A 144,179-nucleotide genomic window follows, 5' to 3' on the forward strand; every position below is an offset into this window, starting at 1 on the left:
CCTCTAAATATATGTTTTCTCTTTTGAATTATAATTCGTATTTAGAATTAAGATTGAATCTAAAGATTATAATACTTGAGATTGAATGTCAATTAATTATTGTATTTTTAATTGTATTTCTTCAATTAGAGACTTCTAATATGCTGTTCCGCATTCTTTATCTTTTTACTTTTATCTACTGTGAGTCATATTTGTAAATGCAAATAAAATTTTGCTTACGAGGAAATCCTACCATCTTAAGTTGATAGTAAGAGATTGGATATAGTTTTCGCGAGTTTAAGTAAACTAGTATAAAATAGTAGTATTTTTTGTTTATTCTTTTACTGTTCTTTTTATTCCCCAGAAATCAAGCCATTAAAAGGAAATAAACAATTTTATTCACTATATCAATTTCACATTTTAAATTTATATATGCGGTTAAAGAAGCTATTTCCATTTGGCCCTGAGAAACGGAAAACCCGTGACTTGCTTGTCCTGTGTATTGGTGTATCTTAATGTCTGCCATCTCTATAACAATAATAGCACTCCATTTACCATCATATGGGCTTTATTTTTTATCTTTTAGGTTCAATTTAAAAAAAAAAATCATGAGAAATTTCTGAATTATTGTAATTTAAAATACCATTTTGTATAAAAAAAAATGCATATTTTTGTTTTAATTTTGTAATTCGTGTTTTAAAAGTAATTCTCAGGCAACCCTCGCCATTGCATAAGCACCACTTCCTCACTCATTAATTCTACAATTTAGCACCATTCGGCTGGCCCAACTTACATTGTACCTTATCCAAATGGGCCCACACGTTACAATTGAAAAAAGAAATGCTTTTACCCAATTACCCTTACCCACCGTTACATTACAAATTAGAAAAACAAAATATTAAATTAATTTAAATACAAATAAAAGTAATCACGAGATTCTTCTGTCATACGCTTACACCCACCCTTTCATTAGCAGCTGTTGGCAGAGAATCCAACGAGCGAGTTACCGATATCGAAACCGACACGTGTCCCTTGTTGCTGCACGTTCCCAATGATTGACAACGACGACGTCGTTGGTGCAAACGCGAAGCAAAATGTCCCAACCGAGTCAACCGGTATCAGGTAATTCTTCGCCGGTAACGGTAACTCCCTCCCCTCAGGAAAATGAAACGACACAGTCGGCACCTCCACAGTGTTCCTCGACGACAAGTCGTAGCACGTGTCGAACAACGACACACTGTTCGCCTTCGGCAACCCCTGCGCCCCCCTCACGAACGCGTCGCGGAGCGCTTCGTACACCTCGCTCCGTAGCCGTGTCACGGCCGTGCCGGAATCGACAATGATGCCGCCTCCTCCGGTGGCATCGACAGCAAAGCTCGACTCAGGTACCGGGAGAGTCTCTCCGCCAACGCTGATTCCTTTCAAACCGAGGTAATAGAACGTGTCGAGCTCGGGGTTCCGCAACAGCGGCGCGGTGACAGCGTTGCGCGGCATCGGCGAGTCGAATTCAAGAGTGGAAACGGCGTCGGAGTCACGGTCCACGAGACAGTACGAAAACGAAGTCGCATTGACCTGCGCCGGAAACGAGAGCTTTCCGCCGCCGAGACCGAGCAGACCAGCAGCGCCAACGAATAGTCCTTCGTTATTGTGGCCGCAGCCAATGGCGACGCCGGATACTGCCGATGCGCCGAGAGTGACAGTCTCCGTTGCGAACTCGCCCACAGTGTAAGATCCGTCGCCGTATGAGACTTCGTAGAGGCAGGTTCCGTTGCGGCACTCGGAGAGGTCGAGGGATTTACACTGCGGGGCGTCGCAGTGGATCGGCGAGTAGGAAGAGGACGAAAGCGGGCTAAATATGGGGTCGGATTGTTGGTAGCATTCGGAGCATGGCTCGCATTGGATCCAACTGACGTCGCTTCCTGTATCAAGAACCACGTAGGCTTGACTAGGTGGCTTTCCGATTCCAACTCGGAGGAAGTACTCACCGCTTCCCTGACTCGTTCCCGAGACGATTGGGCCCTGGAGTGCGTTGGCTTCGAACTCGGGGCGTGACTCGGCCGGGAGGAGATCCGAGTTCGAGACGCGGTTCAAAGCAAGATCTAAACGAGTTTGCAGAGCCCTGACTCGGACTGAGTCGCGTTCGAGACGAGAAAGGGTTAGGGATTTATAATCGCTGTGCGAGGGTTTTTTAATTGAGGCACGGGAATGTAGCTGAACAGCGAACGACGATAGGGGAGAGGGTTCTTGCTGTTGTTGGAGAGGGTGGTAATGGGGTGAAGCGACGGCATTGTGCACGTTTCGAAGCGAGGAAACGACGTCGAGGAGTGTCGTTTTGGGAGTGTGCCGTGTGGTTCGTGAGAGTGTTAACGGAGAGAAACAGCCTAGAAGAAAAAGAGGAAAGAAGAGGTAAGTAAGAGGTTCCATTGGAGCGAAAGAAAGTGTGACGTGAAGCTATGAGAATTTGGGTATGAATGGGGTTTTTATTTTGGGTTGAGAAGGATTCACGTAAAGGTTATTGGATTAACAAAATGAAGTGAAAATAGGAGAAGGTTTGGATGATTTGAAGAAACTTATTTTGGCATTGAATTGCATGTTGTTTAAGAATGAGATAGTATCATAAGCTTGGTGCTTTGGGTTTGATTTATTTTATTCGTTCATAATTAGAGTTTGTTTTTCTTGTTTGGTGATTGTGGTTTTTGGTCTTCGGAAAGCCGAAAGGTGGTTGTGATGAGTGTGCTATCTAGCTACTTTCATCGGTGGTTGATTACGAGACTTAAGTGTAGGTGTTATTATTGGGATAAGCGCTATTAGTGTGTGCGAAACCAGTCAAATGGTATCTTTTACTTCCTATGACTACTCATTAATATAAAATGTGTTTATTAAATATTATCAAATATCTATTTTAATCTATAAATAATAGTGTTTCAGTAGAGATGTGGAGACCGAAATACAAACCAAATAAAACTGGACTGCTTCCTCTTCTCAACTCTGTGATGATGTTTCCTCTCTCTTTCTATGCTCTGTTCTTTGGGTAAAGGTGGGCTGGGTACCTGCAAAGGCACTCCGACGCTCAAGTCAGTGAGAGTGATTAGATCAAGAAATCTTTTCTTAATTCTCCTTAGGGAAAAACGTACCTTTTTTCTGGTATATTTAAAGTAATAAAATAAACCGTTACCTGATGATCCGGTTACCTGATAATTCGGTCAGTTACTAAAGTTGACTGTGTAGGAGTTATAACTGCTAGATCGTGTGCTAATATTAAGCTACCTATTTCCGTAATTCTCGGCATTAGTTAGCCAATTACGGTAACCGTTTATCTGTAACCGATAGATCACGATGTCGTGTTCTATATGTCGGTCATCTCGCATGTCGACATAAGTGGGTGACTTGTCGTACGAAACCCATTCGATTGTCGATCCTCAAGTGGTCGACAACGCCATATGGTTGTACGTCGGGCACCGAGCGGTCGACAACGCCATGTGGTTGTACGTCGTGCACCAAGCGGTCGACAACGCCATATGGTCGTATGTCGCGCATCAAGCGGTCGACAACGCCATGTGGTCGTATGTCACTGGGTTATTGGTCGACCGTTGGAGGATTAGGTATCCTATAGTACAAATAGTTTCTTTAAAATTTGTTTTTTTAGCTTATGATAAAACGCCGGTCTTTTGTATTGTCCTTCTAAGGGTTGACCTAATTAATAGATATTAGGATAAGACATCGCATGTAAGAATAATGATCAGAGGAATGGGACAGACTTAGGCACTCCATGATGTTGAACATTTGTGGGACAAAAAGTGGCTTGAGTCTGAGGTCATGCTATTGCTATCATGACTAATTACTTTAGCTTTTGTTCGCTAATTGTGAAAAGTAAAAGGTGATGGGACTTTAAGTGGTTCTTTAGTTACTCAATTAGTGAGTATTTAGTTCTTTGAAAGACATATTAGTCTCCGATTAGTTTTGAGTGGATGAATTTGATTAGATTTGTTATGTTAATTTTATCTTTGATGTTAGAATTTAGGTTTTATCCGAAGCCTCGTTTGGTTGGCAAAGACAACTTCCACATAGGGTCATAAATTGACTTGCAGATAGGTCGAGTACCGTTTTTACTTTCAAATGGTACCTGGCAATGTTAGTGCGTGCCAGGCCACAAATTCTTACCAATATATGAATTGGACCAATTTAAACTAAAATTTCGAATGATTAAAGATAGAGAAAATATAAACGGTTGTAGCTACCTTCACCACCCCTTCCCATGTGCTCCCAACACCTCTTTATTTTCTTTTTATTCCAAAAATACTCTACACCTTCCCATAATCTCTATTAAGAACATAATTATAAAATTTGTTCTCTTAATTATATTTTTCATACTCATATTAGTTAACACTTATTAAGGTTTTACTGTTAAAGAATCCACCATAAAAAGGTTGTATAAAAAAGTTCCAGAGGAGCATGTTGCATAACATTGGGTTTGGAGATATTTCCAAAGTCCTTAACTACTTTAAAAACACTTATTAAGGTTTGGAGATACCTTCGTATCAAGCGGCCATGGTAATGCTGCAACACATGCGGCCTCCGAGCACTACGTGTCGGCGTCGTACATGCTTGTCCATCACCACCAGTACACGTCGTCGCACATCCCGCACCACAGCATCAGAACGGATCCAGCGATGAGAACAAAACCGTCCGGATCGACGATTTGTATCAGAGGGTTACAAATTTGTGGAGTTCTATTCACATGCTATTGAGAAAGTTTTGCAAAACTCGATATCCGTGCACGAATGTTGCTATCAGTGCACGGATGTTGACATCTGTTAATTGAAGGGCAAAAATGAAATAGAGAGGTGCAACAAGCGGTGTGTGGTGATGGAGGGAGTAACTCCCAATATAAACTTGATCTTATTCAATTGAATAAGGTAAACCCCGCCCATATACTTTTTCACAATAGTAAAATCTTATTCTTTATAATTTAATAATAAATTTGATTAATGTATCATTTTCCAATATACTGTGTCGTTGGTTTGAATTTAGACTGATATAATTCACAAGTTGTCTAAATATTAAATTTAGATTTTTGTGACTCGTCCATTAAATTTATATTTCGTTCTAAGTTTAGCCTTAGAACAAAAATTGAATTCATCCATATGGGTATTTTTATGTTGTTTGCCTTGAAAGCTTCAGCATAAGGATTTTTTTTGGAAGCTTTGGCTTACAACTAATAGTGAATGATTCATAATGCGAATTTTTGTTAGTTCTTTTCCGTCTAGTTTTTCTCTAAATTCTTGGGGTTTTACCAATTTAGTCCAACTTGTCAGATCCGAAGGGGAAATCATGGAAGGAACAATACCTATTTGGAGAAATTGGCTAGCGAACATCGAATGATGATTTAGAAGATGCAAGATAACTTCCAAAAAATTAAAGAATTGTTGTGTCAAGAAGAGAGAAAGAAGTTATGAAAGAAGTGAGAACTCCGTTAATGGGAAAAGGAAAAGATAAAGAATGGTGTCCATCTGATGAAGAAGTACAAAGGTGTATCCTAGGTTTGAAACAAGAGGGAAAATATACCTGCACAAACTTTTTGATGCTCAAATTAATAAAATACTTGCAATCTTGTGAATAAGAGAGAATAAGTATAAGAGTGAAGTATTTCCTAAGGAATACCGATTGTATTTATATGATTTTTTGGATCTTTGACCTATGTTATGATATCAAATAATATCATTAAAATAACATTTATCACAAATAGATAATAATAACATTGTGATATCTTACCATAAATAATAACAACAAAATTAAACTGGAGAGATTGTTTACTATTGTCGTTAATATGTGAATATAACCCTAATAGATGTATTTTGGCTGTGATTGATCTCTTGGTCGAGTTGTGGCCAACTTGTAGAGTTTGTAGGTAGATCAACTGGTTGGTCGGGTTGTTCGAGTTGTTCGAGTGTTGTTGCCTAAATGTAGTCTTTGTTTTGTATTGTCGACTTGGGTCGACTTAGTGCTACCAACTTCGGCAGACTCTGTTGGGTGCTGCCACTTAGGAATGTTTCTTTGGGTGCTACCAGCTTGGGCAGGCTTTGTTCGATTTATCGAGTTAATGATAACTTTATTGGTGACTATTAAGTATTAATGAGGGGGTTTCTGAAATGTCATAATGATTGTCTTGCAGTGTGAAACATCTTTTTACATTGAATGATTTTGGTCGAGGTTGACGTAGTTACATCACAACGGTTGAGCTAGGAGAACAAACGCTAAATGTTATGCTCTAAAACAAAACATGCTTGACAAAAGGTTGCTTCATTTTAAACTTGCTTTTATAACTAATTTCATTCTTCATCCTTATTACACTTCAAGCATCCTTTTCAAGCATTCTTTACTCCATTTTTCGAGCGTTATTCGCGCTTGTCTTGAGTTTGTGAGTTTGTGTCTTCTTGTCTTCTCTTTGAGTCTGCTTGCTGTCATAGACATGTCTTCTTATTCTTCTCCTGATATCGATTATGGTTGTCGCCACTCCTTGCTGACTAGGAAAACTACTCCCATGAGTGAAGGTTCTTCTTCCTTTTCTTTTAACGAAAGGGTTTTCTTACTAGAGCCTTTCATTTTCGCTCCTCCTTTAGTGGTTTCTTTTAAGGGTCATTTTTTAGGCTCCCTAAATGAAAAAGAAAAAGAAATAGGTGGTGCGAGGTAAGAAGTCTAGGCTACCTGTGGTGCTTGTTGAGCCACCTGCTTTAGCAACCAAAATGTATGAGCAGTTTTCTCTTATTATGGACCCTAGATGCACCTGGATATAGGACAAGGTGACCTTCTACGTCTCTGAACTCCTTACAAATGTGAGTGTAGTCAAACTGATAACTACTTTCACTGAGAGACTCATCGTCCTTCCTTATTCTTCTAACGACAGGGTGTTTTTCCGTCTTGGTGAGAAGGAAGACAACTTCATTTTTGCGTACGAGTATTTTAGTATTTCCTTTCCTTTATTGAATTTGAGAGTGATAGTTGTTCATTCTTTTTGTAGGCCCCAACCAGTTTCATCCCAACAATCAAGATTTTGTAAAGTCTTTCCAAATCGTATGTGATCAACTTAATTTGACCCTCATTTTCCATATGTTTATGTTTTTTTTATCAAATAAAGCATGAGACCTTTTGTAGACCCCAACCAGTTTCATCCCAGCACTCAGGGTTTTGTTAAGTCTTTCCAAATCGTATGTGATCAACTCAATTTGAGTCTCATTTCCCGTATGTTTGTGTTTTTTTATCAAATAAAGCATGGGACCAAGGTCGGCTGGGTATCTATAAATGGTTTGGAATTATAACACTGTTAGCTTAATAACAGAAAAGTAAGGAATCAAACTAAACCAATTAAAAATAAATTAACTAATTTGAAGTTCATAAATAAGCGAAGGAACAAAAATACTAATCCAACCATAAATAAAAGAACTGAAAAAGTAATTTAAACTTTCAATTTTAACTCTTAACAGACTATTTACACTTACACTATTAGTGTGGAGCAAGAAAAGCCTTATTTTTAATTAAACAAACATGTTCGACAAACATTAACTAGCAACAGACCTTACGTACATCACTGTCCACTAGAAAAGAAAATGATTGTTTTTTTTTCTAATAGAACAGAACCATTTAATTTTCTTTGAAAGTGCCTGAAAGATATTGATTGAGGTTATGTTTGAATCATTAAAATTGTGAGCACAACTATAGTCCTACGTAGAAGAATATACAATAGTATCGCTTTAAAACCCATGATTTTAAAAAATACCATGTTTTTTTTAATTATTTGATTAATTCCTATAAATAAAACATCAGCTATTAGTTAGATATGTTGTGCAAATCTTTATTCAAAATCACAACTATCACATGTCTTAATCATAGTTTCGATCATCTTAATCATGAGGCCAAGTTTTACAAAAGATGTTTTTTTTTTTCTGGTTTCTGTAAGTCTTCAACATGAGAATTTATGTACACCTGCTAATAGTTCCGTCTCACCTTTCAATAGCATAAAATCCAACGATAAGTGAAACTGTTGCTCAGCAGCCACCATCTGCAGGTTCAATGGAACTGAGCAACCCATTGCCTCTTAGCTGCATGCAATGATCTTCAGCATCAGATTGTGCACAGATAATCACTACTGACAATCCATTGTAATGCGCTTCTTGCATGATATTAACTGCATTATCAAGGGTCATTCCGGGGATGACCTTCATCAGTACTTGAACAACATATTCCCGTTTATTAAAGTTGTCGTTGTGCAATATTACACGATATGGTGGTGCTGTTTTCCGTGATTTCCTGCACATCTTAGAAAAACCAGAATCAAATATGTTCTTACATTTTATTCTGCAAGGAAAGAAATAGTTACATGTCTATACATGATATCACAGAAAATTCAGCAAAACACATGAATGAACAACTCAGCATCTAAGGCACTATAATTGGGTGCCTAGTTCCTTTTTTAGGGAGCAGGTTACGGCATAAACATAGGTTCATATTTCAAAATGACATTATTTTTGAAGAAAATGAGGAAAATACTAGTTTAATGCGAATCTGCGAATCTATTACCATTGTTCTTACCCAAGATCTTTCACCTGTTTTAGACTGGCTTTTAATGAAAATGACAACCCCTTTGAAAAATGAATCCCTTATTACTAACAAAAGGATCCTATGAAAAAATTATCACTTTCTCATTGATTATTGGTAAACTAACTTCAAATATTACAACTTATATTTTCACTTATTGAAATGAAAATTTCCTTATTAACTCATGCAGAAAAATAAAGTCGCAAAACAAAATTTGTCCAACTAGAAAATCTTAATTTGAAGTAGACAAAACTCCTGCTTACTTCAAATCAAATTCAGACTCACGGCCAGGGGCGACTTTCTCAATAACTGGCTTTTCAAGCAACCCTCCTCCTTTACCAGGTACTGCTGCCAATACAGCCACGGGTATGCAAATATTGGAGTATGGTCCTTTACAAAATGAAGGTGTGTCCCCTGTAATGCAAATCTTCAATATGTACAGTTGAAGCCCTTAACCATATAAATAGGATAGGATACAACATTGTTTCATTGATACAACAAAGTAGATAACGAAACAAATGAGATATAGTATGGGTTATAAAGAAAATAAAAAGCTCTTGAGACTTGAATATTTATTAGGCATAGATTCTAAAGGCATCACAAAATATGCTTAAATAAGAAAAACTACATGATCTTCCATACATAGGGAGAGGGAGACACATTTAACATAAACATTGAATTTAGCAAAAGAAATGAAAACAAAGACTCTGGATAAAAAAGTGCAGGTATTAAATCTTCCAACTATTCTCAAATTTTTGCAAAACGTACCAACGAATAATTTTCTGGATCTAAGAATTAATATGTTAACTGCATGAGTTGAAAGTATTTGATAGGCAAGAATGGTAGTCAGTATGGTGACAATTGAACGTTTGAGTTCAACATATTACACAAAATTCTTAAAAGACTTGAGCCGATGCCAATCGGGTAACTTGTAGGCAGATTTAACAATTCCTATTAATCAACTTATCTCTAAAAACATATCATGAGATAGGAATTTATAAAATGACCAGTGTTTCAGGAACAATTTTATACTTCTGTTACGTTTCTTGATAGAAGAAACATAGTAATTGCAACTCACACAAACTAATTCACTGAAAAGACCTCGTGTTATTGATTTAGGATGGCAAAACAACATGTACAATGCCAAGGGACAATGTATCTCTCCTTACACCACTCTAACAATCCTCTCTACTCTCTCAAACAGAACAAAAACATGACCCAGGACAGAGGAACCCCCACCTATATATAGTCTTCCTATAGAAAAGACTAACTACTCAAAACCGCCCAACCACTAACTTCTTCTCATATTTTCTTCTCACATAAACATTCCATTTCCAAACAACTTCACACATAAAAATATGTGAAGATCAACATGAATGAATTAGGTAAGTAAAACAAGATTATTGCATGATAAACAAAATTTGTTAAACAAACAAATAAAATGATGTTAGTCACTAAAAGTAGTTCATGGAGACTACTACTAATACTTAGTTCGGGTGTTTTATTTTTCCCTTCAGACCATGATCAATACATATAAGATGGGAAGGAGAGAATTGAAACCAAACATGCCAACACCAGTGTAGAATATGCAGAGCTAGTTTAATAACATTACATAAGTTTCAAAGAATTCAATCCCTACAAAATCTACTATTTGATCAATGTCACTCTCTCTTTGAACTCACATATCCAAGACTCAAATTTAAGTAATGATATTTACTATCTTCTAATGATATGTTCTTCCAAATTGCGATTGACAAACATACAAAGTGACAAATCTTTAGTCCGGATAACATTGTCACCAAGCCTTCATATACTCATAACCTGGCTGAATAATAGAGTTTTATAAAGGTGAACAAACCAGGTGTCATAGTCATTCCTCCTTTCTACAAAGGAAAGAACGCATAGAACATCATATCCAAAAAAAATTAGAAAACCAATGTCAATGAATTTATATAAACAATAACAATAACATCATTCTTTTGCTTGGAAGAGTTTATCTGGGTGAAACCTCATAACTTCATGCACTCCTCATAACATCAACTTATGATTACACATCAATTTGTTTTTCATAAATATACCTAATATTTGAGACTATATAGAACCACATAGACTATATTTTAGTTCCCTCAATACAAAGATATTTTCCATTCTAGTGCAACTGTTAAGACAATCGGTCACGTTATAAGTTTGCTCGGTTAGAAATAGTTAGCACAATCGTAATTTTATGAATATCCAATCACCAAAGCTTTATCCCTGAATTTCAGCTTCAGAACTACTTCCAATTACTACCGCATTCACATTAGCCAACATATTCAACTAACAAAAAAGTTTCTTTCTAGAAAATGAAAATTCCACATAATAATAAACAAATCCCAAAATCCTTGAGCAACAGAAACTCGAGAACACTCAAAATATTTTGGAAAAAAAAGGAAAACAATACACATGAAACCACAGAGTCGAAGTGCCAAGAAATCGAAATCAGAAGAAAGAAGATGAACCTGGTTTGAAGACATGATTGGGAGAGAGAATTCTCCCGCAAATCGCACTCTTCATGTTGATTGTTCGAGTTCTTTGATCTTTCTTTTTTTTTTTTTTTTTTCTTTTTGTTGGTTTTCTCATTGCAATAAATAAATGAAACATCAATAAAATAAAATAGAAAATTAGGATTGAAAATTGGTGGACCGAGAAAATGACACGTGTATCTTTGACACTCGATTCCGACAAGCAGAGTTCCTCTCATCGACATTTAATTTGGAAACATTGTTTCAATTAGGAGATTTCAATCATTTGTTTGAATTAAAAGATGAATTTGAAAGTCGACAAAAATAAATTTAAAGAGAAAAATAGGTTAAAAGTAAGATTATTTGGATAACAAAGAAAAATATAAGAAAATAAGAAAAAAATGGTTAAAGTTTATGAATAATGTGATTGATAAGAATGTTAAAAAGTTGTTTTGATAGAAAAAATATAGAAATCATTAAAGTGTTTTGAGAATAAATATAGAAATCATCAAAATTTTAAAGTTTATGAATAATGTGATTGATAAGAATATTAAAACAAATGTTTGGGAAAATATTATTACTATTATTTAAAGTATTATTAATACTTTTAGTATTATTATTATTATTTAAATTATTAATATTTCAATTATCATTATTATTATTCTCTTTCTCTTAATTTTGCCTAAACAAAAGCAAAGATATATTATTGTGCCGAACAAAAGAAAATAATAATAAGAGAAGACCATAAAATTCACCATGAAACCTCATCATCATTTTACCTTCTTTTTCATTCTATCATCATTGTTTCTACCCAAAAAATACTACTACAACCCAATTCCACACTTTCAATTAAACAAGGAGAATTCTCCCTTGGACCTATGTTACTAGAGTTCCTACCTCCAAACAAACTTTATTGAAAAATAAAAACATAAAATTACTAGGTTATATCAGACATCTCTCGATGTTAATCACAATGTTAATCATTCTCTTTAGTGTTGTCTATCTTTTTTAGCACATAAATAACATGTTCTCACAGAAAATACGACTCCACCTCCCTATTACACTCCAAGAGTCGAGGTATAGACATCTCAAGCGTGATAGTAGAAATGGGTGGTCCGATAGTGACCATGGCTCTGATACCATATTAGAAAGTGGGTTTTAAGCATAACTCAACCCCACAAAACCGGCTTGTAAGGTGAGGTTTGCACCCCACTTATATATTATAATTTGGCCTTATCTCTAGTCGATGTGGGACTTCCAACACATAATACATCACATAAAAACAAGAAGGAAAGAAAGAAAACAAGAAAAAGAAGGTAAGCTCCTCTTAACTCTTACTCTTCACTTCTTCAATCAGAACCTTCAAAACTCAATATTTAAAACTTTCTCGCTTCTTCCTTGACTTGTCACGATTTCTATTAAAACTTTCTCCCTACACCTTGTTCTCTCATATATTTATAAGCCTAATATTTCTAAGGGAAATACAATATTTTATTCTCACTTATTATTATCAAATAATAACATATAACAATATTTAAGAGTATCTCATAATATCTAACAATATCTCAAGATATATTTTAATTTGTAACAATATCCAAGAATATAAAATAATATATAAAATATCTAATCATATTTTTTCTAATTAAATAATTATTCACCAAATCTTATTTTTCAAGCTATAAACATTAATAAAAGCATAGTCTATAATTTTTCAAGCTTGTTTTTTTGCAACACCCCCTTTCTTAAGTTAGATGACTCATAATAACATGCAATTTAAGAAGATAACAAATGAAAAGAATTTACCCAAAGTAAGTTTATATTAGCTCATCTATCTATAATTGGGGTACTACATTTAGTTTTTGATTAACATGGTAAGTTTTCATTATGCAATACAAGTGAGTGTTATTTGGATCTGAGTCACACATAACTAAAACAACTCAAATATTATTTGAACACGTAGTCACTCCTGGTTTAAAATTCAAGTATTGTTGGAACATAAACACTCATAACTAAAAATCAAGTATTGTTTGGAATGCATCCACTCTTGGTTGAAAATCTGACTATTGTTTGGACCTCAACTACTCATTACTAAAACATTGAGTATTTGTTTGGAACACAACCACTCTTGACTAAGAGTTTTAAAAAAGATGAGAGTGATCCACGAGATCAAAAGGTTTTCACTCATTAGAAAAAAAGATAGCATATTGCGATAATCTCAAAGTTTAATCACTCTACGATTTTGTAGTTTGAACACAAGCCATGTTTCGATAAAGATCTCGACATACTATTTTTTTCACCATTGTTTTGAATAACTTCCGATTGATAGAAATTTTTTAAACAACTGAGTTGAGAATATTCTTTGCAAATAATTTTCTACCTTTTAAAAGTGTTCACATCAAATCTTCATCTTCATTACTTTGTTTGTTCACCCATGAATATAGGGATGCATTAAATGCAATACATCCAAGATTAAATGTTAATATCCCTTCCAAACAACATTCTAATAGCTAGCATGGCTCATTAGACATTGGTCATAAATCCTTTATCCAAAATGAGGAAAGAGCATATGATCATACAAAGCAAATAGTCATCTAGAGTTGTCATAGGGAGCTTTAGAATGTGTATTGTCGTGAAGTTGTTTTAGCATGTCTTTTAAGAAATATTTTATATTGACTTGAACTTTGTGAGATCTTTTTGATGGATGTGAAAATGAAAATGTTTTCTACAACACAAAAATAAGTTCATTATTGTTTGTCAATTACAACATTAGCTTGTATAATTACTTATATGCATGCAATTTAATGTAGTTCCTGCTTATTAGATAAAAACAAAAACACATTGCATGACAAACCTATTTCTTCTCTTATAATATGTTTTAAAATCTTTGTATCTTACTGTTAGAACATTTACACTTTAAATTTTATTATTTTAAAAACACTTAATCAAAATAAATAAGATTTGATTTTCTAACAACTATCTAATCATGTTCATTTAAAAAGACTACACTCAAGTTCGTAGAAGAATTTAAAAATGTAGATTCAACAAGAAATAATAATAACAACAAATATTGAAATTTGATTTTGTTCCCATCACAAAGATATTCTAATATAAGTGATAAGTTGTCATTGATGCTATCAAATTAACACTACTTAACTATAGCTAGTTCCAGTGGTCAGTGCGTTTGGATCAGAAGTTGGGTTGAACTTACGATATGCTCCACAATTCTACTGAGAGTTGGTCTTGCACGATCTTTGGTGAGGCTGACAGTGGCAATGTTAACTACTATAGGTGCATGGAGGACCTGCTCTAGTGCTTGTAGTGTTTTCTGGTGAGTGTAGGGGTGATCGCTGGTGTTGGCTGTGTGGTGGAAGGATATGAGGATGAAGATAATGATGTGGTAGACTCTGGTTAGTTAGATTTTTTAGTGAGGATGATGGACACGTGACAACTTGTCATTGGGCAGGTTTAAAGATTGAGTATTGACACATGACATGTTCGAGTTGGTCAAATTTGTGAACAAATGACAACTTTTAAATGGGTTGAGTTATGAGTGAGTCCATTGCTGAAAATGTATAAGTGAATTAAGGAGTGTAAAACAAATGTTTCCAAAATTTACTAACTTTAGCCTTATTTTAGAGGTGTTTTATAATTTTGATCAATTTATATTTACACCTCCAAATATTAAAATGTCCAAAAAATATCTTATGCAAACGAGAAACTAATTATTATGAATAAACCTAATTACTATAAATCTTAATTAAATTAATCTTTTAAACACAAAATTTAACCGAAATTAAAAGTTAAATCAGAGGTAATATGCCGTCATCAATCAGTTTTCTAATCTTCCTAAATATAATCATAACATAATATAATTGAGTAATATTTGCTGCAAAGAATATTATTAAACAATTGATGATTTGTTCTTTGTAACCGCGTTAGTATAAATATGGTTTAATGTCTCGGTAGGTCCCTATTTTCGGCGTGAATCTCAAATAGGTCCCTTTTCTTTTCGGCGTCTCAATTGGGTCCCCATTTTTGTAAAATTGTAACAATTAGGGGTCTGCCGTCAAATTGGACAAACGGCCGTTTAATTGTTTCTTACGTGGCATGAACAGTGTTTTCAGTAATGACACGTGGCATGATTCCCATCTGACACGTAAGCAACAATTAAACGGCCGTTTGTCCAATTTGACGGCAGACCCCTAATTGTTACAATTTTACAAAAATGGGGACCCAATTGAGACGCCGAAAAGAAAAGGGACCTATTTGAGATTCACGCCGAAAATAGGGACCTACCGAGACATTAAACCTATAAATATTATTTAAGATGTTGGGGGCTATGAATAGGTAAATTAGACTTCTTTATAAAATATATAAATTATTTCTGCGTATATCAGACATGGTAAATGGGGTTCAAATTCTTATATGTCTCTTTAATAATGAAAAAATATTTAATTTTTTTTACAAAAAAATTATTTTAAACCAACTGGTAATAGTGTTTATTCAATGTACAAATTATTTATCATCTTGGGTAAATAGTTGCGATAAGGGAAAAGTCGTTCTTAGATGGGGAAACTATTTTTCTTCTTTTTAATATTTTCCAAGTCTTGGAATTTGCAAATGAAAGTCTGAATTCAATACTATTAAAATTTTCTTCTAAAGATTAGAAAACAAAATATAGTTTAATTGGCATGTGCCTTTAATATATAAATACACTAAACTAATTGATAAATTTTGATAAATTTACATGGATCATGTTAGGTTCTGGTGAGCAAATTAAACTCTTATAGAAGTATTGTACACATCAAGTCTTAATTCACTTTATTATTCAGATATTGTAAATTCTATATAAGAAGTTAACATCTCAATAAGACACTAAATTGATTGATAGAAAGAACACTAGGCTTGCTGCTTGAATGAGGATAGACACCACAAATTAGATAATCTCCAACTTCAGTTTAATCAACTAGATTAATTGCTTATGCTTACATATTTTTTCAATAACATAACATAATTTTTTAGGTGTAAAACTTATAAGTAGAAGAGTCAGCAACAATATTCCTTAAGCCACCAATAGTAGATACCAACATAATGCACACTCCAACATATATTGAACCCTGAGAAACACAAAAGAAAAGAGGGTCATTGCCAAAAGAAAACAACAATGAACTGTGATAATCTAACTTTGCATTCTCTTAGAAATGTTGAAATAAATCAATCATTACCCAATTGATGAACCAGTTGATGCTGAATCTCTTTGGCTTCTTGATGATCAGCCACATCACACTAGGAAGCTGAACAACCGACACGCCAACATTAATCTTCTGTGTTCTAAATTAAGTCTTGTAAATTTGGTAGTTTGACATAAGCATGAGGAATGAGATGGTAAGAGAGCCTTACAAAGTATGAAGTAGGAGCAAAACCAAAGCCACCAAAGAACCCAAGAAGATCACCAAAGAAAGGGAATGTGACCCCAACAAATAATGTAAAAGCTGTAACATTTTAACAAGGTCTGGTTAGTTCAAGAATTTTCACACAAAATTGTTTTAGGTGGAAGATAACTCTGGTCTTAAACCAAAATGTAGATGGTTTCAAAAATCTCACCAACAAAAGCTGATCTAGCGACAAGTCTAAGAGATAATCCAGGAGGGAAGTTCAATCTTTTGACCATCGACCTCTCGATCAAGTCAAAAACAGGCATGGCATAAACCTGGAATCCAATGTTTCGACATTAATAAGGTAACATACTAGAGTAGTGTGAGCATGTGCTTGCTTGTGTTGTGTTTGTACCTGGTAGCTACCAACAACATGAATGAATACCATCAAGTTAGCTGAGGCTATGAGCCAAGCAGGTTTTTCAAATTCCATAAGCACATTGTCCTCAACATCTCTTCCAAAGGTCCAATATCCTACCAGTGCCAGTGGGAAATAGCATATAGCATTGATGAAATATGCACCTATAGCCCCTCTCCACATTGGTATCTTTGAGGGCTTCTCAGGGGTTGATGGAATTGTGGCCTGAATTTCAAGGGTCACTGCATGGCCAGCAAATGCAAATGAAATTTGACCAAGTGCATTGAAGATTCTGAACATTAAGTCCGTAGAACTGGTTTGCTTGTATGCATAGCTAACATTGTCAACACGGCCTCTAGCCAAACATGCTACCCAAGCTATAGTTGAATAGCTGCAATCAAAGCACCAGAAGAGTAAGTTACTGCTTTTGAAAACAGTAGAATTCAACACAACCTAATCAGAAGCCACTGGATTCACAAGAAACAATGAGTGTTAAATAGTATATACTATATTTTATTTCAACTCATCCAACCATGTGTTCTAGCAAAGATCTTTTCTTAAAGTTGGATTTTTTCAACCGACTCTGCCAAGTTTTAAAAGTCATGCATGTGGCTCTGCTTGTTCACAAGCATAGCCAAAAGGGTAAATTTGATGATATCTTTCTACAAAATATTTAGGCTTCATCATATCAAATTCTGAAAATTCTGAGCTTCAGGGACAGTTTTCACATGGATAACTCATCCTGGGAAGAATCCAATCATATTTCTCCCTGGAATCTTCCTTACATGGGTGCAAAATGCCAAGCCAGCTCAGTAACCCCTCAAATCTGCTAAATATTGAATGATAGTGATCATGATGGAAAGCTAGTGCCAGAAAAGTGAAGACATGGGTGGCTTTTCCAATGGTCCCAACATTTATTAAGGCCAAAAATGATCCTTGCATCAAAACATCTATTTCATAGTAATCAGAAAGATAGATATTCAATAATACAAAAGAATGGTCAGGACCATTATGGAAACTCCCCTAGACATGTGGAAATCAAGAAATACCTCAGTGACATCACTGCAGCTGCTAAAGAAACTCCTGCAACGGAGTTGAAATTGGGAAGCTGAGACAAGAGGAAATGGATGGCACCAAAAATGACAATCCACCAAGATTGCTTGAGTTGAGTACAATTGGTGCAAGCAATCTCCATGAACTTCTTCAGGCACTTCCCTCCGGTGACCATATAAACAATATTACACCCAACTTGCACAATCAGTTGCTGGGGCAGCACAATCCATGGTCCTAACTTTGGTCCAAAAGCATGTCTACCAAGATCAATGTAACGATCAAACCGGGTTCCGGGGACACACTCATGGAGTTGGATCATTTGCCACATTGAGTTTAAGGTCAGGCACCAAGTTAGAAACAGAATCAAGGTCCCTGGTACCCTTCAAAGATAAGGAAAAAGAAAACTCAGTTACATAATATATTTTGCTCAAGTTGCCACCTTTGTGGCATTTCAAAGACTTAAAGCTATAAGTTGCAGTTTACCATCCTAGATATGCCATGGCATAGGGCAGACTGAGCACACCAGCACCAATCATGGCTGTCACAGTGTGAAAAGTTGAGTACCACCATTTGGCATTGCGAGAGGGACCATTCTCCACCCATTTCTGATCTGATTTAGCTTCCTACAAGTGTAGAACATGCAACAACATGAATAAGAAAAGAAAAAAAGAAGATGACATAACAGAAGAGTGTTGTTTAGAAAACAAATATTGAGTAAACTACGTTGATAACAGTATAGTACCATTTCCTTAGAAGGGGGAGAAGAAGCTGAGACCATTTTGCAGAGGACTTTTGGTGAAATGTATGTCAGTTTCATGTGAAGCGGTTGATGCTATATAAACTGTTCCAAAGTTTATGCATTTATTAATGGTGAACAGATCATCATCCCTGCTTTCTGTGGTACATGCTTTTACGGTAGTCAACAATAGTCAATGTAGAGGAGCATTTGTGGAACCGTTTTGGTAATCCACTAACATCAATTCAGACCCATTTTTGTGTGTACCTAGTTCATATCCTGGCATCCTACATCATTGAAACATGTAATCTCTCCATCCAAAATGCTTAGTTTAAAACTTTCTTCACACATAAATATCATAAGTGATAGTATATTTTTGGCTTAACAGGTTTTTTTCTCTCCATATTTAAGGAATTTATTATATGTAATCTTTCAATTTTCCTTTTATCTTAAAAACATATGTGGTGAGTAGAATTGAGATGTGAATTTATAATATATATAGAGATTGTGTTGGAAGTTTCGTATCGATTAGAAGTAAGATCAATTTATAATATATTATAAATCTAGAGGTTGAGTTAAGTTTAAAGTTCATTTCTTAATTACGTTAAATAAAACTCTTGAAGAAAAAAATCATTAAATTATATATATTTTTCAAAAATTAAGGATTAAATATATTTTCATGTTTTTTTTAAAATTAAATTAAATACTTATTTTCTTTCTACACTTTGTAAAAATTATGTAATAAATTATCACTAAAAATAATAAATAAAGTTAAAAAAATAGTTTACATATAAAAAACATATGTATACATGTTGAAAATCTCATTCTTAATAATACCCTTTACTAAGTGTATTATATATGTTGCAAGTAACAAAAATAATAGCATTTCAACTTAGTTTTCTTCAAAAGTTTGATCTTTTATACAGTGTTAAAACATGGGGGTATTTTTTTATGGATTACTTTTGCCTAACACATGGAATGCGGATCATAATTTAATCACTCTTTGGTGTAGTTAGGAGACAGCCACAAACTTCTTTATGTTTTTTTAGTGGGTTTAGAAAATTGGTAGAGGATTACATATAGGTGTAATGTAATGGTCCTTCCTAGTGGATAATACGTAATGAAATTGAGATGTATGTTTTCCCCTGATGCTAAGGACCTCTAAAATGTTGTTTAATTTTGGAATTGACCAATGATGGAAACATATTTCCGGTGAGTGAAAGGGATCCAAAATTTCATCATTACCCATCTTGACTAAGGCCTTATAAAAAAAAGCTTTTTAATTTATGGTTGATGATTAAAGTTTAAGGCAAAGTTGGTGGAGATTCCATTGTTTGAAAAGATTATTTCTAATTTTATTTCCAATTCAATCTTATTTCATGAAATAAGTTAGTATAATTTGTTTCATCAAATTTATGACAAGTGCTATTATATTAATACATGATGCTTATTGTTCATATTAAAGATGCTTTCGTTGAGAAGTTAACTTTTCATGTATTGCTTTCGATAACAAATTATATTTTATTAAGTATTGTTTTCGTTGAGAAGTTAACTTTTGATGTATTAATGTTGTTATTATTAATTTGATCAAAATGATGATATTGACTCGTTTTAAAAAAAATTAAGTTAGAATAACTTAAAGCAGGAAATATTAAAAACTATTAATCTTTATTTGAATAGTTGTCGCCATAAAAAAATTCATTTTATTTATATTTTGATAAATTTTATAATTTTTATCAAAGACACGTCGAATAACTTTTTCTCATAAGATTTTCAATAAAAAATAAGACAAAAAAACTATATATATGACGTTCTTTCTGAATCAAAATTATTTGTAAAAAATATTTGAAAGTTTTCTAAATTCTTCATTTACGTCAACATGTAAATAAATGATTTACTTTTTATTCTTAAATTAATCACGAATCATTTGTGGAAACATATGTTAATTATTGGAAGAATATATTCATAAAACTGAAAATAATATATGCTAAAGTAATTGAGTGTTATTAGTTGGTGACGCTGATGTTTGGTTGGAGGATCCATTCCTTCACATCACATCTGTCACATTCCTTTTTATGATTTATTTTTGTTTTTCATTCTTCTTTGAGAAACAGGAATTTCCAAAGCTATACTCACAGATTATGATTTTTTTTCCCACTAACACAGATGTTAATAAAAAGGACTGTTATTGTGATAATTTTTCTAATTTCTTATAACTTTTTATTTTTTATTTGATTTTATTTTTCTAAAATAGAAATTAATATAATTGTTCTTATATGATCGGATAATCCTACATGACCATTCAATCCTACTCTTTGCCTTTGAAGCTCTTCCTCGGACAATCTGTGTGTCTTGATCGGATGAAACACTCTCACGATCAAATTAAAGTTATCTTGTTTTCGGACAAATAATCTATCAATACTAAAAAACTATCATTTTACCGTGAACATTATTTATATTTGTAAAAATGACATTTATTCTTGCATCTCATGTTTTTTTTTTTTAAATTTCAAATATATCCCTACTAAAATTAATAGAAAGGGAGAGAATGTTGAATGGCTTAGGTAAATTTTTTTTTGTTTCGGTGGTGACTAGCAATGGTTGTTAGTGGTAAGCGTAAGCCGTGTTTGGAGAGTGTAGTGGAGATCATTGGTGACGGTGGAATAAAGTGTCACTAATCGTGTGTAAACTATTTTTTTCTTTTTTAGTAATAATTTTATATGTGTAATTCATGAATAGTATGAGTTTGGATTAATATATATATATATATATATATATATATATATATATATATATATAATTGTGCAATTTAAAATTATATAAATATAAATAAATATTTAAGACGATTTGAGTCGTTCTCTATCACAATTTTAAATCTATTTTTATGACTTTTCAAGGATTAATTAGTAAAAATTTTGATACTACGCACATGGAGACACTATATTCAGTATGAGTCAAAGTCATTGGGTGAAACATCCAACATTTTCTATCCCTTCGTAAGAGGAATGGTGACACTCGATTCTTTATCTCTACTCGAGACCTAACATCCCCTTCATATCGCAATACAAAGAGTTTTAACCATCGACAAAAGTAACAAGGAAATAACAAGGCTTATGCTCACACAACCACATTACAAAGTCATATATCATATAATAGTGAGCAATAATAATCATCCAAAACATAGGCCAATCAAAATGACAATTAACCAAAACATATGCTTAAATCAATTTTTACTAAAGCACCCTCTTGAAATTACTAAGTTTACACACATTTTCACTAATTTTATATTTCTAGAACACCCCCTCAGTTTACTAAGTATACATCCACAAATAATCCAACACTATTCATGCACTCCCTCTATATTTCTTAAGCTCACACCTTTTTCTACCAACCTTAACCATGGACCCCACTAGTCCACAATTAATAAAAATAAAAAGAATACTCTCTCTCTAACATGTGTGGACCTCATTAGATCGAACTGACTATTAAGGAGGTTGGCCGAGTTGTTGAGAAGCTTGGCTACACTTTCTTTCGCTCATCTAGAACATGTGGGAAGGTACTTGCGAAAGATACTCTGATGCTTAAGTTAATATGTAACCATCCAGATGACTAAAGATGCATGTTTGTGTATGTTTCTTTAAAGTCATACTTGAGACCTTTATATAATAGTTGAGATTAACCTTTACCTTTTGTTGACCTAATGGTTACGCAATCGTACCTTAATGTGTATTAAGGAGTTAATCTATTGATGGATAGACATTAGGATGCTTAACTCATGGAGGGAATGGTCAGGTTGTTGAACAAGCCGGTTGAGAAGTTGTGGAGCTTGGTCATGTTGTGAAAGGGGTTGGTCGAGCTGCTGTGGAACTTGCAGTGGAAAAGGCTGGTCAAACTGTTGTGGAGCTCGACCATGCTACTATAGATGCATACCAAACTATTAAGAAGCTTTGTTATACGGGAGGCTGGCTAGATTGATGGAGCTTGGTCTAAGAAAGACTAATCATGCTTGCGGAAGGAGACTGACTGATGGTGGAGTTCGGTCCTATAAAAGACTAGCCATACGGTATAGTTAGTGCTATCAAAATGGGTTAGAACTCGCGGACCAACCCGGCTAACCACGGGTTCGAGCTAGGTTGGATTTGAAAAAAATGTAATTTTTTTATAGGAGCCAATTTTCAACCCGACCCACTTAGAACCTGGCTTATCCGGGTTGAACCCATGGTGAATCGGGTTAGCTCACCAACCCACCTAATTTAATTTAATTATTTATTATTTTGTGTTTCAATATTATTAGTTAACACTTTTTTATTGTAATTAACACTTTTTTTTATTGTATTGTAGATGGGGATAAAAATATATTTCAAGAGAGAAAAATATTATGGATTTATCCATTCAAGACTCTAATCTTATAAATTGATAAGTAACACAAAAATTATCAATATTAGAAACTTATTTGTTCACATTTTGTACTTGCTTTTGGATTACATTTGGATTGTATGGTACTTTTTTATTTTGAATTCTCTTAAGAGTTTGACATCATTTTAGAGTAAAATTTATTTAGATTTGAATTACAAAAAAGTTGTAATTTTTTAATATGAAATAGTGAGTCAACCCGTTTAATCCACCAATCCGTGGTGGGTCGAGTCAGATTTAAATTTTTTCGACTCGCTAATAAGTAAGTCAGATTGGATTGACTCACTAAGTGACCAACCCATAATTAATCGAGTAGTTACTCATTTTGACAACACTAAATACAATATTTAAATAATCAAATTAAAGATATCTTCTCATCTAACTTATGTGGTTGCTGAGCCAAATAGCAATATAACCAAATATAATAACCATTTGTTAAAACTAAAAATAGTTAATTACATAGTATAATTAAATATAATTAGGTTTTCTTAAAATTACAATAACTTTTAAAATAAATGAAGGAAATAATGATACAGTGGATATTAAATTACAACAAAGTGAACAAGTTACTCATTCTTTTCTGGCCAATAAGTTAATTAACTATTTACACATGAAAAAAGACAAAATAATATTTCGTTTCATGAAATTTAGTCTATCAGTTAATTTATCTAGTTATACAATAATAACAAATTAAGCACTAGCTTAATTATACTTTTTTGTTTAATTATATTTTATTTTATATATATAAATTTATTTCGCTAAAATATTTGTATGAAAATAATGATTAGAATATAGGATTAATATTTGTAAAAAAAAATAAAAAGTAAACTACAATAACAAGAGAATAATGATAGTGGAGACTAAAGTACGGATTCCTGTTCCGTCACAAGTGAACACGTTGCTCTTTCTTTTCGGCCGAGTAATGATGACAAACGAAGAATTAAAACTTTTTTAATTTTATCCTCGTATCTAATAGATTTTTATTTTATTTTGGACTAAAAATAATGTTTTTTTATTAAAACTAAAATTTATCTATTTTATTAATGACACAAAAAAGATTGGTATATTATTGCCAAAATTTATTCAAGTCTATTTGAATGGATAAAAATGAGCTTGGATTAATAGATGGAAAAAATGCATTCATACATCTTAATAAGGGCAAATGAATTGAAAAGGGTGTAAAATATAGCACAAGAAAGGTTTTTGTTTCATCATTTCATACCAAAGCAACTATAATGATTGTTTATATGAAATTAAGAAAGCATAAGAACCATATACTTTGAGAATAATCTAACTCAAATGAACAAAGAAGGAAGTATCCTTTATTCTTCTTTGAGAACCACCCATAAATTAACATGGCATCAAATCCACACAACTTTTCTTTAATTTGTTTAGCTTTTGAGACTCTATGGATGAAAATTCTTGGGAACAAGATGTCATAAATATGCTCCTACATCTATGCTTATTGTATAATAATAATTGTATTTTTAAAGTGAAAACAATAATTAATAACAAAATTATAAAGCTTGTCTTTCACTAATTCTTCAAATCAGAAAAGTAGAGATTGATTTATAAACCCTTTATAATAAGTCAGCCTAATCAATCTCAAATCGTTAATTATTAGAAACAATTTTGAAAAGATTCCAAGAACATAACATAATATTAATCGAATATATTGAATATTTTTAAATAGTTCATTTTTATATATTATTAATGTAAAATTTTCCCTTTCATTAACTATTTACGTTACATGTATAGTATATGTGGTTTCGATCAATTACAAACAAAATATTGAAAAGAAGCTTCGTTTTATATATGCATAATAGTTTACTATTGTGTTTTTCAAAAACGATGATTCAGTTTATGATATGCCTGTTTTCTTTTATAAATGGCTGCATATATCTTGTACAATTTTGGAATAACAAATTTTTACTGATAGTTTTTATTATAAAATATATTTTCAGTCAAAAATGTTTTTATAATGTTTCCAATTAAAAATTCATTATTTTTACATTCCTTATTGCAACATTAGTGATTATAAGAATGCCAATGAATCTAACTTGACCAACAAAATTAATTGAACTTATTTATCAAATTAATATGACTCACTATATAATACTTGAGACATACCATGTGAAGCTTCTTTCCATTCTTCTTTTATGGGAACCTACTAAAATAGACAATCACTAGAATAAACTATAGATTTTTGACACCATGTCAAGAAAAAGTTTAATATTCTTTATTCATTGTTAATTTTTCTAATAGATATATTTTATATTCTTTTAGTTTTGAATATTTTGAAAGTACTTATTAAAAAATAAAATATAATGAGAGAGAAACTCAATCTGTAACATCCCAAAATATAGTAATCACTATAATTCAGAATTAATCACAATTAACAGCAACATTAAACAGTCTTTACACAAATAACCGCTGCGCCAAAAGAATACAGCACTTATATAAATAAACAGTACTGTTCAGTAACTTACAGCAGAGTTTACAGTGTTCAGAAATCCACCAAAATACATAAAACAGATCTGCATACAAAATTCTGCAGAATTATATACAGAACTTCCAAAACTCAGTACAGAAAACATAACCTCTACTACTAATCTAATCCTACTGCTCCGATTTTACTTCAACCTCCACAAGGTTAGCATCCTCCACCTTTTCTTCGTCCAACACTTGCTCAAGGGATACACCACCATCTGCTCACATCCACAACGGATGATCATTGCATTTTGACAACACGGATTATACATGGACAATAGACAACACAATGGAAACGCAAGGGTAAGCTTATAATATTTAATTTATACAATCAACACATACATTTATATTTAAATCCACACATACATCATGCAAGCTCATCAATTAACAATCATACAGATACTTATATAATAGACAGACTGTCCGGACTGTATGAACCGTGTAGCTACAGGCGTCCTTGCACCCGAGTGGTGTAGTAACTGGGTAACACCAAACAGCTGCCACTCGAGGTAAGTCCGTTCTTACGTCGCCCATGTTAACTTATGGACTAAGGACCTCCTGCCATTCCCACGCATGACTACCCCCTTCTACTTGAAGAGGTGTATCACGGAATATCAGGATGGACCAAGCCAGCTTAGCATGCCCACAGTCATACTTTACAAAAATCAACAATCAATCATATTAGAGACGTTCCTCCTTGGAACGCTCATCATAATTCATTTCCAATAATTCATTCCACATATAATTCACCATATTAAACAGTTCACTGAATCCATATTTCCATTCTGTATTCCACTCTCTTAATTTCACGAAAGTTCATCATTTAATAAATAGAAATTTACATGTTACAGTACTCTGCATCCTTGTTTCTGAACAAGAGAAAAGAACCAAGGAACTCACCTAATACTCTTTAAAATTTATAATTTGAAAATACTGATCTTTAAAAGACATGAATGATACTTAGAAAGATTTTGAATGTAACGAGTCCAGGTAGAATCCAAAGGATAACACCAGTAAGACATTGTTTAGATAAACAGTCAATATAATTTGATTTCAGAAAACAGCACTGCCAGAAAAACGAACGTTAATTAGCAATTTGGACGAACGCCAGTTACGTTCGCTCAGAGTTCAATGGTAAGGACGAGCGTTCAATTATAAAACCGAACCCTGCTTTGAACGAACGCCAGGTAAATGACCGAGCACAATCAGAACGAACGCTGGTAAAACCCAAGCGTTATCTAGGACGAACGTTTCGATATAAGACCGAACGTCAACTTGGACGAACGTTCAATATAAGGACGAACGCTCTCTTAGAATGCACGTTCGACATAAGGTCGAACAACAATAAGAACGAACGCTCAATCATGAGGACGAGCGTCAATAAGGACGGACGCTCGACTTAAGGCCGAACGTCACTTCTTTATAAAGTTTTAAATACTTAGCTGTACTGAGCAGATCGAAAGCTCATTCACCCAATTGGGGGACGCTCGTTCTTGAGCAGAATTCATTCCAAATGAATGAATTCCAATCTAAGTCATGCTAACCAAACACCGAACGGTCTAAGACCGTCCAGTGACGAACGTCCTTTTAGCAACAGAGAATGATCAGAAATTCAGATTTTTCACACTTAGTAGAATTTTTCCCAGATTTCAATTTTTCTAACTTTATACTTTCATTTCAGATTTAATTCACTTCCAACATGTTATCATACAGTTTTCAACATCTAATTCATTCCAAGTATCCAATAACCATACTCAGTTCATGCATCATCAATTCAACATGTAATCAAATCAAATCCAACATCAAATATCATTCATCCAAGCCGTATCAGTTCATGACAGACCCATCCAAACTAGAATTCATATCAGATATCATAAACCATTCTTAACAGCTCAACCTCATAATTTTCATACATTCCAAACCAACATGCAGATCAATCACATTATCAGAAAACCAGATTTCATAACTGTGGTCATTTACACAGCTCGAACATCATACATTTAATACATGCACATCAGATCATAACACATACAGTATAAATTAAAATTATAGGCTTCCCTTACCTGTTACTGCAGTGAAATTCCAATTGTTTAAGGTTTATCTTGATCACTCACAGTTCTCTACCCAAATGAATTCACTCCACGACTTTCACTAAATCTAAAATACCAAAATAACATAAAGATCAAACCTATAACTCATTCATGCAACCAGAATTTTGATTAGCATGAACTCAATGGACAATTATGCAGAATGAGAACTTACCAGTTCAGTTCTCAATTCTGTTCGAATCAAGTTGATGTTCACGGTGCAGTGACAGTGTTTACAGTATCTGAAACAGAATTTGAGGAGATGATGAATGAGAAATTTTAGAGAGAAGATGAGAGTTCTCAGAAACTCAGATTTTTATCCTTGCATGCAACTGATACAGTGTTCCTAGAAATTTTAAGATTAGATTGTGGTTTGGAGCTTACCAGTTACAGAATCAAAAGAGGTTCGGATCAAAATGGAGCTTGCTGGCCCGTGAATGTTCCTATGGTTTCAGAAAACGGATTGGAGTTGAAGGAAGTGAGTAATGGTAGAGAGAAGATAAAGGTTCTTAGTGAGAAGTTGGAGAAGATGAAAGGTTTGGTTTTCTGAGGAAGACGAAGTGTGAGTGTGAGTGAAAGAGTTTTCTCAAAACTCAGAATTTTGAGTGGATTCCACATCAAACAAGAGAGCGTTTCATAGTCTGCCACTTGCACACCAAACCCTGCTTGGAATTCTCTCCCGTGACACTTGGCGTGTGTGCATGCACAGATTGGTGCGTTTTTAATGCACTGAGTGTGTGTGACGTGGTGCAGTTTCCAGAGAATGGTGGAGCTTGATTTCAGTGCATTGCAGGAAGAGATTTAGCAGATTTGAAGTAGGATTAAATCAACTCAGAATTATAGTGCACTAATCTGGTTTAACACAGAATTATCATTGTTTAATTATATAGGGTCTTACATTCTCCCTAACTACAAAAATTTTCGTCCTCGAAAATTTATAAATTACAAGCAAATAAGTGTGGATATAATTCCTTCATTGCACTCTCTACTTCCCACGTTGAATCTCCAGTCTTAGCATCCCACACCACCTTCACTAGACGAAGGTCTTTTCCTTTATGCAGTTTGGTGCGTTCATCTTCAATGCGGACTGGTTGCAGCTCCAATGTTCTGTCTTGACGCAGTTGGATGTTTTCCAGCTCCAAGATATGAGAAGGATTAGATATGTATTTCCTAAGCTGAGACACATGGAAAACTGGATGTAGATTTGATAATTGAGGAGGCAACGCAAGTTCATAGGCTACTGGTCCAATCTTCTTCAATATTTGATACGGCCCTATGAACTTGGGAGACAACTTCTTTGGACGTAATACTCTTCCCACTCCAGTGATTGGATTCAGTCTCAAAAACACATGATCACCTGCAGCGAACTCCAGTGGTCTCCTTCTCCTATCCGCATAGGATTTCTGTCTGCTCAAGGACGTTTTCAGTCTCTCCTGGATCAACTTCACTTTATCAGTAGTTTGCTGGATGAGCTCAGGTCCAGTTAGCACGTTCTCTCCATCCTGAAACCAGCAAAGTGGCGTTCTGCACTTCCTCCCATAGAGAGCTTCAAACGGCGCCATCCCAATGCTAGCTTGAAAGCTGTTGTTATATGTGAATTCCACAAGAGGCAGCACCTCATCCCATGCGCCTAAGTGATCTAGGACGCACGTCCTCAGTAGGTCTTCTAGCGTCTGGATTGTACGTTCAGATTGGCCATCCGTTTGAGGATGATATGCTGAACTCATCTGCAGCTTGCTCCCCAACTCGGCTTGTAATGATTGCCAAAAACGAGATGTGAATCTCGTGTCTCGGTCAGAAACTATGCTTGAAGGCACTCCATGTAGACGAACAATCTCATTAATATACAACTTGGCCAAATTGGTCATGGACATCTTCAGATTCACTGCCAAGAAGTGTGCGCTCTTTGTCAACCTATCCACAATCACCCAAATTGAGTCATGGTTCCTAACTGTCCGTGGTAGATGGGTCACAAAATCCATGGAAATGCTGTCCCACTTCCATTCAGGAATTTCCAGTGGTTGAAGCAGACCTCCTGGACGTTGGTGTTCAGCCTTGGCACGTTGGCAAGTCAAGCAAGATGCTACAAATCGTGCAACATCACTCTTCATTCCAGGCCACCAGAACGAACGCCTAAGATCTTGGTACATCTTAGTCATACCGGGATGTATGCTAAGACGGCTATGATGTGCTTCCTCCAGTATAATCCGCTTCAGCTCTCCATCATTGGGAATGCACGTTCTACCAAGGTAACGTAACATACCATCCGTTCCAGCATTAAATTCTTTAGCCTTGTCTGTACCAAGTGCATCAAAGATTTTCACCAAGTTTTCATCTTCACGTTGCTTCGTCCATATACGATCAAACACATTGCTTGATATCCTAAGGTTGCAGCACTTGATGCTGTTCGGTTCTAACTCATACTGCAACCTTAGATCTCTGAAACTCTCCACTAAGTGCAGCTCCTTCACCATCATTAACGAGACATGCACTGCCTTCCTGCTTAATGCGTCTGCCACTACGTTTGCTTTACCAGGATGATAAAGCAACTCAAAATCATAATCTTTTAGGAATTCCAGCCAACGCCTCTGCCTCATGTTCAACTCCTTCTGGTCAAATAAATATTTGAGGCTCTTGTGATCACTGAAGACTTGGAAAGTGGATCCGTATAGATAATGCCTCCAAATCTTCAATGCAAACACAACCGCTGCCAGCTCCAAATCATGCGTTGGATAATTCTTCTCATGTATCTTCAATTGCCGAGAAGCATACGCCACTGCCTTCTTCTCTTGCATGAGAACGCACCCCAAACCTTGGTGAGATGCATCACAGTAAACTTCAAACGGTTTGGCAGTGTCCGGAATCACTAAAACTGGAGCGCTTGTCAACTTATTCTTCAGCTCTTGGAAGCGTTCTTCACACAAATCCGTCCAAGCAAAAGGGTGATCTTTCCTCGTAAGCTGCGTCAACGGTGCTACTATCTTGGAAAACCCTTCAATGAAACGCCTATAGTAGCCCGCAAGACCAACAAAACTCCTCACTTCCGTGATTGAACGAGGACTTTTCCATTCCAACACTGCACGTACCTTAGCTGGATCCACTGAAATACCTCCAGCCGAGACCACATGTCCCAAAAACTGCACCTCCTTCATCCAGAATTCACACTTGGACAGTTTGGCATACAACTCCTTCTCCCTCAACACACTCAGCACTGCCCTCAAGTGTTCTTCATGCTCGGCTTGTGTCTTAGAGTAGATGAGGATGTCATCTATGAAGACAACCACAAACTTGTCCAAGTAAGGTCTGAATATACGGTTCATATAATCCATGAACACAGCAGGAGCGTTTGTTACTCCAAATGGCATCACTACATACTCGTAGTGTCCATAACGAGACCTGAAGGCTGTTTTCTGGATGTCATCCTCCTTCACCCTGATTTGGTGATATCCTGAACGCAGATCAATCTTAGAAAATACCGTTGCCCCATGCAGTTGATCCAACAAGTCATCAATCCTAGGCAACGGGTATTTGTTCTTGATGGTCAGCTTGTTTAACTGACGATAGTCAATGCATAACCGAGAGCTGCCATCCTTTTTCTTCACTAACAGTACAGGTGCTCCCCAAGGTGACACACTTGGTCTGATAAATTGTTTCTCCATGAGTTCTTCAATCTGTTTCTTAAGTTCAACCAATTCTGCAGGCGCCATACGGTATGGTTGGACTGATATAGGGGCTGCCGTGGTCACCAAGTCTATGGTGAATTCGACTTCTCTAACAGGAGGCAACCCTGGTATTTCATCTGGAAAAATATCCAGAAACTCCTCCACAACAGACGTTCGTTCCTGCTTCAAACCTCCCAGCTCTTGGTCCTCATGTGTCATGATGAGAAAACAAGCCGCGCCCTCCATAATATCTTCCTTTAACTGACCGAGAGTCACACCAAGGCATTCCTCTTCTTCTTCTGGAAAAATCAACTCCTTCTTGCCACAGTCTATGAGAATGCGATTGGTATTGAGCCAATCCATTCCCAAAATTATTTCTAAATCTTTGAGTGGCAAACAGATAAGATTCACCTTGTACCTACGTCCTTCTACCTCAATAGGGCATCTAACACACATGGTAGATGTCCTAACTTCACCCGCAGCTGGTGTTGACACCACCAAATCAAAATTCATCTCACTCACAGCTATTCCCAACTTATCAACGCACGCCTTCGATATGAAGGAGTGTGTCGCCCCCGAGTCAAACAACACACAACAATTTATTCCATACAGCAAGCATGTGCCAGTAACGAGCGTACCTGAGCTCGCTGCTTCTGCACCAGTGATTGCATAAACACGTCCAGCTGCTTGGGCTCGTCCTCCTCTAGCCTGATTTCTGCCAGCATTCGGTGGCCTCAACACAGCTCGTCCACCCATGTTGCACTCATTCTCCAAGTGCCCACTTCTTCTACATTTCGTGCAGAATTTTCCTCCCGTGAGTTGAGGGCAAGATGAACGATAGTGTGGCCCTCCACACTGGAAACAAGTGACGTTTCCTGGTTGTCCGGCAGTGATTAATGCTCGTGATCCACTTGCATTTGACTGACCTGGGCGAGCGTAAGGAGTACTTCTCGTGTTGGCAGTACCCCTGGATACAATCGACCCTCTAGTCACCTGTGTCTGCTTCTTTTGTCGTTCCACTTCTGCCATATTCTTCTCCAATACTTTGGCTCTTTCCACCATTGCAGGAAATGACCGAATGCATAAACTTGATATCAACACCTTCAGGTCGCTTCTTAATCCATTCTCAAATTTCCTACACTGCCACTCTTCACTAGTGGCCATCGTATTAAACCTCAACAACTGTTTGAAAGAATTTGTGTACTCGGATACAGATTTTCCCCCTTGCACCAGCTGAAGAAATTCTACTTCCTTGGCATAGCGAACGCTGTCTGGGAAATATTCTTCATAAAATTTGTTTCTAAAAACCTCCCAGGTGATAGGAGCATGAGTGTCGGCCAGGATAGCCCTCACACTCGTCCACCAGTGGTTGGCCTCACCAGTCAACAAGTACTCAGTAAACGCCAATCTGTTGTCGTCAGGACACCTCTTTGCATTATAAATCTTCTCAATGTCCCTCAGCCAATGATCTGCCTCATCAGGAAGACATTTGCCACTGAACTTGGCAGGGTGATGCTGAAGGAAACTTTCCAAACTCCATTCAGCATTTGGTTGAGCAGCGTTTGAAGAAGATGCTCCAGGCGCACCTCTAGTTGCAGCCAGGATCTCCATCAATTGCCTTTGCGTGTTTTCAGAATTGACACGCGATGCCTCCAATCCTTGCATAGCAGCTTGGTTTTGCTGCATCAGAGTGGCGTTTTGCTCCATCAGTGTAGTATTCTGTTGATGCAGTCGTTCAACTACGGTTTCCAACAACCTAGTGTTGCTGGACGTATCGGACTCATTCGGTTGGGGAGGAGGAGGAAGTCTAGGCGCCATTAGTTCTCTGAATCAGAGAAAAACGAGCGTTAGTAAAGTTCGAGAGTTAAAACAATAACTCATTAACATATAATAAGCACACAGCAAAACGTAGTGCACTCATACCTACAGTGTTCCTTAAAAGAACAAAACTGCTCTGATACCACTAATGTAACATCCCAAAATATAGTAATCACTATAATTCAGAATTAATCACAATTAACAGCAACATTAAACAGTCTTTACACAAATAACCGCTGCGCCAAAGAATACAGCACTTATATAAATAAACAGTACTGTTCAGTAACTTACAGCAGAGTTTACAGTGTTCAGAAATCCACCAAAATACATAAAACAGATCTGCATACAAAATTCTGCAGAATTATATACAGAACTTCCAAAACTCAGTACAGAAAACATAACCTCTACTACTAATCTAATCCTACTGCTCCGATTTTACTTCAACCTCCACAAGGTTAGCATCCTCCACCTTTTCTTCGTCCAACACTTGCTCAAGGGATACACCACCATCTGCTCACATCCACAACGGATGATCATTGCATTTTGACAACACGGATTATACATGGACAATAGACAACACAATGGAAACGCAAGGGTAAGCTTATAATATTTAATTTATACAATCAACACATACATTTATATTTAAATCCACACATACATCATGCAAGCTCATCAATTAACAATCATACAGATACTTATATAATAGACAGACTGTCCGGACTGTATGAACCGTGTAGCTACAGGCGTCCTTGCACCCGAGTGGTGTAGTAACTGGGTAACACCAAACAGCTGCCACTCGAGGTAAGTCCGTTCTTACGTCGCCCATGTTAACTTATGGACTAAGGACCTCCTGCCATTCCCACGCATGACTACCCCCTTCTACTTGAAGAGGTGTATCACGGAATATCAGGATGGACCAAGCCAGCTTAGCATGCCCACAGTCATACTTTACAAAAATCAACAATCAATCATATTAGAGACGTTCCTCCTTGGAACGCTCATCATAATTCATTTCCAATAATTCATTCCACATATAATTCACCATATTAAACAGTTCACTGAATCCATATTTCCATTCTGTATTCCACTCTCTTAATTTCACGAAAGTTCATCATTTAATAAATAGAAATTTACATGTTACAGTACTCTGCATCCTTGTTTCTGAACAAGAGAAAAGAACCAAGGAACTCACCTAATACTCTTTAAAATTTATAATTTGAAAATACTGATCTTTAAAAGACATGAATGATACTTAGAAAGATTTTGAATGTAACGAGTCCAGGTAGAATCCAAAGGATAACACCAGTAAGACATTGTTTAGATAAACAGTCAATATAATTTGATTTCAGAAAACAGCACTGCCAGAAAAACGAACGTTAATTAGCAATTTGGACGAACGCCAGTTACGTTCGCTCAGAGTTCAATGGTAAGGACGAGCGTTCAATTATAAAACCGAACCCTGCTTTGAACGAACGCCAGGTAAATGACCGAGCACAATCAGAACGAACGCTGGTAAAACCCAAGCGTTATCTAGGACGAACGTTTCGATATAAGACCGAACGTCAACTTGGACGAACGTTCAATATAAGGACGAACGCTCTCTTAGAATGCACGTTCGACATAAGGTCGAACAACAATAAGAACGAACGCTCAATCATGAGGACGAGCGTCAATAAGGACGGACGCTCGACTTAAGGCCGAACGTCACTTCTTTATAAAGTTTTAAATACTTAGCTGTACTGAGCAGATCGAAAGCTCATTCACCCAATTGGGGGACGCTCGTTCTTGAGCAGAATTCATTCCAAATGAATGAATTCCAATCTAAGTCATGCTAACCAAACACCGAACGGTCTAAGACCGTCCAGTGACGAACGTCCTTTTAGCAACAGAGAATGATCAGAAATTCAGATTTTTCACACTTAGTAGAATTTTTCCCAGATTTCAATTTTTCTAACTTTATACTTTCATTTCAGATTTAATTCACTTCCAACATGTTATCATACAGTTTTCAACATCTAATTCATTCCAAGTATCCAATAACCATACTCAGTTCATGCATCATCAATTCAACATGTAATCAAATCAAATCCAACATCAAATATCATTCATCCAAGCCGTATCAGTTCATGACAGACCCATCCAAACTAGAATTCATATCAGATATCATAAACCATTCTTAACAGCTCAACCTCATAATTTTCATACATTCCAAACCAACATGCAGATCAATCACATTATCAGAAAACCAGATTTCATAACTGTGGTCATTTACACAGCTCGAACATCATACATTTAATACATGCACATCAGATCATAACACATACAGTATAAATTAAAATTATAGGCTTCCCTTACCTGTTACTGCAGTGAAATTCCAATTGTTTAAGGTTTATCTTGATCACTCACAGTTCTCTACCCAAATGAATTCACTCCACGACTTTCACTAAATCTAAAATACCAAAATAACATAAAGATCAAACCTATAACTCATTCATGCAACCAGAATTTTGATTAGCATGAACTCAATGGACAATTATGCAGAATGAGAACTTACCAGTTCAGTTCTCAATTCTGTTCGAATCAAGTTGATGTTCACGGTGCAGTGACAGTGTTTACAGTATCTGAAACAGAATTTGAGGAGATGATGAATGAGAAATTTTAGAGAGAAGATGAGAGTTCTCAGAAACTCAGATTTTTATCCTTGCATGCAACTGATACAGTGTTCCTAGAAATTTTAAGATTAGATTGTGGTTTGGAGCTTACCAGTTACAGAATCAAAAGAGGTTCGGATCAAAATGGAGCTTGCTGGCCCGTGAATGTTCCTATGGTTTCAGAAAACGGATTGGAGTTGAAGGAAGTGAGTAATGGTAGAGAGAAGATAAAGGTTCTTAGTGAGAAGTTGGAGAAGATGAAAGGTTTGGTTTTCTGAGGAAGACGAAGTGTGAGTGTGAGTGAAAGAGTTTTCTCAAAACTCAGAATTTTGAGTGGATTCCACATCAAACAAGAGAGCGTTTCATAGTCTGCCACTTGCACACCAAACCCTGCTTGGAATTCTCTCCCGTGACACTTGGCGTGTGTGCATGCACAGATTGGTGCGTTTTTAATGCACTGAGTGTGTGTGACGTGGTGCAGTTTCCAGAGAATGGTGGAGCTTGATTTCAGTGCATTGCAGGAAGAGATTTAGCAGATTTGAAGTAGGATTAAATCAACTCAGAATTATAGTGCACTAATCTGGTTTAACACAGAATTATCATTGTTTAATTATATAGGGTCTTACACAATCCACATAAAATATTGATTCTATCTTCAATTCAAAACATTAAGAAATTAAGTTTATTAGTTTTTGTAATAAAGAGTTCAATTTTCTCTATCTAATATGAAACTTAAATGCATATTTCTTCGAAGAGAAATATGTTTCACCATAAAAGATATACTTACAATTCTTCTTACGAAAACTTTCACTACAAACAATTCTTACATCTAGAATTGTTCAATAAAAAAAATTACTTCAATAAAAAAAATAGTTTTGGTAAAAAATATTTTTGTTAACTTAGGAGTAGAACATTATCCATTTTACAAATAATTATCACAATATATTTATAAGTAATTAATACTCATAATTATAGATCTAGAAATACAATTATATACAAATTGAAGAGGATAAATTAATTAATGATTTGTATGAATTATTCTTAAAATAACTATATTAACATATTTAAGAAAATAAAACATTTTTAAACCATGTACAAATTTGTAGACGTTGAAGACTATCACTTTAATTATAGGGCTTATTGAGTTCATTTATCACTATCTCTTATTCTATTTTTTGTACTCATGGAAGAAGTAGTATCTTAAAAAATTGACAATTTCATCTTTAGTAGCATCAACTTCAAACTAGTAAGAATCCATTGTCATTTTATCGTCATTATTCTCTACTTTGAGTTGTTCGAACTTTTTATGCCACATTATTGTTATTGAAATTCTTTGTGGATAAATAAATCCAGTTTTTCAATTAGAAAATTGACTAACTCTGCTTTTTTAATGTTTAAAGTTCAAAAGATCTTTTCAAATTAAAAAAAAAAAATTGTCTGAAAAGAGTTTTAAAACTACTCTAAATTAGAAGTTGGCGGCTTAAATATATTTTTATTCTTAAAAAAACTACAAATTTTATATTTAATCTTTAATAAACATATACTTATTTTTTTTGTCGTTGAATTTGATTGTTTAATATCTGGTCCATGTCATTACATTATCTATGCATAATGTATCATATGACGATAAACATATACAAAGTGACAGATCTTAAAAATATTTTTAGAGTTTCAAAATTTTATTTATACATATATGCAAATTAAATGAGCCAAATATACTATAATTAAAATTAATATTTTATATATATTAAGGGCCAAAGCTCCCTTGTTCCGAAAACAATACCAGAAAAATATATGAAAAATATTTTAAAAATAACTTAAAAGAATGAAACTAATAACAGGAGCGAAAAATAAGTAAATACTTTTTTGAGATAAAATACAAAGTCGGTAAATATTTAGGACCAAAAGTTAATAATGTCTTTATTTCATACTAAACGAAAATTCATAACAATTTAAGAAGCTAAAAATCATGTTTCAGGTTAAATTTGCATAAAAACTTTAAAATAATTTTAAGTTACACCAAAATTTTCTCTTTTTAAATTTAAACTATTTTTCTACAAACTTCTCCGTAAAGACAACCAAGAAAGAAAAATAAAGGACTTATCTATATATAAAAAAAACTTATACGCAAATCAAAAATAAAAATATAAAAGAAACCTATGAGATAGATTTTACAAATGAACTCATCCAAAAGTTAATTTTAATTTACTGAAAAATTAATTAAAATTTTCTCTTCTAGAAGTTATTGTAGATAAAATTGTTCAAATAGAATCAAAATATTTTGTAGTAGCTTCTATTATTTAATGGGAGTATGATGTGTAGAGTTATTAAAATAGGGTATGGAATTGAAAACCTCTTTTCAAAATTTTTTTAAACCACGAATAGATCCAATAGATAATGCTTATCAGAAAAACATTGCCTCTCTATAAATAATGTTTTTTAAAAAGAGTTGTGTTATAATAGATAACCCTTTTAAAAAAACAATATTTATGAGTATATTTCAAATTATGAATTAAAAAAGTAATATTAATTAGATACGGTTTTTCTTAAATAAGTGTTATCTATTGTTTCGCACACTCACAAATAGTGTTTATTTAAAAAAGTGCTTTCTATTGGATATTGTCCATAGTCAACTCAATAACAGTGTGGCCAAGAGTGGTTAGAATACTCAGTGGTTTGTACTCGATTGTAATCTTGAATAGGATTAGTGGAACCTCACAAGAATTTTTAAGATGTAAAGTCAAACAATTTACAAATGAAGGTCAAGTGAACTATTAAATGTTTTTGCAAGATCAATTGCAATCATTAATCCTTTTTGTTAGTTTAACAATTATAACATGCAATATAAAAATATTAAAGAAACGAGAGATACTTATTCTTTTTATATGAGTTCATTTAGTCATCTAGTTTTTAGCCAACTAGTCAAGTCCTAGTAAGGGGACTATCGTTGTAAAGTAAAATAAAGATTTCTTTCAACTCAAACATTTCTAGCTTATTTTGTTTACGTATTCGTTTGAATCCCAACCATTCCTAGTTGATCCCATTCAAGTATTTTCTTTACACAAATCACTTATGACTCAGTTAAATATTTTTTAACAAGTCACTCCTAACTTAAGACATTTAGAATGTCTTTTATGGTCAAAAGATCACAATTTATGCTCATTAAAGAAGGTAGTGTCTTTTGATGTGTACAAGATTTAGGTTTTCTTTATTGATTTGCTCGAACAACATAAAGAATGATCTTATAAAGCTTTTTTAGACAAGGAAAACATTCAGGACACTTGTAAGCAATGGTTATTCATCTAATTATCTTCTTCAAAGAGAGTGTTTACACAGGCTCATATAGAAATAACTGAAGAAAGAAATGTTACAATCCTTTTCCATTGAGTAGCTTTGAACTCAAATGAATGTCTTCTACTTTTTTTTGCCATCATTTTTCAAGCTTGGAGGTTAAGAAACATTGAATGTTTCACGAAACATTAATTTCTCTTCTTTTCTTTACACAACATTTTTTATAGTTGGCAATATCATTTTACTTCAAAGAGTGATAAAAATGTGTGTCATATTGAATAAATAATTAAGCCAAAGTTGACATATGATTGTGTCCAAAGTTGTAAGACATTTCACAACTTTAGCTTGAATCCCAAGAGATATTTGAGTGAATCTTGAATCTCTTGAGATAGATGGTAAAAACATTTCTTGCATCATCATTCACTTATTAGATGTGGTGAAAATCTTCATGGTGCTCTATACTCTGTCAAGCAAACTTTTACACGTCTATTAAACACAACTTCTTCATGTTTTAAGACTTGTTATATTTAAGCACTCAATCAAAATAACATGGTGTTAGACTTTTTCTTTAAAGGTCGAACTGATTAAAAGAATGAGGAAAATTTAAAACTTAGCTTGCAAAACTTTTTCTAGATCATCTAATGTTCAATACAAATAATCTAACATAACATCTCAAATGGTACATGTGAAAAATTGCAAAGATTTCAAAATATAGTTCTACCTTCCCTTCTTATGTTGTTTTCTAATTTTAACATCTTCTTTTTCCTTAAACTCATATTCCTTAAGCTCTTGAAACTTGAAACTTCTAAAGCTCTTTATACCCTATTAAGTTTCCACCTCCTCCAAAATAATGGTTTGGTCCTTTCCAAGTAGGAAAGAATCTTTAAAATATTGAAACACAGGAAAAACTCTAGAAAGGGAGGATTTGAATAGAGTTTTTAAAAATTTTCGCAAATAAGTGTTTAAGTGCTTATGCAAGGGTTGGACAGTCTGAAATAGGTGTTAAACACTTAAGTATTTCTAAGAGCGTTTAGAAAAACTTTTAAAAACAAAAGCAATAAGGCAAACTTATTTTTATATGAGTTTTCTCCATACTACGTCCAGTTCTCTCTTAAGTACTTTTAAGGGATTTCATTAATCTTTCAAAATATTACAATGAGTTTAACCACTCTTAGTATATCATAGTCTAACTGACTAGACCGTTTAACTACATTGAGTTAAATAACCAAGTATTTTAATTCACTTCTGAATATACAAACACAATAAAAGTGTTTCTACAAAACAAACACAAATTATAACTCTCATAAAGGATAAATTTTCAATACAAAGAAATCTAAATACTTGTAATAAACTTTTTTTTCAAACACAATGCTAGACGATGAAAGCTTAAGAGAGAATGACAACATAAAATCCAAAGTATATTCTTCTTATCTTCTCTTCATGTAATCATCTTTATATAGCCTTCTTAAAAAAATATTTGTTACTCAAAAGCATTGACTTTCTTGTAGGTAAGTAGTCTTTTGGTACGAAGTCAGATGCTATGTATATTTGCAGATATAGCACTTGAAGAAACATTCCCATAATATCTTTCTATCTCTTAATGTTCTTTTGATCCAATGCAAAACATTTGAAAAAGTTTTGTACTTTGTGATATGTATAGATAAAGAGAACACAACAAAACATACAAAAAAGTATTATATTTATATGCATTTAATACATTATACTTAAGCATTTAAGCAAGATACTCTCTTTACGTTTAAATGATTTCCATTTTTAAAATAATGTTGAACGTTTAGGATAAAGTTAATATGATTACAACGTTTAACAATCTTATCCTAGACGGTTCATTTTATTATGTTATTTCGTTAAACATGATTTGTTAAATTTCAAAACATAAGTTGGTAGACGATCTAAAGTCTTATTAAATGATCTTATCTTGACATATACATTGTTTATACATCTTAAGCTAGGCTTTGGAAGTAAAACCTTATACTGAAGCTTACCCTTAATGTTTTCCATGTTGACCATAATGTTATTAAAATTAGTTATTTGTTCCACCATTATTCTTGACTTGATCATCATGATTGAATACAAATGTTACTTCAAACATAGTTTGTGTGTCAAAGACTTAGTCATATACAATGACTCATGTTGGCACAATAGTTTTCACTTTAGCAACTTCTCTCGTTACCTTATCACCAAGACACTGAATTATGGTTTTGAACTTTATTGATCATGTCAGTATTCTATGATATAAACGCTAGAATGTTTACCTCAACCTTTAGAACATCTACACAACCTTATTATATCAATGACCTCCATCTTAATTCTCCATACTCTGAATTCACTCTCCTTCAAAAACTTCTTGATATTAAACTTGGTAACCATGACTTAAACTTCTAGACTTTCTTTTTCTTTTCCTTGTTGGATTTTCAATGATAACAAGAAAAAAAAACACAAGAATAAAATCGAAAGAAAGTATTTTATTTACATTAAAAGGTTTTATGACTATTCAACGAAAAATTCTTTAGACAATTATAATAGGACACAGACAATCTAACTAACTTCAACACTATTAGACAATCTCTAGTAAACAATATTGTATTCCTTCTATCAAACAATTTAATCATCTAATTGAGTCCAAATCATGATTTAAAGTCAATAATCACAACCATGTTTGAAATATCTACTAATACTAGTCAATCTTTTTCATCAAATTTTTGGATTCTCTTTTGTGGATGTTCTTGTAGAATAAATCACACTACACAAGGAGATTATGTCGTTACTCTCAAATGCAAACAATAATAAGAACCAACATCGGAGATAGTTTAAGTTCAAATGTAGGGTAGCAGAAATGGTGGTCAAGTTTCCCATAGTAGAAAACAATAAATCTACAGTAACTTACCTGCAGGAATACCTAAATAGACGTTTAGATACATGACAAGAAAACAGAAACGGCATCGTTTACAAGTTTTCATATTTCATCTTTACCCAACGTATTTAAGTATGCATAGATTGTTCTATCCAAGTGCCCTATTTGTGAAATTGAGCAACTAGCACTACTCTCGAATTTCAACATTCTCCAGTTCAAAAATATTTTTTAAAAGACAAATCTACCTAACTTTAAATTAACAAGCTCAAAATAACTTTCTAACATGCTTTTAATATTAACTATTTAGCCAGAGTTTTTAATGGCTAATGGCTAAATTGCAGAAGAAATTAAATGGACATTCTAATGTTTTTCTGAGATAAGGACATATCAGATAGTAATAAATTATGAGCTAACTGGATACCTGTCACAGATGTTTCATTTCATACAAAGACCACACCCTTCGTGATCATGGGGAAACCTATAAAAAATTGAGCTAACTCATGAATCCCCCTCCACCAATGTTTGTTGTTCCCTGGGAAGAAACTTGTCCCTGAGAAACCAGCTGTGACCGCCCAGGGCCTTGAACATAGGCTTGACCCATTCCTGCCCCAACCATCTGTTGCTGCTGAGGCTGCAGTTGCTGTAATTGTGGAAGCTGCTGCTGTTGCTGTAGTTGTGGAATTTGTTGTTGAAGTTGAGGTAGCTGTTGCTGTTGTTGGATTTGTGGAAGCTGTTGTTGTTGCAATTGAGAAAGCTGCTGCGGCTGTTGGACCTGAGGAAGCTGGTGCTGCTGTTGTTGCATCTGAGGAAGTTGCTGCTGCTGCTGCTGCTGGAGTTGCTGCTGCTGCTGTTGCATCTGAGGAAGTTGCTGTTGCTGCATGTGAGGAAGTGGCTGCTGCTGTTGCAACTGTGGTAGATGCTGCTGTTGTGATTGCATCTGCTGGTGCTGTTGCTGCATTTGTTGCTGCTGCTGGCTGGACAATTGTGGCTTAAATACAACCATATCCTGCCAGCATTCAAGGCTTCAAGTAAATAGGCAAGGTATAACAGGCCCAAAATTATAATCGACCCTCAATCAAATCAGCAACTAAATGTTACCCCGGGAAAAAGCATCCCAATCAAGCGGAAGGCTTTGTCAGAAACAGATAGTAGCAACGTCTGTGATGGTAATTGAATGACTGCACACTGAAATCAAACAACAAATTCAGTAACACAAAAATTCCTCTTGTAAGAAATGAAACCAATGGTCCACAGCCATAGTGTAATTCTTCATATACAATCATGGTATTTGATCTATGGAAATCAATCAAAATCATGTGATTTTATTTGTACATCAAATTATTAAGAATTGACATGATTAAATTCTGTTTTATTTCCATTTTTGTTTCTTTTAGACATAGCATTTATGGGAAAGGTTATTGCCTGATATTTTAAGGCCCAGATAATAGTGTACAGAATTAATCTCCTCTTCCTATTTATACTTCGCTATTGCATCAATTTCAAAGAATTAAAAGATGTTCACTTTTCCGCATGGTATAATGCATAATCTGAACCTCAACTGTGATACTAAGTTTCTACCTATCTTGTGTGAATTTCAGGCTTTGGAATTGGAGGAGACGATTAGGATTGCTGAAGAATGTGGTGGACAACCTCATTTGGAGAAAAAAGCTAACTCTATCCCGTAGCAAGTTTAGGGTAAAGACCCCAAGATGTAGCCATTCTATTCCAACCACACAGCAATGAACTGCGAAACTGCAATTCCAAAAATTTCAATCTTTTTTTTTTGGTAAACCTTCATAACAAAGTATCCTCCAAAGTAGAGGAACACATCTAACCATCTCCCAAGGAAATTATTTAGATTTAAATAAAAATAGTCTCAGATCTTTTGCAAAAAGCTTAAACCTATAGGTTAATTGACCTTTGACTGGTCGTTAAGACAAATCATTATGAGACAGACATGAATGTAACACAACATACATAATATTCCTTGAGTTACAAGTATTATTAATTCAAAATTGTTCGAGTTAAAATGCTCATAGTACAAAACCTGAATTACATCCATCTTTCACAAGAACTTTAGAGAAGACATCGAGGGTAAGTGTACAGGAAATAATTGAAATTGTGACTTAGTACGAACAGCATTTAGGAGAAAGGGAATTTACCCGACTGGGAAAAAATAGAAACACCCAAAGATAACATACCAGCTTCTTTTCCTGCAGCTGAACAAGAAATCCATGCAAGTTCATTGCCCGAAAAACTAGGAAATCTGCCTTTCCTACATAGTGTCTGCAAGAAAACAATGAGGACCAATATTAATGAGTGGTTGTGTGTGTGTGTAAGGGGGGATGAGTATGACAATAGTTGAAATAAGGAATTACTTGTTATTCATGTGGTCCTGAGATATAAGCCGAACTATTTGCATTACAGAGGGCCAATTTGCGGCAAGTCTGACATCAAAATCAATAACATGTGAGAAGATCAACAAATTAATGAAGTTAACAGAAGATACTAAGGATTCCAATCAGATAATAACATCAAAATCAATGATTCATAGACTCTAACAAACATAACAAGATCTAAATTGATAGCAAACGTGGCTAACACACTTAGACTGCCTCTGTCTCTATATATACTAGGATCAGCGCCCTGTAATCTTTTTCATTCTTTAGAATCAATAAAACAGAGTTTGTAGTTTTTCTCTAAATGCGAGATATATAATAATCACTATTCCAAACAATTATAAAAATTTAACAATTTATATATACTACATAAATACAGATGCTCAAAACAATAAAAGATTAATAAAAATTTAAGACAAATTCCTTAGTAACAGAAAGGCCACTTGTTTAGGTAAACATACAATTCTATAATAATAAAAGTCAAGGAAAAAACAAATTTCTGAAGACATCCTTTATTTCAAATACAAGACAGCTTAATCATTCAACAAAAAGGGCAGGTGTTTCTCAGTGTGAAAAAAAAAATAAAAAAATAAAAAGGAAGGTGGAGAGTCAAAGGTAATTCAGAATAGAGAGGATACTGAAGGGTGGGTGCCACTGGAAATAGTATTGGTTGCACAAAATGAAAGGTAGGTGGGTGATGGTTGCACAGTCGGACAGTAGTACTCCCCCCTTTCAAAAATAAACTTTCAAGGGTTTTTCTTCAAAAAAATCAGGCTATAGCTGCCATACTATTTCCGATGCAATTATAGCAACTGTGTATTCGAAAACAGCTATCAGGGTATAGTTGATAATAGTTCCAAATATTCCAAAATGTGCTGTTTATGATAATAAATCTAGTCAAGTAATCGAACTTTCAGAAGTTGGTGATGGGGGACTTAAAGTCGGTGGAAAGGTACATCTATAACTTATTACCTAATACTTGATTTAAACCAAAATCAATTCAACCAAAAATAAGAATATTTTGGAACATTTTTAGTATAAATTTCAAGCACACAATATTTTCTATACTACTGGGAAGAGATAATACAATGTCCTGCACATACGTTTCAGAAGCCGAAGAATTCCTGTAACCCTGCACACAAAAAAAATGAGCATCAGGATCATACAGGAAAGAGCTAACGAGTTGCTATAAAGTTACATCAATCTCCAATACTAAGAATGAGACGAAAACAGCTATACAGGGATATGAAAATAGGCTGTCCAAATTAAAAACAGAAATAACAGAGTAAAGTAAGATTAAAATAATGTTAGCATGCATATGAGAACATACTTCTAGCTTGGTGATAAAGACGGGCTGTCCTTGTCTTTGCCCAGACAAGCCTCCCTGCACAAATTTCAATTATTATATATACAAAACCAATACAAGCATGCCAGAGTAATCCAAATTATTGCTATCATCTCAACACTTTCAGATTATTTTTCATTTCAGAATAATATAAATATAACTATAACCAACATACAGCATAAATATGATGTTTTCTATACAGTATTTTATGATTTAAAATGATAACTTAATGAGATATTAGAAAAGTTCCTATTGATAATTTAAGGTATTTGTAAAGAACCAAGGAACTAAAAATCACATGCTGTGGACCATAAGCTAAGGGAGTATTAGACTAGGTATGGTAGTGTAAATGCAAGAATGATACAAAGAGGTGGAAAGGCACATTACTAACAAACCTTCCATAAGCAGTAATAATATTCCCACAGCTACTCACTCTCAACATGGTAGCAAGGTATTAAAAGTTTCTCACTAAAGAACGTAAAAAGAGATTGATAGTTTGTCAGAGGAAAGCTCGTACAAATACTGATAAGAAGTATTGTAAGGCAATTGGCTTGAACTAGAAGATTTTTTACAACCTCTGATGTTACTCTTACTCATTTTAACCATAAAGATGTTGAGTCTGAGAAAAACTGGTATAAATAATGATTAGTATCATTCATGCAAGTTAGGTAATTAGCTTGAACTAACAGATTTTTCCTTCCAACTAGAGCTGTCAAAATGGGTCACAACTCGCTAGCCAACCCGGCTCACCACGGGTTTGAACCGGGTTGGGTTAGAAAAAATTGTATTTTTTTTATGCGGGTCAGATTTCAACCCGGCTCGTTTAAACCCGACTCATGCGGGTTGAACCCGTGGTGGGCCGGGTTGGCCCACCAACCCACCTACCTAATTTTATTTTATTAAAATTTAATTTTAATTTTATAAAAATATATTTATTATTTTGTTTTTGCTTGAAAAAATTATTTAAGTTTCTTATTTTCAAAATTAATTAAACACCCATATTGGAAGTGAAATTTGGGAGTGAAATTTGTTTAGATTTGTATTATAGAAAGTTTGTAATTTTTTTATTTTAAAAAGTTGTAATTAAGTGAGCCAGTGAGCCAACCTGTTTACCCACCAACCCGTGGTGAGTCGAGCCGAGTTCGAATTTTTCTGGCTCGCTAATAAATGAACCGGGTTGGGTTGGCTCACTAAGTGACAAAGCCGTGGTGGGCCAGATCGGGTCGGGCGACTCGTTTTGACAGCTCTACTTCCAACCATGACACCTGTATACTTCTGTTATATGATAGGAAACACAAACATAATAGATATATATAGGATATAATATAATAATATAAGTTATATACAGATGACAAATTGTTTCTTATTAAAATACATATATTTTTCCAAAAAATAACTTCTTTTAGATTTTTTAATAATGAAAATTATAACAAATTATAATGCTAACTAAATTATATTTAACCTATGGGCAGTTACTTTCTTTAAATTTATAAAAAAAGAACAATACTTTTAAAACTATAATTATTGTTCAAATATTTTTCTTCAAAACTATTTAAATATTTAACATAAAGATAGTAATGTGAATAAATATATATAAATAGAATTGTCACTAATTACTATAATTATCAGATTTACATACTTACAAATATTCCAACAATAGACATTCACCAAACAACCTTTATATTTCTCCATATATGATGCATAGTTGTACATCATAAAATAGTAATGTCGGACAGACAGTTATAGCAAACAAATAATGCAAAATTATAAAGGAAGAAATTAATGTACTGCTTATAAATAAATAAAAAATTATTTAGTTTTAACGGTAAATACAACTCCACAACTATAAAATGAATGTTGTATAATGAAAAGATGAGGAAAACAAAAAATACGGCAAGGATCAAGATGCAGTAGAAGTTAATGGCAAAAAGACTGGTGTTCTCACCATCCAACATACTCTAAGACCATAATAGCAATAGTCAAACAAGAGATGAGACGGCAAATGTTACTACAGGGAAACCATCATAGAAAGAGAAATGCACTGAAAAAGAAATTGAAATCTGGAAAATAGCCCAACGCTGTAAAACATAATTCTGCCAAGTGAATTTCCATGGGAAAAGGGAACATACCTCCCAGACCTTGACATATTTTGATTGAGCAGACTGCATACCACCTGATGTTTGCTGTGACAAAGGCTTATTAGCTGCAGCATTGTTCACAATGGACTGCATGCCTGATTGTTGTTGAGACATTCCAGGAGTAGGAATCATTGTGGCATTTCCAGAAGACACAACTGATGGACCAAGACCACTCATTGCATTTTGGCTCATGGGAACTCCACCTTGCACCATTTGGGGCCCTGAAAGGTTTCCTTGGCTCATACCAGATGCCTGTTGTCCCATACTAACAGCCCCTTGAAGATTACCCAATGGTTGTGAAATCCCAATGTTTGAATTTGAAGACAAATTAGAAGTGTTTGAAGTTAATGAACCGAGGCCTGGGTTTTGTCCAACCTGTGCAGGAACAGAAAGAGGCCCAGAACTAGTTATTGATGTTATTCCTGACTGTCCAGATGAAAATACATTTTGAGCCGCGGGTACAGAAGATGTCATCCCAGTAGATATCATGTTTGACATGTGCATGGCAACAGGAGTTTGACCCATTGATGGAAGTCCCTTAGAGGTTCCACCACTTAAGGCAGCAGAGCTCAGCACCTGCCGGGCTTGAGAAAGATTGTTCAATATGCTCACATTTGCTTGAGTGGGATTCACTGGACGAAGGGGCTGCAGCATTGACACTGTAGGCTTTGTATCCTGTGTATTTTCATTATTTGTTATCATATCTTGAGAAACTGAAGATGGAGAAGACGTCTGCAAGCTTGGAACTCCTTGACTAGTACTAGTAGCACGAGGAACAGACGAATTATGAGGAAAGGAAGGCCCAGATACAATGGAGGTTACAGGAACTTGCTCCTAAATATTTATTACATAGAATCAAAGATCATGTGAATAATTGAGTCGGAAAAAAACAAAAACCAGTCCCATAGTTTTGACACACTATTGTATAGTCTCAAGGATCTCAGATTTACCACTTTTACAGTAGCAGGAGGAGCCACATTACCAGCAGGAACTGGTTGCCGGTTTGCAATAGATCCATTAACTAAAAATTCATAGAAAAATCATGTTAAATATATAAGAAATCCTCAACCAGAACATAGAAATATAATAAACCACTTATGTATATTGTAAAATGCTGACCAGTGACCAACTAAAAATGATAAACAAGAAATATAAACTAACCAAGCAAACAAGAAATATTGCAATACATGAAAATGCCATGATTAAAGGAAGCATACACAATGTAAAAATGACCTGATGGCATAGAAGTTGGGGGTGCCCCAGTAACCGGCATTACAGAAACAGTGTCTACTTTAACCGGACTTTGATTTGAAGGCAAATTAGTGATCCCGGAACGACTCAGAGCAATGCGAGCTTCCCTGAAACCTTCTGATATTAAAATAAGAAAATGAGGGGTTTTAGCCTCAAGTGGTGGATCAGCTGCTCTATTACTTCGTTTTCCCTAAAATTCCAAAGGAATATGATCAATATTATAACAACTCTATAGAAGTAAAACATATTTAGTCTCTCTTTGAATATTTGCAAAATATTTCATAATATATGCATTCTATCTTCAAATAGATTAGAAATTTCTAACATCCGGTGCAATATATAGAATATATTCTCATGTCCTTGACATATCTTAATGCAACATCCCATGTCTGTGTCAAGTGCCAGGCGTCTTCTGAACCAACAAATATAGAATTTAAGAAAAAAGAGCTGAAAACATTCAGCGTATACGTGGTCATTAGATTTTTTTCAGTAGCAGCCTTTCCTTGTGAAAATTATTAAATGACAATTGTTCATTTTAGTTTATATAAATTAACTTACTATTTTGTTCAATTTACAAATCCAGAACTTGAAATGAAAATTATTTCAAACATTACAACCTTACAGCATAAATTTTTTAACTCAAAATTCAGTGATGAATTCTCAATACTAAACTGTTGAATATAGTGAAAAACTATATTTGGATTAATCTCCCTTGTGTAAAATACACACATAGGGTTCTCTATTTATAATAGAAGAAATATGGGCTAAGCCCAAAATAAGAAATAATAACAAACTAACTAAAAGATAAAAGATATAATATATCTAACACTCCCCCTCAAGTTGGAGCATACAAATTGTATGAACTAAGCTTGGAATAGATGAACTCAGTGTTGAACTACATGATTTGTCTTCAAGAGTGTGAGGCAAACATAGATGGACTAACAGCAGTTTGTGAAACTTCAACTTCAAAAGTGGACGAAGGAGAGCAGTGGTGGACAATGACAAGCTGCAAGGACTGATTCCCAATCAATGATGAATGAGTGACGGGATCAACAGTGGTAGCTGAAAGCTAAGAGCTACAAAATTGCAGGGACTACACTAAATCCTCATCAATGATGGCTGGGTGACGGGATCAACAGTAGTAGCTGAAATCTACAAAACTGCAGGGACTACACCCATATATATGTGACTTGCAGTGTCTTGGAAACATACTCCCCCTTAGTGTGAAGGGCAGAAATGTGGAATATCACAGTTGCTGGACCACTAAAACAAAACAAAATATTAAGCTACAATGTTGAAACAAAGGCATCAAAGATCCAAAGACATGTTGGAGGTCCAAAATTCTTTGCTGGACAACTCCCAAGTGGTGATACTTAGCCGTGTATCACAAGAAGATCGGGCTAAACTCTAGCTAAAAAAGAACTGACGTAGTTGCGTCTGTCTGAGGCGGTAGCGACTGCAACGGCGGTTGACTGCTATAAAACTGTAGGGACTAAATTGCCATCACTGACTGATGGGGCCTGTAGTGACTGGAAGCGACAAAACTACAGGGACTGCCATCACTAACTGACCAGGTGATGGGGGCCTACAGTGGTTGGAAGCATACGGTGCCTGGACAGCGGCAAACGGCGCCGGACAGCGGCAAAACGGTGCAGGACAGCGGCCAACGGCGCGGACAGCGGCCAACGGAGCGGACAGCGGCCAACGGAGCGGACAGCGGCCAACGGAGCGGACAGCGGCCAACGGCGCGGACAACGGCAAAAAGCGGCAAACAGTGGCTGGACAGCGGCAAACAGTGGCTGGACAGCGGCAAACAGTGGCTGGACAGCGGCAAACAGTGGCTGGACAGTGGCAAACAGTGGCTGGACAGTGGAAAACAGTGGCTGGACAGTGGAAAACAGTGGCTGGACAGTGGCAAACAATGGCTGTACAGCGGAAACGGTGCCTGGACAATCAACAGCGGAGACGAAGACAGACGAAGATGGCAGCAATGGCTGCTCTGGAAGGTCTGAACAGAGAGAGGGAGGTCCGGCGAGAGTTATGGAGGTGTCGCGGTGAAACTCCGACACCGGGAAGGCGGCGCGTGCAGAACACGCGCCCGAGATCTGACGAGAAGAAGGCGGCGCGTGGAGGCGCGTTGAGCGGAGTCTGTGCTTGTCTCCAGCTGGGTTGGCCGTCGCTCGAGGAGACGCTTCAGATCTGCTGGTCACCGATCGAAACTGTGACGGCAAACGGCGGCAGAAAGTGGCGGCGACAACGATAGCAGCGACGGCAGCGGAAAACGGCGATGGTCGGCGACTGGCTGCACTGAGAAGAAGAGAAAATGGACTGCTGACTGAAATTTTAGGGGCTGTCGGAGGCCATGGCGGACGGCCGCCGGCAGACAGCAGAGGCCACAAGAAGATATCAGAGAACCTGCTCTGATACCATGTTGAATATATTGAAAAACTATATTTGGATTAATCTCCCTTGTGTAAAATACACACATAGGGTTCTCTATTTATAATAGAAGAAATATGGGCTAAGCCCAAAATACAAATGAGAAATAATAACAAACTAACTAAAAGATAAAAGATATAATATATCTAACAACCAAACACATTTTAGTAGAAAAGTGAGATGTCATCCTTACCGCATTGTAGATGGCTTTAATTTTGGGAAGCTGTTTTGGGCAAATAACTGACAGGGAAATAGAAAACTGCATGCACAAGATCTCATACCATTAATCAAAGTGTAAATGCTTTCACTACTGACACAAAGCATTAAAACTGACAGATACTAAATTCACAGCGAACAAAAACACAGTTCCATTAAAATAAATAAAGAATACCTGAGGAAAAGCTTTGGCCACAGCTTCAGCATCATATAAACGGTTCCCTGAGTCAGAGTCAATGGTTTCACTCTGCTCTAGGTTCTGTGGTCGTGGAACATAAACTGGTGTCTGCAACGGATAGGGATTACTGGCTGCAATAAGGATACAATGTTTGTGCATATCCACACTCTGCTGATTAGGACCTCCTTGAGAATTTGGAAACATCTATGCATTCCAACGTTAGGCGTGAGGATCTAAATTAATCTTTTCAGGTCAAAGAGATTTGCATAAAGTTTATACTATCTAAATAATAATTTTAAATTATGTACTTCACTTTAGAAAAACCTAGGACAGATTATGAATAGTGGTGTGTATCACACCAGAATTGCAGACCTTACAAACAAAAATGCATTCTAGCTATCATAAGATATCCAAAAGAAGTGTCCAGAGAGCCAGTTATAAATGCACTAATTACCTGTGTAGTAACACAAAGAAAGGCATTTAAAGAAATAAATAGAATCCTTACACACTAGTCTATCCATAACAGGAAAAGAAAAGCACAAATTCAAGAAAACTGTAGCCTCAAGCCCTCAAACAAAGTACTAGCCTCAAAGAACAAATCTTGCGACCTTCAGTCTAATTGGAACAATCACTTTAGGTTGCTTAACATTTGTTTTAGATTGAAATATAGTTTTTCTTCTCTAATAGGAAAAGACATTGGATAGCTTTCATGCATTGTTTTGGATTAAAAACAAATTCAAGAGAAAGAAAGAAAGAGACAAGTAAAAAAGGTTGAAGGATAAGAAATCCACAATGACAGCAAAGGAGGGGAAAGGATACAGTTAGACTAGGGGCTCCTAAGACCTTAAGGGGGTGCTGATGGGGATCAAGAAGGAAGTGTTTGGCCAGAAGAAAGGATAGTCCAAGAGGCAACCACACAACACAAAGAGTGGATTGTCTACAAAAGAAAAGGGAAAAGATCAAACATAGAAAAAGAGAATGTTGAACAGGCAAAATTAGTTATAGAGAGACTGGAATCCCATTATTTAAGCAGTATGAGAGTGTGAGGAAAGGGAAGGTTGTTGACATCGTTATGGAGGGACCAAGTAGCTTTTACGTTTCTCTGTAAGGAGCTGTGCACTGGGGTATTAGAAAGGTATATCCTTTCTAGTGCATTTTTGTTTCCGTCTTTGAATGATAAATAATGCATCCCTCATTTCTACTCTATCTTTGCATTTTTTCTATTTCCATTTTATTTGTTGTTGCAGTCTGCATCAGGGGCAAATGTCACAGATCTCACCGAAGTAAAGGTTCAAATGCAGGAGTCTCTTTAATATTACACTTACAGAACCATAGTAGTCGATACTGTACTATAGTGGGACAGTAAAGCAGCCTAGGCTGTAATGTGATTCAAATAATGGAGAAATTTTCAATAGAAGCCACGGTGGGTGCAGAAGGGGCAGCAGCACTGCACTACCACGACATAGGCATCCAAGCCCATTTTTAACCTGGGACATCATTTCTTCAGGTAAAATACTGCACCAAATGTTATCTTTGTTTTGACCCATTGATAGCACATAACAGCCAGCTCCAAAAATGCCACAGCAACATTGGATATCTACTATTTCTAAAATAACTAATGTTTATACAGTGTATACTATATACTTTTAAATTCTCAAAAACAATAAAAAAAGTACCCCAAAAAAAATGTCACAAGTTTATTGACTCTTAGAACAACACACACAGCTCAGATACAAGTAAATACCTAGAAAAGTCAAATACAGCTTCCCTAATTAAAATTGATCAGTCTTTTAAATCCATGTCTTCTTAGTCATTTACTCTATTATTACATCTTTAGACTTCAATTTTGGAAACTAAAATACCAAAAAAATCCCTAATGTGTCACTGTCTCTGTTAAGAGGGACTTATTTGGAATCAAAAACATAGCACCACTTTAGTGGCTACAACCACTGTTTTCTCTACCACCTGCAATATAACACGCTATTTAAAACCCCTAGCTTTGACCTACATTCCTTTAATCTGTATAAGAAATATTTTTTCTTATATTCTTTTCTTTTTTCTTCCATTATCCCAGCTAGTATTCTTCTATTTTTTTATCCAATTTGGTATGATGTTTTTGTAGTAATTTTAGAATCATCTTCCATTTTTTTACCACATTAGTCATTACTATGTTCTGTCTACTCCAATGTTGAGAGTGACCTTTTCTGTATAAACTGTGACTGTTTACTTAAAATGAATTTCTTTAATTTTGGGTTTTTTGTGTTTCTTTTGAGTATTTGCATAAATTATTCAGTTTGCATATATTTAAAATAGTTGTCAACCCACTTCCTACTATCCGACTGGGTATTGCAATTTCAAAGTTAGCCACTATCCGAGATTGGTAATTAAGCATGAAACAGAGTGTGTCACTTTGTTATCACCCGAAGCAGAGAACAATGCATATGTCAGTATATAACAAAAAACAGAATGTGTGTATGTACACAAAGGGGAAAAAGTGTGACCCTCCCTTTGTACACAGAACCAAAAAGAGATTAAAATTAAGAAGCAAAATACAAACAAATCAAATGTAATGACACTTTCAATGCCTAATTAAGAATACAAAAGAGTAGAGAAAAATTCCATACTTTAGTTTGTTTTGTTAGTTGCATCATTATATACACTGTTTAAATAGTTATATCTGATTTACAAAATAATATATTTGAAAATGGAAGTCCAAAACTGGCAGAAATAAGATCAACAAACCTAAACATTACCCAAAGAGATTTTGTTTTACTACTTCATAACAAAGTATAAAACATGAAAGTATACTTGTTTCAAAGCTGTTTTATGCCAACAATATCTATGAGAGGACTATTTGTCACCTCTACAAGGGCCATCCACCTTGTACAGTCTTGACATTTTCTCAATAAGAATTAAAAGCTATCGAACCTAGGCCAAATAAGTAATTCAAAGCATCAAAATGTTTCTTTACAAAGAAGATTGCATTAAATGTTGCATGAAGAGCATTTATTGCAACCCTTATCATCAAGGTTATCAGACGCAGCTCAACAAACAAAGAACTTCTCAAGACTCAATGGCTTGTGTTGAATATAGTGAAAACTATGTATGAAATTAATGTCCCTTGTGTTGAATGTACACATAGGGTCTTCTATTTATAATAGAAGAAATATGGACTAAGCCCAAAATACAGATAAGAAATAATAACAAACTAACTAAAAATAAAAGATAAAGATAATATATCTAACAGCTTGTAACGATTTGCAATGACTATCATTCAAGATCATTATAAATAGAGGCTACCTTTGAAGAAGAAAGAACTTTTGCTCACTAACGAGCCAACAATGTTATAGAGATCAAAAATCTCATGTGAAAAGACTTACAATCTAGGCTCTTGATAGAACATTATAGTGTGACTTAGGAACCTAAAAACTAGAACATTATCTTGTCTTCCTCTTAGGGCTTAATACCTCTTTCAGTTAACAACCCTATGATCTTTGATCACATTTCTCGTAAACAAATGTTTTAGCCAAGAGTGAGTATTATTCAAAAGAATAGGAGTGGCTGAGGTCCCAAGAATATTTGGTTGGTAATTTGTAGCATTGTCTCCATAGTGGAACTTGATCGTGTTCATAAAAAACTAGATGTTGTCTTATTAACACAAACCAATATAAAAATACAAAGTGTAAATCTTTCTTTATCCTTAACTCTTTGAGACTGTATATTGCTGGAACAGCCCATCTAACATTAAAGAAGGAATTCCTTTTAAACAAGATTTATAAAAATATATTTTTACAGCAAATCTATCAAATGAAAATTGCATTTGATAAGACATTGCAGTTACGAATTATTGCAAAAAAATTTAATACAAAATTCAACTCTCTCTTGTGTATTTGACCTGTTTTCACCAAAACGTATAAATGCAAGATAGAATAACACACACACACAAGCAACGCCACTCACCAGATTACAGGAACAATTTTATACAAGCAGTAACCAGATTCTTAATGAAACAATAGCAAGTGACAATTAAGGTAAATGAAGTATTTAAGATGTAATGAGTTTTTTAACTTCCTTATCCATAAAAGTTTTCTTTACTCAGCTGTAGTTCATCTCATAGTTATTAATGTTGGAATGTACCAGCCAACCACGAAAACACTAGTGTTACATAGCACAAGACGGGATGGAGAGATCTTTTTATATAGATTATATAATGTATACTATACACATATAAATACTCAAATGAAAAGAAAAAAACTCAAATATATGATATACGATACACACATACATACATATATATATATATATATATATATATATATATGTATATATATATATATATAATTACTAAAAATTAATTCATCTAAATGTAAAGAAAAACACAATAAATAACAAAAGGGGTCCTTGACATGTGTCATAGTTTTCCACTGTCACACAGACCAAAAAGGACAGAGAATAGAATAGAGGGTGACGAGAGTTAGGGGCTCACAACAGAGAGAAGAATGAAGGGTGGTTTCCACTACAAAACTGCACAAAACGATGTAGTTTCAAGGGTCAAAAAGGGTTTTCAAAACCCCCCACTATAGTAGCACTAAAACACCATGCAGGACTGCCCTTGGGCCACTCAATGTGGCCACAAAGACAAAACATTCCATGAATCAATTTTTGTAGCTGCTCGTACACAAAAGCCACTCCACCATGATAACACTGCAAAACTGCTACTTTTAAGTTATTGTGAACATTCTAACTCAGCTTGTTAACACAAATAATACGAATTAAGGAGCAAATTGGCATAAATTAGCCAATATGAACCAATCAAGCCACTTTAGCTCCTGAACAAGTTCATTCGATCAGCCTCAGGAAATTAATTTAGTTCAAAATAAATTCATCCAACCAATAAAAGTGCACAGAAATATCACTATCACTGTTATCCACCATTAATGTACTGAAATACTTGAGTTATCTGTGATGTTATATGCACTTATAAAGTATAATTAAATATGGGGGGATTTTCATGTACAGAAACTTTCAGTATATCTCTCATGTATCACCCAAATGTCAACCCACATCCAATCCTTCGCATAAGAATACTTTTATCAAAATAAATAAATCCATGACAGAGTAAGAGAGGAAAGAACACGTGTGTTTCTGTACAAACAGAAACAAAATATGTAGAGGGAAACAACAAACATGAATGATCCAGATCAGATATATAGACATCACATGAACACTGAAAGAATACAGGCAAACAAGAATCTAAATGTAGACAACATGCATACCATCAGAGCTTCAGAAAGCCCTTCAGCAATTGCTGCATCATTAAAACCACCACCATTAAATGGTATAGAAGATAGCCACAGGAAGAAAACATCTGGGTCTCTAGTCCAACCTGTCCGTTGCACAAGGCAACCTGCATGCAATAATGCTCAACAAAGTGAATATACTCAATAGATTAGTCAATTGAATGTAAATTCACCACTGTAATAGCCAGAGCACAAGCAGCATATTTCAAGAGATTATATTATCAATAAAAAGTGTGTAGATAAATTTTGTCAACTTTCTAGTTTAACTTCCAATTAAGAAAAAACCACACACAATGCACAAATTTTATTTTAGAAACTATTTGTCCTTCCACACACAAAATCAGCAGAAACTTTATATTTTAGAAATTATTTTACCTTTTTTTTTAATATGTAAGATAAGAAGTGATTTGAAATGAAAAACTAGGTGCAAATTAAAAAGAAAATGAACTGGCAAGGGATAGATGCAACAATATTAGTTTAAAAATTTTGTAAGCAATCTAAATAAACAGCCAACATGTGACTTGAACAAAGAAAACTAACAGAACTATACCAGAATAACATCCATGAGTATTATAGGTGATTAGAGCAAACTCCACATTAGGAGCCAATGACTTCTGCCAAAAAAAAGGGGGAAATGTAAGATTAATAGATAAAACCATATGATCATCATTTAGTAAGATAGAAATAATATCGCATCAACAAGTATATCATCAAATTCAGCTCTGAGCTCTCTAAACAATCAATAATTCCATAACAAAACCTTTTTACCATTCATAATTAATATTACTAATATACATAATAGTGTTTTTGCCACATCACAAGGAACTTTAGACTTAAAGAATAGCTACTACTGCTGGCTGCCATAAGGAAAGAATAATTTAATTTTTCTCTAAGTTTATGAAAATAGCCAATACATTCAATAAATATTATATAAGACAACTAAATCAGAAGTGTGCAATGACAAATTAGATACTAGTATATTCTTTTACTTTTTTCAAAGATTATGAAATTTTCCAGAAAGCAAAATGTGTATTACCTGCCCAGTTGAATCATTTACACCAAAAGACCTGTACAAATACCATAATTGGTTAAGACAGGCTATGACAGTATATAACCTTTAAAATAACCTCATGAGTAAGACAACATGAGAAAACTGAAATATACATATAAACAAAAAATGGAAACTTTTGGCATAGTGGGCAATGCATGGTTTACCAAAGTCCAAACCAAAGCAGGTTAGGAACATGACTATCTATTTTAGCTAAGACTTCTGTTGAATTCCAGTTCAAAAAATATTGTTTACGAGTACAGGACTAATAAATATATTGTCCTACAGTTTGGTACTTGATCAGACACCTTTACCTACTTACCATTGCACAGCAGTCACTTTCATTCATTGAAAAGAAATTGGATTTTTTAATTATTGGTGAATTCAGTGTTATAATTTGCAGAGTTAGAAAAGGTTCTTTCAGGCCTTCAGCAGAAACAAGAAGTGGATGACTTTGTGCCCACTTGCTGCCAATTGGTGTATTTGACAGAAAGGAAAGTTCGCATATTTTAAGTGTTCAACCCTATCTTCAGATTTATTGTAGGACAGGATATTTTGAGCTTCTTTTGAAATATCTGCCCATGGCCTCTAAGGGACAGGGTCAGGGAGCACTTTAGTATTCTTATTTTGGTAGAATTTGGTACAGAAAGGAAATTTTATTAGTGAAATATGAAGAACAAAAAACCCAGGTGCAGATAAGAAATCCTCCAACGGAAAAATAGAAAAAACAACACAAAGACAAAAAAACTTAAGGATGTAATCAATCTTTCTTGGAACAACCATGACCTTAAGCAACAATAAGGAAAATAGAATCTAAACCTTAAAAAGGGAAAAAAGTGAACCATAAATAAGTGACCATTCTGCTGCAAGTGAATAAGCAGAAACAGAAGCTTCCTTTTACATGTTCTTTTTATGTCTCTATCTAGGAAGGTATATTGTCATCAAGAAAAAGAAGAAAGGTGTTATTGGTCACCTATGGTAGGAGAGGAATTTTTTCTAGCTGAGTACACGATTTTATATAATCAGCTAATATGAAAGTATTAACTTAGAACAATGAGTCTGAATGTTCAAAACCTGCAAAGGATTGTCCGTTTACCGAGTAGATATCTTGTATTCAAATAACCCAAATAAAGACATCAGTAGTTTATTACCACTAAAGGCTAAAACATCTCCCAAACCAGAAATTCGAACCATGGTGAAAGTAAACGCTATATTACACCTTGAAAAAAAAAACCAGTAATAATGTTAAGAGCAGGGTTTAACCAAGAGCAACAACAAGAAATCAAATAAAACCACTTTGAGCAGCGCACCATTAAAACCAAACTCAGAACCTCCAAAGACACACCAAAAGAATAAGAAAACAGAAATCCCTAATTTTTATCGAAAGGAAAGGAAAAATAATACCGAAATTAATATTAAAATTGGTGGAAAATAGAGGTGTGAAACGAAACCTGATCATCTTGTCCAGATAATCCATGAGAACAGTCTCCCAGTAAGGTCCCATAGCAGCGGTACTTTCGACGACAACTATGAGCTGGAACTCTGCCATCTCCAAAACTCTAACTTCGATCTGGTCGCGTGGGGAAAGTTTAGGTATCGAGTCTTAACTTACGTCAGAAATTGATCAGTCATGTTACAGAATTTGTGTAGGAAATTCAATACTCAGTGTCACAGAACTGTAAAGTAGAAGGGCGCGTTCAATCTTTCAAAAAAATAATGAATATTCAAACTATTTCTTGAGAATTTCGGGACTGGCCAGTGCAGTGACCATCAAGAAAAGCCTTTGGTTGTTCACTGTTTTTGAATCTGATTCCTTCGGATCCCTTTTGTTCGATGGTTTCGTTTGTGTATGCATGTCGTTGGTAACTTTATTTAAACATTTTTAACCAATGCCATAGAAATTTATTAAGGAACATAGGGTTTCGAGTCTGTTGGAGCATACAAAAATAAATAGGAGCTGCTCTAAATGCTCAAGGAGCAAACATAATCTAAATTAAAAAGAACGTGGGTGTATTAGAGTTAGAGTGGCTGATAGTGTATCATGAAAGACACTTTTACACCATTAAATAGATGATATTTTTAACTGGTAAGAATGGATTAATATGTTTCTTTTTTCTTTGTAGTTTTTTCGAACTTAATTTTGATTCTTATATTTTAAAATTGGTTAAATAATCTTCAAATTCTAACACACTTGTGTATTTAGTCTTTTTATTAATTTTATGATGGTAAAAAATTATTACTAAATATTAAATTTAATTATAAAGAATTATTAAAGATAGCAAAATGAGCATATTTGTTCATTTTTTTCATCTAGTTTTATCTATAAAAATGAGTTGAGGAAGGTTGTTACAGTATAATTAGAAAGAAAGGTCCACTAGAGCAATTGTTGACAAATTAATCATGTAAATTTTTTCAAGTTTCTAGTTAGTTAATGAGTATACAAGTAGTTGTATTTTAAAAAATATTATTGTCTAATGTTTCAATTTTTGGATGCGTTATATATGTTTTTGCATGATTTTTTTTTTAAAGAAAATCTTATTTAAGCAACTTGAAGGAGACTTCATGAGTTAACTCCGGAAGAAAAACATATGATGGTGAAGGTTATGATATGTTTTTGCATGAAATTTTTTTTTAAAGAAAATCTTATTTAAGCAACTTGGAGGAGACTCCATGCGCTAATTCTGAAAGAAAAACATATGATGGTGAAGGATGTGAAGTGTGAAGAATGGTATGGAAGTGCATCTTTAAGGAGGTTGAGTCAACCTTCAAGCAAAGGTTAGGAGAAGTCAAGAAGATGATTATCCTAATGAAATTAGACAAAGGGAGACTACAAATGGTCAGAAGTTCTTTGTATTATTCATTTCAGGCTCCTCTTATAAGAGGTGGTCACTCCTATTTATAAGATAAAGGAATGAACTTGTATGAATATGAATACAATGAATCAGAAAAATACATTGAACTTACAAGTTTTTTGAACCTTCCTCAAGAGTAGAGCAATGTATAGGAGCCTCCTCATTTAAACCAAGTTCTAAAAGGTTCCTTAAGGCACAAGCAAGCCCAAAACTTGTTAGGTTGCACCCCACTTAAGAGCATAGTCCAAAAAGGCTCAAAATTAATATGCTATCAAAAATTGACTGGAATAATTAATTATTTCACTTGATAATCAATTATTTTAGTAAATATTACATCTATGCTTGAAAACTCTCTGAACAATCAATTAACAGGTGAAATAATCAATTCTCATAAGCAAATCCAAATAAATGGCCAAAAACAAGCCTAAATGGCATGAAAACTTAGAAAAAATACAAGTCCTAAAGAAATTACTCATTTACATATTTACAAGGCTTAAGAGAAGGGACAAAACAAGCTTCGAAACATCATCTTCCACAAGGGTAAAAGTTCTTGAAGTCATTCTTCTTCTTCCATTTTCTTAGCCTTGATTCAAGTTGTAGCTCCCTAGATAGATCTCCATCAAGCCCCTTTGATGGTTTTCGATCATTGAAATACATAGGTAGACACGAAAGAGGGGAGGGTGAATAGTGTTTTCTAAAACTTTTCACAAAGGTGTTTGATGAGTTTTCAGAGGATTACCAATTAAGGATATTCTTCAGATGGTGACATAGGAAACTTTAATAAAAGCTTTTAAGGAAGAAAAACAATAAGGCACAATTTTTTATACTGGTTCGCTCTACATGAGTTATGTTTAGTTCTCCATTAAAAACCCTTACGGGATTTCACTAATCTTATTAAATATTACACGAGCTTAATCCACTCTTGGTTACAAGTATTGTTACCACTTCTAGTCCCCCAATCAATCCTGACTAGTCCGAGTATTATAAATAACTCTTGGTTCCCTTAATCAACACGACTAGTCTAAGTATTATAAACCACTTTTGGTTGCCCTAGTCAATCCTAACTAGTCTGAGTATTATAAATCATTCTTGGTTCCCCTAGTCAACATGACTAGTTTGAGTTTACCCAATCGTAGTTGTTGAATATTATGATTGTTCTTGGTTCCCAAGTATTGTCAACCACTCATAGTTCTATATTTAAGACTTGAGGAAAATGTAGCAATTAGGGAATAAAGTAGTTTGAGACTTGAGAATTATTGGTGTGTAATGTTTAGGTGTTTTTTTGTAGAATTATAATTGTTATGTTAATTATTTAATGTTATGGTTGATTAATATGTTTATTACTTTTGGTGATTTTGTGTGTGTGATGGTACTAATGTGTTGTGTTGGCTTGTTGATAAAAGGGTGAATTATGATTGAATATGTGTGGGTTTAACTCTAAAGAGAAAGAGAATTAAGGTAAACTTTTGTTTTATTTGGAGTTTATGCCCAAGGGTAAAAACATCTTTTTGCCTTTAGTAAGTGGTGTAAAATTAAGTTACAGGGTGTAGAAGGAAAAAGAATAAAAATAAAATCTGAATAATAAGAGGGAGATTTTGTGGATTTTAAAAGATTTAGTAGTTGTTGATATTTTATAAACTTGTCAAAGAGAGAAAATCTTAATGGTTTTAGAGATAAAGTGAGAGATTTTACTAAAACCCTTTTATATTTTGTTGTATAAATGCTCTTTTGATAAATTAGTTTGTCCATTTTTTTCTTTTGTTTGTATGTTTTATTTTCCTGTTTGTTATGATCACGTTAATGGTGTGAGGAAATAATGTATATGTTAAGCAAATGCTAGGTATTGATGGAGTTGAACGTGTTAGTTTCTTTGTATAATAGATATTTTGTAAAACTCTACTAATACTTTTTAATTTCAGTGTGAGAGAACCTTAATTATATAAGATCTTGTAGATATATTTTTATGGTATAGTTACGTTTGAATAGCTATAATAACATCTTATATTTTATCTTTAGTTAATAGTTGTGATGATTTCTTTAATAGTTAAATATTATTAAAATAAGATGTACCATATAATATACTGTATTAGTAATTTGTCGATTTATTTATTAGATTTGATTTGTTAGACAAGTAAATTTTTTATCACAATAAAGGATCTTTGAGTTTTCTCAACTAGTAGATTTCTTAAAAAAGAAAGTGTTCTCAACGAAATTAATCTAAAAATATATTAGGTTTTGAGTTAAGAAGACATTATATATTTTAAAACTTAAATATTGATCATGTTGAGATAGTTGATTTTTTTTAATGATAGACTTTCATTTTATTTAAATTTGTAAATAATTAAATACATATTTTATATTTAACAACGATAAGAAAAAGTAAGCTTAAGATGCAAACGCGAATTGTTAAGAACAGGTCAAACTCATCCCATTTCTTCTTCCTTACAGCCTAAGAAAACCAGATCTGAAAGTGCAAGAAATTATAGCAGAAAATGACCTTCAACTAAAACTGCTTAAATAATTCAATTATTATAGTGATTGGTGTTTACATAAAATAGATATTTATTTTCTATCATTAATAATAAACAAATATTTTTAAATACAACTTTTTTCAATAACCATCAATTAAAATAAAGATTTATCTTACTTATAATATATATATGAATTATGTAAAATAAACTTTTAGTCTAAAGTATCTTAATGAGTTAAGTATGTGTTAAAAAATAATATACTAGAAGAAACATGTAGTCCTATAATCTTAGAAAAAAATATAATAGACGGTGAACTTCACTCCCACGTTCTCAATTTTGCATTCTATATTTCTCTGATGAATTTTTGGCTTCTGCGTTTGCACTGATTTGTTCTTAAAAGTTTCAGACTCTGTTAGAATGCTAATGCAGTTGGACTCTAACCATGCTCTAGCATTGTTTTCGCTGCAGTTTTTCTTCTTTTTTTTTTTTAATTGCTTAAAAGTTTCCCCTTTTTTCTTTCTTTCTTTTGACTCATATATGCGGTTAGAGAATTTAGGAAATCGAAGTGCTTGTGGGAATTCAACAATTTTTCGAGTTTTCTTTATTGATTGTGCTTTGTTGTGTGATTGGATCATTGTGGTGGTGTGCAGGGTTTAAGGGGTTGAAAATGATGCTGCATTTTGTAAAACCATCAAAGCTGAAAACTAAAAAGGTATTTGATACAGGGCTTTGTGTAGTTAGAAACTCTGTTATTTCCGTTTTCTTGGTTACGTTTTTGTTATTGGGAAATGTTGTTAGTCACTATCTTTAAATTAGAAAATCCAAGTCTGAACCGCGCATTCGGATCAGACTCAATTGTACAGATTCTCAATTCCCTCTTAATTTAATCCAATTTATGATTTCGTTCTTTCATTGGAGTTCCTGTTTCCTGCAATTATTCAAGTATATTTTTGTCCATGAATTGTCTATATCAGTATTTTGGACAAAAGGGCTATTGTAAAGGGTTTGGAGTTTCACTTTATTTGATTTCTGGGTCAGTGATATTGGTTTTTGATTGTTTGATCAGTATGTAGTTTATTAAGTACTGGATAATTGGAAAGATGAAACGAGAGGATTTCGGGGGTATTTTTTGTCTATTAAAATTAGTGGTTTATGTCTTGTATCAGGAATGATGATTTCATCATTGTTACTTAGTAGCACTAATTGTAGATTTTCATGTTTTCAGATAGTGTTTGAGGATGTTTATCCTGCCCGTAATCTTGTAACACTTGAACATCTTAAGGAATTAAGCTCTAAGCGTAAAGCGATTGAAGATTCTATTAATGAGAGCAGCTTCATTACAGAAGCTATTGCAAAAGAAATGTCTGGAGGGTTGGAATCTCGCTATGAACAGGTAACGGTTAATGCTGTGCTATCTTTATCAGCTCCTTACCACCATTTTTCTGTGCACAGTATGCAAAAGTCTGTATCTTCTCTTTGTCCTTCTACTTTAATTTAGTTAAATTTTCTTTTGATAAGTGAATGTTAACATGAACCATGTGGAAAGGGAAGGAGAAAATTGAAGTCTAGTTGTCTGAACTTTCTTTATATGTATTTTATTAGGTCAATATGAAATGACTCAGGTATAGTCCTATTACGGAACTGATATTTTCTGATTCTCTTTCTAAAAATGGGCCCAGTGGGAAATGAACTGTGAAGTGTTATTTTTGTTTGTGAGCAATTAAGGATTATACCCAGTATTTCGTAAATCATCAAATTTCAATTAATATTGACAAATTGTTCTCTTTTTCTGTCAATATTTAATTTTATCTTTTTTTGTCTGCATCAGGATATTCAAAAAATAGAGCAGTATCTTCCATTACTGGAAAATTTGATTTCCTGTGCTCGTGTAATAAGCACCTATGGCGGAATCCAAATGGCTCAATGGACAGTGGCTCTTAAGATACGCTGGAGTAGTTCCCTCAGCACATCTTCTTTCTTCAATTTCAAGGGCTCTAAATTTTTCCAAGTTGATAATCTGCAATTTGAGCTTGGTATGACCCTTTTTCTTTGTGGTGGTATCCTGCGCGAAAGGGCCTTAGAAGTTCTATCAACTGGTACGTGTTGAGAAACTCAAGATACCATTTTATATGATGAACTAGTCCAGTTGAATATGATTGCAAATGCCATCATTTTTGTTCTGCAGATTTGGTTCGATCCACCACCATTTTCAGAGAAGCTGCTGGCATTTATCATCATCTAGCGCAAGAGGTTCTCCCCCCCTTACAGCCTGAATTGCCACCGCAAAAGCCCCCGGAAGCTCTTGCTGAAGTATCCACCATTATGAGTCTCATTTGCTTAGCTGAGGCCCAGGTTTGTGTTATGTACTTTTCTGTGTCGTTTCATTTTTGTCTCAAGTTGCATACTGTCATATCATAAAACATAGGTGCATTATTTCTGACAGAAATCATATTGCCTATCCCAGTTTCTTAGCTTGAAGTTCATTAAGTTCTTTGGTTGTAAATAACGAATGTGTAACAATGTATAGGCAGTAACTACAAGGAAGGCTGAAGAGAAAGGTACTTCGTCAAGTCTCTTGGCAAAGTTGCATCATGGTGTCACACTTTTTCTTGAAGAAGCTATTGGAATTTTTCATACCGTTGTCACACAGTACAAAGATATTTCACCGCACTTACTGGTATGCAAAGCTACCCTAAGCTTATTGCGTTCCTTTTATCTCATCAGTTGATGCAAATTCTGACCTAGAGTATGTTTGAGAGCAATCTAAAAGAGCTTTTGAGAGGTTCTCACTTGTATCCAAACAGACCTATTATCTTTAACTATGTCAAAATAACAGGATGCAGTATGTGTAATTGCTTACATGTGGTCTGTTTTCCCTTTATCTTGAATTCATTTTAAACTCTTTTTTCCCCTGATCCTTACTCAGGTCAGAAAGAATAAAAGGGGAATTTAACTAGTGAACCTTGATATTCTTGTAATGGTGACAAAGAAGAAGATTGAATATGTAGGAGTGAAATAGTAATGTTACTTGTCAAGCATAACCTATCTCAGATACTGTATCCAAATATTTTTGTTGATGAACAATTTCGTATTAAGGTGGCTGTTTTTCTTATTTTAATTAATCATTTTGTTTGTTTTTACATTTTGATCTTCCATTATGGTATTGAGAAACTCTCCATATATACAGGAATTTATGTATTTCTGCAAATGTTTACATGAGTTGAAAGGTCAGCAACATCTTGCAGAAAGCCTGAAGGTCTCTGGTCAAATAGGCGTTGCTATCGGTATTCTTTATTCTGTGTTGACTAATGTTAAAAAGAAGATACCAGGAGAAGAGCCTTGGAAATCACTTTACCAGAAGCAAATTCAAGATTCTTCTGAAGTGCTCAGAAAGTTTGTACATGAGAATGATTTTGTTTGGCATAAGAAGATCCCTTCAGGAGATGAGTTACCCTTGCCTGAGGGTAATAAAATAGTCAATTTTATAACATATAGTCCCAAAAAATGGGAAAGAAAACTTTCTTTCAGGATAAAACTGTAGAGAGAAAAAAAAAATAAAGGGAAGAGGTTCTTTTCCAATGAATGTGAAGGTGGGTTTGAACAAATGTGATGTGAAATAATTATTTGTGGAGAAAAAAATCACCTGAATATCTCTTATTTTAGCCGTATTTTTAATCTTTTATATTTTATTATGGACATATTTTTGGAATGGGGTGTCAGATTAGAGTTAGCAAAATAAATTTGTCCAGACGGAGAGGTCCGAAAAGGCCACAGAACAAGTCAAGACAAATTAAAACATTATGACCTAAATCTATAAGAATCCACTTATGAATGTGCTTAATTAGTCTAAGAATTTAAGGATTCAACAATGCAAAAAAATAAAATAAAAAATCAATGTTAATTACTGACCAGGAAATTATTCTATAAAACTAAGTAACTGCGGAAATTTGCATTTATGGCTAGAATAAGAATGGAAAAACTCAATGAATTAAACAAGAACAAGACCATGGTGGAAATGAAAGAAAATAAGAAAAAGAAAAAGAATAATGTGTCATTTGCAAAGAGTATCACGCTCAAGTCACTAAATCAAAGTATTAAGTATGTGTATGTGTGAAAAGTAACCCTTTATAAGGGTAGTTGACTCCCTTTATATATCTTTTTACATGGATTATTACTTGAGTGGGCATGATGTGCACTTGATGTCTCTGGTTTAGGAATGTGCTGCAATAAATTTCGTATTATAATATAAGATTGATGTATTATTATTCTTGTGAACCACGATGATATTGGTTAACTTAATCTAATAAGATCTTTGTGTGTGCACCGTGACCTTAGTTGTATTTCGGGATGACCTGGGTCCTATACAGTATACTAGCCCTTCAAACTCATAGTGGCACATTATGTTACATCAAAAGTCTTATACCGAATTGATACTTGATCATTACATCAAAAGAAAAAAAAACCTTTCTTTGGTTAACATGCCGCTTAGTTGTGACATAGTACAATATTATATCCTTTAATCTCTAGGAACGTAGAAAGGAAGAGATTAAGAAGTCATGATTATATAAGTGATGGTTGAGAGGTGAAAAATAGGTGAAAAATTGGATCATTGTAACTACTAGATGAAAGAGATCCGACTAAGAAAAGTGGAGATAATTGCTTCACAACGTAACACTGCCCTATAAATAAGGGAAATCACACCTGAGGGCCCCATCAGTCCAATAATAGAGATAACACAAGATAAAGTCAACCATATTTCTTCATCATGTCTCATTCATCCTTTAACTCTTTTTAAGTGATTATTTGTCAATATTAGGGGATTTGGGGATGATGAGGCCACATAGGTATCAACTTCATCTTCGCTTACGGGTAGTGATGAAAGTCCCTTCCTGAGGATATATAATGATGTCAATGTGTTGTTGCATGGGTTATCAGTGGACAGATCCTAAAGTCAAGGTGATAGGCTCCTCCTTAAGCTAGGTTGGGCCAAAGCAAAAAGATGAAAACTATTGTGATAGAAGTGGCATGGAAGCTATGGGGATGGTAGTAGTTGCTCTCATTTTTTTAGTTTGTGATGGGACGAAGATAGTTAATGTTTCTTTTGAGAGGTTGGACCAACTCTAGAGAAGGGTGAGTAGAGGAGACCACATAGAATGCTTTAATCTTAACATATAAACAAGTTTGAATGACTCAAAATTTTGGTAGCATTTCATTATTAATCTCAAAGTGGGTTTACATGGAGAGAGACGCCTCTATTTATAGATAAAAGTGTCTCCAAAGTAGACCAAATCCCTAAAATCCTATCTTGCACCAAACCTTAAAACTCCTATTTTAGTGAAGTATGATTTGACATATGGCAATCTAACTTTTAGAAAAATTCTTCACTTTTAGAGTATCATTTGGAAAGCCACTTTAGCAAAACTTTCCACTAGAAAAATGACACATGACCACTACCTAATGAAAACCCACTAAGGGAGCTTGGTGGAGACCCATCCAAAGAGATACAAATCGATACAACTTAAACCAAGACTAGGAGAGTAGAAGAAAAAGAAGGACTTCGAAACATTCTTTTCTTGTAGAGTATAGTACTTTAGCTTGTCTTTCCCTTCTCTTAAGTCTTGTAAATATGTAAATAAGTCTTTTCTTTAGGCCTTGTATATTGACCAAGTCTACATTTCATTTGGGCTAGTATTTTAGCCAATTTTGTTGTTCAGGTATTTAATTGATTAAATCAGTACATAATTGATTAAACCAGCAAATTTTTTTGAAAAATATCAATTTTGTTGATTTAATCAAATATAAATTTTATATAATCAATTAAAACAGAAATATTGCATCAAAAAACTGTAGTTTTGGCTTTTCAACTTACTTCTTCAGTGAAATGCGAACCAAGTGGGTTTTTAGGCTTGCTTGGGCCTTAAGAAACCCTTAGGAACCTTGTTTAGAGGTGAAGGGACCTTATGCAATGTATATACTCTTGAAAGAAGGTTCTTAAAGCTCCTAGGTTCATTGAACTTTTCTGATGCAATGTACTTCCTTTCAAATGGGTTCACTCCTCCATCTTATAAATAGGAGTGCTCAAACCTTTGTACATTTAACTTGGAATGATATTAGGGATTTTTTTTTTCAAATTTGCAGTCTCCCTTTCTCTAAGTTCATTAGGATAGTCATCTTCTTGACTTCTCCTAACCTTTTCCTTGTTGGTTGGCCAAATCTTCTTCAAGAAACACTCCAAACCCACTCCCCAAACACCATATCCCTCATATTTTCAAGCTTCCACTTCCATGTCATCCTCTCCATGGTTTCTTGTTGAAGTCGGGCTGATCAGGCTATGTCTAGCAAGGATGGGTTGTCCTGGCTATGTCTAGCAAGGCTGGGTTGTCCTGGTTATAGGGCTGGGTTGGTCGGGCTCTAGGGTGTCGAGCTAGGTTGTTTGCAGAGCTAGCCGAGTTGTAGGGTGGTTACCTTGGGCTAGCCGAAATGTATTGTTTGAGTTGTTTGGGACCCCGATTTTAGGGTTCAAAAACTTGTTTCTATGCATTTTATAGGTCGGTTTGGAGGTTTTTGACCCTGACCGAGCTATTTGTGATTTTGGGCGAGCTGTTTGAGTTGGTGGACGAGTTGGCTAATGCGTTGGGCAAGTTGTTAAACGGTTTGTTTGGAGACCTCGACTTTGGGGCTTTGGAGATCATTTCTAGAAGGTCTATAGGTTGGCCTATGGGTTTTAAACCATGGTTGAGCTGTTGGTAGAGGTTACCGAGCTATTTCTCATGGTGACAGAGCTGATGGGTGTAATGGAGAGTTACTGATTGTGTTTTCTAAGTCCTATGGATGTTGGTCGAAGTGCTTTGAGTGATTATCAAGTTGTCTACCTTGTTGGGTATGTGTGTCGAGCTGTTAAGTATTGTGATGATGTGTGATTGTTGTGTCTCCTTATCGTACTTCATAAATTTGGGGTTGTACCTTTTGTCTTGCAATACAGTAGAAAGGTAGTGAGTTTTTCTCTTTTTAGAGGGTAGAAAGGTGGATCTTTTCACCTATGAGAGGCAGTATAAGAGATGAGGTTCAAGTGTTGTCCTTTCCTCTTTCGAGAGGGTAGAAATGAATGAATGTCTCGCTTGTAGGTTTTTGGATCATGTTAAGTATAGTGCTTATTGTGAGCAGTAGTGGAGTGTTTACTTATAAGTCTTTAAGGAGGAAGAGAGATAGGTCCAAAGTTGCAGTGGAGGACCACTCAAATAGATGTACTATTTTGGTGAACAGATTTGGAACAATAGAGTACGGAAGGACGACACTTGTTTTGGCATTGCTTAATTGCAATTTTTGTTCGGGTGACTTACCGTTGGGATGACATAAGGTCTTAGAGATTGTTTGAGGTTAGCATGGTTTGTTTTTGAAAAAAAAAAAAAGAATTAGATTGGAGATTGATTGACTATCATAACATATTTTTGAATTGATTTTGGCGAGAGTCATAAAATCATAGTATTGACTTGATGATTAAGTTTAATAATATCTTCTATTGATGTTTTGATGTTTATTCTATTAACTCACCCTTGCTAGTTTGTATTTGTGTGATGATCTTATAACTCGTGTTGTTATAAAAAGCAAATGATCTTATAGAGTTCCAATAAAGGAGTAATCTTATGGATCAGATATACTGGTGATAAAAGAAATATTAGAAAGGGAAGAAGCCATAAACAAGCAAGAGAGATAAAACATTAAAATAATTCTATAACTCGAGCCAAACAACATAATAAGGCCACATTCAGAAAGATAAGATTGCAAAAAGTTCAACATAGCAAAAAGTCCAACATAATAAGGCCACATACACCTGCTACCATAAGTCGCTAGGAAGGACAATAAAAATGAAATGTAATCGACATGTAAGAGCACATCTGGACTCTGATGACAACAATCTAGACAACATTGTGGCCACTAGCCATCAAGCGATTGTTGGTAAAAACTGATGCTCCAACTATGGTGCCAACAACGACACTGGTTGTACTGGACAAGAGAGACAAAAAAAATTAAAAGAACAAGACTCTAAATACAATGTTAAAAATAGTAAAGCTATATATAAGATTAATTTCCTTTGTGTTAAATATACACATGAAATACTCTTTTTATAATAAAAAAATATGAATTAAACCCAAAATACAAATAAATAATAATAATAAACTACCTAAAAATAATAAAATATCTAATAATCTAATATTCGTAACCATCTTTATCCAGCGTAGTTAAGTATGCATATATTGATCTATCCATGTGCCGTATTTGTGAAATTAAGCAACTAGCTCTGCTCTCGAATTTCAACATTTTTCTAGCTTGCTAAACACAATCAATCCTACACACTTACAAATTCCATTCTCTAGTTCAAAATTATTTTTTAGAAGACAATTCTACCTAACTTTAAAATTAACAAGCTCAAAATAACTTTCTAACATGCTTTTAATATTAACTATTTAACCTGAGATTTTAACGGCTAATGGCTAAATTGCAGAAGAAATTAAATGGACATTCTAGCGTTTTTCTGAGATAAGGACAAATCAGAGAGTGATAAATTATGAGCTAATTCGATACCTGTCACAAATGTTTCATTTCATACAAATACCATACCCTTTGTGACCATGGGGAATCCTATAAAAATTGAGCTAACTCATGAATCCCCCTCCACCAATGTTTGTTGTTCCCTGGGAAGAAACTTGTCCCTGTGAAACCAGCTGTGACCGCCCAGGGCCTTGAACATAGGCTTGACCCATTCCTGCCCCAACCATCTGTTGCTGCTGAGGCTGAAGTTGCTGTATTTGTGGAAGCTGCTGCTGTTGCTGTAGTTGTGGAATTTGTTGTTGGAGTTGAGGTAGCTGTTGCTGTTGTTGGATTTGTGGAAGCTGTTGTTGTTGCAATTGAGAAAGCTGCTGCTGCTGCTGTTGGACCTGAGGCAGCTGTTGCTGCTGTTGTAGCTGAGGAAGCTGCTGCTGCTGTTGTTGCATCTGAGGAAGTTGCTGCTGCTGTTGTTGCATCTGAGGAAGTTGCTGCTGCTGCTGGAGTTGTTGCTGCTGTTGTTGCATCTGAGGAAGTTGCTGTTGCTGCATGTGAGGAAGTGGCTGCTGCTGTTGCAACTGGGGAAGATGCTGCTGTTGTGATTGCATCTGCTGATGCTGTTGCTGCATTTGTTGCTGCTGCTGGCTGGACAATTGTGGCTTAAAAACAACCATATCCTGCCAGCATTCAAGGCTTCAAGTAAATAGGCAAGGTATAACAGGCTCATAATTGTAATCGAGCCTCAATTAAATCAGCAGCTAAATGTTACCCCGGGAAAAAGCATCCCAATCAAGCGGAAGGCTTTGTCAGAAACAGATAGTAGCAACGTCTGTGATGGTAATTGAATGACTGCACACTGAAACCAAACAACAAATTCAGCAACACAAAAAGATTCCTCCTGTAAGAAATGAAACCAATGGTCCACAGCCATAGGGTAATTCATCATATACAATCATGGTATTTGATCTATGGAAATCAATCAAAATTATGTGATTTTATTTGTACATCAAATTATTAGGAATTGACATGATTAGATTCTGTTTTATTTCCATTTTTGTTTCTTTTAGACATAGCATTTATGGGAAAGGTTATTGCCTGATATTTTAAGGCCCAGATAATATGTACAGAATTAATCTCCTCTTCCTATTTATACTTCCCTATTGCATCAAAATATCAAAGAATTAAAAAATGTTCACTTTTCCGCATGGTATAATGCACAATCTGAACCTCAACTGTGTACTAAGTTTCTACCTATCTTGCGTGAATTCCAGGCTTTGGAATTGGAGGAGACGATTAGCATTGCTGAAGAATGTGGTAGACTACCTCATTTGGAGAAAAAAACTAACTCTATCCCGTAGCAAGTTTAGGGTAAAGACCCCAAAATGTAGCCATTCTATTCCAACCACACAGCAATGAACTGCGAAACTTCAATTCCAAAAATTTCAATCTTCTTTTTCGGTAAACCATCATAACAAAGTATCCTCCAAAGTAGAGGAACACATCTAACCATCTCCGAAGGGATTTATTTAGATTTAAATAAAAATAGTCTGAGATCTTTTTCAAACAGCTTAAACCTATAGGTTAAGTGACCTTTGACTGGTCTTAAGTCACATCACTACGAGACGAACATGAATGTAACGCAACATAACATAATATTCCTTGAGTTACAAGTATTATTAATTCAAAATTGTTTGCCATTAAGTTGTTGAGTTAAAATGCTCATAGTACCAAACCTGAATTACATCCATCTTTCACAAGAACTTTAGAGAAGACATCGAGGGTAAGAGTTCAGGAAATAATTGAAATTGTGACTGAGTATGAACAGAATTTAGAAAAAGGGGGATTTGCTGGACTGGGAAAAAATAGAAACACCCAAAGATAACATACCAGCTTCTTTTCCTGCAGCTGAACAAGAAATCCATGTGGGTTCATTGCCCGAAAAACTAGGAAATCTGCCTTTCCTACATATTGTCTACAAGAAAACATTAAGGACCGATATTAATGAGTGGTTGTGCCTGTGCGCAATGGGGGATGAGTATGACAATAGTTGAAATAAGGAATTACTTGTTATTCATGTGGTCCTGAGATATAAGCCGAACTATTTGCATTACAGAGGGCCAATTTGCGGCAAGTCTGACATCAAAATCAATAACATGTGAGAAGATCAACAAATTAATGAAGTTAACAGAATATACGAAGCATTTCAATCAAATCATAACATCAAAATCAACTATTTGTTTGAATCTGTTTTAGCTGTCAAAATCTTTGTTTTTTATTAGTTGTATTTTTTCCTTATTTAGCAAATTATTATTATTGTGAATAATGGGTAAATCCGTGAATCAAAGGGATCCGGTTGTCTAGGAGTTCTTATTATGTTTCCTAAAATAGCTTTCTAGCCTTGTATATATGGATTGTATTCTCAACATAATAAAATATATGATTCTTCCCAAAATTATGAGATGGCATCAGAGTTCTCAATTTCTGGGAACCATCTCTGACAGCGCACATCAAAACCCTAGACGGCAACCTTTATGGTTGTCGCAAACGAAAACCTAGATGACAACCTTCATTGCTGACAATTGTTTGGGTAGTAGCGTTCATTGTTGTGGTTTTGGAGTGCATCCTTCATTGTTGTTGTTGTTTTGCAGTGTTATTTCTTAGTTGGAGCCACAACAATCAAATCCCTTCTCACTGCATTACGGTTAGGTGGGCATGGCAGACCAACTTACTAAAGTGGTGAATATTGGGTCACAGAGCAATCAGGAACAACTACAGAACCTCAACATTGCCTACCGTTTGGATGCGAAGAATTATTTGAAATGGACCTAGCTTGTTCGCAGAACTTTGAAAGGTAAAGTGAAAGCTAATCACTTGACTGAGGATGCCCTTAAAGAAGATCCCATATTTACAAAATAGGATGAAGAGGATTCTATGATCATGGCATGGCTATGGAACTCCATGATCCCAGAAATCACAAATACTTGCATGTTTCTTAATTCTGCAAAGGAGATTTGGAAAGTGAGTGACTAATCTCTTGTTTGTAAATTGAATAAAGCTCTCAGTGGACTAGAAACATGCTCCCCAACAAAGATTTGACAGATTGCAAACTACACTTCATCCATTTGGATTCATTAGCAATAAATGTGACTCTTCTCTTATTTACAGAAAAATCTCTCATTATATTTTTTTTGGTATATGTTGATGATATCATTATACTTAAAGAAAAAATAAACTTTAATAGCATAAACCCATCTATAACCAACAAGCTTCTTACCAGGAGGAAGAGGAACAAGGTCCCAAGTACCATTGTGGTCAAGTGCCTGCATTTCATCAACCATGGTTTGTCGCCATCCAGGATGATCAAGTGCCTCATGAATATTATTAGGAATCTTAAGGGAGGATAAGGAGGAAACAAAAGATAAATAGGAAGGAGACAAACGACGATAACTCAAAAAATTATAAATAGGATATGGATTACGAGTAGAGTGAATACCTTTCCGGAATGGGCAACTTATTATCTGAGCCAAGAGAAGGCGAGGAGGATGAAGGATCCATGGTTTGGGGATCTAATGGAGGAGGATCCAAGTCTCGAGGATCTTCAGTGTTCTTAGTTTGAGATTGTTGTCGATGCTGATATGTGAGAAGAGGGGGAGGAACAATGTCATTCGCATTTTAAGTTTGAGGTACAGAAGCAGGAATAACCAAGGGATTACATGATGGTAGAGGAAACATTTGTTGGATAGATGAATGATCCTCCATGGAGGACAAGAAAAAAGGTGTATCTTCAAAGAATGTGACATCAAGAGACATATAATATCTCTTGGTGGAGGGAGAATAACATTTATACCATTTCTAAACATTTCTAAAGACGAGAGTATCCCAAGAAAACACAATAGCTTTTGTAGAGAGCTTATCAAGACCTAGGGAAACATTATGGACAAAACACGTACACCCAAATACACATGGGGAGACATGGTATAAAGTGTCATTTGGAAAAATGATAGAGTGAGGAATTTTATTTTCAAGAGAGGAAGAAGGCATCCTATTGATTAGAAACCAAGCAGTAAGGAGTGCATCACTTGATGCACAAAAATATTAGTATTCAACATCAGGGAGCGTGCAATTTCAATGAGATGTCTATTCTTTCTCTCTGCAATACCATTTTGTTGTGAGTGTAAGAACATGATGACTGATGTAAAATTCCTTGGGAAGCGTTGTTACTCTGATTCAACATATTACAACCAAACTTCATGCAACTTTTTTTCAATAACAACTTGGTCATCTTGATTATTTTCTTGGTCTTTAAATTAAATATTCACTCGATAAGTCTATTATTAGGACTCAAAGTAAATATATTTGAGATTTGCTTCATTCACAAAACTACATAGCAGAAGCTCACATCATTTCTTCCCCTATGGTTTCTAATTAGAAGATATCCAAGATTGGGGCTCATCTATTTTCATAGCCAATTTATATAACTCAGTCTTACGTGCTGTGAACAAAGTTTGTCAATGTATGGCCAAACCACTGGATTCTCAATGGCTTGTGATAAAACGCATACTACTGTATCTTAAAGGTTCTTTGTTTCATGGACTACATTGCCAACCTGCACTTATTGTCCATCCTTTTGTGATGCTGATTGGACATCTAATATTGATGGTAGACATTCTACTTCAGGAGGATCAATCATCTTCCTTGTGATCTCGAAAGCAACAAGTTATTACTCGTTCTAGTAATAAGGTTAGGTATAGAAGTTTGGCTGAAACTTACACTAAATTAATATGGATTTCTACGTTGGTCACTGAATTGCAAGTTTCCTTTACTACTCCTGTTCTGTCACAATCAAAGTGTTGTATCTATTGCTAACAATCCAGAATTTCATAATTGCACTAAGCACATGGAGATTGATGTTTTCTTTGTGTGGAAGACGAGTATGGCAAAGCAACTCTACATCAAAGATGTTCCCACACTTGATCACTGGGCAGACGTGCTGACCAAGCCTCTATCTTTAGCTCAGTTTGCATTTTAGAGGCAAACTCTACGTGAAGAGTTTTTCTTCTTAAAAATCTTCTTGAGTTTGAGAGGGGAAAGGGGAGGGGGTGTTAGACTGAATAAATAATTGTTAATTTTTAAATCTGAAAAGTATTATTAACAATAGCTTTTTGTATATGTGGTACTTATAAATAACTATGTACTTATCTTATTTCAAGTACACAAAAAATAAACAGTTTAGTTTGTTCCTCCCGTTCCTTTTCTTTAAGAGACTTGACCTACTTGGCTCCCCTGTAAGACATTTTCATTGCTCTTGTACATAATTCCCAGACTAAATGTTGTATTTTCTCTCAAGACTTTTGGCTGCTTTGACCATTTTCTAGGCATTGAAGTAAAATCCCAAAATGACGGCTCCCTTCTCACTCAAAGCAAGAAGAATATAAGGGATGTTGATGTGAATCCAATTAATGATCGTGACATGCCACTTTGCTACAGTTTTTAAGTAATTAGTTTGTTTAAATAATGGCTCAATCCTTTGTAAAATTGGTTGACCAAATTATGTTTTGGATTAACCAATTAAATGGGCCTTACTTTTTGGTTTTATTTCAAGTTGTAATAAGGGACCAGTTGGCCACTTAGTCATCAGTCTTTGGGAGATCAAAAAGATGCAAAGCTGAATGCTTTTGGGTGACTTTTGGTTACCACAGTAACCAAAATTTGTTTATTAGTGAAAGCTCAATCTTAGTTAGCAAACGTGGCTAACACACTTAGACTGCCTCTGTCCCTATATATACAAGGATCAGCGCCCTGTAATCTTTTTCATTCTTCAGAATCAATGAAACAGAGTATGTTAGGTTCTTTAATCAAGAACCTAATGGAAACTCACTTCTCTTCACTCAAACAGAACACAAGAATGCTGAAAAGTTTCTTTATTCACAAAACAATCAGAGATACAATGCAGAGAGCTTAACCTCTCCCGATCAGGACAACACGTTCCTGACAAAACAATAGTATTACTTCGCTAACTCCTCAAAGCTACCCTCACAGCCCTTATATACAAACCTCCTAACTACCCATTCTAACTGCCTTGGCAGTTAGGTTGTGTACCGGTCTGTGTACCGGTTTTCTTTCTACTATATACAAGTAATGGCCTAACAGAGTATGTAGTTTTTCTCTAAATATGAGATATCTAATAAGCACTATTCCAAACAATTATAAAAATTTAACAATTTATATATACTACATAAATACAGATGCTCAAAACAATAAAAGATTAATAAAAATTCAAGACAAATTCGTTAGTAACAAAAAAGCCATTTGTTTAGGTAAACATACAATTATATAATAATAAAAGTCAAGGGAAAATAATTGTCTGAAGACATCCATTATTTCAAGTACAAGACATCTTAATTATTCAACAAAAAAGGGCGGGTGTGCTCAGTGTAAAAAGAAATAGAGGCTGGAGCTTCAAAGGTAATTCAGGGTAGAGAGGATATTGAAGGGTTGGTGCCACTGGAAATAGTATTGGTTTGCACAAAATGAAAGGTAGGTGGGTGATGGTTGCACAGTCAGACAGTAGTACTCCCCCCTTTCAAAAACAAAGTTTCAAGGGTTTCTTCAAAAAATTCATGCTACAGCTGCCATACTATTTCGGATGCAATTGTAGCAACTGTTTATTCGAAAACAGCTATCAGGTTATAGTTGATAGTAGTTCCAAATATTCCAAAATGTGATGTTTATAAGAATAAATTTAGTCTAGTAATTGAACTTTCAGAAGTTGGTGATGGCGGACTGAGTCGGTGGAAACGTACATATAGAACTTATTACCTAATATTTGATTCAAACCAAAATCAATTCAACCAAAAATTATAATATTTTGGAACATTTTTAGTATAAATTTCGAGCACACAATATTTTCTATACTACTGGGAAGAAATAATACAATGTCCTGCCTGAACTTACGTTTCAGAGGCAGAAGAATTCCTGTAACCCTGCATACAAAAAAAAATGAGCATCAGGATCATACAGGAAAGAGCTAACGAGTTGCTATAAAATTACATATCAATCTCCATTACTAAGAATGAGACGAAAACAGCTATACAGGGATATGAAAATAGGCTGTCCAAATTAAAAACAGAAATAACAGATTAAAGTAAGATTAAAATAATTTTAGCATGCATATGAGAACATACTTCTAGCTTGGTGATAAAGACGGGCTGTCCTTGTCTTTGCCCAGACAAGCTTCCCTGCACAAATTTTAAATATTATATATACAAAACCAATACAAGCATGCCAGAGTAATTCAAATTATTCCTATCACCTCAACACTTTCAAATTATTCTTCATTTCAGAATAATATAAATATAATTATAACCAACATACAGTATAAATATGATGTTTTCTATACAATATTTTATGATTTAAAAAGATAACTTAATGAGGTATTAGAAAAGTTCCTATTGATAATTTAAGGTATTTCTAAAGAACCAAGGAACTAGAAATCACCTGTTGTGGACCATAAGGGAGTACTAGACTAGGTATGGTAGTGTAAATGCAAGAATAATACAAAGATGTGGAAAGCCACATTACTAACAAACGTTCCATAAGCAGTAATAATATTCCCACAGCCACTCACTCTCAACATGGTAGCAAAGTATTGCATTTAAAAGTTTCTCATTAAAGAACATAAAAAGAGGTTGATAGTTTGTCAGAGGAAAGCTCCTACAAATACTGATTACAAGTATTGTAAAGTAATTAGTTTGAACTATATTTTTTTTACAACCTCTGATGTTAATCTTACTCATTTTAACCATAAACAGCGGTTGAGAGTCTGAGAAAAGCTGGTATAAATAATGATTAGTATCATTCATGCAAGTTACGTAATTAGCTAGAACTAACAGATTTTTCACAACCTTTCAACCGAGACACCTGTGTACTTCTGTTATATGCTAGGAAACACCAACATTTCTACAAAATAGAATGTCAACGTTATGTGTCTAACATCCCTCAACCTCGCAAATGGAAAATGATTTTGGCTGGATCATCTCTTCAACACATCTTAGACACTTCTTTGACACAACTTGAGCACAATTAGAGTGGGTCAACTATCTAAACACTTTTTAGACACTACTATCATAGAAAGGTAAAATGAATTAAAAATGAAACTATCTTATAAGTATTGCAAGAATCAACACTTTTTTTCCATAGGAGTTAAACTAGTTATTTTAATTAATAAGATATATTGTTCTTAATATTTTACTGAAAGGATAGTTATTATATGAAAATCATAAAGCTTACCAAATTTGATTTTACAATGTGAATTATATAATTTTTTATTCTCAACAGAGATTTTTCATGTTGATTATATATATGTATATGCAATGTCTTTATATCCTATATTTTGGACATTAGCATGGTCTTGGTGTCCATGGGGGTGTCATATCCGGTATCTGAATCAGTGCTTCATATTATGACATTACTATATCATATACATTTCAAACAAAATTACAAACAAGGCTTGTTTGGAGCTAAGAATGAGAGCAGGATAAGACAGGATGCAGTATGTAATCATATCTATTGTATGGTGTACACCTAACAAAATAGATATATAGAGGATATAATATAATAATATAAATTATATACAAATGAAATATTATTTTTTGTTAAAATACATAAATTTTTCTAAAGAAATAACTTCTTATACATTTTTGAATAATGAAAATTATAACATTATAATGCTAACTGAATTATATTTAACCTATGGACAGTTAATTTCTTTAAATTTATAAAAAAAAATGAACAATACTTTTAAACCTATAATTATTAAATATTTAATGTAATTTTAAATAAGTTAAATATGCATCAAAATTATTATTATTATTATTATTATTATTATTATTATTATTATATATATATATATATATATATATATATATATATATGATACAATGTGATGAATACAAAATTATAACATATAAGTATATTAATATTGTTAAAAATTGGACTTTAAACCTAATTCAACCTCATAAAACCAGTTTGCACCCACTTATATACTTTAAATTGGTCTAATGTCTAATCAATGTACTTCCAACACACCCCTCACGTTGAGGTATATACATCTCATGCGTAGAACTAGACATTAATGAGTAGTCCTATAAGGGATAGTAGTTCAGCATGTTGACTAATGTAAAATTCCTTGGAAAGATAAAAATGAAGAAAACGCGGTTGAATAATATTCCTCAGCATTATCACTTATGAGGATTTTAATTGTCTTCCCAAATTGGTTCTTAATCTCATTAAAAAATGACATAAATATGGACAAAAATCCAAGTACATCAAGAGAATTCATCAATGAAGGTTATAAAATAATTAAAACCAAATGAAGAAACATGACTTGGTCCCCAAATATCAGAATAATTGAAAAAGGAAAATTACATTGCGTCTCAAACCTTTTAGGATAGGAAGATCTAACATGTTTTCCTAACTGAAAAACTCACAATGTAAGACTTGAATGTTTTTGAGACTCGAAACCATCATCTTCAACTTGGACAACTTGGGTGGCCCAAACAATCATGCAAAAAGTTTTGGGGATGAAGTTGTAAAATAGGAAACTGAAGAACTAGGTTTTAAGAACTCATGTCCTTCTCCAATCAGATGACACATACCATGTTCCTGTATAACAAAGGATTTAGCAGTAAAGGTTATAGAACAATTTAAGGAACGAGTCAATTGACTTAAGGAGGTTAAATTGTAAGGACAATGAGGAATATACAAATCAAAATTTAAATTTAGTGAAGGAGATAAGGAAATTGTGCCAATTCCTTGATATCCCACTTTGGATCCATTGGCAGGAGTAATAAAAAGAGGAATTTTCAAAGAGAACATGGAAGAAAAATGAAGGAATGTTACCAAAGATATGGTCTGAGGCACCTGAGTTAAGAATCCATGGACTATGATCTTCCACAGATTGAGATATGTAGGCAGTTGACACATTTGACATGAAGGAGGATTGGCCAAGATTAGAAGAATTTCCAGACTTACTCTTCATTTGAAATTCTGGATTCTAGATTATCAGATTTAGAAACATGAGCAGCTTTGTCTGGATAGCCATGTAAGGCATAACATTTCTCTTGGGTATGGCCTATTTTCTTACAATATGTGCATTGAGGATGCATACTATGACCACCACCTTCTCCTCGGTTGCTTCTGCCTCCTCTTCCTTATAGGGCTACCATAGTTGATGTTTCAATACCATCAATTAAATTCTCAACCTTTACTAATGTAGGTACCCGAAGAAGTCGAGTAACCAAGTAGTCCATTGATGGGACTTGATCACTAGCTAAAATTTGATCACGAACATGATCAAAATTTGAGTGCAGACTTCTTAAAATTAGAACCATGTAAAACTTATCAAGCTTCTTGTTGATACCTTCTAAAGAACTAGCCTCAAATAAATTCTTCAACTCCTCTACAGCAGCACGAGCCTTTCCTATGTGAGCGACCATATCATGATTAGTTTGTTTGAGGGCACAGTTATGTTCCAACATGGATAAAGCGACGCGTGAGGAACATGTGCCCGAGGCTGGCCGAAGACAAGCAGCGCGTGTGGAGGTGAACGAGGCGGCGACCACTAGAGGTGAGTCGTGCTTCTCAAGGCGCACATAACCCTTGACTTCGCCAGAGAAAGAGCAATAGCGACAGCAGTGGATTGCGACAGCGGACGGTAGCTACGACGACAGGAACTAAAAGCCTAGGAGGCTGGCTCTGATACCGACTTAAAGAGTTTAGAGAAACTAAAAATTTTATTACTCACTTCTCTAAACCCTAATACACCATATTACCCTATTTATAAGGGATAGTAGTTCAGCATACAAGGAATATAAGGAAGCTCCTAAAAGCCTACTAGAAATACATTACATTTCAACATAACTAGCCATTAATGAGTGGTACTATAGCAGCTCGATAGCGAGTGGAACAATATGCACAACAAACAACAAATCTTGCAATGACAGGCTCTAACAAGCTCTAACAATGGTTCTGATACCATGTTAAGAAATGAACTTTAAGCCTAACTTAACTCCACAAAACCGGCTTGTAAAGTAAGATTTGCACTCACTTATATACTCTGAATTGACCTTATCTCTAACCAATATAGGACTTCCAACGAATATGAATAAATATATATAAATAGAATAGTCACTAATTACTATAATTATCAAATATACATTCACCAAACAACCTTTATATTTCTCCTTATATGATGCATAGTTGTATATAAAAAAATAAGAATGTCGAATAGACAGTTATATCAAACAAATAATGCAAAATGATAAAGGAAGTAACCAATGTACAGCTGATAAATAAAAAAAAAGGTTTAGTTTTAATGGTAAATACAACTCCGCAACTATAAAATGAATGTTGTATAATGAAAAGATGAGGAAAATGCAAGATACAGCAAGGATCAAAAAACTGTAGAAGTTAATGGCAGAAAGACTGATGTTCTCAACATCCAATATACTCTAAGATCATAATAGCAATAGTCAAACAAGAGATGAGACGCCAAATGTTACTACAGGGAAACCATAATAGCAAGAGAAATGAACTGAAAAATACAAATTGCAATCTGGAAAATAGCCCAATGCTGTAAAACATAATTCTGACAAGTGAATTTCCATGGAGGAAGGGACCATACCTCCCAGACCTTGACATATTTCGATTGCGAAGACTGCATACCACCTGATGTTTGCTGTGACAAAGGCATATTAGCTGCAGCATTGTTCCCAATGGGCTGCATGCCTGATTGCTGTTGAGACATTCCAGGAGTAGGAATCATTGTGCCATTCCCAGAAGAGACAACTGATGGACCAAGACCCCCACTCAATGCATTTTGGCTCATGGGAACTCCACCTTGCACCATTTGAGGCCCTGAAAGGTTTCCTTGGCTCATACCAGATGCCTGTTGTCCCATACTAACAGCCCCTTGAAGATTACCCAATGGTTGTGAAATCCCAATGTTTGAACTTGAAGACAAATTAGAAGTGTTGGAAGTTAATGAACTGAGACCTGGGTTTTGTCCAACCTGTGCAGGAACAGAAAGAGGCCCAGAACTAGTTATTGATGTTATTCCTGACTGTCCAGATGAAAACACATTTTGAGCCGCAGGTACAGAAGATGTCATCCCACTAGATATCATGTTTGACATGTGCATGGCAACAGGAGTCTGACCCATTGATGGAAGTCCCATAGAGGTTCCACCACTTAAGGAAGCAGAGCTCAGCACCTGCCGGGCTTGAGAAAGATTGTTCAATATGCTCACATTTGCTTGAGTGGGATTCACTGGACGAAGGGGCTGCAACATTGACACTGTAGGCTTTGTATCCTGTGTATTTTCGTTATTTGTTATAATATCTTGAGAAACTGAAGATGGAGAAGACGTCTGCAAGCTTGGAACTCCTTGACTAGTACTATTAGCACGAGGAACAGACGAATTATGAGGAAAGGAAGGCCCAGTTACCACGGAGGTTAGAGGAACTTGCTCCTACAGATTTATTACACAGAATCAAGGATCATGTGAAAAATTGAGTCGGAAAAAAACTAAAACCAGTCCCATAGTTTAGACACGCTATTGGATAGTCTCAAGGATCTTAGGTTTACCACTTTAACAGTAGCAGGAGGAGCCACATTACCAGCAGGAACTGGTTGCCGATTCGCAATAGATCCATTAACTAAAATTTCATAGAAAAATCATGTTAAATATATCACAAATCCACAACCAGAACAGAGAAAAATAATAAACAACTTATTTATATGTAAAATGCTGACCAGAGTGACCAACTAAAAATGATAAACTAGTAACCTAAAGCAACTATGTAATTCTAAATTCTACCAATTAGCACCCTAAGGCAATGTATTGTAAACATAGATCAACAATGAAGTCTCTAAAATCAAATTTGCCATGCAAAAAGTGAAGATAAACAAGAAATATAAACTAACCAAGCAAACAAGAAATATTGCAGTACACAAAAATGCCTTGATTAAAGGAAGCATACACAGAATGTAAATATGACCTGATGGCATAGCAGTTGGGGGTGCCCCAGTAACCGGCGTTACAGGAATAGTGTCTACTTTAACCGGACTTTGATTTGAAGGCAAACTAGTGATCCCAGAACGACTCAGAGCAATGCGAGCTTCCCTGAAACCTTCTGATATTAAAATAAGAAAATGAGGGGTTTTAACCTCAAGTGGTGGATCGGCTGCTCTATTACTTCGTTTTCCCTAAAATTTCAAAGGAATAAAATCAATATTATAACAATTACGTAGAAGTAAAAACTAGTTAGTCTCTCTTTGAATATTTGCAAAATATTTCATAATATATGCATTCTATCTTCAAATAGATTAGAAATTTCTAATATCCCGTGCAAGCTATAGAATATATTGTCATGTCCTTGACATATCTTAATGCAACATCCCATGTCTGTGCCAAGTGCCAGGCTTCTTTGGAACCAACAAATATAGAATTTAAGAAAAAGGAGCTGAAAACGTTCAGCATATACATGGTCATTAGATTTTTTTCAACAGCAACCTTTCCTTGTGAAAATTATTAAATGACAATTGTTCATTTTAGTTCATATAAACTAACTTACTATTTTGTTCAATTTACTAATCCAGAACTTAAAATGTAAATTATTTCAAACATTACAACCTTACAGCATAAATTTTTTTTAACTCAAAATTCAGTGATGAATTCTCAATACTGAACCAAACACATTTTAGTAGAAGAGTGAGATGTCATCCTTACCGCATTGTAGATGGCTTTAATTTTGGGAAGCTGTTTTGGGCAAATAACTGACAGGGAAATAGAAAACTGCATGCACAAGATCTCATACCATTAATCAAAGTGTAAATGCTTTCACCACTGACAGAATTAAAACTGACAGATACTAAATTCACAGCCAACAAAAACACAGTTCCATTAAAATAAATAAACAAAGAATACCTGAGGAAAAGCTTTGGCCACAGCTTCAGCATCATATAAACGGTTCCCTGAGTCAGAGTCAATGGTTTCACTCTGCTCTAAGTTCTGTGGTCGTGGAACATAAACTGGTGTCTGCAACGGATAGGGATTACTAGCTGCAATAAGGATACAATGTTTGTGCATATCCACACTCTGCTGATTAGGACCTCCGCTTTGAGAATTTGGGAACATCTAAGTATTCCAACATTAGGTGTGAGGATCTAAATTAATCTTTTCAGGTCAAAGAGATGCGCATAAAGTTTATACTATCTAAATAACAAGAAAAACCTACTACAGATTATGAATAGTGGTGTGTATCACACCAGAATTGCAGACCTTATAAACAAAATTGCATTCTAGCCATCATAAGATATCCAAAAGAAGTTTCCAGAGAGCCAGTTATAAGTGCACTAATTACCTGTGTAGTAACACAAAGAAAGGCATTTAAAGAAATAAATAGAATCCCTAGACACTAGACTATCCATAACCGGAAAAGAAAAGCACAAATTCAAGAAAACTGTAGCCTCAAGCCCTCAAACAAAGTACTAGCCTCAAAGAACGACCTTCAGTCTAATTGGAGCTATCACTTTAGGTTGCTTGTTTTAGATTGAAATGAAGTTTTTCTTCTCTAATAGGAAAAGACATTGAATAGATTTCATGCAATGTTTGGGATTAAAAACAAATTCAAGAGAAAGAAAGAAAGAGACAAGTAAAAAAGGTTGAAGGAGAAGAAGTCCACAATGACAGCAAAAGGGGGGGAAAGGATAGAGTTAGACTAGGGACTCCTAAGACCTTGAGAGGGGCATGATAGGGATCAAGAAGGAAGTATTTGGCCAGAAGAAAGACTTAAGATTGAAAAGAAATAATTCTTGAGGGCTTGATTGATCCCTCTCACAATCTTCTATTTATAAGAATAAATTGATACACAAATACATGATAAATAGGGTAACCCTAGACACAATATAATCATGATAAATAGGGTAATCCTAGACACAATATAATCATGATAAATAGGGTAACCCTTGACACACTATAATGATGATAAAATAGGATAAATATCCTAACACTCCCCCTCAAGCTGAAGCATACAAATTGTATGTACCAAGCTTGGAACAAATAAACTCAATCCGAGGACCCCTTAATGACTTAGTCAATACATCTGCGAGTTGATCGTTTGACCCAATAAACTCAGTACATATTTCTTTGGTCAACAACTTTTCACGAACAAAATGACAATCAATTTCTATATGTTTAGTCCTCTCGTGAAACACTGGATTTGATGCAATGTGGAGAGCAGCTTGATTGTCGCAATACATCTTCATAGTATGGATGTCACAAAATTTAAGCTCTTGAAGGAATTGTTTCACCCATATAAGTTCACATGTTAATGATGCCATTGCCCTATACTCGGCTTCCGCGGTTGATCGAGCTACTACATTCTGTTTCTTACTTTTCCATGAAATAATGTTTCCTCCCAGAAAAACACAATATCCTGTTGTAGACCGTCTATCAATAGGTGAACCTGCCCAATCTGCATCACAATACCCAGAGACATGAATGCTTCCTTTATCTTCATATAACAATCCTTGCCCGGGAGCCTTCTTTACATACCTTAGAATGCGAATGAGAGCATTCCAATGGTCAACACATGGAGCCTGCATGAACTGACTAACCACTCCAACTGCAAAGGATAAATCTGGCCTTGTAATAGTGAGATAAATCAGTTTGCCAACCAGCCTCCTATACCTCTCTGGATCGGAGAATAATTCACCTTCTTCTGTCCTTAATTTCTGGTTTGGGTCCATGGGACTGTCTACCGGTCTACAATCAATCATGCCTGTTTCTTGTAATATATCAAGAGCATACTTCCTTTGGGAGATTACAACTCCATCTTTTGATTGCGCTACTTCAATGCCTAAAAAGTATTTGAGACTTCCAAGATCCTTGGTTTGAAAATGTCTACACAAGTACTCTTTTAGTTGAGATATTCCAACAGCATCATTTCCTGTAATGACAATATCATCAACATATACTATTAAGTAAACACATTTCCCGAGAGAAGAATGACAATAAAAAACTGAATGGTCTGCTTCACTGCGTTTTAGCCCAAATTTTTGAACAATGGAGCTAAACTTTCCAAACCAAGCACGTGGGGATTGCTTAAGGCCATATAGAGATCGATGCAATTTGCATACCATACCAGACTCCCCCTGAGCAACAAACCCAGGAGGTTGCTCCATATAAACTTCTTCCTCAAGATCACCATGTAGGAAGGCATTCTTGATATCCAATTGATGAAGTGGCCAGTGACGAATGGCTGCCATGGCAAAGAAGAGACGAATAGTAGTCATCTTGGCTACAGGAGAGAAAGTGTCACAATAATCAAGACCATAAACCTGAGTGTAACCTTTGGCAACAAGCCGAGCTTTGAGCCGATCAATTTCACCATCAGGGCCAACTTTAACTGCATACACCCATCGACAACCAACCGCCTTTTTTCCTGGGGGAAGGGGCACCAGCTCCCAAGTATTACTGTGGTCAAGAGCCTGCATTTCTGCAATCATAGCTTGTCGCCATCCAGGATGATCAAGTGCTTCTTTCACATTCTTGGGTATAACAACAGAGGACACTGAGGATAAAAGAGAAAAATAGGAGGGCGACAATCGATGATAGCTTAGAAAATTATAAATGGGATGAGGGTTCCGAGTGGAACGAGTACCTTTTCTGAGGGCAATAGGCCATGCTGAATCATTTGCACCAGGAGGCGTGGGAGGAGGTGACGAGGGAGAAGAATCTGAAGTAGGAGATTCACCATTGTCTTGGGGAGGTGGACTATCCATTGAGGCCCTGTGTGGGATGATCTCAGTATGTGGAGAAACAGGTGTAGAAGGATTGTGATCAAGACTTGGAATGACAGAGACAGTGGAGCTATTTGACTCAGCCATTGGAATAGGAAGGACTTGTTGGAGGATAGAAACATCCTGAACAGATGGAGAGAAGTAAGGAGTCTGTTCAAAGAATGTGACATTGGCAGACATGTAATACTTCTTAGTTTCAGGAGAGTAACACCGATATCCTTTTTGAAGTCGAGAATAGCCTAAGAAGACACATTTGAGAGCGCGAGCGGAGAGTTTGTCTAGACCTGGAGACATGTCATGAACAAAACATACACAGCCAAACACTCGGGGAGATGTATGAAAGAGAGGATCATTAGGAAACAAAATGGAGAAAGGGACTTTATTATCAAGAGAGGAGGAGGGCATCCTATTAATAAGATAACATGAAGTTAAGATGGCATCCCCCCAGTGATGGACAGGAATATGGGCACCAAGCAAAAGGGTACGAGCAGTTTCAACCAAGTGTCTATTTTTTCGTTCTGCTATACCATTTTGTTGTGGTGTATGAGGACAAGTAGACTGATGTAAGATACCATGGGAACTCAAGATGGCAGAAAAGGAGGATGAGAAATACTCTTTTGCATTATCAGTTCTTAATATTTTGATTACTTGACCAAATTGATTCTTGATTTCATTCAAAAAGGATGTAAAGATAACTAACAATTCAGAACGATTTTTCATAAGATAAACCCAAGTACATCTTGAATATTCATCAATAAAGGTAACAAAATATCTAAAACCAAAGGAGGAGATACGACTAGGTCCCCATATATCAGAATGGATGATGGAAAAACTAGAATTACATATTGATTGAGACCTTTTAGGAAAGGAAGATCTAACATGTTTTCCTAATTGACATGACTCACATTCTAAAGTTTGGAGACCACTAAGTTCAGGACACATCTTTTTTAATTTGGACAAATGAGGATGGCCAAGTCGATCATGTAGCACTTTAGGATTAGGAGCAGCAACACAAGACACCCTTGGACGAGATCCAAAATGGTATAATCCGCCAGCTTCATATCCTTCTCCAATCTGTCTCCCCGAACCACGCTCCTGTATAACAAAAGATTTATGATCAAAGGTTATTGAACAATTTAACATTTTAGTCAACTGGCTTAAGGAAATTAAATTAAAAGGACAATTAGGGACAAAAAGGACTGAGTTGAGATTGAGGGAGGGAGACAAAGAAACATGACCGACTCCTTTGGAAGAAGTTTTAGATCCATTTGCAAGGGTTATGAAATGAGGTTTTTCTCGAAAGGAAATAGATGAGAACAAAGAGGTATTACCAGAAATGTGATCAGAAGCACCTGAGTCAATTACCCATGAATTTTGACATTCCATAGATTGAGAAACGCAGGCTGTTGATGTATTGGGAGATTGAGATGGTTGTGCCAAGCTGTTAGACTTTAACCTTAAATACTCTTGATATTCATCCTCAGAAAACATAGAAGTGGAGGTTTCAGTTTTCGAAGTGGAAGTTTCAGTCTTCGAAATATTGGCGGTTTTGGAAGGGAAACCATGTAAGGAGTAGCAATTCTCTTGAGTATGACCCATCCTTTTACAATATGTGCATTGAGTACGTCCCCGACCTCCTCGTCCTCCTCCTCTAGTGCCACGTCCTCCTCTTCCTCGTGTGGCAACCATGACAGATGGTTCCACTAGTTCATGCGCTTCTTGAGTTTGAGATACCGGGACACGCAGAAGGCGAGTGGTCAATGTTTCCATAGAGGGAACCTCATGACTAGTTAGAAGTTGATCTCTGAGATGATCAAAATCGGGATGTAGGGCACGAAGGATCAACACCATGTAAAATTTGTCTAGTTTCTTTTTGATATCCTCTAATGGATCTACTTCCAAAAACATCCTAAGTTCTTCGACAGCAGATTGGGCTTCAGCCATGAAGGACACCATATCATGGTCTGCCATTTTAAGAGATGCAAGCTTGTTCGTAGTGTCATAGAGATGTTGAATATCGTTGGCATAAATGCTTTGGGCTTTCTTCCAAAAGGAGTGACAAGTTTTGAAAGCCCTCAAAGATACAAGAAGTTTGGGTTCCACTGATTGCCATAACAGGGTACACAACTGGAAATCTGCTTGTTTCCACTGATCAGCTTTTTCAGTAGGCACATGGCTTCCATCTCGCTCAAGGTGGTCATAATGCCCTTGGCCAAGGAACCACATTTCAACAGCAGCAGACCATGATAGATAATTTTTTCCATTTAGCTTCTCGGAGGTAATTGATGGACTTCCAGAGAAGGAAAGAGTACTGCCAGACGCCATCTCTGAAGAAGACAAATAGTACTAGCGAGGAACAAAAAAACCCTAAGGGTTTAGACGAAGGAAACTGTGACAGTGATGGACGACGGTGGCCGGCAACGGCGGGCGGTGAACGGCGGCCGGCGACGGACGACGGTGGCCGGCGGCGACGGTGGCCGGACGGTGGCCGGCGGCGGCGACGGTGACCGGCGGTTGACGGTGGCCGGCGGCGGCGACGGTGACCGGCGGTTGACGGTGGCCGGCGGCGGGCAGCGGCGGGCAGCGGCGGGCAGCGGCGGGCAGCGGCGGGCGACGAAGAACTATGGCGCCGGACAGATATATATTACGAGACAGAAACCAGAGCGGGATCGACCCGCTCTGATACCAACTTAAGATTGAAAAGAAATAATTCTTGAGGGCTTGATTGATCCCTCTCACAATCTTCTATTTATAAGAATAAATTGATACACAAATACATGATAAATAGGGTAACCCTAGACACAATATAATCATGATAAATAGGGTAATCCTAGACACAATATAATCATGATAAATAGGGTAACCCTTGACACACTATAATGATGATAAAATAGGATAAATATCCTAACAGAAAGGATAGTCCAAGAGGCAACCACAAACCACAGAGTGGATTGTCTACAAAAGAAAAGGGAAAAGATCAAAGATAGAAAAAGAGAATGTTGAGCTGGCAAAATTAGTTATAGAGGGAGTAGAGTTCCATTACTTAAGCAATACGAGAGTGTGCGAACAGGGGAGGTTGTTGACGGTTCTATGGAGGGACCGAGTAGCTTTTACGCTTCTCTGTAAGGAGCTGTGCACTGGGGTATTAGAGAGGTATATCCTTTCTGGTGCATTTTTTTTTCCGTCTTTCAGTGATGAATAATGCATCCCTCATTTCTACTCTATCTTTGCATTTTTTTTCTATTTCCATTTTATTTTTTTGCACTCTGCATCAGGGGCAAATGTCACAGATCTCACCGAAGAAAGTAAAGGTTCAAGTGCAGGAGTCTCTTCAGTATTACACTCACAGAACCATAGTAGTCGATAGTGCACTATAATGCGACACTAGAGCAGCCTAGGCTGTGATGTGATTCAAATAATGGAGAAATTTTCAATAGAAGGCACTGTGTGTGCAGAAGGGGCCAAAAGAGCAGCGCTGCACTACCATGACATAGGCATCCAAGCCCATTTTTAACCAGGGACATCATTTCTCCAGGTAAAATACTGCACAAAATGTTATCTTTGTTTTGACCCATTGATGGCACATAACAGCCTGCTCCAAAAATGCCACAGCAACATAGGACTCTGCTATTTCTAAAATAATTATTGTTTATACAGTGTATACTATATACTTTTAAATTCTCAAAAACAATAAAAGAAGTACTCAAAATAAAATGTCACAAATTTATTGATTATGTTAAGTGAACTTTAAGTCTAACTCTATTCTACAAAATCGACTTGTAAGGTGAGGTTTGCACTCACTTATATACTCTAAACAGGTTTTACCACTAGTCGATGTGGGCTTCCAGCACAGTCCCCTCGCACCGAGGTATATACATCTCGTGCTTGGGACTAGACATTAGTGGGTGGTCTAATAGCAATCCAATAAAAAGTGAAATGATATGTCAACAAAAACAAATTTCTCTAGAATAGGCTTTAACCCATAGCTCTGATACCATGTTAAGAAGTGGACTTTAAGTCTAACTCAATCCCACAAATCCAACTTGTAAGGTGAGGTTTGCATGTACTTCTATACTCCAAATTGGTCTTATCACTAGTCAAATACAGCTTCCCTAATTAAAACTTCTTATAATTTAGGGTAGAATCATATATTTTATTATGTTGAGAATACAATCCATATATACAAGGCTAGAAAGCTATTTTAGGAAGCACAGTAATAGCTCCTAAACAATCGGATCCCTATGATTCAAGGATATCCCCATTATTCACAATAATTATAATCTATTAAATAAGGAAAAAAATACAACTAATAAAAAACAAAGATTGTGACAAAAATAATACAGCTAAAACAAATTTTAACACTTCCCCTCAAGCTGGTGAATAGGTATTTTCCATTTCCCTTGTTAGAACATCTCCAAGGTTGTCTTCTGAGGAGACATATGAAGTGCAGATCAGACCACTGTCTAATTTTTCTTTGATTAAATGTATGCCAACCTCAAAATGTTTGGTTCTCCATGAAGAAAGGCATTTTTAACATTAAATTGTTGCAAGTTCTAACCATAATTAGCCACTAGGGATAATATCACCCTAATTGTATTCATTTTTGCAACTGGACCAACAATTTCCATGTAATCCACTCCATAGGTTTGAGTGAATCCTTTAGCTACTAACCTTGCTTCGTACCTCTCAATGGACGCATCAGCCTTGTATTTTTTTAGTATATACCCACTTGCACCCTAATAGTTTTTTTTTTATCATTTGGGAGAGCAACCAAATCCCAATTACTATTCTTTTCTATTGCAAAAAATTTTAATACATAATTCAACCCTCTCTTTTATATTTGACCTGTTTTCACCAAATCGTGTAATACAATATAGAATATCTTGTGAAACTTAGCTTGTAGTAACACTATATTTTCATAGAAACTAGCAAGTCAAGCAGAACTCTGCTTGATGACTGAATCAATATTGGGAGAAAAAAGACATTTCCAAACAAATCGAACAAAAGGAGAGATCAATTTCATGGATTGGATTGGACTTTAGTTAAAGACAAAGTTTAGGTGATATTACTTATTGTTAAGAAGTGGACTTTAAGCCCAAGTCAACCCCACAAAACCAGCTTGTAAGGTGTGGTTTGTCCCTACTTATATACTCTAAATTGGCCTTATCTTTAGTCGATTCGGATTTCCAACACACCTCCCTCAAGCCGAAGTATATACATCACGTGCATGAGGCTAGACATTAATGGGTGGTCCAATAGCGGGTGGAATGATATGCCCAACAAACACAAATCTTGCTAGGATAGGCTTTAACCCATGGCTCTAATACCATGTTAAGAGGTGGACTTTAAGCATAACTCAACCTCACAAAACCGGCTTGCAAAGTAAGGTTTGCACCCACTTATATACTCTAAATTAGTCTTATCTCTAGTCGATGTGAATTTCCAACACTTATCATGAAATCCCTTTTAAAAACTTCCAAAAATGTCCTCCTAGTTCTCCTGCTGCAGCTCAACAACTTTTCCCAGGCTATAAAACACACAATCCACTATCCTCAAAGTTGCCTCTAATGAACTTTACTGAATCACCTTAACCAACTTCTGGTCATCCTTTCCTAAACCTATATCCACACACACATATATAAGAAACGCCACTCACCAGATTACAGGAACAATTTTATACAAGCAGTAACCAGATTCTTAATGAACATTCCAACTCAGCTTGTTAACTGCAAAACTGCTACTATTCAGTTATTGTGAACATTCCAACTCAGCTTGTTATCTCAAATAATACGAATTAAGGAGCAAATTGGCATAAATTAGCCAATATGAACCAATCAAGCCGTTTTAGCTCCTGAACATGTTCATTCGGTCAGCCTTATGAAATTAATTTAGTTCAAAATGGATTCATCCAACCAATAAAAGTGCACAGAAATATCACTATCACTGTTATCAACCATTAATGTACTGAAATACATTATCTGTGATGTTATATGCACTTATAAGTATTATTAAACATGGGGGAATTTCCAAGTACCAAAACTTTCAGTGTATCGGTCATGTATCACCAAAATGTCTACCCCCATTCAATCCTTCGCATAAGAATACTTTTATCAAAATAAATAAATCCATGAAAGAGTAAGAGAGCAAAGAACACGTGTGTTTCTGTAGAAACAGAAACAAAATATGTAGAGGGAAACAACAAACAGGAATGATCCAGATCAGATATATAGACATCAAATGAACACTGAAAGATTACAGGCAAACAAGAATCTAAATGTAGACAACATGCATACCATCAGAGCTTCAGAAAGCCCTTCAGCAATTGCTGCATCATTAAAACCACCACCATTAAATGGTATAGAAGATAGCCACAAGAAGAAAACATCTGGGTCTCTAGTCCAACCTGTCCGTTGCACAAGGCAACCTGCATGCAATGATGCTCAACAAAGTGAATATACTCAATGGACTAGTCAATTGAATATAAATTCACCAGTGTAATAGCCAGAGCTCAAGCAGCATATTTCAAGAGATTGTATTTTCAATAAAAAGTGTGTAGATAAATTTTGTCTACTTTCTAGTTTAACTTCCAATTAAGAAAAAAACCAGACACAATGCACAAATTTTATATTTAGAAACTATTTGTCCTTCCAGACACAAAATCAGCAGAAACTTTAAATTTAGAAATTATTTTACCTTTTCTGTTTTTTTTAATATGTAATAAGAAGTGATTTGAAATGAAAAAGTAGCTGAAAATTAAAAAGAAAATGAACTGGCAAGGGATAGATGCAACAGTATTACTTCAAAAATTTTGTAAACAATCTAAATAAACAGCCAACATGTAACCTGAAAAAAGAAAACTAGCAGAACTATACCAGAATAACATCCATGAGTATTATAGGTGATTAGTGCAAACTCCACATTGGGAGCCGACGACTTCTGCCAAAAAAAAGGGGGAAATGTAAGATTAAGAGATAAAACCATATGATCATCATTCAGTAAGATATAAATAATATCACATCTACAAGTATATCATCAAATTCAGTTCTGACCTCTCTAAGCAATCAATAATTCCATAACAAAACCTTTTTACTGTTTGTAAATAATATTACTAATATACATAATAGTGTTTTTGTCACATCACAAGGAACTTTAGAGTTAAAGCCTAGCTACTACTGCTGGCAGCCATAAGGAAAGAATAATTTAATTTTTCTCTATGTTTATGAAAATAGCCAATACATTCAATAAATAAGATATAAGACAACTAAATCAGAAGTGTGAATGACAAAGATTATGAAATTTTCCAGAAAGCAAAATGTGTATTACCTGCCCAGTTGAATCATTTACACCAAAAGACCTGTACAAATACCATAATTGGTTAAGACAGGCTATGACAGTATATAACCTTTAAAATAACCTCATGAGTAAGACAACATGAGAAAACTGAAATATACATATAAACAAAAAATGGAAACTTTTGGCATAGTGGACAATGCATGGTTTACCAAAGTCCAAACCAAAGCAGGTTAGGAACATGACTATCTATTTTTAGCTAAGACTTCTGTTGAATTCCAGTTCAAAAAATATTGTTTACAAGTACAGGACTAATAAATATTTTGTCCAACACTTTGGTACTTGATCAGACACCTTTACCTACTTACCATTGCAGAGCGGTCACTTTCATTCATTGAAAATAAATTGGATTTTTTAATTCTTGGTGAACCCAGTGTTGTAATTTGTCAGAGTTAGAAAAGGTTCTTTCAGGCCATCAGCAGAAACAAGAAGAGGATGACTTCGTGAACACATGCTACCAATTGGTGTATTTGACAGAAAGGAATGTTCGGATATTAAGTGTTCTACCCTATCTTCAGATTTCTTGTAGGACAGGTTATTTTGAGCTTCTTTTGAAATATCTGCCCATGGCCTCTAAGGGACAAGGTCAGAGAGCACTATAGTATTCTTATTTTGGTATAATTTGGTATAAAAAGGAAATTTTAATAGTGAAGTATGAAGAACAAAAAAACCCAGGTGCAGATAAGAAATCCTCCAACAGAAAAATAGACAAGACAACACAAAGACTAAAAAACTTAAGGATGTAATCAATCTTTCTAAGTCTTGGTGACAGCAACCTCCTTGGAACAACCATGATCTTAAGCAACAATAAGGAAAATAGAATCTAAACCATATACAAGGGAAAAAAGTGAACCATAAATAAGTGACCATTCTACCCCAAGTGAATAAGCATTAACAGCAGCTTCCTTTTACATGTTCTTTTTATGTCTCTATCTAGGAGGGTATATTGTCATCAACAAAAAGAAGAAAGGTGTAATTGGTCACCTAAAGTTGGAGAGGAATTTTTCTAGTTGAGCACACCATTTTATATATTTGTGCAGCCAATATGAAAGTATTAAATTCAAACAATGAGCCTGAAAGTTCATCATTATAAAATTCTGATAATGTTTTGGTTTATAAACTTTTAGTATATATGCTTGACCAGGTTTTGTTTTTACAGTATGATTAGGAACCGTAATTGGTATCCCACTTTTTTTAAATATTCCTTTGAGCAAAGAAAACTTGTAATGATTACCATTAAGTATTAGTTCAACTGCTAGGATCAAATAGCGTCAACAAAAGGTCATGGTGTTGGTATCAATATGGCGATCCGATAGGTTGTCTATTAGTAGTTAGTTATGTCATATAGTAAGCATGCCCTAACTTTGGAACTAGGCGACCTCCACTTTCCTCAATCTAACCCACTGCAAGCGGGAGAAGATCAACCCCAAAATCAAAAAGTATCGTACTCCTAAAAACTAAAATGACACACAATTAAGAAAGAAAAACGATTCCTCAAGGACCTGCAAAGGATTATCAGTTTACAGAGTAGCCATCTCGTATTCAAATAACCCAAATAAAGACATCAGTAGTTTATTGCCACTAAAACATCTCCCAAACCAGAAATTCGAACCATGGTTAAAGTAAACGCTATATTACACCTTGAAAAAAAATCAGAAATAATATTAAGAGCAGGGTTTCACCAAGAGTAACAACAAAGGTGTTCTTCTCTCTCCAGTTCGAAATCAAATAAAACCACTTTGAGCACGCACCATTAAAACCAAACTCAGAACCTCCACAGACACACCAAAAGAATAAGAAAACAGAAATCCCTAATTTTTATCGGAAAGAAAAAAAAAATACCGAAATTAATATTAAAATTGGTGGAAAAAGAGAGGTGTGAAACTAAACCTGATCATCTTGTCGAGATAATCCATGAGAACAGTCTCCCAATAAGGTCCCATAGCAGCAGTACTTTCGACGACAACGATGAGCTGGAACTCTGCCATGTCCAAAACTCTAATTTCGATCTGGTCGCGTGGGGAAAGTTTAGGTATGGAATATTAACTTACGTCAGAAATTGATCAGTCATGTTACAGAATTTGTTTAGGAAATTCAATACTGTAAAGTAGAAGGGCGCGTTCAATTTTTCAAAAAATAATGAATATTCACACTATTTCTTGAGAATTTCGGGACTGGCCAGTGCAGTGACCATCAAGAAAAGTCTTTGGTTGTTCGCTGTTTTTGAATCTGATTCCTTCAGATTAACTTCGATGCACCAAAGATAAAAAAAAAAAAACTAGAGTCGTTTGTTGTTGACCTATGTCAGTTTGTGTTCGAGGGTTGTCCGTTTGTGTATGCATGTCCTTGGTAACTTTATTTAAACATTTTTAACCAATGCCATAGAAATTTGTTAAAGGAACATAGTGTTTCGAGTCTGATGGAGCAAACATAATCTAAATTAAAATTGAAATATGAAAGAGATAGAAAAAAAAAAGAATGTGCGTATGTATGTTAGAGTGGAAGATCGTGTCATCTATGTATCATGAAAGACACTTTAACACCATTAAATAAATGATATTTTTAACTAGTAAGAATGGATTAATATGTTTCTTTTTTCTTTGTAGTTTCTTCAAACTTAATTTTGATTCTTATATTTTAAAATTGGTTAAATAATCCTCAAATTCTAACACTTGTGTATTTAGTTTTTTTATTAATTTTATGATGGTAAAAAGTTATTACTAAATAGTAAATTTAATTATAAAGAATTATTAAAGATAGCAAAATGAGCATATTAGTTCCTTTTTTTTCTCATCTAGTTTTATCCATAAAAATTAGGTGAGGAAGGTTGTTCTAGTATAATTAAAAAAAAAATAGTCAATGGGTATCCATCATTCAAGGGATAGCTTATTCATGTGTAAAAATCTTTTTTTGAAATTTGTGAATTTGTTACCTTAAAACACACATATCATCTTCTTGAATATCCAAGTAGTTGTTTTCTAATATCTTTATTGTCTAATGTTTCAATCTTTTGATGCATCATGATTAGTCGTCGAGTGTTTCTTTACATTATATTTCAACTTGGATCCTGTAACGGTAATGCATGAGACTTCGTGTGGCTCTATAAACTTATCTCTAGTCTTTGGTCGGTTATTGATTCTTCATGTCCAATGAATAATGGACTGTGTTTTTCACTAGAAAAAGATTGAATCATCCTTCTTGTTCGCAAATGTTTAAACTTGTGTCTAATCATTTATGCCTTAACACTACTACTACTGAAATGTGATTAGAAAACACAGAATTACCTAAGTTAAATACTCATATGTAATGCTAAACGCATAAGCTATAATGTATCCAAAGGTATTCAGATGAATTTTCGGAAAAACAGAAAAAGTGTCAAGACTATGAATTTGACAAAAAACACTATAAGAAGCTTAAACATAAAATGTAAAAGAAAACACAGACAACCAAACGCTCTTGCTCTAAAAAGACAAAAATACAAAAAGCGTTTACATCGGTCTAAATGATACCATGAGCTAAAATTATTACTTCGTCTAACGATGAAGTTTGTTCTCAATGATTGATATCTTTAGAAGGTAGAAAATGAAAAATACTTTGTTGTTGTTCTAAGTAAGCAAATGCTTAACGTTCAAAAATAACAAAAGTGATAAGAGATAAGACATATGTGTTGCACTTACAATCTACTATGTTCTTTGCAGATAACCTACTCTATACACAGTTACATGCTTTATTCAAATAGCAGAAGTGGACGTTAGAGACAAACGAGTGGTGTGAATACTCAACTAGTCTAAGGTAACAGGAAGTTATTCGCTGACTATGGACACGAGTGGTGAAGTATACTACACAACCAGGAGTTTGTAAAACTCAGCTAGGCAGTGTATTAGTGGATACCAGGAGTGCCTAGGGATACTAGGAGTTGTAAGAATACTTAGTTGTAATTTTGTTGAAGACTATAGTGAAACTCTCTTTGGATAGAGGAGACTGGGCGTAGCTTAGTTATAGTGAATCAATATAAAAATACATGTGGATTTATTATTTAATCATGTATAAACACTTCTCTTATTAAACCTGCAGTGGCATTTTAGTTTTAAATACTAGAGTTTTTCATATTAAACAATTATTCATTAAAAAGAAAGTTCTTATATACACTACAGTGAATATCCTATATAGCACGAAGAAAAGAATTCACTGATTAATATTACTTACAAAGTCGAGCATTTAACAACTACTTGAAAAATCTTATACTCGAGAAAAGTGTTATATAAGGAGGGTTGCGAAAAAGTTTTTTCATTAACATTATTCAACCTCTCTTCTAGTGTTATTCAAGTACTTCAAATGAGGTGGGATGAGGATGAGTTTTGTTATCTTATACTCATCCCTAAAGAAAAAACTCCATCCATATTCACATTTTCAAACCTAATTTTTTGTTTTTGTTTCATGCTCATCCCCACCAAATAAGGAGTATATAATCACACATGTAACTATTTTCTTACTATTCCAATATCAATTAATTAATGTTTATAACAAAATTTTTGTAAAGGAAACATAATATTATCAAATATTCAATATCAAAGGGATGTATTATCATTTATTCAACGTCAAAATATATTTTAAAAAAAATATAATTGTATACATTTTAAATTATAGTACTAAATAAATTTTCATGAGACCAAAACGTTTATTAAATTTGCAAAAAAGACCAACTTGAACGGTTTTTACAAAATATGAAAAAATTGTGAACATCTAAAAAAAATAGAACCACTTTGAACACACCTAACAAAATTAGGAACCAAAATTGACATTAAGCCGAAGAATAAGGGAAATATAAAATTGACTTAGTTATAAAAAATATATAAATTTATGTTTTATGTTTTATTTTTGTACATGTCTAACCCAACAAATAAGTTATGTGGTCCAACTAACCACATTTAACTTTATTGTACTAAAGTGATTGAAAGATATTCTGAGATATATTTGTTGATGTAAATATTCATATATTAACAATATGTGATCAAATCTTGGTAGTTTCATTACATGATATTTTTTAATATCATATATTTACATAATATTTGGTATATCATATAGGTATCACATTATTATTATTTTTTCATTAATTATCATAAATTGTTATATTTGTTAATAATATTATCAATTTTTATAACGTCAGAAGTCGGAAACCTTATAAATATACAAGGTATTATAATAGGAAATAAATACAATTATCTCTTACTTACTCATACACTCGTATAAATCTTAAAGCTCTTTTACTGACTTAACTTCATTTTCTGCACAGTGAAAGATTTGATTTCAAAATATTTTTAATATTATTTTATATATTTTTAATTATTAAACTGAACTTATGATACGATTGAGATGACAAAAATACTCATATCCATAAATATCTACTATCGATAATTAATTCTATTTGGATAACAAATATTTTAATATCCACGGATTAAAAATAATGTTTTAATATTTAGTTTATATTTTCCTTTTTTTTTTTCACTTTCATGCGCCGTATATGTACCCGAAATGAAGTAGTGATTAAGTCCAAAGAAGAAAGAAGAAGCTAGAGTACGGTCTAACATGTGATACGTGGGAAACTTAGGATCATATATTACACGTTTGTTTATTTAACTGTTCTAAAATAATTATTTCACATTTACTTGTCGTGCTGTATAAAAATAACTACATATTTAACTATTTATATATAATACTATCCTTCACTTTGATTTTTATACTTGTAATGTTTAATAAAATTATCCTACTTTATTTTATATAGTTGAGTTGAATGGAGAGTTTTATTATTTACAAAAATTTTATGTATAAAAACTCGTGGAGTTCAGTTACAATTACGAACAAAATTAACTCAAAATTTAACTGCTATCATTAATCTATATTATTATAAAAAATTGGTATTAATATACTTTTTTTAATTTACTTTTTAAGTTTACCTTTTGTTTTTTCTAATTTTACTTTTCAGGTAATCGTTTTTTCTTAAATTTAATAATTTTTTATTTAACTATTTTTAAAATTTAATTATTCTTTTAAAATTAAATAAATAAAAATTATCTATAAAATAAATAAAAATTATTTATAATAAATTGTAAATTTATTTATATTTATTTTTATAATTATAATTTTATTATTAAAAAGAAAGGAAACATGACGTGTGCTTTCACTTTTAACATAAAAAATATATTAATTCAAAATCGTTGAAAGTTTGAAAAAATTGAAAATAACTATGATGACAATAATAAGAAAGAAAAAACTATGGAACCAAAAAAATAGTAATTAAATATTATTAATAACGGACAACCGTCGTTGCTGGTGGATGAGCGAGAAGCAACAACGGTTCAACAATGGCAACGTTACAGTGCAACTGCAATTCTCTTGCTCTCAACAAACCCTGCTACCCCACACGAAGAAGACTCTTATTACAACCCTTTTCTTCATCTAACCCCTTGGTTTCAAGAACTTCAATCTGCACTAGTTACAAGGCCTCAACTTCAAGGTAAGGTTTTTCTCCCTGATAAGTTTTCACTCCGTCTTTGTAGTTTTTGATTGGAGGAATATCCAATTAATGATGCGGTTAATTTGCAGGTGGGGTAGTGTTGTTTCTGCTGTTGTCTCAGAAGAGAACGCTGTTGGCTCTACTTTCTCTCCAGCTGATGTCTTCAAACTCACATATTTAGAGGTGACATTCTTTACTTGTGTTAGCTCAGCTGAAAAGAAAAGTAATCGGAAGAGTTTGAAAGTAATCTGTTAGGAGTTAATTCCTAATATTGGAGAACGGTCTGCAGCCGTTGGTGGTATTGATAGTGAAATAAGGTTCAATATAATAGTAACACTAAACCGGTAAAAGTAGCATAACGTAAATGACTTCACCAAACAATTACACTTTTTTAAAATAAGAATTAAGCTGTGACACTAACGAGCTTGCAGCCACTGCTCACTCCATTTGCTTGACATATGAGGAGGAGTATGAAGATTAGAAAGGGTTTTCAAGAGAGGGAAGAGAGAATACTATGAGAGAGGAAAATTAGAACAACTTTCCTTTCAGACAAAGTCATGTAGCCGAGTATTTGAGACTCTCCTCCTGCTGCTCTTCCTCGGCTCCATGATTCCAGGATCGATTGCCACCTGTTCCCTCCATGTAACTAACTTTGAATTTATCTCATTATGCACTAGACCTTCCATGTGAGCATCCCTTTCAGCATTTGCATTAGTAGCCACTTCAGCACTATTTTTCTTCCTTACATAATCCCAAAAGGGTGTGTTTGATTTCTGTTTTAAAGACTGTTTTTAAGTTTTCAAAATGCTGCCAAGTGAAGTTGCTAAGGCGGTTGGTGGAGGATGGTGCTGGGCACACAGTAGAGTGTGGAATTGAGAGAGAAGTTTAACAAGATGGAAACATGGAAAAATGGGAAGACATCTATCAGTTGTTTTTGTTTTTTTTTTTATATACTTGTTTTGGAAATAATTTTCACATCTTAAAAGATCTTGGATGAGAAGTTGATGGTTAAGTAATGTAGAATTGTTTTAAAACCAAAAAGTTGTAAGAGAATCGAACATGCTCTACATTATTGTTTCTAGAATTTCCTGTTTAAATTTTCAATAGAAGAAATAAATTGAAAATAATGTAGTATTTTGTAGTTATTATGATACTGCTTTGCCTTTTCAAATTTAAACAAAATTTTGGCTTGTTTTACTCTTTCCTTTCACATGGGTTAAGTGCTGGATTTAGGGAAACAGTTGGCTCTGGAATGTGGGTGGGACAAACATATTGGTTGATCCAATTTTGGTTGGTAACTTGGATTTTGGAATTCCTTGGCTATATGATGCTGCTAAGAAAGTGTTAAAGCAATTCCAGGTATCTTTTGGTGGATGCTAACTAGTTACTAGTTGATTGTGTTACCTCTATGTTATGCCTGTGTGTTGTTTTGTCATGTAATTTAACTTCAGCTTGTGGAAACTTGTGATCTGGCTATAACTGTATGCTTTTGTAGTACAGCTCAGTGATCTTCCGGAAATCAGTTGCTTACTCATTACTCAAAGCCTTGATGATCACTGCCACTTGAAGACCTTAAAGCCCTTCTCTCAGAAATTCCCAAATATTAGAGTTATAGCAACCCCTAATGCCAAAGGCTTGTTGGATCCTCTTTTCAGAAATGTAAGTATATTTTCTTTTTTTTTCCTTACTTTTCTTTTCTTTGGATCATGAAAGCGCCATTGTTTGTGTTACGTATCTGAGTCGGAGACGTAACTAACCACGATCGTAGGTAGAAAGATAACCCTCAACTCTATCAGTAGATCGAAAGAACAGTAACTGAATAAACCTCTTTTATTAATAGAAATATCTGAATCAAAGAAAGCAAACTGGGAGCATAAGCTCCTTCAGTCACTAGGGAACATAACCTCCTTTGCAAAACTCAATAATTAAAAGCATGCCCTAAACCATAGAGTCAGGGCTTTATTTATAATTACCATTTTCCTAGGATATACTTCTAATTACCGTAATGAACTTATACTAAATATTTCCCTAGGATACTGCTTTAACAATATTTCCCATAGAGTCGGAGACGTAATTAACAATATTTCTCTGGAATACTGTTTTAATTATCGTAATTAACAATATTTTCCTGGGATACTGTTCTAATTACTGATAAAGATAACCATTTGTAGAAGGTGTACATATATTTGAGGGTCCTGAAAAGTCACGAGACACCAATTCCAAAGGATTAGTACAAACAGTGTTAGACAGAGAAGAAGGAAGTCTATTAGACTTCCGAACACAACAAGCAAAAGAAAACTCTTGCTTTTTTATTAGAAATGGGTATATTACAGTGTTGCATAACCATTTTTAAAACATGAGGATTATGATGGCCAAGTCTAGCATGGCAGAGTTTGAGAACTAGATGTACAACAAGAATTCACACTTGTATAATTATTTAAATTAGTAATGAAACAAGATGTAGGTCCAGCAGAAGAGTGTTGTAGATGAATATTTGGCAAGAAATACAAACCATCAAGACCAACAAAACATTGCACCAAGACTTCATTGGTAACCTGTGATTTAACATCACCATGTTTATGATGCAATTCAGAGAATAGATAGTTGTCTTTAACAAGTTTACTTACACTAATAAGCACCTCATCTGGAATCCATGTAGATGCAATGTCTTGAAAAAGAATGAATTTTATTATTATCATTCATTTCTATTACATTCTCTTTATCTCTATTTGTAACAATCTAATATTCTAAAAAAGCGAAATAAGGAAACAATATACTGAAAAATAAACTAGAAGATCCTACAGATATTTTCATAAGGTATGTTCACGTGACACGTGTACAATCATCAATAAAGGTAACAAACCATTTGGCTCCAGAAATAGATTCTACGACAAGTCCCCAAACGTCATAGTGAATTAAATCAAATGGAGAAATACTCTTTTTACTACTATAGGATAAGATGCACAATGGTGTTTTGACAACTGACAAATATCACAATTAAAAGACTCAACAAACTCCTTCGTAACAAATGGGGAAATAAGGACTTGATAAGATTGAATGAAGGATGCCCAAGCCTTTTATGATGTAACCATATTTGGGAATTTGCCCACGTCTCAGATGTAGCTAGCTTGTTGAATCATGATTTTTGTTTTGCTTTGGTCATCAGACCCCAATAGATACAACCCACTCTACTCCTTAACAGTTAAAATCGTCTTCCCCATGGCAAGGTCCTCAAAAACACAATAAGTTGATAAAAATGTTACCGAACAATTTAAATTCTTTCTGAGTTTTTGCACAGAGATAAGACTATTGGCTAATTGTGGAACATGTAAAATATCCCTTAATACAATAGATAAGTCCAAAATTATATTCCCAGAGCCGCATACAGGTATACCTTGACCATTTGCAACTATAATAAATTGTTCTCTATTTCTTTTACCATATGAGTCAAAGGACAGACGAAAAGGTATCATATGATGAGTTACTCTTGAATCAAGAATCCAAATACCTTGAGACACAAGACCAACCGTATTGAGACAAAGCTTACCTTTCATGAACAAAGTACATGATCTAGAGGGCTTACTTATTGATTCAACCATTGCTTTCAAGCACTCGAGTTCCTTCTTATAAGCTTTCATATCAAGATCTGGTGGTGGTGAGGTACTGGATTGATATGTGGCTTCCTATTGTGAGATAGTATGATTTACCCATCTTTGAGTAGACCCTTTTTTGTTTCCCACGCGCTCGAGAACATCATTTCTTCCATGGAGTTTGAAGCATGTTTCCTTGGTATGTCTAGATCTTCTACCATGTGAACAATAGTCTCCACGATTACCTTTTTCAAACAACTTTCCTCCGACATTTGTTCCCTTGTAGACACCCTTTTCTAATTGTCGTGACAGAGTCTGTGTTGGAGATCCCCCGATCAAGCATGACAACTCTCCAAGTTTCTTCCCCTCTTACCATAAAAAGTACTTCTGATAGGGATGGTAATTTTTCTCTTCCTAAGGTTTGTACTCGGATTGGGTCGTATTCATCATTTAGGCCATGGAGATATTTAAAGATTCTTCCTCTTTCCATGGGCTACACTGAGAAAAAGGAGTCGAATTCAATACTCAAAGCTACTCAAATCTGGGTCAAATGGGACGTCATCGATCCGTGGAACAGACTCAGGAGGCTCTGACAACCTTTTCTATGATGGCAGCGGCGAGTGGGTCTCGTCGGAACTAGGCGCGTGGACAACATGAGTCGGCAACGATGGTGGCGCATAATAGCGCGTGGCAGCGTCTTTCCCAGAGCGATTTTCGGCATTTTATTCGCTGAAGTTGGGCACACCTTTCTACCCTATCAACAATCACAATGGCTACAACAACAACCACAATGGTCGGACAACGACGGCGGTGGTTACTGTTGCTCTTGGATGTGTCATTCCATGATTTCTGAGATCATAATAAAAGCTTATAGGAGCTCCCAAGATCAGGAGTTCTGATACCATCTTGAAAAGTGAATGAATTTTATTATCATTCATATCTATTCTATTATATTCTCTTTACTTCTATTTGTAACAATCTAATCTTCTTAAAAAGAAAAATAAGGAAACAATATACTAAAAAATAAACTAGAAGATCCTACTTATATTTTCTCTAATTAGGAATATTTTCCTCTAATTACAACACAACGTCGAGTGCTTGAATTAACTATCATAGCAATAGGTTGTGATGAATCCTAGAGGAGGTCTGGTCTTTTTTGGATTCTAGTCCAAGTATTAGGATGAAGAAAATTATTACGGTGAATAAAGCGATAGGAGAGTTATTCTGCAAATTTTGGTTATTCTAAAAAGTGTTATTGGGTAGATGGATTGTTACGTATCCGAGTGGGAAGCGTAACCAGAACACACACCCTCACACGCACAGAACAATGGACAATAGATAATGAATGAATGAATCTCCTTTGTTGATGGTAATAACTCAATCGAAGAAAGCAAACAATAACTGAGAGCATAACCTCCTTCAGTCACTAGGGAGCATAACCTCCTTTACAAAACTCAATAATCAAAAGCATGCCGTAACCCATAGCATCAATGCTTTATTTATACTATTATTTTCCTAGGATATATTTCTAATTACTATAATAAGCTTATATTGAATATTTCCCTAGGATACTGCTCTAGTTACTGTAATTAACAATATTTCCCTGGGATACTGCCCTAGTTACTGTAATTAACAATATTTCCCTAGGATACTGCTCTAATTACCGTAATTAACAATTATTTTCCTAAGATATGACTTTATTTACTATAATTACTAAATATTTCCCGTCTACCCTAACTGTTGTCCCAGTTAGGGTAGTCGCCCTTTAACCGATCGGCTCTGGTCTTCCTCCTTTCCCCGTTCGGTCAGGTCTTCCTCCTGTCCCCGTTCGGTCTTCTCCTCATCTCCTATACCTTTTCCTTTCATATACCTTCCAACTCCTAACATGAATCTTGTAAGAGTAAGAGAAGCATGAGGCTAATAATGTTAATAAAACCAATAGTAACAAAAAGATTTGGCATGTCTACATTTGAGACACACTTGGCACTGAAAATTAGAAAAGTCATCTGCAGCCTTGAGTACCACCTTCTTGTCCACTGCGACCAAAGCCACTACTACATCCAGAATCACTTTGTGAATTAAACTAAGACTAAATTTTCAAAGTGTTGTTGCTTAGGTCTATGGAACACGCGCACACATTTATAGATGAAAGTAATTGTGTATTTTCTCCAATACCTTGTAGGAATGAATACTGCCTAAGATACAAGAAAGAGTTGATGAAGAAAGCATCAACAGAAGCCAGGTTAGAAGCAATTGATCTTGATGTTCCTCACAGAATCTGCAGGATTTTCTGTTCTGGTTGGATGATTTCTTTAGTGAGAAATCATTATGGAATCAAAAGATTCACAACGAAATGATGCTGGTGTGATTTGATAACTGGTTCTACTTGTTGCTTTTATAACATGAAATTGGAATCATCGAGCTTTTCCAGTATAGAGTAAGGAAAGGTTTTGGGAGTGGAAGAGGTGGGAAATGGATTGGACTTGGGCATATTTGGGTCTTACTGAGCTGTAAATACAATATTAGAAATCCTTAGAAAAGACTATTCAGAAGAAAGCAAGAAAAGGGAGAGAGAAATTGAATCTTTTTTCTCTTGATGAAAGATAGGTACAATTAAGAATTTAGACAGTGGATAGGTGTTACAAACTGGTAATGAAAGCTAGCATATTGTAACTGTTAGCTGTCACCAGTAACTATACAACTAACAAGAATAACAAACTTCCAAGCGGATAGTTGAGATCTGCATCTCTTTAGCACTACTCTCATTCTAATAGGGTTATTTTTGGACTGTAGGGGAAACTTCAACCGATAGACCATTGTTCCTAACATCTTCTCATCTTTGTGGGGCTCATAAAATTCAGCAGCCAATTTGGGATATTTGTGCCACACTGTTTTCTGCGGAGTCTTATACCTCAAGAGAGGCTTAATCATCCACCTCAGGATTGAAAACTCCTCTTCCTGTCTGTGCATATTTCTTAACATGTCTTGTGTGTCAATGAATGTATTAACTGTGCACAGAGGTGGTTTTTTTCACTTTCGATCCACTTCTTCTATTGTTGTTTCTTCTTTTCCCCAATCCTTCATTTAGATGTTCTTTACCTGACAATCACCTACCTTATTCTGCTCTTAACTATATCATGTCAACAAGTAGCATGAACTAATTCGGTTATAATTGAATAATTGGTTTACCATTTAAGTTTTCACATTGTTTCAGTTGTTTTCAGGTTACGTATTTAGAACCTGGGCAGAGCTCTGATATTGAAACAAATTATGGTTCCAAGATCAATATTAAGGCTACAGCAGGACCAGTTCTTGGACCTCCTTGGCAACGTCCTGAGAATGGGTAAATAAATACTATCATATTTTTTTTTTTATCTGCGTTTTGTTGTATAAAATTAAATTTAGGATAGTTTAGTAAGTTCGTTTGAGTCTTTGTTTTCAATTGATTTTGGGTCCAATAATGTTAGTTTGATTCTGATAGAGATTGGTAGTTTTGATTTTCCATTATTAGATTGGGCGCAATATTATTTTATTGTTGATGTAGATAAAGATAAATTAGGTAGTAGTATTTAGATTAAGCAGTTGATATATTATCTTTTGTTTTTATTCTTTGTACTTGGCCCAAGGCCCTATGTCCACCCATTTAAAGGATGCCATGGTTCAATGGAAAATCACCACAGTGAGTTTCAGCGCATCTATTTCTTTTGTGTGTCAAGGTTATTTTTCTACATGTTTTAGGTTTTGTATCCCCTTATTTGTTGATGTACTAACCTTTTTGTATTTTCATTGAAATGCAGTTTAACAGACTTTAATGGCTTTGTGCTGTTTATGTCATAGGTATCTTGTTACATCCCCCCAAGGTCAATTGTCTCTCTACTACGAACCCCACTGTGTATATAATCAAAGTTACATTGAGACGGAAAAGGCAGATATTCTAATAACGCCAGTCATAAAACAGCTTTTGCCCAATTTTACCTTGGTTTCAGGACAAGAAGATGCAGTGAAACTTGCAAAGCTGCTTCAAGCCAAGTAAACTTTTGAATTTACAGGCAGCATCACAATAAAAAGCTATTAATTTTATTTTGTCATTATAACAAACTCAAAACAATTCATTCACAAAATATACTGAAATGGGAAAGATTGTTAAATGGGAGAAAACGTGCAGACAGAAGGCAGTAACGGTGGAATATTTTTGGTTTAATTGCTTCCTTTGTCCCCAGTTTGGTTGAATTGTGTCAAATTCATCCTCATTTTTAAAAAAGTTTCATTGTCGTCCTTACGTGGTGTAAAAGTGTCAATTGAATCCAAACATAGAAAAAATTTGTGTCAATGTAGTCATCTCCGTTAAATACACACTAACGGTGTTAAGTGGCTGATTATTTGGCACTAGAGAATTAAAACGTGGCAAATGAGTCACAGTAGTGGTAATGACGTGTCAATGACGTGGCAGTCCTTAGGAAGGAAGAACTCGACGATTGAGATTTCAGATTAACCTTAATTAAATTCAATTTGGAAATTTCAATTCTAGAAGTCCAAATCTTTCCTCAATCCTCGTTTCTGTTCTTGAATAACCCAACTTAGGGTTTGTTTTCTTCTTCTCCTCCCTGTCGCGGCTTCATAAGAAGATGGAGGCACCCATTTTCTTTTTTTTTTGTCGCTTTGTTCGTTCCGCGGTGAGGGAGGCGCGAACCTCCTTTTCCTCTTCCCAATTTCTGGTTCGTGCTTCGCAGGGAGGGAAGACTCCCTTTCGCTTCTCCGTGGCCGGTTCGTTCCTGCAGGGAGGGAGGCGATTTTGAATGGCTTAGGCGCGTCTTTCATTTTATCGCGGCGTGGTGGATGTTGAAGCCGCGACGCCTTTGCAGCAGCGGCGCCTCCGCGCTAGGTTCGTGTTCCGGCGTATTTGCAGTGAAGGGAAGTCGCGTCTGACTCGAAGTTTGGGGTTCCTTATTGTCGCGACTTGGAAATTTGGGGGTTTCTGATTTTGCGATTTGAGTGGGTTTCTTGTTTTCCTCTCTGTAGATTGGTGTTCTTCATCTTGTAATTTCGGAATATTTTTTTCCTTTCTTGGCAATTTTGGGCAGGTTGAGTCGCGCGGAAGAAGACCCTGTCGCATTTTGTTCTTGATTATTGTTAAGAAGCTGCGGGCAATAGTTGATGGTGTCGCAGGGAGGCGTTAGAATCTGGATGACTCATTACCACTACTGTGACTCATTTGCCACGTTTTAATTCTCTAGTGCCAAATAATCAGCCACTTAACACCGTTAGTGTGTATTTAACGGAGATGACTACATTGACACAAATTTTTTCTATGTTTGGATTCAATTGACACTTTTACACCACGTGAGGACGACAATGAAACTTTTTTAAAAATGAGAATGAATTTGACACAATTCAACCAAACTGGGGACAAAGGAAGCAATTAAACCAATATTTTTCCTTGATTCCAAAGCAAAAGAACAAATTGTATTTAAACGGAAAACGTAATCCTAATTTAAGGAAATAAATCTAATGAAATAAAGGAAATAAAGGTCTTGAAATAAAGACTCTAGATTAGGAGCAAATCTACCAAATAAACTCCTAATCCCAAACCCCTTAATTTAGGGGATTTCGTACAACCAAAATCTGTATTTATTACACTATAAATGTACAAATTTGCATCCATATTTTGACACCCCCTCAAGGTAAGGAATAGATATCCTCAATTCTCTGCTTGCTTGAGCTTATGGAAGGTTGAGCTATTGAGTCTTTCTGTTATCACATCAGCCACCAGCTGGAAAGAAATGTATGACATGCATACTAGACCTGCTATTTTTCCCTAATTGAAGTGTCCGTCTATTTCAATATGTTTTATCTTGTCTTGCTGAATGAGATTATGTGCAATGTCTATTGTGTTACCTTATTATCATAGTAGAGCTTCACGGAACCCTCCAAATTAATCTTGCCACTACATTTTGTTTTTTTCTCCTCCATGTCACTAAGTTCCCACCTAAGAAAGTACAATATTTGTTGATCTTTTATCAACAAGAGAACCTGCTTAATCAAATCACTGTAGGCTTCAATATTCAGGCTTCCATTCCTTTTGAACAATATTCCCTTTCCATGGTTTCCCTCCAAGGTGCTACAAAATTCTAAAAGCAGCTCGAATTGGGTTATGACACTCAATGAAGGGGAAATGCCTGGTTAGGTGTGAGTAAGGTACATTATTTTTTCGACCAGTCTATGATACATCCACGTGTCTAGTGTTAGTTTTTCTTCAACTTTACGTAAACTTTTTGCTAGTATATGAACATTCCTTTGCTAGAGTATGCTATTTCAATCCTTGGGAAGTACTTTAGTCTTCCAAGCTTTGTTAGTTCAAATTCTTGGACTAGTCTTTGTTTCAAGTATTCCTTCTCTTTTTTCATAATTTCCAATCACTATAATATTGTCAACATAAACTAGAAAACTATTACCCCTCTTTCCCTGAATGTTTAACAAACAAAATGTCTCCTTGGCTTTGTTTGAAGCCCAAGCCTATCACAACATCAGTAAACCTTCTAAATCATGCCTGTGGTGATTGTTTTTGTCCATACAATGCCCTTTTCAATTTGCAGACAGTATTGGCAGCAGTTTTCCCACTTTATCCAGGGGGCAATTCCATGTAAATCTCCTCTTCAAGTTCCCTATGAAGGAAGATATTTTTTACATCAAATTGTTGCAAGTTCCCACCACAATTAGCAAATAGAGATAATATTACCCTGGCTGTATTCATTTTTGCAGTTGGAACAAATGTTTCCTGGTAATTCATTCCATAAGTTTGACTGAATCCCTTGGCTACTAAACTTGCTTTGTACCTTTCAATGGATCTGTGAGGCTTGTATTTTATTCTATATACCCATTTGCATCACTTGAAAGAATTAAACATAAAAGAAAACTTGAAAGAATTAATATGAAAGAAAGAAGATTTTTATTCAATTGATTGATTTGAAACATCAGTCTTTATATATAGAAAACTCTAACCCTAAATTAATAATTACAAAGAGATCTCCAAAATCTTCTAACAACTTCTATTAGGTTCTATCAAGGTTGGGAATGTGAGATCCCACGAGTTGCTGGGATAACAGTTGTTCACGAACCAAAAAAACATTAATCTCCATATGCTAGTCTTTGAGTGAAAAGCAAGGTTGTGGGCAATAGGCAAAAGGCAATAACTGTGGAATTATTTTCCTTGATTCCAAAGTGAAATAATACATGTGTATTTATGATGCAATAAATGTACAATATTTACATCCATATCTCCTTGATAGCTTCTAATACTAGAACTGAAATGACTACATTTACATAGAAGTATCAACATTCAAACAAAGTATTTGCATGAATAAACTTTTGCGAGCTGGGAAGCAGGAAATTCTATTCTAGGTAAAAGGTATTTCCAATTTAGGGACAATAAATCACCAAATGCAAATTACATCATTTAGTATTTCTTCTTAACCCCTTCTTGAATATCGTTAGCTAGTTAAGTGGTTAATAATTCCTAAATCGAAAACATATTTAAAAGTCATTTTGGTTACTTTCCCTATAATTTTGGTTCCTTTGGAAGAATACTTTTGATGTTAAGCTCAATTTAGTAATTTTGACCTTTTATATTTTCTTGTTAGAAGTGTAATAATATTTAATATTCTTCTTAACATATATGTTCTTTCCTTGTTCGATAGGTTCATTGTGCCAATGAAAAATGGAGACCTGGATAGCAAAGGGCTTCTTGCCAGCTTAGTTAGTGGTGAAGGAACAGTCGAATCATTCAAGGTTAGCTTCTTCTTTTAGAAATAGAAAAAATATTTTATTCTTCTCAAGTATTCAGAATAATAGTAGATAGGGTATTTATGCAGAATTAAATGATTGATTATGCTACAAATATGGAAATAAATAGAAAAAAACAAATCTCCAAAACATATATGGAACTGGTTTAATTCAAATTTTTAGCTTTAGAAAAGTTACAATGAATTGAGACAGATTCCTCTACAAAATCCGACACCTTCCTCGACTTAGTGCATAGATATGTTTCATGCCAAACTTGCTCACACGAAGCTAATGCTTACGTCTAAGAATCCCTTTGGTGGGAATATCAGTCACTTATTGTGCAGTTGGAATGAACGGCATATAAATAACTCTTTCATTGACCTTCTCTTTAATGTGGTCTGAGCTAGATTTTGTGTTATGCTTATTGCTGCCTTATTGTGGCAACATAGCTTAAACAGTAGACAAATGGGGTTCATAACTCCTCAAGGATTCTCTTCAGCCACACATGATAAGGCCAACTTATATTATATAAGAAGGGACAAATCTTACTTTACAAGTTGGTTTATATCAATTTGATTTAGGCATAAACTCACTAAGAAACGTATGCCAAGTGCATTCTTAGGATCTAATAGACAACTTCAACATGTTCCTCATAGGATGAATGCATGAGTTGACTTACTAGGCTGACCGCAAATGCAATCTGTGGTTACTAGGATCTAATCCCTTTTTTCAGCATGTTGTTTCCATTCCAATAACTATCTTAAGAATCCCATATCCTTTATCACAAATTTTGGAACAAGAGCCTCTTTCAACCTATTCATTTTTGCTAAGCCATCTCCTAGGGCAATTATGTCATCCACATATTGCCACTTCATCCCCATCAAATATCCTTACTCTACAAGAGCTATTGCTCAATTTTTGTTAAAGAGGTGGTAAGTTGCATGGTATTCCATATGCTATTGTTAGAGATAGAGACCTAACCTCTTTTAGCCTATTTTGGAAGGAATTTTTCAGAGCACATGGTACAATACTAAAAATGAGTATTGCTTACCATTTAGAGATTGATGGGCAAGCTGAGGTGTTTTAAATGGGACGTTAGAAATGTATTTACAATGTTTCAGCTTAGAGCAACCTAAGACATGGGTTAATTTCATTCCACAAGCAAAATATTACTAGTCTATGTAACACAGATATTGACACAGGACACAACATGGACATAAACACTTCGACACGTGTAGTCTAAAAAATGTAGCGCATGGGGACAAAAATCTATATATTAGATCATTATGAGTTATTTAATATAGCAACCAATGTTTATATACACAAAATCATCTATAAAAAAGGTTAGTCAAATATAATGATTTAAACATATTGTCACCTAATATAAAAATTAATCTAATCTATCTATTTAACATCCAAAAAGAGAAAAGTAGTGATCACATAATATTTCTTCCTCATTTCAGTAATCGTAATAGAAACTTATGCAATAGGTTTACAAGTTTATTTGTTTTTAGAAAATAATTGTATGTCTTTATTAACATTGTGTTGGAGTCATGACAAGATTATGTGGTGGCATATCCCTTAGTCATGGCCAAACACATACAAGAACAATAGGCTTCCTCTGTGGAAGGTGGCCCAGGCTCTCGTTCTCTTGGGCCATCAGCGAGTTTATAGTAAATTAGGTTTATTTTAGACCTTTATTATGGGCCTAGTAATATTGGGTTTTCCTTTCGGATTTTGTATAATGGGTCAAGCAGAGTAGGTTTTCATTTGACTTTTGTATCATGGGCCATGTAGTATAGGATTTTGGACCAAGGTGAGAGACCTAGATGAAGGGCGCATTTTGTGGTTGACTTTAAGTCAACATGCGCATAGGAGGCTTGCTCTCCAAGGTGGAGGGCTTCTTGGCATTTCATCCTTGAAAAAGTAGTGGCCATGTGTCATGCTCTTAACAGATAGGATTAGTGGCCATGTGTCGTTCTACCTAATGGAGAGGTTTTTACCTTGGTCTCCAAGTTCGTACAATTAGGGTTTTGCTTTTACATTTTGGAGACACTTCTAGGGTTACCAAAGGCTAGAACACGCCTTCTATGTTTCCTTTAACCACCTTTCCTTTGGAGTTGGCCCAGCCTCTCTCTCGAGCACCCAAACACCACCATCTCATCACCATTAAACTACCAAACCGAGCCATATTCCACCACTGATCCATAGCTTCCGCGCACCACTTCACCATTGGAGTCTCGAACTTGGGTCGAGTCATATAGTTTGGTAGGAGCCTCCCATCATTATGTCAGAGGAAAAAAAAATGTCTTTTGAATTAGACACTTCTCCAATATGTGTCGGTGCGATTGTTGATGTCCAATACATTTTGAACATAGGGACATGCCATTCGTGAGGTGTGTTGGAGCTTCATAGACAATACTAGTTTTAAATGGGTAAGTGCAGACCGTTTGAAATCTTGTGTGGTAGAGCTCCACCTTCTTTGGCCAGATTTCTACCAATGGAAATGGTTGTGGAAACTGTAACACAAGATTTTATGATAAGAGATGAAGCCCTCAAGAGGCTAAAATTTCATTTGGGTAGAGCTCAAGGACAAATGGTTAAATTTGCTAATCATCACAGATTAAAGTAGGTGCTTGGCTGTACCTAGAAATTTGCTCTTATAGACATATTTCTATGCTTATACTGTTACACCCTGTCAGCACATGATTACGGACAATACGTTGTTCTCAAACAAGTGGGATCCGTGGCTTATTTATTACAACTTCCCAAGACTTCCTACATACATCCAGTTTCCCATGCATCTCAATTGAAATTAGCAGTAGGAACCCATCAAGCAGAGAAAAAACTACCAAATGAACAGCAGGCACAAGTTTTTGTTTGTTTTCCAACCCAGATTTTGGATAAGGATGAGCCAATACAACAAGTGATGGTGCAATGGCAGGAGGAACCTGTAGAAGCAGCTATAATGGAAGACAGTTCCACCTTACAAGACCAAATTCCAGAATTTAACCTTGAGGACAAAGTTGTTAAAGCAGCTGCAGATAATGATAGGTAGAGAAGTAATGAGAAGGGTTGGAAAGTGTATTATTGGTGGAAGTTTAAAAATAAAAATAGTTAGTAATGCGCCGTTTACAACATTGATATATATACCATTTCTATAAAGTCCATAAAAAAATTATCACCTTTGGGATCTAACAATAAGCCTATTAGAACCTGGAAAGAATGCGGACTGAGTGAACAATGATAGAGAAATTGCTTGAGCAAGAGTCTGTTCTGGATTTGAGAATAGAATGAAAGTGTCACTTTTTCCATTCCTTGGGTGCTGTCAAAATTACTTATTTGTTGGGATAACTTTGAAGGGACCTCATAACTTTCTAGATTTTGTTCAATCGTCTACTAGCTTGATCATCTTTACCTTTTTCCAGCTAGCTCATTTCCCCAAGAAACAAAAAGCTTGTTTGTGAGTGATTGTTTATGGTTGTTTGGTTCTATACAAGTCCTTAGGGGGAAACCTTATACAATGAATCTTGTCACACTTTTCATCATTTATCTTTCTAGCTCTTCTGTTCAATCTTCAACTGGCTTTTTCTACTTTTAAGTTTTTTCATGATGCTCGATCATTGCTAGAAACAGAAGCCAGAATGGGGGTGATTTTGATAGTGAACTGGATCTATAAGAAACTTTTGGAATGAATCTCTCGTCTTTGATTGTTTAGAGAGGGTGAATATGAGAAGGGTTATCTTACTAACAGGAAAATGTCATCTTTTAATAGAACAGAGTGAACATGTTTATGCACAGCTCTTCCTGGCCTTTTTATGTCTGTCGTCTAACTCAAGGCTATCCCAGGATCATATACATACAGCAATTCCATTGTCATTTAAAACATAAAGAAGACAGTGTTTCTCATATAGAATTAACAATGAAATTATTGTTACTATGAAAATAATTTGTTTGAATAAAATTGTTTTATGTACGGAAGAAAGTAAGAAAGAAAAATAGAATACGTTTCTCAATAAGTATATGTAAAAGTTATAGAAATGAATACTTATTGTGATATGCCAATTGATTCTATCTTTTGAACAATTATGAATGCAGGAACTTTTATCAAAAGAATTACCAGATGCAAAGGTTGTAGAACCTACTCCAGGAGTACCAGTGGAAATTTCAGCAAATTAAAGTTTTAGTAATTAAAGGTTGATGATACAATCTACTTGCTGATTTGATTGGGATATATATATCCAAGTGGTTTATTACTATATCTTTGAACTGCACTCCTCTTAATACATTAACCAAGGCATTAGCAAAAATCCACTGTCTTAGTTGGGTATTAAACACTGTTAATTACTTCTTAGGACTTAACCAAATGGACAAAGATTCTCGGAATCTGATAATAGATATGGAATAAATTGGGCAACTTGAATGACCACTCTATTGGTGATATCTTTTTCAACATAGTTTTAGATTATTTCTTTCCAAAATATAATTAAAATTAACATTGTATCACAATAAATGTTGCTAAATGCAGATATAGATATTCGTTTTCAATCTTCATCATTCCTATGTTTGGTTAAGTCAAGCAAACACAGGTATTTTAAATTAAAACATATTTAAAATACGTTTTAGTTTAAATTTTTCTATAACTGTACGGAGGTTTATAAAGAAATGAGAGTAGAGGATGAAAAGACTTCCAGTTTTCTTTCCTCTTCGGGTATGGGACCCGCAGATTTTTTATTTATTTATTGATATTGCTTCTTGCACTCCCACAATTATTAACTACACTCTCACATTAATAAAAAAACTGAAACATACCATTTTTACTGTACCACACCACCACGGCTGACTATTGTTATTGTATTTAGGAAAATGATATTTCAGCATAATTTTGACACGGAACACGTGTCAAAATGTGAGTTGTGCATGTGGAAAATAAATTTTAAAGATGAGAATGATGTGGCAACAGAATTGGGTCAGAGTTTCAAGTTTTGGGTTCATTTTATCTTTTCAGATTTTGAATCTCAGGAAACCTTGAGAGAGAACCGAGAACGCGAAACCTAGAGAGAGTCTCCTCTTCCCTCCACCCAGCAACCCATTGTCGCCGTAATGTCGCCGTTTGTAAAGAGAGTGGCGCTTCCTCCCACCCACCCATTGTCGTCGGAGTGTCGTCAGAGTGCCGCCGTTCGTAGAGAGATTGTCGCTTCCTCTCACCCACCCATTTTCATTGTCATCATTTTTTCTACTTATAAGTAATGTGGAACGAATTTTTATACAATTTATGAAGAAATACTTGACAAAGGAACCATATTTAATAAAAGTCATGGTGAAGGAATAGAACTGGTACCAAAGGCAAAATAAGTGGGTACTTCATCGTTTTGCATAGTCAGGTCAACTATGAACATGAAACTCATTTAAGAGTGCCTAATTTTTTTGTCATTATTTTTTTCACTTATAAGTAATGTGGAACCAATTTTTATACAATTTATGAAAAAATACTTGACAAAGAAACCATATTTAGTAAAAGTCATGGTGCAGGAACAGAACTGGTACCAAAGACAAAATAAGTGGGTACTTCAGGTGAAAGTTTTGCACAGGAAGGTATTGCAGTACTTTGAAACAGAGACTAGTGGGAATAATATGAATTTTGTAAAAGTACTGCAAGTAAAAGTACTGCAGGTGAAAGTACTATAGCATGACTTTTACTAAATATGGTTTAAAAGTACTACAAAACAAAATTTTCACCTGAAGTATCCACTTATTTTGCCTTTGATACTAGTTTTGTTCCTGCACCATGACTTTTACTAAATATGGTTTCTTTGTCAAGTATTTCTTCATAAATTGTATAAAAATTGGCTCCACATTACTTATAAGTGGAAAAAATGATGACAAAGAAATTAGACACTCCTAAATGAGTTTCATGTTAATAGTTGATCTGCCTGTGCAAAACTTTCACCTGAAGTACCCACTTATTTTGCCTTTAGTACCAGTTCTATTCATGCACCATGACTTTTATTAAATATGGTTCCTTTGCCACGTATTTCTTCATAAATTGTATATAAAGCGGTTCCACATTACTTATAAGTGGAAAAAATGATTACAACAAAAATGGGTGGGTGGGAGGAAACGATACTCTCTCTACGAACGGCGGCACTCCGACGACACTCCGACGGCAATGGGTGGATGGAAGGAAACGCCACTCTCTCTAATTGCAGAAAATATATTTATCAGGAATTAAAATCACTTATAGTTTAAAAAAATAATCCTGATAAATCTCATATTTTTTGTAGTCTGATATGCAAAAATTTACAATTGAATTCAACAGCATTCGGCTAAATAATATTTGAAATATCTATAAGATCTAAAGTACAAATGTTTTTGTTAGAATATATGAATTAGTTGAACACATATATATGTCATATGCAATGCAAGCTACTTTGTTGTTTGTAGTTTCTACTAGCTCATAATGCAGGGATAAATTATTGGAGCTGACAGTGCAACTAATGATAAACAGTTAATATGATGTTGTGAGTAGTTACAGCTGCAAGTACATTCACAAAAATAGAGGGTTTCAACTTTCATGATTGAACTTGAACGTTGACAAAAAATACATCATATTATAATTATTGATCTTGATCACCAATGTCAAGTTTCCATGACGACAAATCCATCATGTGCTTAATTGTGAGTGTAATAACACGAACAGGTCGTAAGCTAGTTTTGATTGTGACAACCCAACAACAAACGTTTGATTATTAATTGTTAGGTTCTAAATCTGTGTTGATAGAACATTACCAAGCCCTAACATTTTCTCTTCCATACATTAAGTAGTTATGATTTGGTTAAATTTCGGACATTTGAAAAGACATTCCCCCAATCCTCCACCTAAGATATCAAACACATGAAGGATGATATATATATATATATACCCTTTTCAGATATAACATATGCATTCTTTTTTAGTCAAGATTTTGATTTTTATATGCCATGTTAAAGTAATAAAGCAACATTTGTTAGAAGATTTTTAATTTTTCCAATGTTGAAAAATATCTTTCTAGATTTGGTTTACTTAACTTTTTGAAAAATAGCTTTTATTAAAATTTTATTAGAAAAAAATATATTAGATTACTCTTAAAAAATCGTGATAAAAATTAAATATTTTATTGAAAACTAATACCTTCCTCTTTTTAATGATTTAATGGTATTTTTAATTTTTATATTTTTAGCAATGATTTAATAGTTTTATTCTGTTTTTTATTTATTTAAGATAGTCTCCATATTTTTCTAAAAAAGAATGAATGTGATTTTTCACAAAAATATAATTCTCACAAATATAGTAACAAAAAATGATATTAAACATTTATTAATTATTGAAGAAAATTTATGTAAACATTCCTAATAATATTTTCTTATCAATCCTTTTGTTATATTTAAGTATTATATCTTAGGATTTGCTACTTTCATTGGGATTTGAAAAATTTTATTCCGTGTATTTTTCATTTGTACCCAAACTCTGTTAATAATTTTACATTAAAATTTGTTATGTAATAAGAAGTTGATAGTTAAAGTCTATAATATTGCAATTAAAGTATTTCATAGAAAAATTTATCAGTATGAAAAATAAATTATAATGAAGTGTGCAAAGAAAAAAAAAATAGAGAATTGACAAACATATAATAAGAATGGATCAATAATTAATACAATAATTGAGTATAGAAATGGAACAATCACATCCCCAGACAAATATGAAACAGAGGTTTCCGTATAGAAGGATGAAGATGCATCCATTGTATAATGAGTTGTCAACATTCTATAATTTCAAGAGTTCTAGAATTACTTTTTATGGAATATTAATTATTTTCCATCATTAAATGTATATAATTTTTGGGAAATAAACGTTCGATTATTTGTATACTTCTCATGCAATAGTTTGTTTCTTTTTTTCCCGAAGAAGACACCAGTTAAAATATTTCATATATGAGAAATTTCAAATTATTTTCCGTTTTCTTAAGAAAATTATTGATTGAGAATTTTCAGTTAATTTCTTATGATAAATTAAAGTGTAGGATAGGAGTTAATTGAGGATTAATTTTTAAATTATTTTTATTTTATTTTTAATTACAATGATAACAAATCATTTTTGTTTTCACCTGTTCGAGAGTTTATATAAAAGCATTGAAAATAATAATTTTATATGATAATTTAACATAAGAATATAAAAGGGATTGTTTAATTTTAAAGTTAAAAACATTAAAATAAAATACTTTCCGAAATCAAATAATTCCAGTAAAATACCAGTACTCAAAGAAAGAAAAGTAATCAATGTTTTATTAGTTTTCTAAATTGATAAATATTCTGAAACAGACTAAAATTAATAAAGAATAATTTACTCTTAACACCAATAATTGTGAAAATGTTTAAAAAATCTCAAGAGTGCTTTTGTACTATATTGTGATTTAAACGTTCATGATAACTTGTCCAAAATAATCAAAGTTTATATTTTTCTGAAATTATTCTAATGTCAACTTAAAATTCCATATAAATAATTAATGGAAATAATGATGATCAGAACAAAATGGGGCTTTTAATTAAGGTGCATAAACTCCAAACACTATAAACATCTATAGTAGCAAGCTCTATGAACAGTGTCTGTGATGGTGTGATCCATTTCAAATTTGGCTAGTGTGTATATATATAATTTATATTCCCAACTAGTATTATTAAAGATAAGAAAATATATAACTAATTTATAAGGTAAAAATGAATCTAATAAACTATACAAATTTAAATTAATTTATCTATGCATCTCAATTTTATAAAGTGTCTTCTTCTAATGAATCCATATAAACACATATAAATAAAAAAGTTCATTCACAATTATTGTCCTATTAAAATAGGTCTATATAAAAAGGAAAAGACTCTCTTATACATGAATTACAAATTATTTTAACCTCTAATTCGTAGTTAGGTCAATAACTTTATATTTGAAGTATTATTCAATTAAGAGTTTAAAATTCTTTCATAGTTTTATTTTTTAAAAACACTTTTAAAAGAATAAAGACAAAGCACTTAAATTATTCTTAAACCCGACTATATAAAATTATTAGATATTGCGAAAACAAACTAATTTTATTAAATGCAATTTTACTTGGATTATGGAGAATTAACTTTCGGTATTACTTTTTGGCACTTTTGTTTTCTTATTTGATAATTGAGACACCTCAATAATAACATAACATCTGCCATTGAATCCACGTTAAGGAAAACTACAAGCTTCCAAATGTTGTCCTTGTGATCCAACTTAAAACAGCAATGCTAATTAGTGATATATATATATATATATATATATATATATATATATATATATAGGTAAATTAATTGTCACACGCATGATCATATATTTCCCATAACTTTTTAACCTGATACATAGTACAAATATTTTTAGGTAGAACTAATCTTATTCAACGATACTATTATAAAAAAATTGATTGAAACATGATTATTTCTTCATTTATTTAACTTTATTGTGTCTTAATTTTTAAACGAGTGAATAAAATGTTCAAAGCATGCCCTATTATTAATTTAAAAGTTTCTTAAAATTTTAGGTGTTAGACAATAAATTAAACTTATTTTTTATTTGATTACGTAGGAAGTCCTACATCGATTAGAAATAAGACAATTTAGAGTATACAAGTGAATGCAAACCTTATTTTAGAAACGGGTTTTGTGAGGTTGAATTAGACTTAAAATCTACTTCTTAATAAATTTGATAAAACAAAACATCAATGTTGTTTATAAATCGTTTAAAAATCTTTCATAATTGAAGTTTAGTTAGCTTTGTAGGACGATTATCTCTTTCTTTAACACATGTTTAGTTTGACCCCTTATACCTATTTGTTTTCTTTGTCTTTTTTTCTTCTTCTGTGATGAAAAATGATTGTTTTTTTATAACACAAATTTGTGCTAAAGTTGTTAGGAATCCAAATGTGAGTCCAAGTTTTATATTGGATAGAAATGAAAAAATAAAGTAGTATATAAAGATAAAAGACCCATTACCTTAAGGTTTTGGGTAAAAAGTGGTGTTGATAGACTCAACAAAAGTTTCATATTAATAACTAACATGATTTATTAGTGAATTACTATTGTGGTCATCCTCTTCTACCTTTTCTTTTATGGATCATAAACTAAGATTGACTTTGACTACTAAAGCAAATAAAAGGCTACAAAAGCATGTGTGGAAATGACTTTCTCAAGCATAAGAGTGCGTGACTTTCGATTCGTAACAAGTTAATAATCTTTTGTCTCTTGTCAGCATCATATTCTTCCAGCTACCATTCTTTGACTGGAAAATGGATTTCAAACTCCACAACTCTAATATAAAATCACTGCCAACTATGCATCCATTGAAGGAACAAATTCTTATATATGTGTGTATGTATATGTATACTATGTTAGTATTGTATGTTCTTTATAGCATTATAATATGCATACTAGTATATAATTCTACGCGTATAGAATGAATATGAAACACTTCTTACTAAAATGATGGACTTCAATAATATTTGTCTGATTTTCTTGAAAGGAAATCTTTGGGTTCATGTATTGTATAATAAATAATGATTATTGAAAAAAAACGAAGTCAATTTCTGTAATATCTTACAAGTTTTAATTAATTTATATACAATCAACTTTAAGAATAAGAATCTTAAATATAGGTTCAACTAAACCTATTTCACTTCCTAAACTCACGGATTAAGCTAGACTATATTTAAATTTTTAACCTGTATATATAACCACATAATCAATGAGTGAGTTGGGTAGTTTAATTCGTTAAAATAGAATTAAAAGAAATGCATGCGTTAGTTTTGTTACTCGTAATGTTTCCACGTTGTTTTGCTACTATGAGAGCCTTTGTGGCTACGCGATTTAGTACAATATTTTTGAATTGCGATATTATGTTTATGTATGAATGATTTATATTACAAAAACAATATTATGCGTTAAGAGTATTTAAATTGGGTTGATTTATCCTAATTAGTAATTCTCCATAAAGTGGAATTTCTTGAAGAGGATGGTAATATTAAAGATAGATTATGAAAAAATCTATTATTTGGTAAATTGGGAGATTTCTTATACTACATAATGGTTAGACCAGGATATTGTGATAGATGAATCGAGTGGATCAAAGAGTATATAGTGTCATCTATGGTTTTTTTTTACAATGGATGTCTAACTTAAAGAAAATTTTACACCAATTAGACCTTACATAAATAAAAAAAAAAAAAGAAAACAGACCACACATGCAACATAACGTATATATAGAGTCATCTATGGTTTTTTTTGGACAATGGATATCTAACTTTAAAAAAATACTAATTAGGCCTTAATACAAGTCTTAAACAAACATACATTACATGACTGAATACAATGAGCTAAACAACCTACATTAGTCTTCAAGTTATGCTCAAGATAACTCTAAAGGTGTTCCATAAGATAGAGTTGATATCATCTTCAATGATAATTTTTACTATTCTTGAAAGTGTTTCACCATGACTATATGATTTGTCATCAGATTATGATAAAAATCATTAAAAAATATCTTCTAAAAAACAAAAATTTGCGTAATTTTGTACAGTATTACTTATTTCTAATTCGTTTCACTAAACAACTACCATTATACATTAAATGATTTCAATTTATGATTCTAATTATTTTCTTTAATATTAAAAGAATCCAAAAAGACCTGAAACCTAATTTTGATAAGTAAAAAATAAAAACTTCAAACATATTTATCTTTCTAAAATTAATAATCCAGCTAGAAAAAAAATATAACCTTTAAGATATACAAATCTTTGGTTTGATAGAAGAAAAATAAGAGGAAAAATAGAAAAAAATTAAAACAATAGGAATGTTTTGGTATTCTAAAATTAGATTGAATTCCACGTATTTTTTTATTTTATCTTTTTATCTATTTTTATTCATTATTTCACTTCTTATTTTTCAATTTTCTTCACTCCAACGACTTTCACTTTTATTTGTTATTTACTTTGATTCACTTTTTTTATTCCCCCTCTACCAAATAAGTATGATCACACAAATCTCCACAAGTTACGGCCATTACATAAATCAAAAAAAGAAAACAGACCATACATATATAACATATACTACTTATGATATCATATTTCAAATAATTTGTGCTTACTTTTCTTTCAACTTGAGTTCCAAAATATACTTAAATTATTGTTGCTTTGAACCTCATATATATGTTATAAAATCTTACATTGACATGAAATTACTATAAAATATATTTGTGGACAACACACGCATCCATACTTGACGTTGTATTCGTGCTCATGTTAAATCGAAACATAGTAACATGCTTTTCTTCATTGATCTACCTAAAAAAGTTTGTAAGAGTAAGACTATCCAATCATTTACCTAATGCTACTTTAACTTTATACGATAAAGAATCTTGCAACACCAAAACACGAAATTAATATTAGACTAAATTAATGGTTTTGAATTTAAATAGTTGAGTGAATAATTGGTATGAGACTAACTTATTTGATGGTTTTAAATTTAAATAATTGAGTGAATAATAATACATGTAGTATATAAAAGCAGAAGATATATGATGGGGGAATATTGTTTTAGTTAATGTTAGTTATTAGAAATTAGATATTAAAAAGGTACCATTCAACAGTCTGAAGAAAACATAAAGTACTATTGTGTGATTAACTAGAACAAAAGTACGTAACTAATAACACTATTGATTTTCAAACTAGGGTTTTAGTCATATATTGCAACGGTAACTATCTGATTTCAATAGCAGGATTTCTTTAGAAGGTTACAAAGTTAGGTAGTGATACATATCTTAGCCGAAAACTACGTAACTTTCAAAAGCAATTTGCCAATTGTATAAGCTATATTCCTTCCTACACAAGCCTAACTATATTATCTTATATCAAAAATCCAAAAAAAAAAATCAAAAATAAACAAATTTAACGGCCAATCACCAAGTTGCTTCTCCTTTGAAAATATTTGCTGACCGTTGACTTTAACTTTAAGCAGTCTAAGTCGATGTTATTAGTTGACCACTTTAATTTAGGTTGGGGTTGATCATGATGTAGTTAATTTGTTCTAAATTATTATATCAACCAAATGTTTCTTTATTATCTTTCTCGTAAATTTAAATTATATTTTCACTATGCTAAATAACTATTTTTCATATTTTAATTAGTATTTTTTATCCAAAATCTTGCGTAAAAAACATTCGAAGATAAGTAATATTTAGAAATCATATTGGAAGAATTTAACCTTAAGAGTCATGTAATATAAGTTGGATATTCTCATCTAATTAGAGAAGAACTAATCCGTAAAATTAGAAAACTCCCACGAAATCCTGATATTTACTAAATAAATTTTGCAAGTTTGGTAATTAATATTGAGACAAACTTGGTTAACATGATGAATTTAGTGATAACATTTATTCAGCTCAATACGATGTTATATTCTGTGGTATATAATAGTATAATGGTCTTAAACTATAATAAACATTCATTGTCAATCCTTATTTTGTTCTTGTTCTATCTTAATTTATTTGTATTTGTACCTAGTTGATTGTGATACATGAAGTATCCATATACGGACTTTTCATAACGTAGAAATTACAAAGTTGGTGCTGCACTTCTAGAGCATGATAGGCAAACTCGTAATACATATTTAAATAAGTTATAGGCATCAAACTTGGCACATCATGTCAAAGTTATCTATAGATACATAGATATATTTATAAGATTGTATTTATCTATTTTCTTATTTAAAATAATAGGTGAAAAATTATCAACAAAAAATTGAGATGTTGAACTTAATAATAAGTTAACGTAAACTTATTTGAAAAAACATTTACACCTTATATAACATCCCACAAATATAATATTAAACTATAAAAAAGTTATTAAATAATAAAATAGAATAGTCGACAAAACGAAAAATAAAAGTTTTTGTGATAGTTATATAAAACTATAACATAGATCTAGTCTTTAGGGAAACTGAACGTCGATGAGCCTTGCATCTAATGCATGCTCCACTGGCATCTCATCACTCTCTGCTCACATCACCGAATGATCATAGCCAAGATCCAAAAAGCATAAGAACATACAACTAGACATCAAACAACTTTCTATGTGATTATAATTGTGATGGAATACAAAATCCTATTGAGAATGGCAACACTAGTCCAAGACCTACTGAAAATGAAGATGCCAACAACAACAATAGTAGAAATCCTATTGAGAATGAAGAAGATCACAATTCTAGAAGATCCACCAAAGCTAGAATGACCCTTGAATATCTAAATGATTACATACATCATGTCAATCAATTCTTACCCAAATCCTTATGTATAAAAAATAATTTCAAGACTCCATATCCTATTTCTAATGTTTTGTCCTATGATTCTTTGTCTAAGAAACACCTAAGATACACCCTAGTCATATCTTTCAACAGTGAACCCTAGTCCTATAATGATGCTAAGACAAATTGTGAGTGGGCAGAAGCTATGCAAAAAGAAATTAAAGTTTTACAAGACAATGACATCTGCTTTTTAACTCAAATCCCTCCTAGAAAAACTCTCATTGGGTGTACAAGATCAAATAGAAAGCTTATGGCACCATAGAAAGGTGTAAGGCACGCTTGGTAGCCAAAGGTTATACACAATAAGAAAGAATAGACTCCCCTATACTTTTTCTCCTATTGTCAAGCTCATTATTGTCAGGTTATTACTTGTTTTTGCTGCCTCAAAAAATTGGTTCTTACACCAACTTGATATGGATAATCCTTTCCTACATGAAGACCTAAATGAAGAAGTGTACATTGAGTCACCACCAAGTCTTAATATCTGTGAAAAGGATTAGGTTTACCGATTAACTAAGTCTTTATATGGACTAAAACAGGGTAGTAGGTAATGGTTTGACAAATTATCATATTTCCTTCTTTCTGTTAATTATACTAAATCTAAATCTAACTATTTTATTTTCATTACGAAAACATATATAGATTTCACAACCCTTCTTCTATATGTAGGTGACATTATTTTGGTAGGAAACTCAATCATATAAATTGACCATATAAAGGCTCTTCTCCACTATAGTTTTCGGATCAAGAACCTTGGAGAACTCAAATACTTTATGGGCTTTGAACTGTCCATGTCTAAGAAAGGAATACATCTATGTCAAGGGAAATATATACTCTTGTGATTATTGAAGAAACATGAATGCTAGGAAGCAAGCCTGCTCTATCCCTTTCTAAGTGACACAAATTCTTTATATAAGATAATTACTTGACTATCCTAATTCCTATTATAGATTAATAGGGAATTTACTCTATCTCACTGATACTACTCCTAACTTATGTTTCTCTGTCAATTTGCTAAGTCAATTTATGCAATCCCCCACTGACTATCATTATTAGGCTTTGCAGCATTTACCTAGGTACATCAAGTTCAGCCCTTCAGAGGGCCTTTTCTTTGCTTATGATTCTCATATCTAGATAAAGGTTTTTAGTGACTCGGGCTACTTGTCCGAACACTAGAAGTTCCACTACAGGTTTCTGCATCTTAGAATCTTCCCTCATATCATGGAAGTATAAGAAACAAAGCATTATTTCCAAGTCTTCTACTGAAATAGAATATTGTGTCCTAGCTGTTATAATGTGTGAAATATAGTAGATTCACTATCTCTTACAAGATCTTAACATCGAGACAACTACCACTGCTACTCTTTATTGTGAGAACAAGTCAACCAAACATATTGTCCACAATCAAATTTTTCATAAAAGAACAAAACACATTGATTTGGACTGCTACATTGTACACGAGAAAATCCAAGCCAATTCTTGTATCATCTTCCCATTCACTCGAATGAATAGTTAGCGAACATCTTCACCAAGCTCCCCATCGTATTCGTTTACAATCCATCATTCCCAAGCTCAAATTGGTGAAAATACACTATCCCACTTGAGAGAAGACTATTGAATCAGGATTACTTCCTAGAAGCAGTAATCCGTTAGACAATTAAGTTTTTATATAGGATCTTGCAGCCATGGAAGCCCCTTCCGTTGCAACTCCAAGGTTTGCATACCATCTCTACCTGAGTGATCGAATCTCCATATTATTAATGAACAATGGGTATGGAAAATATTTTATATGAACATAATCAAATATAAAGCTTTAGAAGTTTTAATGTCATAATTGAAGTTTTGTATTTGAAGGAGTGTTACTGAATTTACGTGATGCATAAACTTTTAGTATAAGATTTTGACTTGTTATGCAAAAACATATCAAACTCTTTTTGCTTTTATATGAATTTACATATATATATATATATATATATATATATATATATATATATATATATATATATATATATATATATATATATATATATATATATATATATATATATATGCGCTGATAAAAGGACATTGTTCTTCCCTTTTTTTCCAAAAGGACAATAAATTATTCTGCAAACAAGTATTTTGTTTGAGTTTAAGTATGGTTCGATGTTTGGGTAATGAAATAAAATGATCGAGAAGTCATTAATTAATCACAAAGTAAATTTTACGGATCCAAAATATATTTTAACCAAAAATAAGAATATGAAATCCTAAAGTTAAAACAAAAATGATATCAAAGTAATGCTTCATTTTAAAGCCATGCTCATTCTGATGATAAGTTTAATTATAATAAAAGATATTCACTAAGCTGTTTGCTGAAGAAAAATAAATAAATATACATTGAAAAATATGAATTACTTTTATTCTAGAGTATAATATGCTAAAAAGTAATTGTTTTCTGTACTTTTTTCTCTAATTTTCCCAAGAAAGCCATTATGTTTTTTAATGTGAAATTAAATAGAAAAAATATTTGAATAAATAAAGTATTTATTTTATTTATAGAAGTAAAACTGAAGAAAACAGAATTTCAATACTTTTTTACTTTATATATGAATCTTGAAAAATTCATAATGTTTCAATCTTTCGTTTTCTTTCTTGCAATAATCCAGAGCATTGATCTTGTTCTGTTTTTGCTTCCATTTGTCATGTCAATTTATTACACATTGAAAAAAAGAAAAGTGCTAAGTAAGAGAATTATTGCTAAAGAATTGCTTCATTTTCCTTTTACTGAAAGGACATAATTATTAGTATAGATTTAAAAATGAAAAAAAATAATGTCGATTATGTCATAGGTGACGTCATAGACAATCCACTGTCCTGTCCTATAAACAAACAAATAATGAGGACTATTGTGGAACAAACTTCCAAATCTCCAAATGTTGTATCAGAAAGAAAATAACATTCTAAAATAATTTTATGCTTCCCTTTTGACTTAATGAACAGTGGAGTTTGATTTCATGAAACTAAAGGGACTTATGAAAAGGGCATTTTTTTCATAGAGGATTTAGGAATTTTTAAAATTTCACAGTATTTTTAGTTTTTATTATTTGAGAGAAAGAAAATGGGTTAAATTTAAATCTTAGTTTTCAATTAGTCCTCATAAAAAATGGAAGAAATATAGAAACAACAAAACTATGGTAACCAACCATTTAATGTTCATTATTCCCTCAATTATAAACATCACATGCACATTTCTCTAGTCTTGTTTATGACAACAAATGCCATCAAATGTGCTGGCTCTCAGTGTTAGTTGGTTAATTATAGTATTCTTTGTTATATTTAGATTATTAAAACTGAAAATAGAAAAACCATGAGAGAGAATACAAATAAAATATAGTATGTAGTAGACAATTTTAACTTTTAATATATAATTTATATTAACTTTTTTATGTTAACTTTTATTAATATAAAATCATTTATAATGTTTTTAACTATCCAAAACATAACAATATACAGTGGAATTTTTTATTTTGAAGTACATATTACGTATTTTTGTTTTATTCTTAATTATATTTTAAAATTGTAAAGAAAATAAAGATAAAGTATTCCTATATAATATTCCAACCCGGCAAGGCTGTTTAATCAATAAAAGACATGAGAAAAAGAAATGAAGTGTTGTTAATGGTGATGGCTTAATGATGCAAAATCGTACACTTATTTATCTGCGTAAAATAAATCTTATCTGCATCAATGGGACAAAGGTGTTGACTTAGTTGACCTCGAATTCAAAGCCCACCAAAAGGTCTTCCACGACTAAAACCAAACACAAATTCCGCTGAATTCGAAAATATCAAGGATTTATTCAATTTTCTTATAATAGTGGTTGGAGACAGCCTTGAGTACGTGGATGGATATATATTAACTAATAATTAGGATCCGTCTATTAAGTTTGTGATATATGAAATATATGTGAACATAATAGAGTTAATTCACACATATATCTCTCAATATGGAAGACTTGTAAACTCTTTCAAGGCGAGATCCGGGGTAATAATAAAGTATTAATCGAGTTTAATATACAAAAGATTAGCTAACTTTTAGTGAGATTATAAAATAATAAAAGAAAAATTAATGTTTCTTTTAACTAATTCATGTATTTATAATTTTTTATTAATGTATACGAAATTAAGAAATGGATTCACAACTTAAAGAAACATATTTCTTTATCTTATATTTAGTTTTATAATTTTATACATTTCACTCTAAACATTCAACAATGTCAAAATAAACAAATGGAACTTTGTAGAGTTAATTTGATTCATCACAAATTTGAATTCAAGTTTGTTTAAAAATTTATATTTTTGTTTATTATGAGTCAAAACAAGCATGATTCACTTCATCTATGAATTATATAGGTTTGAGTTTGGTTAAAGTGAACTGACACAACTCATTTATATTTCAAAAATAGAAAATAATTCTCTTTTTCTAACTTTAAACCCTAAGTTTTATCGACTTCCTTCACATTTCTCCCTCTACCATTCCTTCATGTATACATTCTTTTATTGTTCATAGGTGACGGACTACCTTAGAAGGATTAGCCGTAACATCACACTCCATAAGAATTTCAAGAACACTTGTTCTTCTCTCATACAACACTCCTCCCTCTGATCTTGTCTCAATTCAACATCCATGAGCTAGCCACAACGACTCCTTCACTCTTTGTCTTTATGGTGACTGTTTCCCTCTACCTAACCCTTCTATGATCTTTGATCCATCATATTCCATCCTTTGTTGCTTCTCTGTCTTCTTTCACCATTAGTCCACCTTCTTCTACGATTCTCTACTTTCTTCCAACGCTCCTCCATGTTTCTTTTATAAAGCTTCATAATGTTATAACAATGTCTTCTACCCCACACTAATACAAAAAGGTGACTTAACTTTGTCTAGTTTGCTTCAGTTTCAAATAAAAAAAAATGAAACTTTTAAAATCACGATGGCATTTCTTAAAGTATTTGTACAACTATAGGCTTCAGTTCTAAAATAACTAAAGTCTATACCTTGATTGCATGAGTATAAGCTTTGGTTCCTCCCAAAACCAAAGTCTACACTCATCAGGTCAAGTTTTAGGCTTCATTTATTTTAGAACTCAAGACTATAGTTGTGCAAATATTTTCAAAAATGTCATCATGTTTATGAAAACCTTACCTTGGGTGTGAAAGTATAGACTTTAGTTCTAGGTTAAACCGAAGTTTATACCTTGGCTACATGAGTATAGGTTTCGGTTGTTTGAAAGAACCAAAGCCTATACTCATGCAGTTAGGGTATAAATTTGGTTTTACTTAGAATTGAAGCATATACTTATTTGTAAATGGTAAATATGTGAATTTTTACAACTTACGAAAGCTCCTATTGCATAGCAATATTGTTGCATTCTTTCCTTGCACCATTGCAAACTCGTGTTTTCCTCCCTTGTTGCCTTGGTTAAGGATTGTTCTTATTTATTTTCTTTCCTATTTCTCGTGTTACCAATAGATGGATTGAAGCCTTGAGAGATTTTGATGATGATGCTTTTAAAGACTTGAAGAAAAAATTACATGACTGGAAGAATTTATGTTAAAACTTTTTGTTGTAGATTTCATTATTATAATAGCTTTAAATTTTCAATTATAACTTAGAAAAGTCTTGTAACTACTCTTTAGTATAGAATACTTATGACAATAATCAATTATCACTTAAGATAATTGATTATCACAAGAAAACTAAGAAAACAATTTGATTTGGAAATAATCGATTATCACTTAGGATAATCAATTATCACCAAAAGCATAAATTACCAAAGGTTCGCAGATAATCGATTATCACTTGGAATAATTGATTATCCCCTAAATGAAACTCTTTTAAAGGGTTTGAAATAATCGATTATCACTTTGAATAACGATTATCACTAGCAGTTGGGAGCTGTTTGTCTCCAACCACCTGAATACCATAAACTTGTATTTATAGATTTCGGGATAGATTTCTGATCAGTGTTGACCTAATTGTGGTCAAAACGGTAATGGTCTGATTTAGTAATAATATAATTACCTTTAATATTAATTTCTACTCTTAGACCGACTGTCCAGCTTCTCGACCAGTTGTAATTGAAATGTAGATTGGTCGACTGTCGGATTCTTTTGTTTTTTATAAAACTATTTCAAGGTATTTTATTTAATATATATTATTTATCGAAGTTATTTTTTAGCATACATTATGAAAAAAAGAGGTAAATTAGGAAGAAAATTAGCGAAGAATTTGGTAAATAAAAGGTATTTGGCTCGTTATAAACGTGGAGTTGAGACATGAGGGCATTAAACAGGACCAACACGCCTGTAAGAAATATAATATGGCAAGTTGAAGAACAAGAAGATGAGAGGAAGACGTGGTCGTTTGAGAGAGAAACAGCAGCAGTGCTTAGAAACGCAATGCTTATCTGCAAGCAGTACCAAACAAAGAAAAGAGAAAATAAAAACAAACAAACAAACGAGGTGGTAAGGTAACTACTAATAATGTGAATCCATTATATACGACTGAATTAATGTTGTCTTTCTCTCTCCTCAATGGCCACAGCTTCATAACCATTATGCTCGCCAGTTACGACACCCTCCACTTGGCCAAATATTATTTGACTTTCCAACACGTTTATGCGTGCCATGTCGGCAACATAACTTCAGGTCTTTGCTTCTCACTAAATTATTACTACTTCTTCTGCTTCTTAAATATATACCGTCCGATTAAGCATGGTCCCACTACCTTCTCGGTCTAGAATAATCAACTTGTACGTTACAACTGAATAACACAGTGAATGGACGGTTCAGATGAGATAACTATAATTTTTTCCATTTTATTACAAAGTTTGTTTCTTTTGTTCAATTTTATGTGTTTTTAATCCTTAAACTTTGATCCAAAAACATTTTAATGACCTTCGTATTTAATATATCTAACATAAATAGACACGGAATACATTTATGGTTGTTAACTACTTAGCTTATAATTTCACAAAAAATCCCTTTGATAAAGTCAAACACAGTGAGACCGGATGATGAGATATGCAATCTGTGGATCTAAAGTCCAAAACCACGGAAAGTTCAAATATCAACAACCAAAAGCTGTTTTGTGTGGTTTGGCATAATTCAAAGAAATAAACCCAAAATTAATTTAAAAAAAAAGCAACTAAATACTTCTAGAAGAAAAATATCTGATATGAAAAAGCCATGGGACAGTGTTGTAGTGAAGTCTTCTCTTGTTTCTTCTTATTTTTCTCCTGAATTTGTTATTACGAGGGAAGAAAATGAAAATGAAAATGAAATTAAGAAGCATCTTCTTATCTTCTCACCAGTTCTCACCTCATGAGAGTGCAGGAAAAGGCTTTATCTGACACAGCTCTCTCAAACAACGTTGAAATGGCTATGTGGCACATCTAATACTTAGTCAACAAAAGCAACTTATTAGGGTTTTTTGAGAGAGGCACATGAAGGGCTATGGTAGCACTAGCTTCCTACTTGCCATCCTAAGCCAATCATATGCTTTCATCAACAAGTGGCTCTGTCACTCTTCTCATTGGTTGCTTTACAAAAACAATGCACTGCACCAGCTGTCACTTTTCTTCTCATTGCCTTACTCTACCAGGAATGGAATGGAAACAGAATCTTCCTATTTTATTTAAGGGAACCTTCTCACTCCCAATACCATTTTTTCTTATTTTACATCAAATATCTATACATTACTTCCATTTAAGAAGTTTTTTTTAAAAAAAATTTATAATATATGAATGAATGTAAACTTTATTTTACAAATTGATTTTATGAGATTGAATTAAATTTAAAATCTATTTCTTAACAAGTTTTCTATTATATTGTTAAAAATAAGTCTTAAAACAAATAACTACATATTGTTCTAATTTTTTAATGACTTCAAACTATATCTATATAACATGAATTTTCTTCTTGTCAACTAATAATACGATTTTAATATTTTTTTCAAATTTTGTTATTGAATTATAGTTTTTCTCTCTTTTTAATTTCATTATATAATGTTGACCTTTTTCTTTTTTGCTATTTAGTTTCCAGTTCAGAGAATTCACAATTTTTTATTTTATTTAATTAAATTTCCTTTTTATGATAGCTTAAATAAATATGTTAGCTTTGTAATTGAGGTGAATCAGAATAAAAGATAAGTAAAATTAAGGATTGCATCAAAATTATAATTTTTTAAAATTTATAAATTTGGTCCTGAGAAAATAGAAGAGCAAAATCTTATATACAAATTAAAAGGGATCGGGATTTTAATTTATCCTAAATAAAATTTAAACGTGCTTTATTGATTAGGAAACAAAGTCTCACATGGTTTACTGAACTTCGAATAAATTGAAATTGATAATTAAAATATGTCATAATTTCATTCCATTATTGAGGCCTTAAAGAAAATGGTGTCCCGATGGTACAGTATTAGAGCTAAACTCCACCATGTGAAGCTTTGTGGACATGGTTTGGTGAAATTTATTTAGATTTTTTATACTACATTTGAGGAAACAAATTTAATTAATACGTAAAAAATAATTTTTATTTTTATTTTTATTTTGCCTACAACGTCAAAAATTAATTTGATTTCAGTTAGAAATATACATACCATGATAGAAATAGCTTTCTTAACAAAAAATAATATTTTATACAAAAAACCTTCAACCTATACTTTTATTTAGAGAAAAAAAAAGTATGTATATGTTATTTAAACTAAATATCGTGTAAATTATACACACGAATTAAAATTCGAATCTACGTAATATCATCTTTTTTTTTTATTTTTATGTTCAAAACGTATTTTTTACATTACTTCAATATATGTACAGGTAAGTATATTAACATATTTAACATAAACTCGCGTACATTTATAAACTAAAAAGAATCTTTCATGCATATATAACTGATAACATTATGTTTTTTTTTTATTTAATTATAATTAATGATAAGTACTTTTAAATATAAACGGCAGTAATTTCAAATAATGAATTTAATTTGAACTATCCATTTTATTTCATTTTATTAATTTACAAATAAAAAGTAACTAATTTTTAAGTAAACCTTTGACCACGAGTGAACAAACTCATTTTAAGTTAAAAAATGTCATGAACTAAAGTAAATTGATTTTTGTAAAATGAAATTTGCACCTATTAATATAATATAAATTAACTTTATTTTTTTTTATGTTAGACTTTCAACATTAAACTTTAAATTGGGTAATTACAGAAATATTAAATCCTCCTTGAATGTTCAACTGATTGATGGGGCCATGAAAGTTACCCCGAAAATACTCATAAATGATGATGATCGAAATCAATTATAGTATTTTTGAAAATCTGAAACTTATGTATGACCATGTAAAGTAGTTTTACGTTTGTAGAGTATAGAGGTACACTTGGCCACATGATTATGTCATTCGATGATCGGAATCAGTTAATTAATCAACATCAACATGGTTTAATTAATCACACATGCGAATATTTAATGTTATAGGATAACCATCAAACTGCCCAGTGAGTTGTACAGTTCATACTATCACGTGCTTTGACCACAAAAGATGGGCTATTTTCCACGTCGGTAAGGCATCAAGCAACCGTCAAAGATATAATAAGCACATCATATTCATATATACCATCAATTTATATATCGTATGAGTTTTTTCTTTTTCCTTTTCTGAAAAGAAAAACATAAATAAAAACAATTGGTGTATTAATTAATTAATTAATTAATATAGTACCTCGTTTTTGGAGCTTTGCGACGTCGTGTGAATGGGCAGAAGAAAAACAGAAATAATTGAATCCAACAAATGCGTGTAGTTGACGCATGAGAAAGTTCTATACCATATGTAATTGACAATTTCTTTTTTATTTTTCTATAAGTAGAACGGGTGGCTTTTTTCTTCTATATATAAATAATAATTAGAGAAAAATGTAATATTGTGATTTTTATCAAGTAAAAAATGTAGTATACTTCGAACTTTTAAATAATGTTGATGGAGATTTAGAATATTGTAAAATATTAAGAGTAAATGAAAATTTAGATTAAGAAATATATGAATAGATAAGGATAAGTGTACCCTCAAGATTATATTGGCCTTTCCAAGCACCCCTAATAGGCATGCATATGAGCTGTAGCTGATAAATATTAATCAATGTTTAATATTATATTTAGTACTATGGTGCTACTCAATGGGTACAATATTAACTATAAAGAGTTACTACATTTTTTTACTTAAAGAAAAAAAGGTATCCGACGGAATCCAAAGAAATACGAAGTAAATTTCAACGTATATAAGTGGGTAATTCTAAATAAATAAAAATGAGAAAAATAGATAATTACGACCGAGTTTGAATAATGAATTAGAAATATGATATTCATTTCGATCCATATTTATATTTTAATATTTATAAATATATTTTACATTTTAAATTTTACTTTTAATATGATATATTTGTTAAAATTTAGTATTAAGTTATAACATTATACTCTATTATAATAATTATTATTAAAATTATAAATTTTATTTTTCTTAGTTAAAATTAACTACATTTATATCATTTATTTAAAATATAAAAAAATTAAAAAAAATAATTTAGGATAAGTTCATAATTTGAAAAATTCAATTGAATTAATCTATTACTCGATTAATATGAATCTGACTAACCTGATAGATTAAATGTTCAAATATCAATTTTAAAGTATTAAATTTGAGTTATACTAAATTGATCAAGTTGAATACAAATCTCATTCAACTCGACTCATGCTCACTTCTATTGCATTTTTTGAAGGGCATGTGACAATAAGATGAGACAAAAGGGAATGAGGTTTTTTACGGGTTTTGTTAAATATGTATGAAATTAATCTTCCTTGTATTATACACTATTTATAATAAAACAAATATGGGCTAAACCCAAAATATAAGTAAAATAAAATAGACTTTGTTTTCATTTGTATACCGTATAAAGCCTTGCGGAAATAATCGATTACCTTGGAGGATAATCAATTATGATGTGTAAAATGAGAAAACACGCTAGTACAAAAACACTATATAATGTCGGTGTTTTTCGGCCTATCACGTCAATTTGAGGACAACATCATATCGGGAGACATTAAATTGATGTCAAATTAAAAAAATTCGACATTAATTGACGTTAAACATAGAACAATCCGACGTCAGATATAGAGCAAATTGATGTCTGTTATAAGTACAACCGACGTCAATTTATGGGTTTTTTTTATTTTCGTCAAAATTTCTTTCAATAAAACCATGAAAAATCAATGTACAACACAAGAATACACAACAAAAATTTCCATAATTTTAGAAGTAGTAACAACCAATGAAAAGTGCAACAACAAATAAAAATGCAACAACCAATACACACAAAAAATCAAAAATGAAATTAACCGTGAAGGTTAGGCAATAGACAGGTGTCGCTGTGAGGATGAGGAGAAGACAATCACTGCCGAAGAGGGAAAAAAGAGAACTCAACGGTTCTTAAATTGTGTATATGCATGAAACTAATCGGTTAAAATGAAAGGAAATCATACATAAAGTCATCAATCAACGGACATTTGCGTTAAGTGGAAGAAACATTACCTTTGGTGGTCGCCGAAGAGAACTCATCGGTGCTCCAAATGGTGCTTATGCACGAAACTAATCGGTTAAATGAAAGGAAATCATACATAAATTCATCAATCAACGGACATTTGTGTTAAGTGAAAGAAACATTACCTTTGGTGGTCGTCGAAGAGAACTCAACGATGCTCCAAATGGTGTTTATGCACGAAACTAATCGGTTAAAATGAAAGGAAATCATACATAAAGTCATCAATCAATGGACATTTGTGGTAAGTGGAAGAAACATTACCTTTGGTGGTCTTCAAAAGCTTCCCTAGAGATGTTCGACCCACAATGAAGAAAGTACACACAAAAATAGTAAAGCAAGTATTCTTTCTCGCGCTCTTAAAATATCTTCGCACTCAAATTAACGTTTATTCCTCTGACAAAAAGACGTGTAGTGGGTCTCTTAAAATATCTTCGCGCTCAAATTTTTATCAATTTGAACATCAATAGACATTTGTTCTCTGACCAACCAACTTCAAAAAGGCAATTAATGTTTATTCCTTCTATAGGTTTGGGATAAGGAGATAGGTGATTGCATTTACTGCAACATTAATATTTGAATTGTCAAATGTTAAATTAACTTTGATATCCTTATGTAGGTCTTCTACAAAGAGTTTGAACGAACTACTGTAAAAGACTTACAGTAGAAGACATTTTTTAGACTCCTTAGACTTTCTTGAACCTTAACCTCGACTCTACACTCTAAAACACTTCTATTGGAAAAAATTATATAAAAGACAAAAAAAAAAACGCGGTGACGTGTAAAGAATTGTTGTGTGCACATCGTGTTACACATTTCTGCGTGTGTGGTTGTGTTGTAATTTATATTGCAGGATTACACATTGATGACACAACTCCAAAGAGTAAAAAGAGTGCAGTATTACAAATTGATGACACAATTCCAAGTGGTTAAAGGGATATAGAGAAACAGATCCTTCTATCTTGTTGAAGCCAATGAAACCAAAAAGGAAATCCCATTTGAAAAATTAAAAGCAATTGATGATGCGATCATCGCAGTGAGATAATCAAGTCATGATTATTAAACACACTATATGAAGCACGTTACGAAGAAAAAATGTTAATATATATTAATACGTGTGTGACATCGTTATCTCAATTGCGAGAATATGTGCTTGTAAGATTATGTTAAAAGCACCTCATTAAAGATTCCACGAACGATGATGATTTCAGCACAAAACGTGTATGTGGGGATCGACCCTTTTCTTTAGAAACAAACGTGTGGTGTTTTGTTTTTTAGTAATTTGTTGCCATGCCATCCCACCTTTGTTTCTAGTTTTTTCTTGGCTGACGCGGCAACATAATCTCTGCTCATAAATCTAAGTCATCACCAACCAGAAAGCAGCCTTAGGGAAGTGAGAAGAGAAACTAATCTCATATTAATTAAAGATAAAACAAATCTAAAATATATAAGTGAGTGTGGATTTTATTTTATAAATCAATTTTATAAAATTAAAATAAGCTAAATTTTTTTTTTAAATTATATTAAAAAAATCTATTCATACAAGTTTTTTATTATTTGTTAGGTTTATGATACTGAAATATAATTTCAAGTCATAAATCTTAGTCATCATCAATTTGAAGTGGAAACTAGTGAAGCACTTAAATGAAATTAATTACTTGAATAGTAAATAAAATTAGGTCTATGAGATAATTATAGAACTTTTTTTAACAGGGAGAAAAGTCCAAAGATAAAGATAATAAATGGGAACTTTTGCTTTTGCTTTTGGCGAAGAAGGAAAAAAAATATATATTAAAGTAAAACATAGGGGTGAAAGACGTGGAAAATAATGGGGTTCCTCACCTCAGCTCACTCACTCACTCACTTATTCTTGTTGTTGTTGTTCCGTCGAAGAGGGTTTGTCGGAATTTGTTTGGTTGATTTGTGATAAGGGTGTTCTGACATATGGGAAGAAATGAAATGGCACCCAATATCCTTGAGATTACCTTTTCGATTCTTTATTATTAAAACTGAGAAAGACACTTTTGCGCTGTTATCTAAGATCAAAAGGTGACTTGCGTTCATATTGTGAAAGAAAATTAACAACATCAACCACCTTCAAAAACTGGATCAGATTAAACACATTAATTATTCACCAACTGGTTACTACATTCAATTCTATTGGTTGATTATGCTTTTTGTCCATTTTTATATTTAAACTCTTATTAATTCCAACACTTTCATTTCATTGAGTTATGCAAGCATCTCAAGTGTATAATATTATTAATCTTAATTAGGTTTTAATTGTTGTAAATTGCATATCAAATAACATGATTGTAGGATTTAGTTTCTTCTTTAGCTCAAATATCTTGATTTTAAATGATGTAATGGCACGCTTAAAATGTTTGAAATGGTGTAAAATTGAAATGTGTTAAGGATTCGGTTGCTAAAATTATATTTTAGGAGACTAAATTTTTTAATCAAAATTTAAGAATTGATCTCTTCTTTAGATATGGAGATATAATTAGGAATATCATCATATTTTAAAAAAAAAAACAGATTGATGTTGTGAGAGGAAAACTATACCTTCTAAGTATAGGGGAAAAAACTTTAAATGATTAAAATTTCACATTTGCAACCATAAAAAAGACCTCACTTGTATAATTAGTATATATAATTGTGATATTCTATGATCAAGCTGCTAATTAGATGCCGAAGATTAAAACATTCCATTTGTAATACTGAAAATATTAAATTAGCAAAATTAATTACATATAAAAGATACTTGAAAAAAAATTACAATCAAAATTTTAATATATATAGTGTGAGTAAGGATGGTAAAAAAATTCGCGTCAGCAGTTATCCACAGATAAAATCTGCAATGGATATCATAGATATTTACTACTCGTAGGTTGCGGATAATAGATATTTTAATACCCGCTTATAGATGGATCTGGTGCAAGTATTATATTACTTGACCCGTGGAACATGTTATCTGCAAAAAATAAAAAATAAAAATCTAATTTATATTTTATTTAATTAAATTTTATTTAAAATAAAATTAATTTATATTTCTTAGATTAAATTTAATTAAAATTAAATTTTACTTTATATTTTATTTTATTTATATTAAATTTTATATATTTTTTTGTAATTTTATTTTAAAAATGTATAAAATATATATTTTTTAATATTTGCAGGTATCCACGAGTACTCACAAATTTTAAAATATTCGTAATTATTTTTAAAACAAATATTCGTATAGGTAGCAAGTTGAGTTAGAAATAAAATTTTCATTTTTGGATCAGATTACGAATAAACATTATTTGTACCGACCCCTTTTCATTCCTAAGTATGAGTTGAAGCTTGATTTCCACTTAAAACTATTTATTTCACTGCCTTAACTATATAATTTCACGTATAGGATAAAATAATAATAAATAAAAATAAAAAACACTGTGCTGCAAAATCCATTATAAAAGGTTGTGGAAAGAATATGATTATAAAGAGGAAAGGGTAGTGGTCGTGCTTAAGTTGTGTGCATGGGATTAGTTAAAAGTGGTTTAGGGCATGATTGGTTTGGTGAATTAACCACACCTTGCTGCAGTCTAAATTCGGTTTTGAAAGTGATTAGACCCTCAAAACACAAACAACATAGTTTCAAGGATTATTATTGAAGAAAATAAAAGGAAAACAAAAATATATTATTTATTTATTTATGATTAATTTAATATACTTGTGGTGTGTAACATAGTATCTAAAAGTATTACATGTTTGATGCAACCATATAATTTTATGAGATTTGGTGGACTTTGACGTTTATATTATTTTATTCAGCAGCCCTAAAAGTGCAAACCGACAATTGACCTATTTGATATGATAAACAACAATCTAATTATATATTCATATACTTTTGCTTGCCACAGGGGCATGGGGGA

General features: G+C 33.7%; 7 protein-coding genes and 1 long non-coding RNA gene across 11 annotated transcripts; 2 read left to right on the top strand and 6 right to left on the bottom strand.

Moving 5' to 3' along the window:
• Positions 1 to 705: 705 nt before the first annotated feature.
• Positions 706 to 2,822, bottom strand: LOC124820993 (Eukaryotic aspartyl protease family protein). The gene has a single exon (XM_047292785.2). The coding sequence runs from the start codon at positions 2,401 to 2,403 to the stop codon at positions 949 to 951; it is 1,455 nt and encodes a 484-aa protein (XP_047148741.2). The 5' UTR covers positions 2,404 to 2,822; the 3' UTR covers positions 706 to 948.
• Positions 2,823 to 7,803: 4,981 nt separating this feature from the next.
• On the bottom strand, positions 7,804 to 11,219 carry LOC148202865 (ATP-dependent Clp protease adapter protein CLPS1, chloroplastic-like). Its single transcript, XM_088111148.1, has 3 exons — positions 11,070 to 11,219; positions 8,835 to 8,985; positions 7,804 to 8,283 (listed from the first exon to the last, which is right to left on the bottom strand). Exons 1-3 carry the CDS (start codon positions 11,209 to 11,211, stop codon positions 8,022 to 8,024), a joined length of 555 nt encoding a protein of 184 aa, XP_087967274.1. The 5' UTR covers positions 11,212 to 11,219; the 3' UTR covers positions 7,804 to 8,021.
• A 4,662-nt stretch (positions 11,220 to 15,881) lies between these two features.
• On the bottom strand, positions 15,882 to 18,958 carry LOC124843585 (lysine histidine transporter-like 6). 2 transcript variants are annotated; one of them, XM_088108149.1, is made up of 8 exons: positions 18,661 to 18,958; positions 18,402 to 18,541; positions 17,915 to 18,298; positions 16,863 to 17,256; positions 16,677 to 16,782; positions 16,473 to 16,564; positions 16,298 to 16,396; positions 15,882 to 16,189 (listed from the first exon to the last, which is right to left on the bottom strand). In XM_088108149.1, the coding sequence occupies exons 1-8, from the start codon at positions 18,733 to 18,735 to the stop codon at positions 16,091 to 16,093; spliced, it is 1,389 nt and encodes a 462-aa protein (XP_087964275.1). In that variant the 5' UTR covers positions 18,736 to 18,958; the 3' UTR covers positions 15,882 to 16,090. The 2 variants fall into 2 exon arrangements, with proteins under 2 accessions (XP_087964275.1, XP_087964276.1); XM_088108150.1 differs by having other exon boundaries at positions 16,298 to 16,366; positions 18,661 to 18,954.
• A 14,415-nt stretch (positions 18,959 to 33,373) lies between these two features.
• On the bottom strand, positions 33,374 to 36,389 carry LOC148202866 (uncharacterized). The gene is made up of 4 exons (XR_015784845.1): positions 35,888 to 36,389; positions 35,679 to 35,745; positions 35,480 to 35,573; positions 33,374 to 33,634 (listed from the first exon to the last, which is right to left on the bottom strand). It is a non-coding gene; the product is annotated as an uncharacterized LOC148202866 (long non-coding RNA).
• A 5,713-nt stretch (positions 36,390 to 42,102) lies between these two features.
• LOC124820075 (mediator of RNA polymerase II transcription subunit 25-like) lies at positions 42,103 to 60,199 on the bottom strand. The gene is made up of 15 exons (XM_088110964.1): positions 59,704 to 60,199; positions 58,241 to 58,271; positions 57,755 to 57,818; positions 57,181 to 57,311; positions 51,902 to 52,108; positions 51,704 to 51,769; positions 49,054 to 49,261; positions 48,771 to 48,841; positions 47,812 to 48,654; positions 45,668 to 45,721; positions 45,441 to 45,469; positions 44,317 to 44,385; positions 44,140 to 44,224; positions 43,037 to 43,123; positions 42,103 to 42,944 (listed from the first exon to the last, which is right to left on the bottom strand). Exons 1-15 carry the CDS (start codon positions 59,799 to 59,801, stop codon positions 42,432 to 42,434), a joined length of 2,556 nt encoding a protein of 851 aa, XP_087967090.1. The 5' UTR covers positions 59,802 to 60,199; the 3' UTR covers positions 42,103 to 42,431.
• A 3,608-nt stretch (positions 60,200 to 63,807) lies between these two features.
• On the top strand, positions 63,808 to 67,217 carry LOC148202867 (Endosomal targeting BRO1-like domain-containing protein). Of its 2 annotated transcripts, none has more exons than XM_088108504.1 (7): positions 63,808 to 63,884; positions 64,226 to 64,287; positions 64,801 to 64,968; positions 65,404 to 65,671; positions 65,761 to 65,927; positions 66,103 to 66,252; positions 66,763 to 67,217. In XM_088108504.1, the coding sequence occupies exons 2-7, from the start codon at positions 64,243 to 64,245 to the stop codon at positions 67,114 to 67,116; spliced, it is 1,152 nt and encodes a 383-aa protein (XP_087964630.1). In that variant the 5' UTR covers positions 63,808 to 63,884; positions 64,226 to 64,242; the 3' UTR covers positions 67,117 to 67,217. The 2 variants fall into 2 exon arrangements, with proteins under 2 accessions (XP_087964630.1, XP_087964629.1); XM_088108503.1 differs by lacking the exon at positions 63,808 to 63,884 and adding an exon at positions 63,905 to 64,003.
• A 4,829-nt stretch (positions 67,218 to 72,046) lies between these two features.
• LOC124836336 (mediator of RNA polymerase II transcription subunit 25-like) lies at positions 72,047 to 98,638 on the bottom strand. Its single transcript, XM_088110965.1, has 15 exons — positions 98,223 to 98,638; positions 96,306 to 96,336; positions 95,855 to 95,918; positions 95,276 to 95,406; positions 86,107 to 86,316; positions 85,909 to 85,974; positions 85,178 to 85,385; positions 84,765 to 84,835; positions 83,803 to 84,648; positions 79,304 to 79,357; positions 79,074 to 79,102; positions 74,184 to 74,252; positions 74,007 to 74,091; positions 72,889 to 72,975; positions 72,047 to 72,796 (listed from the first exon to the last, which is right to left on the bottom strand). The coding sequence occupies exons 1-15, from the start codon at positions 98,318 to 98,320 to the stop codon at positions 72,230 to 72,232; spliced, it is 2,616 nt and encodes an 871-aa protein (XP_087967091.1). The 5' UTR covers positions 98,321 to 98,638; the 3' UTR covers positions 72,047 to 72,229.
• Positions 98,639 to 102,628: 3,990 nt separating this feature from the next.
• On the top strand, positions 102,629 to 118,476 carry LOC124827835 (Metallo-hydrolase/oxidoreductase superfamily protein). Of its 2 annotated transcripts, XM_088110966.1 has the most exons (8): positions 102,633 to 102,846; positions 102,936 to 103,029; positions 104,080 to 104,205; positions 104,347 to 104,505; positions 109,661 to 109,779; positions 110,274 to 110,465; positions 114,131 to 114,221; positions 118,314 to 118,476. In XM_088110966.1, the coding sequence occupies exons 1-8, from the start codon at positions 102,695 to 102,697 to the stop codon at positions 118,392 to 118,394; spliced, it is 1,014 nt and encodes a 337-aa protein (XP_087967092.1). In that variant the 5' UTR covers positions 102,633 to 102,694; the 3' UTR covers positions 118,395 to 118,476. The 2 variants fall into 2 exon arrangements, with proteins under 2 accessions (XP_087967093.1, XP_087967092.1); XM_088110967.1 differs by lacking the exon at positions 110,274 to 110,465 and having other exon boundaries at positions 102,629 to 102,846.
• Positions 118,477 to 144,179: the final 25,703 nt, after the last annotated feature.

This window comes from Vigna umbellata, chromosome 3 (genome assembly GCF_029865625.1).
Source record: "Vigna umbellata cultivar VRB3 chromosome 3, Vumbellata_1.0, whole genome shotgun sequence".
Taxonomy (NCBI): Eukaryota; Viridiplantae; Streptophyta; class Magnoliopsida; order Fabales; family Fabaceae; genus Vigna; species Vigna umbellata.

What these genes read in the sequence shown, in the direction of transcription:
- LOC124843585 (XM_088108149.1), bottom strand. Translation starts at nt 18,735, where the DNA reads ATGAAACTGACATACATTTCACCAAAAGTCCTCTGCAAAATGGTCTCA. An exon ending in GCTGCAGTGATGTCACTGAG is followed by an intron (nt 17,257 to 17,914) that starts GTATTTCTTGAT and finishes CTTTGATTGCAG; the next exon opens with CTATTCAACTATAGCTTGGG. An exon ending in ATGTTGTTGGTAGCTACCAG is followed by an intron (nt 16,783 to 16,862) that starts GTACAAACACAA and finishes ATTGGATTCCAG; the next exon opens with GTTTATGCCATGCCTGTTTT.
- LOC124836336 (XM_088110965.1), bottom strand. Translation starts at nt 98,320, where the DNA reads ATGGCAGAGTTCCAGCTCATCGTTGTCGTCGAAAGTACTGCTGCTATG. An exon ending in TAAATGATTCAACTGGGCAG is followed by an intron (nt 95,919 to 96,305) that starts GTAATACACATT and finishes TTTTTTTGGCAG; the next exon opens with AAGTCGTCGGCTCCCAATGT. An exon ending in TGGCCAAAGCTTTTCCTCAG is followed by an intron (nt 85,975 to 86,106) that starts GTATTCTTTGTT and finishes TTGTGCATGCAG; the next exon opens with TTTTCTATTTCCCTGTCAGT.
- LOC124820075 (XM_088110964.1), bottom strand. Translation starts at nt 59,801, where the DNA reads ATGGCAGAGTTCCAGCTCATAGTTGTCGTCGAAAGTACCGCTGCTATG. An exon ending in TAAATGATTCAACTGGGCAG is followed by an intron (nt 57,819 to 58,240) that starts GTAATACACATT and finishes TTTTTTTGGCAG; the next exon opens with AAGTCATTGGCTCCTAATGT. An exon ending in TCTTTATCACCAAGCTAGAA is followed by an intron (nt 45,470 to 45,667) that starts GTATGTTCTCAT and finishes TTTTGTGTGCAG; the next exon opens with GGTTACAGGAATTCTTCGGC.
- LOC124820993 (XM_047292785.2), bottom strand. Translation starts at nt 2,403, where the DNA reads ATGGAACCTCTTACTTACCTCTTCTTTCCTCTTTTTCTTCTAGGCTGT.
- LOC148202865 (XM_088111148.1), bottom strand. Translation starts at nt 11,211, where the DNA reads ATGTTTCATTTATTTATTGCAATGAGAAAACCAACAAAAAGAAAAAAA. An exon ending in CAATCATGTCTTCAAACCAG is followed by an intron (nt 8,986 to 11,069) that starts GTTCATCTTCTT and finishes TTTGCATTACAG; the next exon opens with GGGACACACCTTCATTTTGT. An exon ending in GAGTCTGAATTTGATTTGAA is followed by an intron (nt 8,284 to 8,834) that starts GTAAGCAGGAGT and finishes TAAGATGTGCAG; the next exon opens with GAAATCACGGAAAACAGCAC.
- LOC124827835 (XM_088110966.1), top strand. Translation starts at nt 102,695, where the DNA reads ATGGCAACGTTACAGTGCAACTGCAATTCTCTTGCTCTCAACAAACCC. An exon ending in TGGATCCTCTTTTCAGAAAT is followed by an intron (nt 104,506 to 109,660) that starts GTAAGTATATTT and finishes AGTTGTTTTCAG; the next exon opens with GTTACGTATTTAGAACCTGG. An exon ending in GAACAGTCGAATCATTCAAG is followed by an intron (nt 114,222 to 118,313) that starts GTTAGCTTCTTC and finishes TTATGAATGCAG; the next exon opens with GAACTTTTATCAAAAGAATT.
- LOC148202867 (XM_088108504.1), top strand. Translation starts at nt 64,243, where the DNA reads ATGATGCTGCATTTTGTAAAACCATCAAAGCTGAAAACTAAAAAG. An exon ending in CTTAGAAGTTCTATCAACTG is followed by an intron (nt 65,672 to 65,760) that starts GTACGTGTTGAG and finishes TTTGTTCTGCAG; the next exon opens with ATTTGGTTCGATCCACCACC. An exon ending in ATATTTCACCGCACTTACTG is followed by an intron (nt 66,253 to 66,762) that starts GTATGCAAAGCT and finishes CCATATATACAG; the next exon opens with GAATTTATGTATTTCTGCAA.